Below are 144,179 nucleotides of genomic sequence, written 5' to 3'. Positions count from 1 at the left end.
ATTCTAAACTTGTTTGGAAGTGTGGAAATCGGTTTCAAGGTTGTAAGTGTGAAAGAGAACTTACAAGTTTAAGATGTCGACAAACTTTGAACACGTGCTGTGAATGTTTATTTCAATAATTGTTCAAAGATATTCCTTAACGGCTAAGGGAAGAGAATCCCAGGATGAAACATAAGTAAGCTAAGAATATTTTAATTAAGGTTATTAATTTCATTTTGTAGGAAAATTACAGAATAGTAATGTGCATTTACTAATAAGATTTTCCGAGAGATTTCGATCGTTATTTTTGGACAAAGCATTTCCAGGAATTATGGAAACCGAATTTGTGCTTTAATGAATATATTGAGAATATTTTCGATTTTTAAATTCCTTGGTGTCCAAACTTCCTTGTCTATAAATACACTTAGTTTGCCTTTCTAGCAAACTAATCCTTCGTAACAACAGATTTACTCTTTTGTTGTTGTTACTGGTGTAGCTGCCTATCGGAGAGGAGAGTAATCTAATTAGGTGAAATCTCTTATGGCTGCTCAGTTTAAAGTCTTCTTTGGGATTGAGAAGGTCTAGCGCGACCCATTGGTGGGAAACTAGATAATTGCGGTTTATTGTTGTTTCGATTGATTTGATTGACTAGCGGTGGTTGAAATCTGATTGCACCTAGTTTGTTTGTTCTTGAGAATATTCTCTTATGATATAAGATTCACTCAAACTAGTTATAGTTTCGACTGGGATCTTTAGACTGTTGTTAGTTCTAAAGACAATCTTGTGATAATCCATTGTTAACAGACTCCGTTCTGTGCGTGATTGATCACAAGAGATTCAAGTGATTGTGTGCAGGTTTTTATTGAAGATTTAAGAAGATTTGAAGACAAAGAAGATATTGAAGATCTGACTTGGGTTTTACAATCTTTGGTGTGCACAATACTTGTTTCGGTAAAAGAGGATCCAATTAATAATCGGTTTATCCTTGTGGTAGATTGGATTGATTAATTGAGTAGATCGGCATCAACACGGTTCTTAGGATTAAAGGTGTTGTTGGATTAATCTTGATCGATTACCTTTGGGTGATTGAACATAAGATAGATCTAGACCTGACGAAGGAGTTTATGTTGAGATAAACGGAACATCCTTTGTCCGATTCATATCACTTGGTTGAATAGATTTGATACCAAACATATTTCTTGTTCCTTTACTGTTTGGAATACGATCCAAAGGGATTTATCCAAGTACGTGACTTATTTATAAGTTGGAGGCGTGGGAATACATACGGAACTAGGTGAACTATAGGGTTAGTTACTTGGTCTCAACTATACGAAGTTAGTGTAATTTTGTGTAGCGGCTTAATCCTGAGAGTATTCAATTTTGGACTAGGTCTCGGGATTCTTTGCATTTGCAGTTTTCCTCGTCAACAAAATCTTGCTGTGTCGTTTACTTTTATTTTCTGCATTATAATTATTTTATTATAATTAAAGTAAATTACACAAACGTTAATTCCTATTTACTTGATAAGCAATCCTATTGGGTTTGGTTAAGTCCGAACCTTTGTATAAAGTAAACATACTTCGTTGTTGTATTGTCGATCTCGTATCCATAGACGATCACGCGAAGTGTGAACCGTTAGTTGTATTGTCTCGACTCAGTCCATAGACAATCACTTTCGGAGAAAGGACTTATAGGTAGGAAAAGTTTTAGCTTGAGGTATATTTGGGTACCCTCGCCTTTTCAATTGGTATCAGAGCAGGCAAACACGAAAAGATCTAACAATCTGTGTTTGGTGTGATCCAACCTATAAGAATTGAATCTAATGAATGATTAGTTAACGTAAAGCAAGACATCAAGGGTTCTGAATTAACACTTGATGATGGCATCTACGAATCAATATCTGAAGATATCATCACTAGAGTCTCTACTAGACAAGTTAATCTTGTTAATAATGTAGAAACCGATGATGACTGGAAAATAAGTCTAAAGAAAGGTTAGATGAAATTTTCGATGATGTGACTCAGATTTTGAACAAGAAGTAGAAGAGGATATCTCATAATACTCTAAACTGCTGGAACCTTTGAAAAATGAAAATCTGAGAACTTCGGATTTTCTTGGTTTTATGACTCCTCTTTGTCGCGAAAACAAGAAATTGATGAAGGTTTTTCAAGGTTATTATATTGGTTTCCAAAACCATGAATATCTTCTTAAAGATCGTACAAAAGATCTAAATTCTAAGAAATTAGAATGTGAAAATCTTCGAAGAGAACTGTTTTTGTCGGAAAAGAAACATGCTGAATCGGAAGAATGTTTAATTCTCGACAAGTACAGGGTCTTGAAGAAAAATCCAGTGCTAGTCTCTCTCAAACAAAATTGTTAGAGAAAGAGCATGAAGTTGCTCTTGAAAAAATTCACTTGTTGAAGAGAAACTTGTTGAATCTGATGCAAGGATTAACTCTCAACAAAAGAGTTTTGAAGAAAAGAAGGTGTATATCTCTCACGAGAAAAACGCCTTGAGGATGATCTAGCCGGTGCTCTTGATAAAGTCAATACATTGGAAGAAGAAAATTTGGAACTGAAAAAATCCAATGAAAGCTCCAACAAGTTAACCTCAATGTTAGAAGCAAGTAGAAATCATCGTGATACACGAGGATTGGGCTATAAGGGATAGATGCTTCAAATATTAGCAAAGAGGTAAAATTTGTTAAAGCTACAAATTCTTCTCAATCAGAGGCTTCCACTGATGACAAAGGTGCTCATATTCCTTGTAAAGAAGAGAAGTATGTCAAGAAGGCAACAACGTTGAACGATAAGAAGAAGAAGAAAAACTCATCAAGCTCCAATGCAAGAGGATCCACAAAAAGGTAACATTAAAACTCATACTTCGTATATTTATACTAAGCATTGTCATTATTGTGGTAATATAGGACACTTGCAATGGGGATGCAAAGTTCGTAAGATGCAAGATGCACTTTCTTTTGTATCAAATGAATTGGCTAAGTTTACTCCTCATAAGAACGCATATCATTATTGTCCTAAGTTTAGGCAAAAGAATTATTATGATGATAGTTCAAATTTTGCATATCACTCGACAAGGCCATCTCATAAAGTACCCATTATAGAAAGAGAGATGATCTCAAATGCAAAGACAAGATCTGATGTTCCAAATTGGAGAAAGGATGTTTCGCAAAAAGACAATCGTCCTAATGGTATTATGAATGAGAAAGCTTCTCATGAAACCCAACTCTAAATGGGTCCCTAAGTCCTCCATAGCCAAGAAGGGACCAAAAGTTAGTCACAAGAATGACTCTCAGCTGTTAATTGTTGGTGACAATAATTACAAGAGTCTTCTTGAAAGACTAAAGAAGACATTATGTATGAAATCTTTGTACTAGTAAAGATTGTGATAATGACACTCTTCACACAAGTCAAAGAAGAAAAAAAGAGATGGAACAAGTGAAAACAAACCAAGCAAGAGGTCAAGATGATGATTGGTCTTAGTCACTCGTGACGAACAAGACAAGGATCAAATCAACACAACCTAGTTGTGTTGGAATGTGCATGCTCACCTTGGTGATCAATCTTTTGAAAGGTGAGGAAGCACATGAAAATCTGAGCACATGATCTCTCGGTTATTATATGACTAATTAACATCTTTAGGAGATTTATTTTCTTCTATACTCATACTCTCTATATATATTTGAGGTTTTGATAGAAACAGTAATTGTGAGTTTATTATATTGATATATACTGATCATATATGTGTATCTCTTGTTTTTACGGTTAAAACGAGCCAAAAATCACTGAATTCAGACATCGTATGCAAAAGTTATGTCGAAAAAGTTTAGTGTGTATGTCACAAAAACTCATGGGAACCGATCCTAGTACCCTGTTGGTGAGGGAACCGATCCTAGTACCATGTCATGGTAAGGGAACCGATCCTAGTGAGAGGTCCCCTTACGAAGAAGTGTAAAAACTGTTTTGCACATAACTTCTTCGTCCGAACTCGGAATGACCTCATTCTTTTTGCGATGGTTTCGTAATTTAATTTACTAAAGTTGAGGTAATTGCAATACTTGATTTTATGTTGAATATTTATGGTGTATTGCAAATTGATTTATGAGATGTTTGATTTCGGTTTTACTACCTTAATATTCGATCTCATATATTGTGAACCCTTATGGTTTGGGTGACTTTTTGATTTAGCGGGATTAAGTTCTATCCCTAGTAGGTAGTCTTTATCAAAGGATCATGAGGTTCTGTTAAAACAGTATGTGAAAAAGTCACAATATGTTGAATCGGTTTTGGTTTAGCATAAAAGCATATGTGTTTCGACGGTTTTCAACTTTGCTTGCAATTGTTAAAACCGGTTTTCAACCTTTTCTGGTAAAGGTTGAGGTGTGTATTCTTTTGTTTATGCATAAGGATGACAACGTGGTGATATTTCGATATCAATTCTTGGACGAAGATGCTATCATATTGGAGAAGTGGATGCGAAATTTGAGGTAACAATCTTGTTAGTTAATTGTTTTCCTGTTTAAGAAAAGCCTGAGTTTATTTATATATATTGTTGCTTTTGCTTAACAAAATTTAGGTTCAATTGATATTTATTCCATGATGTGTGTGTGGATGTGTGTTTCAATTGGTTTGTTAAGAAAAACTATTGTTATCTTGCTTATTGTGTGGTATCAATCGTTTAGGCTTACAAAATTTCGGTACAATTGATGTGTGTGATTCAATTGGTTCCGGTTAAGAAAAACTATTTTATCTTGCTTTTGTATGGTATCAATTGTTTAGGCTTACAAAATTACGGTGTGCGGTGCTTTTAATGTCTATGTTGTTTCAATTGCTTCCGGTTGAGGTGAATAATTATGCAAGTTGATTTATTTTGGTTTGTATGAATTATTTATGGCTTAATGAAATAATTTGTGTACGGGATGATTTTAGTCCAATTCGATTCCGGATAAGAAACTAAGTTAATTCTGATCTTAGTTTGTCTTATCAAAGTGAGGTTTCGGTTATTCAAGTCTAATCGAATGCCTAAACAAGGAAATGCTAGTTAACTAACCTAGTGTTTGGCTTGTTTAAAATTGAAAGGTCTAAGTTTATGGATAATTAGAACCTGATAAGAAAAATGGAGTTTATCTTTATTTTGGTCTTATCGAATTAAGCGGTTGTTTTTGAACAATCGGTTTAGCAAAGGGACTAATGTGATTAGTTGTTTTGGTTTGCTAAACTAAATGGGAAAAATTGTTTGGATATTGTTTCCTTGGTAACATATCAAAATAAGATACTTGTAGTTTCGGTTTTGATATTGGTTATCAGAACATGATGTGTGGAACCCTCGTGCCTAACTCTACAGGTTTGCAAGTCTATTCTGAGATTTGTAAGATTCTTTTCATGTTGTCCTTTATTTTTTCGTTTCTTTGTCATTTTTGTGACAAAAAGGGGGAGAAATATATGGAGTAAACAGTGTGCTGGCATTGATTTTATATTTTGGCATCGCTAAGGAAAAGAACATTGGTACTTGAATGTTTTATCTAACGAAAGAGTGAAAGCACAGACTAAGGGGGAGTAACATGTCATTAGATTGGTATAACAAACGTGCGGATTGAATATACTATTCCTTAGGGGGAGTATTGCTTTGTTATTATAATGTCAACAACGACATTTTCAAGGATTGAATAAGCAGTTTTACTGTGTTGAATCGGGAATCAAGCGGAGTGTAATGAATTCTTGTAATTTGTTTATCCATATGATGTAAGAGTTTTGTCACTAAAATTGACAAAGGGGGAGATTGTTAGAGCATTCTCGGTTGAACCCACCAAGCGTTGGTATGTCAAGTTTGGTTGATATTTTAGTGAATCAAAACTCATGTTAAGAGTCGCTTGATTATGTACTAGAGTTAAACTTCGTATAGGTTAGCTTGAAAGTATTAGGATATGAGACATTAGTATTGCGAAGTCTTGAAGATGTGAAGAAGCAAGGAGCTACAACGACAACAATCATCCTTCCACTTGAGGTTAGTGATATTTGACTTGAACTGTTTCATTCCCTAACGTATCTTTCAAGTCGTGCATATTGAAAACATAACTGCGAAGCATATATGAACTCTAGATAGACATAGTATTAAGGAATACAATACGAGGTTTATTGTAACCATTAAACTTTGTAGATAAGACATCGCCATAATCATTTGAATGCTATTGTGATTATGTATGGGTATGAGGTGAGGATTTCATCCTAGGGAACAATGTTTACATGTGTTCTAAGGAAGTAAGTTCATAAACTTGTTTGTGAACCGAAAAGGAAATTGCCAGGAGTTATTGGTTTTGTTATTCATTGCATATTATGAACAACCAATATGTGTGATAGATTATAACCGCTCACAACTTGTTGTGTTCTTGGTAGAACTATTACAAAGTCCTGACTTATGTATTGGTATAACTTTTATTAGTAAAACCAATCTTAAGTAATCACCTGTGGTATGATCGGATTATGTATGCCTTGGGGAAAGGAACCGATCCTAGTAAGGGAAAGGAACCGATCCTTGTAAGGGAAGGGAACCGATCCGTAAGGAAAGGGAACCGATCCTTGTAGGGGTGCAGTACATCAAAGGGGAACCGATCCTATGGACATGTGCAACACATATAAGTTAGATACCATATATATGTGGGGAACCGATCCTAGTACCTAGTCAACCGAATCTTTGGGAAGCTAGTGTGACTATGCGTAGTACTCACATGGGTAGAACCGAAACTTGTTTTGGTAGAACCGTAAACCCATGATTGTGATTGAATGTTGGTTTGATCAATCACATAGTTCTTGAAAGTCAGATGAACCAATTCTAAACTTGTTTGGAAGTGTGGAAATCGGTTTCAAGGTTGTAAGTGTGAAAGAGAACTTACAAGTAAGATGTCGACAAACTTTGAACACGTGCTGTGAATGTTTATTTCTAATTGTTCAAAGATATTCCTTAACGGCTAAGGGAAGAAATCCCAGGATCGAAACATAAGTAAGTTAAGAATTTTAATTAAGGTTATTAATTTCATTTTGTAGGAAAATTACAGAATTAGTAATGTGCATTTACTAATAAGATTTTCCTAGAGATTTCGATCGTTATTTTTGGACAAAGCATTTCCAGGAATTATGGAAACCGAATTTGTGCTTTAATGAATATATTGAGAATATTTTCGATTTTGGAAATTCCTTGGTGTCCAAACTTCCTTGTCTATAAATACACTTAGTTTGCCTTTCTAGCAAACTAATCCTTCGTAACAACAGATTTACTCTTTTGTTGTTGTTACTGGTGTAGCTGCCTATCGGAGAGGAGAGTAATCTAATTAGGTGAAATCTTAGGTGCTCAGTTTAAAGTCTTCTTTGGGATTGAGAAGTCTAGCGCGACCCATTGGTGGGAAACTAGATAATTGCGGTTTATTTTGTTTTCGATTGATTTGATTGACTACGGTGGTTGAAATATGATTGCACCTAGTTTGTTTATTCTTGAGAATATTCTCTCTATGATATAAGATTCACTCAAACTAGTTCATAGTTTCGAGGGATCTTTAGACTGTTGTTAGTTCTAAAGACAATCTTGTGATAATCCATTGTTAACAGACTCCGTTCTGTGCGTGATTGATCACAAGAGATTCAAGTGATTGTGTGCAGGTTTTTATTGAAGATTTAAGAAGATTTGAAGACAAAGAAGATATTGAAGATCTGACTTGGGTTTTACAATCTTTGGTGTGCACAATACTTGTTTCGGTAAAAGAGGATCAATTAATAATCGGTTTATCCTTGTGGTAGATTGGATTGATTAATTGAGTAGATCGGCATCAACACGGTTCTTAGGATTAAAGGTGTTGTTGGATTAATCTTGATCGATTACCTTTGGGTGATTGAACATAAGATAGATCTAGACCTGACGAAGGAGTTTATGTTGAGATAAACGGAACATCCTTTGTCCGATTCATATCACTTGGTTGAATAGATTTGATACCAAACAGATTTCTTGTTCCTTTACTGTTTGGAATATGAACCAAAGGGATTGATCCAAGTACGTGACTTATTTATAAGTTGGAGGCGTGGGAATACATACGTAACTAGGTGAACTATAGGGTTAGTTAGATGGTCTTAACTATACGAAGTTAGTGTAATTTTGTGTAGCGGCTTAATCCTGAGAGTATTCAATTCTGGACTAGGTCCCGGGGTTTTTCTGCATTTGTAGTTTCCTCGTTAACAAAATCTTGTTGTTTCATTTACTTTTCTTTTCCGCATTATAATTGTTTTATTATAATTAAAGTAAATTACACAAACGTTAATTCCTATTTACTTGATAAGTAATCCTATTGTGTTTGGTTAAGTCTGAACCTTTGTATCAAGTAAACATACTTCGTTATTGTATTGTCTCGATCTCGTATCCATAGACGATCACACGAAGTCTGAACCGATTAGTTGTATTGTCTCGACTCATACTATAGACAATCACTTTCGAAGAAAGGACTTATAGGTAGGAAAAGTTTTAGCTTGAGGTATATTTGGGTACCCTCGCCTTTTCAATTGGTGTGACCGATCACGAGTGTTGTGTGACCGATCCTTGTAATTGGTAACCAGTCCTGGTAACCTGTGTGACCGATCATAAGTAATACCATGTGTAGATGGAACAGATCCTTGTAATTGGTGTAACCGATCCTAGTGACTGGTGTAGCCGATCACAAGTATTTCTATATGTAGGTATAATCGATCCTAGTGATTGGTATAACCGATTGAACCCATGTACGTGATTTGGTATTTAATCAATCACATAGTAGTCTTGGAATAAAAGTGAACCAATTATAAACTTGTGTGGAAGTGTGGTATAACCGACTCCAAGAATGCAAATCCATGTAAATATGAAATAAGGATTTGCAGTGAAAAGATGTCAACATACTTTGAACATGAGCAGTAACTCTTATCATTTATTGTTCAAAGATATTCCTTAGTACTCAAGGTGATCATGTGCGAAACAAATTAAGAATCTTTTAATTAAGGTTTTTGATTTTATATACATTAATTATCAGAAATTAATGTGTAGCTCTAGAAAATAAAAATTAGTAATGTGCATTTACTAGTTGGATATTTTCTATTGAGAGATTTCGGAAAAATTTGAAAAGCATTCATTGCATATCTTGAGAATATTTTTGGTTTTGGAAATTCCTTGGTGCCCAAACATCCCTGATCTATAAATACCTAAGTTTGCATTTCTAGCAAACTATCCTAAGAGCCAGGCGAACTTCATTTCTTGTTTTTTCTGTGGAGCCGTCTATTCCGAGAGGAAAGTATCCTAATTAGGTGAAATCTCTTACGACCGCTCGTTTAAAGACTTATGTAGGATAAAGAAGCTCTACGAGTATCGTTGGTGGGAAAGTATATTGAAAATGCGGGGGTCTAACAACCACATCCAACAATTCGTTTGGAAATCTGAGAGAACTTACTCCAATACACTTTATAGAGAATCACCTAGACAGTCAGACTCAATCTAGAGAAAAGTATATCAAAGAGTTTTAATATCTCTAACTCTTAATTCAATCTGCAATCAGAAAATAGAAATATGTGAGCCCGATTGAATATAAGAGGAGTAACTTGAACGGTACCAAAGACCAATGTTCAAGTGTCAATCAATTTAAATCAACAACCCAAGGTCGGATATTCTAATTGATTGAACTTAATGCACAACCTGTGATATTTCAATAAATAACAAAATATAATGCTGAACATAAATAACACAGACACCAGAAGTTTTGTTAACGAGGAAACCGCAAATGCAAAAAAAACCCGGGACCTAGTCCAGATTGAACACCACACTGTATTAAGCCACTACAGACTCTAGCCTACTACCAATTAACTTCGGACTGGACTGTAGTTGAACCCTAATCAATCTCATACTAATTCAAGGTACAATTGCGTTCCTTAAGTCTCTGATCCCAGCAGAATACTACGCACTTGATTCCCTTAGTTGATCTCACCCACAACCAAGAGTTGCTACGACCCAAAGTCGAAGACTTGATAAACAAATCTGTCTCACACAGAAAAGTCTATAGGATTGAATAAATCTTTCTCCCACAGAAATACCCAAGAGTTTTTGTTCCGTCTTTTGATAAATCAAGGTGAACAGGAACCAATTGATAAACCGGACTTATATTCCCGAAGAACAACCTAGTATTATCAATCACCTCACAATAATCTTAATCGACTAGCGAAACAAAATATTGTGGAATCACAAACGATGATACAAAAATGTTTGTGATTACTTTTATCTTGCCTATCGGAGAAATTAATCTCGAGTCAATTATTTCAATTGTACTCAATACGATAGAATCGGGCAAGATCATAACACGCAACTACAAAGAAAATAGCTGGGTATGGATTCACAATCCCAATGAAGTCTTTGAAGTCGTTAAACTACAGGGTCCAGATAGAAACCTAAGGTTAAAGGAGAATCGACTCTAGTTATGAAATTAGTAACACACAGGTTGTGTGGGATTTGGTTTCCCAGTTGCTAGAGTTCTCCTTTATATAGGTTTCAAATCATGATTTGCAATCCAAGTTACCTTGGGAATAAAGCATTCAATATTCACCGTTAGATGAAAAACCTGATTCAACCAAGATAATATCTTTCAACCGTTAGATTGAACTTAGCTTGTTAAACACAAATGAAATGTACCCTAATTTAGGTTTATGTAACCGTACCTAAATGTATACACCATGTTGGTTCACAAATAGTAACCGAGGTTAGCCATATGATTACTCTCATATCAATCTTATTCATCTTAACCATAACTAGTTCAAATGACTCAAATGAAACTAGTTAAAGAGTTGTTCAATTGCTATATTCTCATAGAATTATACAAGAACACAATTGAAGCAAAATCGATTTGATTCACTCGAATCATTCATGAACATTATAGCCACGGTTTGTCAAGATTGCATTCCTTATTATATAAATGTTTATGTTTAAAACCGATTTTAGAACTTTAACCTTCAAGTATGCAAACGTGTACGCATACTTGAAATACCCGGACTAAGATTGAGTTACGCCAGTACGCAAACGGGTACGCGAACTTCAAATCCCAGCAGAAATTCTCGGGCATGAACTTGTACGCCAGTATGCAAACTGGTACGCATACTTAGGTTCCCGTATTTCTCAAACCAAAAGGTACGCAAACGGGTGCGCATACTATGGTTCCCGGACATGGATTACATATGTGAAAGAGTGCATAACATGACATATCCAATAATGGTTAAGTGTTCTAAACTCTTATTTCAATCATCGGAACTTTCTTAGAGGATGACAATAGCCGTTTTCACACACTATTAGCATCAAAGCAATTTTCAATTTATTGAAATAATCATTACGAAACATTCCAAGACAACACCAAATGATTGTATCGCACATACCATGTAAGATGTCACTCGGAAATTTTCACATGATATAAGATGAACTTGGTCGAAGCGAAAGCTTGCCAACACATATTTCGAGAAATATGTAAGCGAGTTAAACTCATCTCGAAATCTCAAATGTATATATAGAAAACTATATCATAATGCGACTTATGTCTCAATATAGGAGATAGAGTAGAAATAGACTTTCCAAGTGCGATATGATATTAAGTCTCTGCATACCTTTTGTCGATGAAGTTCCACAAGCTCCCCTTAGTAGTTCTTCGTATTCAAATGATGAACGCCGTGAAAACCAAGATCAATTACACAATATATGTCCTAGTTCGAGACATCTATAAATAGGCTAGAAATCAAGACTTATAGTTTTGATTAGGGCTGTCAATGGGTACCCATTACCCGGGTCCGGAACCGGATCCGATGAATTTGGGTCCGGTTCCGGGTCCTAAAATTGGACCCATTAACCACTTAGGACCCGACGGGTATTCGGGTATTTCATAAAGACTAATTCCGTAAAAGGCTCAACAAAAATTAGGTCATATATAGAAGGATGAGAAGTCCTCACCACCCCATTTCAGTCGATCTACTTTCTCCTTCAACTCATTTACTACAGCGGAAACTACTTCTACAGACTGGAGTTACATCAAAATCCTTTGTTTCTCAAATTCTTTCACTGAAAGGAAGGTATTATATACTACTCTTACAAATTCTTAAACTGATGTGCGTGATTTTAATTGAATCGATTTGAGAGGCTTTTGAAATTAAATCCTCTTGAATTTGTTACAGTAAGATTTTAGAAGAGATTCCAATAAAAAAATTTTTAGAAGAGATATGTTAAGAAATGTTAGGAAATAACATCTATTACAAATAAATTTAGTTCCAGCACCTTGTTATTTTCACAAGTGAAATTTTTTTCTTAACAGTGGGACTAGAAATGTTAAGAAAACAAAAACCTAAGTGTTTAATGATGGCTAGTGATAAGGTTAGTCAGTGGGTATCTTTCAATTTCTCAATTTTAATGGAGATGTTGCTGTTGCTGTTATATGTTACCTATTCATGTATGGATGATTTTGTGTGTTGAAAACTTGAAATGTTATTTCTCCATTTTAAGAAAAGACTCTCATAATTCAATCACTTGTTTAGTCTCTTTTGATTTTTTCTGTTAGATTGAATATCATTTTATTTCTGCTTTATGTATATGCTTGGAACATTTATCTTTTTCTTACTGTATAATTGTATATACTTGTTAAATTTATTATCGTTTATACTTTATGACACCTGATACAGATGTTTGTTGGGTTTTCCTTGCAGAGGCAACATGAAAAAACAAACAGGAAGTAGTGTTGGTGATCATTGTGTTCCTGTAAAGAAGATTAAAGTTACCGTTTCGAAATCCCCGGGTATGCCGCCTCCTAAAGCTGCCGTTTCAAAGGCTGCAAAGAAGATTAAAGTTGTAAAATCAGCAGTGCCGAAAGAAGTAGAAACTGTATCCAGTGAGTCAAGTGATTCTAGTGATTCTAATGATTCTGATCATATGGAAGCAGGAACAACAGATGTGGTTCCGTCACCTACACGTAAACGCAAAAGAACCTCAAAGGCTTGGGCTGAATTTAAAGAGGTATTGATAAAAGGGAAAACACACGGAGAATGCAATCACTACAAGAAGAATATTGATGCGGAGAGCAAAAATGGGACAAGTAGTTTGAGGAAACATCTACAAAATTGTGTGGTGTACAAAGGAACACAACAACAAATTAACAGATGTTCTTGGAAGCTAGTGAAACACAAGATGTGCTAGTAGCTGCTTAAAACTTTAAGTTTGACCAAGAAGTAACTCGTGATTGTATTGCAAGAATGATTATCTTTCATGAACTCCCTTTCTCATTTGTAGAGTACATTGGTTTTAGAAGGGTGCTGACTTCATTACAACCCAATATTAAACTCGTGAAGCGGAACGCTACGAAGTCAGATTGCATAAAGATTTATCAAATGGAAAAAAATCATTTGTACGAGATTTTTAGTAAGGTACAGAGTCGCATAAGCCTTACTACTGATATATGGACTTGTACTACTCATAATAAAGGTTATATGGCTTTGACAACTCATTATGTTGATGAAGAATGGAAAATTCAGAAGATAATTTTATGTTTTAACACTGTGGATGGGAAACACACTGGAGTTAACATTGCGAAGGTACTGATGGAGCAGTTGTACAAGTGGAATATAGATAGGAAGATAGCTTCAATTACGTTGGATAATGCTTCAACCAACAAAGTAGTGGTAAGTGAACTTCTTGATCAACTAAAACCAGATAATGGATTACTTTTGGATGGATAATTATTCCATGTTCGATGTTCTGCTCATGTAGTTGCCATTATTGTTGATCATGGGATGCTGCAAATTAAAGAAGAAATACAGAAAATTAGAAATTCAGTGAAATTTATTAGAGGTTCACCACAAAGACAACAAAAATTTCGAGAAGTTTGCTTGCAAGTAAATGCTCCTGATAAAAAGTTGATTCAAGACGTTGATACAAGGTGGAATTCTACCTATCTGATGCTTGAAACAACACTTCTATTTCGGGAAGCATTTAACCGGTTTGCGAAAATTGAACTTGATTTTCTTAATGTTGCTCTAACGGGTGAAGACTGGAAGAATGCAAGCAGTCTTTTTATTTGCTTGAAGCTATTTTATGAAGTCACCGTTCTCTTTTCAGGTACATCATACGTGACGGTTAATCGTTATTTTGATACTGCTTATTCTTTGTATTTAGAAATTCGTGAGTGGTGTGATTCTAATGATGCATTAATCTCAAAAATGGCAATGAATGTGATGAAAAAGTTTGAAAGATATTGGAAACTCACTAGTAAAACATTTGCAATAGCTTCCATTTTATATCCTCGGTTTAAAATGAAATTATTGGATTACTATTTCCCATTAATATATCCTGGTAACAGCGAGGAGAAGAAGTTAGAAGTTATGGAAGTCTTGAAAATATTGTATAATGAATATGCAACACATTATGCTTCTTCAGCTCATGTATACTCAGCAAACATTCCGAAAAATGAAGTCAACATGGAAGATTCGGTTTTAGTTGGTAGTAGTGGTAGTACTTCAGCTTCTCAAAGTTCTTTTACTTATAGAAGGAAGGGTTTGACGACATTTATGGAAGAAAGTTCACAACATGACGTTGTTCGCACAGATCTAGAGAAATACCTATCAGCTGATGTTCACCCTATTAGAAAAGGAAGTGGTATTAATCTGAATGATTCTAGTTTTGATGTTTTGGGGGTGGTGGAAATTTCATGAACCAACGTATCCAATTGTAGCACTGATAGATCGTGATATATTAGCAATTCCTGCATCATCGGTGGCTTCTGAATCTGTTTTCAGCAAAAGTGGTAGAGTTGTAGATAAATTCCGTTCTTCAATGCTTCTAAAAACAATTAAATCTCTTATATGCATACAAGATTGGATAAGAAGTGCGCTGAAGAGTAAGTAACATATTCAATTCATGTTTGCTATTATATCAATTTTGGTTAGTGATTCATTTACTATGGTTCTTGTACGTCAACTAACTATTTTATTGTGTTAGATGAGGGAATTGGGTTAGGTGATACTTCACTTCAGACTCTTTTGGAGGAAATTGATGAGCTCCAGTCAGACGATGATGATGCAACATCGCACATTGTCTAACTGACGGACAAGAAGAAGAGTATATATATTTTGTTTTTTTTGAAGTTCCTATTATGGATTACGAAACTTTCAATCTATTTAAGGTAAAATAACCAATTAACCTTGAAATGCATAAATTTGATTGTGTTTTGATAGATTTTTGCTACTGCCTAGAGTTACTTGGTTCATTTCGATTGCGTTTAAATTTTAAATCCATATAATTATGTTAGTTAGAGCCCAGAGTTACTTGGTGTAGTTTTCATTGCACATTGGCTAACCGATATAGAAGACAGGTGTGTTGTTGTTTGGGATCTTCTGTAATAGGCTCCTCTTTACGTAATGTATTTCCTTAAACTTGGTAGAGAATGTGATTTCGTGATTATAATTTTGAGGTGGTTTCTGAATTGGGAAAAATTGGGAATATGATTAACTGTTTTTGTTTCTCTTACAGGAACAATTGGGAATATGATGGTGAAATCTTTATTGAACTGGTGGGAACTTCTTTTTGGTATAGGCATAGCCAAAGAACATGCGAAGTGCGAACTACATCCTTATTTTTTGTTTATGTACTTATGAAGGAAACGCATTTATCTTTTGGGGATTCTACACTTTATAGAATTATATGTCTGTCAACTTTTTTGGTTATAATACGACAGGCTATATTAGGGCTGGCGTTACTTGTAGTTATCGGCTAAAAAAATTTCTGCCAACTTTTGTATTTATTATATATAATAGCAGATTATTACTTGTATCCAGGAAAATAACTTTAATTTTCCTAATCTAAGGATTCTAAGCTCAAGTTTACTCTATTTTCGTATGTATGTTTTAAAATGGTCACTTTTCAGGTGATGAATAATCCTTTTTGAGGACACAGGAGTCATAAAATTGGGAAGTCATATAAGTTTGTTTTTTACCCGATGGGTACCCGGACCCGGTGATTACCCGTGTCCTTCACTGGGTCCGTTTCTTGGCCAACACATTATGGAACCGGCCCCGGAACCGACGCTGATATGTGGGGTCCGGTTCTGGGCCATGTACTACCCGGGAGGACCCGGACCCGTTGACAACCCTAGTTTTGATCACTAACATTGACAAACATGATTGAGATAGCAACGCATGCGAGTTCGACCGAGCAGTGCTCTAACAATCTCCACCTTTGTCAATTTTAGTGACAAAACTATCAAACATATGGATTACAAAATAAATAAAAATTTGTAGATTCTCATCCAAATGCTTGATCTCCTTGACATCTTCAACACGACTCGAAAACTTCGTCACTTCCAAGTACTCCATGATTCTAAACATGTTCAACTCAGCATCATAGTTGTTGAAGATCCGTAGCGATAACAATGAGAAAACAAATGCTCTCAATCATTGTTATACAGTGTTATAGTATTATTACACAACATCAAAGTTCAGTTGTATCACAACTTTGACAACAATACTATGGTGATATGTATTTCTCCACCTTAGTCAATACTTCATCTCAACATGAAAACCACTCCCCCTTACATAATGATCTGTAAACCATATGTACTTGTAGTATAAAACTACACATTAATTCTCCCCCCTTTTGTCAATATAAATTGGAAAAGGTACGAAAACTAGTGGGATCCTCATGAAATTTATATAGGGATACTTCATGACCAAAAGAGAATAGCATACCAACTTATTTATATGTAATCATAAAGACGAAGCTAAATGCATTCATCAAGGATTTTATAAATATACAAGATAACCCCTACAATATTCCACAACCGCACTCCCCACAAAGATTTGGCACATAAGCACAAGTTCAAAAAGAACTCTCCCGCATAAAATGTCATTCTCGAAAGAATAACAAAGGCGACCTTGCTTTTACAAGAAAAGAAGGATTTCTTTGGACATAACCAAATCACATGAAAACATGAATTTGTATCCAAAAAAATCTCAATTGAATCAACCACAAAAATGATCAACTCAATTGGTCATGCTCGTCATAAGAGAACTTACAGAGCAACACAACATGTGCATAAAAATGTGGATCGGAGATCGACCAATACTGCGGAATACACAAGGATTCATTTTATTTTCCATCACTATTTGCACAATGACATACAATAGACATAATCCTTGTAAACAAAAGTTTTATCCTTTCTTCCATCAAATAATGACATAAAAGGCTTTAACTTTTGTAAATCAAAAGTTAATTCTATCTTTTATCAATACTTTCATACCGACATAATTGAGATAACTTTTGAACAAGTATGGGACAGTCACTGGTTCACAAACGTAAACAACATATCCCACAATAATTTGTAATATGTAAAACCATAAAAATTAAAATTGCAAAAATCATCTTTCAAAAAACTTAGAATTTAAATAAATAAATCTAAAAACATGAAGATGAAAACATTGGACATAGCTATGTGTACTCATAATAATGGCTATTCCAAACCCTAGTTATTCTTCTAAAAACACAAGAAATAAATTCTCATAAGAATATTTACTAGACTTAAAACAAAAACAACTCTAAAATCAAAGAGCAATCACAAGTGATAATCAGATTTCCGGTACGGAAGCTTCACTGGTTCCAAGACCTTCAAGCTTGTAACAGACATAATTGACAGCATCTTCAGACACGACATTTAGACGATCCTTAAGTCGTGTCTTCATTAGAGAAAGTTCGGTGTTGACCTCTATCAATTCAGTTTTTAACCCATCTAGCTATGTTAGAGTGTTAACAAGCAACCGTTTTGCATCGTTAAGGTTTTCGATAAAGTTTTGAACAACTTCATTAGAAATATCTTCATCATCCTCAATACCTGACAAGTTATTAGGAGATTGAGAAGATGTGTCATTAACTTCTACGATAGTTCTTCTTTCCTTCTCCTCGAGTGTGAGACCAAAAACCTTATCAAGAAAACCTCTTGGAAATAACAAGTTCCTGAAGGTGATGCCATTCTTGACAAAAAGTAGCCTGGAGTATGCGTACTTTTCAACAGATGGGTTTGGTATTTAAATGGTTTCACAGAAACCCTGAGGTTAGGGTTTCCAACGTCGGTTCGTGACATGAAACAAGGATACCCGTACAAACACGAGCTTGGCCAATTATTCATAAACAACTCAAAAAGGAGAAGTACTAAAAAAATACAACTATACAATGATAATGTCTGCCTATGTTGGAAGACTCACAGATCTTAGCTCAATAAAAATTGTATTCATACATGAGAACAATTTCTAGAGTAAGAGTAGCAGTTTTGACACAACAAAAAGATTTAAGGTCACAAATTGACAAAAACCAAGTACAAATACTTAAGCATAAATGTTTGTGAATGATCATCCAGCTAAAAACGATAAGAGAATAGCATAGAAAATCAGAAAAACATTTTTCCATCAAGATGAAAAATATATCTCAATCTGTCAGGATTTTTATTGAGAGTGAGAATTCAACCTTATGATTAATTAACACAAGTTTGAGCCTTGAGCTCATCAAATAAACGTTGTTTCTGGTTAGACCTCTTTTTCTTGGTCTTTGGAGGAAAACCATTATGATGTGAGAAGTTATCATAAGATTGACTATCATCAAAGTATGACGCATAGTGATGATTCTTACCTGAAGGATTTACAGAGGGACTTGTCAGCCTGTTGATGATATCTTTACACCCTTCAATTATCCTTTTTAGGTTGGCTTCCATCTTATTGCTTCCTTCTTCTGGTACCTTATTCACATCATGAACACCATAATCTCCCTTCTTAATTGAAGAATATCTATGAGTTCTTCTTCGACGAGATGGTTTAGGAAGACTGGTTCTCACTTGAACATTTGAGGAACACATCGAACTGACTTTCCCGGTGGGGTACACAGGGTGAGTACTAAAACCGATAGGTTTATACATACGAATGTCAGTTACACCTTTCAGAATTAAATCTAAGGTGTGTTGGAGACGAATAATAGAATTGTCATTCAACCTCGAGTTCCTCTTTTGTTCACCAAGCCCTTTTGAATTACAAAAGAGACACACTTTCTGATCACATGAGTGATTAGACAGAGCAGTCTTAACACCATCGTTGGGAGACTTCCTTCTGTGTGATGTAGATATTCCTTGATTAGAGGAGGACAAATGCACATCATTGTCAATAGGAAGGGATTTTGATTTTACTTCTGAAACAGATTCTATTACAGTTAAATCAGAAGCAATTGGTATGGTGGACTTTTTGGAACACCCTTGAAAGGAGAGTTTACTTAAAAGGTGTTCAATTTCTAAAGCATCCTTTTTGAGTTTTTCCTCAAGTAGAGTTCGTGAAGAACATACTGAGAAATTTTCTTCTTGAAGAGCCTTTAGATGAGAGTCACGCTCATTTACCATACCAACAAGGACATTGACTTTATGTTTTAATCGGTTGACATCGTCATCCTGGATTTTAACAAGTTTTATAATCACTGCACTCTCTTTGGCTGCATTCCTCAACTTCAGAGTTAGACTCATCAGTAAGGTAGTCAGGAAAACATTTGTCAATGTACGTCTGTTTCCTTGGAACACAAGGTTCTTCTATATTCGAGATTGAAAAATATTTATCTTTAACAGACCTCAAAGAAACATAACTTTTATTTCTGGTGATGCGTTTATCAGAGACAATATCGTCCATCCCCAGATCGCTACAAACACAAACTTATAAGGTCTTTAACGTGTTTGCCTGCTCCGATACCAATTGAAAATACGGGGGTCTAACAACCGCACCCAATAATTAGTTTGGCAATATGAAAGGACTTACTCAAATACACTTTCTAGAGAATCAACTAGACAGTCAGACTCAATCTAGGGAGAAGTATATCAAAGAGTTTTAATATCTCTAACTCTTAATTCAATCCGCAATCAGCAAATATAAATCTGCAAGCCCGATGAATATAAGAGGAGTAACTTGAACGGTACCAAAGAACAATGTTCAAGTGTCAATCAATTTAAATCAACAACCCAAGGTAGGATATTTTGATTGATTGAACTTAACGCACAACCTGTGATATTTTAATTATATAACAAAATATAATGCGGGAAAGAAATAACACAGATACCAGAAGTTTTGTTAACGAGGAAAAACAAATGCAGAAAAACCCCGGGACCTAGTCCAGATTGAACACCACACTGTATTAAGCCGCAACAGACTCTAGCCTACTACCAATTAACTTCGGACTGGACTGTAGTTGAACCCTAATCAATCTCACACTGATTCAAAGTACAATTGCTTTCCTTACGTCTCTGATTCCAGCAGGATACTACGTACTTGATTCCCTTAGTTGATCTCACCCACAACCAAGAGTTGCTACGACCCAAAGTCGAAGTCTTGATAAACAAATTTGTTTCACAAAGAAAAGTCTATAGGATTGAATAAATCTGTCTCCCACAGAAATACCCAAGAGTTTTGTTCCATCTTTTGATAAATCAAGGTGAACAAGAACCAATTGATAAACCCGACTTATATTACCGAAGAATAACCTAGTATTATCAATCACCTCACAATAATCTTAATCGACTAGCGAAGCAAGATATTGTAGAATCACAAACAATGAGACGAAGATGTTTGTGATTACTTTGATCTTTCCTATCATAGATATTAATCTCGAGTCAATTATTTCAACTGTACTCAATACGATGGAATCAGGAAAGTTCAGAACACGCAACTACAAAGAAAATAGTTGGGACTGGCTTCACAATCCCAATGAATTCTTTGAAGTCATTAACCTACAAGGTCTCGATAGAAACCTAAGGTTAAAGGAGAATCGACACTAGTTATGCAACTAATAACACACAAGAGGTGTGGAAATTAGGTTTCCCAGTTGCTAAGTTCTCCTTTATATAGAGTTCAAATCAGGGGTTGCAATCCAAGTTACCTTGGTAACAAAGCATTCAATATTCACCTTTAAATGAAAAACCTGATTCAACCAAGCTAATATTTTTCAACCGTTAGATCGAACTTAGCTTGTTACATATAAATGAAATGTACCCTTATTTAGGTTTATGTAACCGTACCTAAATGTGTACACCATGTTGGTTCACAAATAGTTAACTGAGGTTAGCCATATGATTACTTTCATATCAACCTTATTCATCTTAACCATAACTAGTTCAAATGACTCAAATGAAATTAGTTAAAGAGTTGATCAATTGCTATATTTTCATAGAATTATACAAGAACACAATTGAAGCAAAATCTATTTGATTCACTCGAATCAATCATGAACATTATAGCCACGGTTTGCAAAGATTGCATTCCTTATTATATACATGTTTATGTTTATGTTTAAAAACGATTTTTGAACTTTAACCTTCAAGTACGCAAACGGGTACGCATGCTTGAAATACCCGGACTAATATTGAGTTACGCCAATACGCAAATGGGTACGCGAAATTCAAATCTCAGCAGAAATTCTCGGACAGGTACTTGTACGCTAGTATGTAAACGGGTACGCATACTTAGGTTCCCGGATTTCTCAAACCAACAGGTACACAAACGGGTGCGCATACTATGGTTCCCGGACATGGATTACATATGTGCAAGAGTACACAACATGACATATCTAATAATGGTTAAGTGTTCTAAACTCTTATTTCGATCATTGAAACTTTCTTAGAGGATGACAATAGCCGTTTTCATACACTATTAGCATCAAAGCAATTTTCAATTTATTGAAATAATCATTACGAAACATTCCAAGACAACACCAAATGATTGTATCGCACATACCATGTAAGATTTCACTCGGAAATTTTCACATGATATAAGATGAACTTGGTCGAAGCGAAAGCTTGCCAACACATATTTCGAGAAATATGTAAGCGAGTTAAACTCAGCTCGAAATCTCAAATGTGTATATAAAAAACTATATCGTAATGCGACTTATGTCTCGATATAGGAGATAAAGTAGAAATAGACTTTCCAAATGATAGATGAGTTTAAGTCTCCACAAACCTTTTGTCGATGAAGTTCCACATGCTCCCCTTAGTAGTTATTCGTCTTCAAATGATGAACGCCATGAAAACGAAGCTCAACTACACAATTTATGTCCTAGTCCGAGACATCTATAAATAGGCTAGAAATCAAGACTTATAGTTTTGATCACTAACATTGACAAACATGCTTGAGATAGCAACACATGCGAGTTCGACCGAGCAGTGCTCTAACATAGATAATTGCAGTGTTATTAGTTTCTGATCGATTTGATTGACTAACGGTTGTTGAAACATTGATTCCACCTAGTTTGTTTATTCTTGAGAATCTTATCTTCTGATATAAGATTCGCTCAAACTAGATCGAAGTATCGACGGGATCTTTAGAACTATTTGTAGATCTAAAGACATCTTGTGATAATCCATTGTTAACAGACTCCTCTCTGTGTATGATTGATCGCAAGAGATTCAAGTGGGTTGTGAAGGTTATTGAATATTAAAGAAGATTTGAAGACACAGAAGATTATTTATTGTTTTTCATATCTTGTGAATTTTTGTGTACAAACCTTGATCGGCCGGGATCCAACTATAATCGGATTTATTCGATTGATTAGTTGCGTGAAATCGACATTCTCAATATATCTCTTTGAGATTTATTTTGATGGAGTGTGAATCTAAACTTGACTACTTTGGTAGTTATTGGATAGATTGATCTAACCAGATAAGGGAGTTTATTAGATTAAACAGAAGAGCCTTTGTCATCAACTCATCTATATCTTGTAGCAAAGATTGATTAGAGTGGTTACCAAACAGATTCTTCCTTTTCTGTTTGGAATACGCTCCGAAGGACTTGTTATTCGCGTGCGTGACTCTAGAAGTCGAAGGCGCAGGGATAATGAGGGAACTAAGTAGCTAGGGGTAGTATGCTTGGTCCCAACTATACGAAGTTGGTTTAGATCTTGTATAAAGGCTAAATTATGAGAGTATTCAAAACTGGACTAGGTCCCGTTGTTTTTCTGCATTTGTGGTTTTCCTCGTTAACAAATTCTTGTTGTGTCTTTTACTTTTATTTCCGCATTATAATTGTTTATTATAATAAAGTAAAGTACACATATACGTCAACTCCGCATTACTTGATAGTGATCCTATAGAGTTTGGTTATTACCGAACCTATTATCAAGTAACATAATTCGTTGTTGTATTGTCTCGATATTGTATCAATAGTCAATCACACAAGTTATTTTATTGTCGTATTGTCACGATATCGTATCCATAGACGATCACACAAAGTGTGAACCGAATTATCGTATTGTCTCGACTCTGTCCATAGACGATCACATTCGGTAGAGGACTTATAGGTTGAAACAAAAAGAATGTGGTGTATTGGGTACCCTCGTCTTTTCAGCTCCAAATTTTCACGAGTGATGAAACTTGATTGTTCTTTCGCTGGTTGATTATCTGCAACATTGCGGAGTTCTTCATCTTCTAAAATATGGATCGCGGAGTTTCCAAGTTCATCAGTTGTGGACGTTTCCTTAGCTTTTCCTTTCTCCGTCTGGCGTTGGGTTTGCTCAGGTGACAGCTTCTTTGTGAGAGTTTTGAGATAAACGCACAACTTTTTTTGTGTTGTAGCCATATCCACTTGATTTTTGGCAAGAATTTCTTGCGTCTTCATGAGATCAGCTATGGTAGGTGGATCGTTTCTGATTTCTTCAGGATCATGCGGAAAAGAGAATTGTTAACCGTGTTGGTGTTGGTGTTAGTATCAACATCGGTACTACTGGATTGATGGATGGTATCAGTGGTACCATTATTGGAAATTGGGTGAGTGACCGGAGTACCACCATTATGGCTGGTGCTAGCATTGTTTCAGTTAGGGTTGGGATTGGTAACTGAGCTTGACCTAAGATCAACCATCTTTGACGAATTGAGATTGCAACCGAGAGATTAATCTCCCATTGTGGTCGCTAATTTGTTGATTTTTGGGTAAAAATGATTTACTGGTTTTTCAGTACAGGTGGAGAATTATGGAGTAGGCGTATCCTCGATTAAGCAAATCGTCTAAAACCTTTAACATATGTACTGCACATGAGTATTTGAATTCGAGAGACCAATCTACAAGACTTCGGCCTAAACCAAAATAATGGTCATTCGAGAGTCAATTCGTTCAAAAAGAGGGATGTGAGGGAAGCTGAGAATGTGTGAGATCAATGGTAATTGATGGATTGTGGATGTGTTGAATTCTTTATGTTAGATCGATAAAAAGGCTTCTGCGTGTTTTATAATGATAGACTGTCATAAATTAGATTACGGTTAGTTATGATCAGTTCAATTCGATTGAGCTCGATTTGATCCTTAAATCATAGATTGAAGAACCTATTTATTGCAGAAGTAGGTAACACATTGGTCTCTAGTAAGTGGTGACGGTTGAAGAGTGGAAGAATGGCGAAGTGAGAATTCATGGTTGAATCAGTTCCACATTGCATGGGAGACTTGGTTGATTGTCCACTCACTACTTCACTTACTCCTTCAACTTTCAGCACAACTTACTCATATGTAAAATGGTTTGGTCACTAAAATTGACAAAGGGGGAGATTATTAGAGCATCGTTTGGTTGAACCCACTAGCGTTGGTATGTCAAGTTAGGTCAATTTTACTTGCCAAAATGCATTCTTGCTTTAGTATAGTAAAGATAGTTTGAGACTAGATTAGGTCTAAGAAAAACTACTCTTAAAGATGAAGACTGAAGATTACAATAAGACATCAACAAGGACTTCATCAACAAAGGTATGTGGTAGTTGATTTCATTTGGATTCTTGTTCGATTCTACCTTTCTAATCTATCCAAACAAATGCTCACTCTATGGAACAATTTCTATGACGGTAAATGTACATTTATGTATATACAATCGAGGTTATTTGAGCCACGACTTTTGTGACAATAACCTTTATCCCTGGAAAGGTTCTCATGTTATAATGAATGAGCTTACGAATTCAATGAGCCAAGAATCACTCGAGTTATAACGATGAAGTTATGAGTGATTTATTAAAGTAACAATTATAAGTGTTGTTGTAATTGTTACAGTTCGTTAGTAGGAAACAATCCATGGACTGCTTGTAACGGTTCACGGACTTGGGCCCAATTACGTGACTAGAAGTCTTTCTAGTCAAATTGGTGATGTTTCCTTATCTAGGAAATATGGCTATTAATCCAAACATACTTGATTACCATATTAAAGTGTTTGTGATAACTCTTAATTCCTGCCTAAGTTAAAATGTGATTTATTCACATAAATATAATATTTGCTAATTAATTATTTATTTAATTATTTTGTCAAGAGTTGTAACTTAGGAAAGACTCCCAAATTTAGGAGAGTCTTAAAAAAGGAAAATAGCATTGCTTAGCTTTCAAGCTATCTTTCACTATAAATAAAGGGTTCGTGAGTGCTACACGTTTTTCATCCCTTTTGGAAAATTGGTGTAAGCTCATCAAGTTGTTTTCCATGTCTTCTGTTCTTCGTGAACAAGAGTGAGATAAAAGTCTTTTTATTGGGGATCACAAAGCCAAGTTGGGTTTAATCTTCATGATTTATTATACAACTTGTATTCTAGGTTTTTCACCTCTTGTCTATTCTAAGGTTTTCTCTTCTAATATAAAACCATTCAATAGATGTTGATCATAAACCCTAGGTTTTGATAGATTTCAGTTTCCGATCGTATACCAACACTTGTTAGTCGAAATTGGAAGCTAAAAAGAAAACTTCGATTAAGGTATGTCGTAAAAAAACCTTAAGAAGTTTTAAACAAGATATCTCTAGATTTATTCTAGTTGTTCTTGTTGTAGAATCATTAGGTTTCTCTTCCTTTATTTAAGAGTATAATAATCCCTAATATACAAGTTTGTTTGATATTCCTTTTACCTAGTAATTTTTTTATCAAAATAAACACAAGATTTCCAAAACCTTGATTTACATCTAAAGGGAAATCAAATCGGTGTTTTGTGCAAACAAAAGATTGAATATTATCAATCGTGTTGTTGTATCTTCTAAAGAGATCCTTGGGTTCTTCTAGAAGATTTACGAGAAGAATTCCTAAAGACAAACGGTGTTGTGCTAGGAGTTTTACTAGTGCTGAAGCAGGTATTACATCTAGTCCGAATAGGTAGTAGAAAATTGGTGTAACAACTTATAATCAGTGTGTGTTTATTCTGGACTAGGTCCCGAGATTTTTCTGCATTTGCGGTTTCCTTGTTAACAAAATTTCTGGTGTCTGTGTTATTTCTTTTCCGCATTATATTGTTTATCTTTATAACTGAAATATCACAGGTTGTGCGTAAGTTCAATCAATTGGGAATCCAACCTTGGTTGTTAATTAAATTGATTGACACTTGGATATTGGTTTTTGTTACCGCCAAGTTATTTCTTATATTCAATCGGGCTCGAAAATTCCTATTTGTTTGATTGCATATTGAATTGAGAAATATAGATATAACTCTTTGATATACTTTTCTCAAGATTGAGTCTGACTGTCTAGTTGATTCTCTTGAAAGTATATTATGGTAAGTCCTCTCATATTTCCAAATGAATTTGTTGGGTGTGGTTGTTGTACCCCCGCATTTTCAATTGGTATCAAAGCAGGCAAACACGCTAAGAGTATGCAGGCAAGGTTGCATTAGCTTCTGAAAAAATTCTTTCGCATACTGATTCTGATTCTGTCGAGAAGTGTTCCATAAAGATACAGTTGCTAATAATCTTCTTAAGCAATGTCATCCAAAACTCTCGGAAGCTGAAAGCAGCATACTCAGTGAGAAAGTTAAATATGACAGACTTCGTTGTCAGAATAAAGACTTGCAAGACTAACTTGATTCTATTGGTGCAAGAGATTATCTCAACGAAATACGAATACTTAAAGAAGAAATTGCCGGAAGTCGAGATCGGGAAAATATTCTTCAAGCAAAGCTATATAACTTGGAGAAAATTGAGATGAACTTGTTATTTGATTCAGAACGAGAAGATCTCAAAGTTCACTATGAATCATCCAAGAATGATCTAGTTATTGCGCTCGAAAAGATCAAAAGGTTGGAAGAAGAAAACTCGAGCTTAAAAGAGAGTTTTTCTAGAAATAGCAGCTCAGAAAAATTAACCTCGATATTGGGAGCATGTAGAATTCATCGTGATACACGAGGATTGGGATATGAAGGAATAGATTCTCATGGTATTAGCAAAGAGGTAAAATTTGTCAGAGCTAAAGATTCTTCTAAACCAAAACCTTCCACGGTTGAAAAAAGTGAAGGATCTCTACCAACTGCCGATGACGAAAAGAGGAAATTCTGTCAAAATCCAAAGCAAGCACATACATATTCAGGTAACACTAAATATAAAATTTTCCAATCTACTAAGCATTTATTTTATTGTGGAAAACCAGGTCACTTGCAAAGGAATTGCAGATTATCTTAAACAAGATAAAACTAGATCTGATTCTGTCAAGATGACAAGATATGATGTTCCAAACTGGAGAAAAACTGAGACTCATAATTTCAGTTCTTCTAGTATTCCCTCCAAGAAGTTTCATAATTATATTGGGGATAAAAAGAAATACGTTTCTCCAAAAGCTACTCAGAAAAGGGTACCAAAGAAGATCAATAAAGCAACGAGTACTATTAAGAAGGATCTCCCAGACAAGAGTTCGACAAGGGATAACGTCTTAAAAAGGTAAGGAACAGTTATTGGAAGTTTCAAGGAAGTTGTTAAATTCCTAGAGTCCATGCATGATTTTGTTTCAAATACCTGTGGTGAGCAAGATTTTGTTCACCTCAACACAACCTGATTGTGTTGGAAGTGCATCCTCACCAAGAATCCCTAGTAAATGCAGCGAAAATTGCAAAAGAATTGGGCACACATATTGTGTTGGGTAATTTTTGAATATGTGGAACAATTTATTGTTTCGAGCTGAGTCTAACTCGCTTACATATTTCTCGAAATATGTGTTGGTAAGCTTTCGCTTTGACCAAATTCATCTTATATCATGTGAAAATTTCTGAGTAACATCTTACATGGTTTGTGTGATACAATCATTTGATGTAGGCTTGGAATGTTTCGATAATGATTATTTCAATATCTTGAAAATTGCTTTGATGCTAATAATGTGTGAAAACAACTATTGTCATTATAGAAGAATGTTTTAATTAATAAAGAGTTGAGAATGTAACCATGTTTGGATATAAGCATATATAGTGTGTTCGCACATTAGTGTATAAATCCACAAACGGAGAACCAGGTGTATGCATATGTGTGTATACCAAATTGGTGAAGGAGACAAGATAAGTATGCGTACCCATACCCATACTGGCGGAAGTTTTTGAACCAAAAATATCTGTTGAGTTTGGGAATTAAAAAATCCTAAACTAGTCACCTTAAGTATGCGTACCCGTACGCATACTGGCGGAAGTTTTCGAACCGAAAATTTCTGCTGAGTTTGGAAACTTAACAAACTCAAATCCGGCTGCTTAAGTACGCATACCCATACGCATACTTAAGCTGGTCACTTTGTCAAATCGGTAAGTTCACGTACTTAAACTTTTAAATCATAAGGAATGCAATCTTTACAAATCGTGGCTATAATGTTCATGATTGATTCGAGTGAATCAAACCGATTTGGTTTCAATTGTGTTTTCTATTGCAATTGAACAAATCTTTAACTATTCATTTGAGTCATTTGAACTAGTTATGGTTAAGATGAATATGGTTAAATACCACGTGTATGATTCTTAATTACCTAACTTGATTTGTGATTAAAATTCTTAAGCATAACAGGTTAGAAGCAATAACCAAAACCGTTGGATGTTGGTTTTTATTGTCAAAGAATATATTTCATACACTTATAGTAACCATTCTTGGTGTAAATCCTTGTGAAAAAGGTTATTCTTTCTTCTAAGCATATCAATTCTTGTTTATACAAGTTTGTATCTTAGAAAAGATGATCACAACACTTGATCTTCATGATTATATATTGTGTATTGTTACCATGAGACAAATCTATTTGTTTAGTAACACGATCTCATGAGAAACTTTCAATGATTGGTCCTTAGCTCGTATCTCCTTGTGGGATTTCTAAAATCCAATATATAAATCCTTCTCCTTGGAGAAAGGTCAATCTTGTTGTTCTTTCGGGAATGACATTTCATGGGCGAGAGTTATTTTTGAACTTGTGCTTAATTGCCATATCTTTAAGGGGAGAAGCAGTTGTGGAACATGTAGGGGTTAACTTGTATCTTAATAAACTCCTTGATGAAGTCACTAAGTTTTGACTATGTGATATCATCTAAAGTAAAGTTGATATGTTTTATTTTGGTCATGAATTATCTCTGTGAAAATTTCATGAGGATCCCACTTGTTTTCGTACCTTTGCCAATTTATATTGACAAAAAGGGGGAGAATTATCTTGTAGTTCACACTACATATACATATGGTTTACGGATCATTATGTAAGGGGGGTAGTTTTGATGTCGAGATGAAGTATTGACTAAGGGGGAGTGATACATATCACCGTAGTATTATTTTCAAAGTTGTGATACAATTTTACTTTGATACTGTGTAATAATACTATGACGGATATTCAACAAGTACAGGATGAGCACACCCATAGTTGAAGAACCAAGGAAATCAAGCATGTCGGATTTTGGAGCTGTAATGAGCACAATCCATATGTAAAATGGTTTGGTCACTAAAATTGACAAAGGGGGAGATTATTAGAGCATTGTTTGGTTGAACCCACTAGCGTTGGTATGTCAAGTTAGGTCAATTTTACTTGCCAAAATGCATTCTTGCTTTAGTATAGTAAAGATAGTTTGAGACTAGATTAGGTCTAAGAAAAACTACTCTTAAAGATGAAGACTGAAGATTACAATAAGACATCAACAAGGACTTCATCAACAAAGGTATGTGGTAATTGATTTCATTTGGATTCTTGTTCGATTCTACCTTTCTAATCTATCCAAACAAATGCTCACTCTATGGAACAACTCATATGACGGTAAATGTACATTTATGTATATATACTCGAGGTTATTTGAGCCACGACTTTTGTGACAATAACCTTTATCCCTGGAAAGGTTCTCATGTTATAGTGAATGAGCTCACTTAATTCCGAGTTATAACGATGAAGTTATGAGTGATTTATTAAAGTAACAATTATAAGTGTTGTTGTAATTGTTACAGTTCGTTAGTAGGAAACAATCCATGGACTGCTTGTAACGGTTCACGGACTTGGGCCCAATTACGTGACTAGAAGTATTTTTAGTCAAATTGGTGGTGTTTCCTTATCTGGGCAAGATGGCTATTAATCCAAACATACTTGATTACCATGTTAAAGTGTTTGTGATAACTCTTAATTCCTGCCTAAGTTAAAATGTGACACATAAATACAATATTTGCTAATTAATTATTTATTTAATTATTTTGGCAAGAGTGGTAACTTAGGAAAGACTCCTACATTTAGGAGAGTCTTGAAAAAGGGAAATAGCTTTGCTTAGCTTTCAAGCTATCTTTCACTATAAATAAGGGTTCGTGAGTGCTACACGTTTTTCATCCCCTTTGGAAAATTGGTGTAAGCTCATAAGGTTGTTTTCCATGTCTTTTGTTCTTCGTGAACAAGAGTGATATAAAAGTCTTTGTATTGGGGATCACAAAGCCAAGTTAGGTTTAATCTTCGTGATCCATTATAGAACTTGTAATCTAGTTTTTTCACCTATTGTCTATTATAAGGTTTTCCCTTCTGATACAAAACCATTCAAGAGATGTTGATCATAAACCCTAGGTTTTGATCGATTTTAATTTCCGATCGTATACCAACACTTGTTAGTCCAAATCGGAAGCTAGAAAGAAAACTTCGATTAAGGTATCTCGTAAAAAAACCTTAAGAAGTTTTAAACAAGATATCTCTAGATTTATTCTAGTTGTTCTTGTTGTAGAATCATTAGGTTTCTCTTCCTTTATTGAAGAGTATAATAATCCCTAATCTACAAGTTTGTTTGATATTACTTTTACCTAGTAATTGCTTTTATCAAAATAAACACAAGATTTCCAAAACCTTGATTTACATCTAAAGGGAAATCAAATCGGTGTTTTGGGCAAACAGTAGATCGAATCGTATCAATCGTGTTGTTGTATCTTCTAAAGAGAGCCTTAGGTTCTGCTAGAAGATTTAGGAGAAGAATTCCTAAAGACAATCGGTGTTGTGATTGGAGTTTTATTAGTACTAAAGCAGGTATTACATCTAGTCCAAATAAGTAGTATGAAATTGGTGTAACACCTTATAATCAGTGTGTGTTTATTCTGGACTAAGTCCCCGGGGTTTTCTGCATTTGCGGTTCCTCGTTAACAAAATTTCTGGTGTCTGTGTTATTTATTTTCCGCATTATATTGTTTATCTTTATAATTGAAATATCACAGGTTGTGCGTAAGTTCAATAAATTGGGAATCCAACCTTGGTTGTTGATTAAATTGATTGACACTTGGATATTGGTTTTTGATACAGTCCAAGTTATTTTTTATATTCAATCGGGCTAACAAATTCCTATTAGTTTGATTGCAGATTGAATTGAGAAATAGAGATATAACTCTTTGATATACCTTTCTCAAGATTGAGTCTGACCGTCTAGTTGATTCTCTTGAAAGTATATTAGAGTAAGTCCTCTCATATTGCCAAACGAATTTTTTGGGTGTGGTTGTTGTACCCCGCATTTTCAATAATTTTATAATTTCAGCCATCGTCGAAAATCCACCATCAACAGATAAGTGGTCATGTTTTCGAGTTTCATACCATGACGACTATACGAGATTTTGCATATAGAGAATGGTATAAAAATGCCCCATTGGTCGACATGTTAATAAATGAGTCGACTAAACAAAGGTCGTCATTGTTTGGATTTTTCACAATTATGACTTTGGTATTTGTATTATATGTTCTGTCAAAGTCGTTATTATGCAAAATCCAAACCCTTACAACCTTTCATTAGTCGGCAGGCTTTGTATTGTTGAAACATTAGGACCTTTCACGTACACAACAGAACTGTGACTAAAAAGATGTAATCTTTATTATTTATGAAATATTGGTTAGTACATTGATTTAAATTCTAAAATTTAACTCACTTTCCTATGCATCACAAATCTACTCAGCATGTGCACAAAACCTTTTAACCCCGAGGTGACCTTAGTGGAAGAATTATAATCTCGTGAGGGTTAACATAGAGAATACCCACAAAATATAATCCAAAACCGCTAAAAGTCTCAATCTTCATCGAGAGAATCTTAGTCCGCTCCATCAAAACCCGACATATAGTCTGGGGAAAACTCCGAAATTTTGGAATATATGAAATGGTAGCTTTCATCAAATGTGAATGCTTCTCCCTTTTCCTACAAGTAGTGAATTTTCACGACTTCCTCCTATAAAAAACACCAGCACAAACTTAATTTGTTAGTGTTGTTATAATGGAATATCCAACAGCCTGACTTATGTAAAAGAAACTCTAAACATACTTAAAAATTATGGGATCGAGAAGCTTAAATGGCTAACGCTAAAGATCCATTGTTGGGTAGATACAAAATCAACTATGCCATTTTGGATAACTTGGTACCTATTATGAATTTGTTATAGATCTTTCCTCTTTTCATTTATATAATCTTGCACATACTGGATATATATCCTCCCTCATAAGTTTTCGGGATCTACCCTTTCGTCTTGGACATTTACACGTCTGCTTTTGTTGTACCATGTTTTGAGTATGGCCAAATCTTCACTTGAATTAAATGATGTCATTCTTGTATATAAAGGTATGAAGTGAGTTAGAAAGAGTAGATGTTGATATGAGTTTTGTAGAGTATATGAAAACAAGGTGTGTGTAATTTGGTAGAGAAAACAAGTATATTTATAGGATATTGCACAAAACTAGCCGATGGGAGAGTAAATCAGTATAGTTGTACTGATCTTTATGTTAACATCATGCCAACTTATAAGATGTTTTCATCCAGTAAAGAGTATAATTTAAGCAATACTAGTCGGTCATTGTTAAATTTTAATAAAATAATGACCATGAAAAAGTCGTTAAGGTCGTAATTTTGTTACCATGACCGGTAAGACCATATTCTCTTATAGGAAAAACTTATATTCATCTAGTTATGGTTGGCATGATAGTTGTTTCCCAACACGATGGTTATATCTTGGCTGTCATTCTCGAAATGTTATCAGCTTGACGACTAATATCTTCTTTTCATTTAGGAAATGGTAGAGTTTAAACAACTTAAATCATATTGATTTAAGTTTTAATAGCATGATGACTAATCCAGGATCGCCAGGATGCACATAAAAAACATGACGACCTTGGTAACTACACAAATTGAATTATCAGGGGTTTCAGTCTGCATATAAAAAAGATGACGATCCTGATTTGGTCGTCATTTTACAATTGTTAAAATCGTGGCGACTTGGCTCTTGAAACATCAAAAGTGTGGGCATTATTTAACTAAGCAAACAATTCATTCAACAACTAGAAATAAAACAAAGTAGGTTGTATCTGATGCTACATGTACGTATTTTATTTAAGGTAATACGAGATTAGTAATTATAGTTAGAGTAACCGATTATTTAAGAACCCTATAAAGGTAAATTATGTATTTTATCTTGATTATGGAATGAATATGTTTGTTAGAGATATTCTCTCGCAAAGTTTGATCGCACTCTAATGTGATCACTAGATTTTTTGGGAGTTTCCCTCGAACAAAACTCATCTGTTACGTAAGCACATAAGTAGTGGTATCCAGAGCCACCAATGGAGGACACTAACATGTTAAAGAAATTGGAGGATGAAGCCAAAACCATAACAACATAAAAAGAAAATATTGTCAAAAATATGAAAGGATTGTTTAAATATTTTAATTCCATTTGGATAAACTTAATGACATGGAAGGCAAGAGAAGTGCTGATGAATCTGATAATATTAATAATAATCCAAGAAAAGATTCTACACACAATGCAAAAAATTATTTTACAAAATTAAAGTTCCTTCAGTTTTGTGGTACTGAAGATCCAACAAGTTGTATTTCAGGACAGTTCTTTGATTTTGATGAAATTACGGATTCAGAAAGGGTTCCAATAGCTTCGTTAAATTAAGAAAATGATGCTTATTTATGGTTGCACATACAAAAAAGAAGAAACTCCTATAACAATATGTGAGTATTTTAAGAAGCGTGTTCTTAGCAGGTATGGTGCAACTCAATACCAAGATTTTTTCGATGACTTGACCAAGCTACAACAAACAGGTGTTGTGAAGGAGTATCATATTTAGTTCGAGAAATTGTTGATTCGGGCAGGTAAGTTGTCAGAAACTCAACAGGTAGTTTGTATTGTGAGTGGTCTGAAAAAAGTATCAGAACATATGTCTAAGCTTGCAAAAAGAAATTATTGTTTGCTGCAATTGGGTTTGGCATGTTATACGATACTGGAGGTGTCGTGAAAAATCCTGATTTTACAGGCCCCGTGATTAAGAAACTTCTCTAGACAGAACTTAAGGAACACCGTGAAAAAAGATTATGCTTTAAATGTGACGAAAGGTTTAGGATTTGGATACTGGATCTTAAATAACTCTTGAGGACAAGAGTTGTTTTAAGGGGAAAGGAATGTTACGTGTTACTTATTCTTTATAATATTAGTTTTGAGTTTCAATAGGATTTAAATTGTAACGTCTATTATCTCAAGTTATGAGTCTTAAGTCATTAAACTAGGAATTTATTAGTGTTTAGGATTTTTGTTGCGTACAATTATCCCTAGATAACCATTATGTAAGAAGTTATTCCCTTAATTGTAATAGGAAGTTGGTGCAACCGTGTAAAAATATTATGTGTCTCAGTATTATATATTTTTGAATGAATGAATGAAGCAATTTGAGAATTATCATCAAAAAAACTGTGAGTCTTATAACAAATGGTTTAGGGCCCTTTGAATGATACTGGTGGTCTGGCGTCCCTTTGAAGATACTGTTAGAGCATTGCTCGGTCGAACTCACAAGTGTTGCTATCTCAAGCTTGTTGTCAAATTTAGTTGTCAAAACCATATCTTGAATTTTATTCTACAATTAGTCAAGTCTCGGATTAGGATAGAAGTGTAGTTGAGAAATGGACATTACGGCAGCCATCATTATGTTTCTACCGTTTGAAGGCGAAGATCAACCGAAGCTTTTGGAGAACTTCTTAATCAAAACGTAAGTGAAAAATGAAGCACCTATTTCTCAAGTTATATTCATCTTTCTATCTATGAGACGTTGTCGCGTAACTAATTAGACTATCATAAGCATATAAGGAATTTCGAGTCAAGTTTATCTTGTATTTAGTCCTCAAAATATATGACTAAGATTAATGATGTTTTCGTACTTGATGAATTTCGGCTAAGAACAATTTATTGTTCATAATCTAAATTATAATTCAAGATTATCATTCGAAAATAGCCTGGAACAATGGTATGTGTCATTGATGTTATTGGGAATGTCCCGAATAAATTTAGAGAGAAATATAGAACTACTGTAAATTTAGATACAGAATAGTATGCATACCAGTCTTACAAATTGGAAATATTGTTAAGATCCGGAGCCGGAGTAGTTATATGTCAACAACAGCTCTTTGGTACGCATACCGGTATCAATACCTTAAAAGTCTGTGAACTCGAAACAATACGCAAACTAGTACTGTACTGAAAAAGAACTGTCGGTTTTGGAACCGATATGGTATCTATAAAGGTACACATACCGGAAAAGTTATGTATATTCTGGAATTTTAATTTGTCTTAAGGGTACACGTACTATGACAAATATGTTTATGAACAAGCTTTAAGTACACCTACTTACCTTGTCGATCAAATTCATATGCTCATAAAATTATTTCTCCGAGATAATTAGCGTTTGACTAATCTCTAAAAACATTATAGACATATTTGATCATATAATTGTGACTCAAGGTAAAGTCTTAAGCGTTATATGAAAATGCTCAATCTTATAGTTCAGTTGGATAGTTTCGACTAACCATTCGTGAACGTGGTCATTGTACACGGTTCGATTACAGTTCATCCTAACTAGAGTGTATATCTTGTTATGTTAATCAGATTCAAAGATTCATATAATGGTAAGTTGGTTCCAAAGTTATCTTATCTTAAATCTGAAAGAAACTTATGCTTTGAATGTCAATAAAAGGGGAACCTTAAACAACTAGGATCTTTGAATACCGACACTACTTTTTTGTGTGTCCTAGTTTTAAACTAGAGTCGTCCTCTTTCTAAAACCCTTTTAGGGTTTAGCGACTACAAAGACTTCATAGGGATTCGTGAAGCCAGGTCCAACTATCATTTATCTTGATAGCTCGAGTATCCTGATCTTGATTTTATCGTTGATCTTTCTCCAATCAATCAAAATAGATAAAAATCATCAAAGTTTTCTTCGTCTCAGACTTTGTTGATCCACAAGTCCGAATTTTGAGGTTAGCTATACTTGGTCTATTACTATCGATTTCCAGTCTCACCTTGATCTACGATCAAAAAGGAAACCGCACATATAGGCTTATCTGTGGGAGGCAGATTGGTTTAAAGTCTTCAATTGAGTTGAAGAAACTCTTAGGCTGTAAAGGACGTCAACTAAGGGAATCAATTGCACAGAGTCCTGCTGGGATTCAAGAGGTGCAAGGAGCGTGACTGTTACTGAATTTTTGTGAGGGTTTAATTCGGTCTCAACTACATTCCAGTCCGAAGTCAATTGGTAGTAGGATAGTATCTGTAGCGGCTTAATACGATTTGGTATTCAATATGGACTAGGTCCCAGGGTTTTTCTGCATTGCGGTTTTCTCGTTAACGAAACTTCTGGTGTTTGTGTTATTACTTTTTCCGCATTATATTTCTTATCTTTATAATTGAAATATCACAGGTTGTACGTTAATCAATCAAAGTAGATATATGCATCCTTGTTAGTTGGAAACGACTTGATTGATACTTGGAAATTGATCTTTTAAATCATACTCATACACAAATAAGGTTCACGGACTTGTCTCTGTAAAATTTTTGATTGTGAGAGAAGGATATATAACTCCAAATGTTATTCCTTGATTGAGATTCATTAAGTTGAACTATCAGAATTATATTTAAGTTTGTCCATACAGGTTGCCTAAGAAAAAGTTGGTGGTGTATTTTGGTACCCCCGCGTTTTCAATTGGTATCAAAGCAGACAAATACGGTAAACCTAATAAGTTTGTGTTTTTTGGTCCTGAAAGTATATTTTCATGGGAAACTACTTTGGGAAACTATTTCTGTTCACCGGTAACGTACACCAGAATTCCTTGAAGATTTTTCATAGCTTACTCTCTTCAAGAACGTCCATTCTTCAGAGTACTCTCGATACAACCAATGCCTTGGTTGAAGAAAAAAATCTACAGGAAAAATAAAGAATCTAATGCAAAAGTGAAAAACAGAAACATCTTGTTAAAAGTAATAAGCTACATTATATTAAAAGATTGTTAAATAATCTCTTTAAGGAATGAACAAAAGAGGGTCTATAGACGAAGATCTCTTTATAGCTTTTGAAAAAACTTTTAAGTTATTGGATAACATTGCAATTATCATGAGTAATGGGAAGTGCTCACAATTTCCAGATACTGTCAAGAAAACTTGCACTTCTGATGATTACGGAAAATCATCTCTTGATAACCTTGAGGGAAACAAAACTGGAAGACAGTCAATCCAGAATGGTTTGTGAGAATTTTGCTCATCCAACCTGTTGTTAACAAGATCTTGGCATCATCCCATCATGTAACTATCTTGATATGGGTCAAGCAGTAGTAAAGGTATGTTTTTGTTTATACTGATTTTGTGTTCCCTGATGTATCTATCAAGTTTCTGAAATTCTGATTATGTGGTAATTGACCCTGGATAAAAGAAGGCTCTTGTAATCAATCTTGATCTAAACATCACATACTTTTGAGTTGGCTCTAATGTCATGGTGTTATAAGGTCAGAATAAAATACAACACTTCTAATCACGTGAATATCAATATCTCATGTACTCTGAAATTCTTTCATTGGGCTAAGAATAATATTAATCATTTAATAAATTTATATATTTTAATTTCAAATATTCGAATTGCTTTGGAAATCATAATTGGTATGATTAAGTACATCTAACGGAATATGTACAATTCTCTTAAATTTTATGGGTTTCCGCACCCGAACTGGTAAAAGCCCATTACAGTGTACTTTAAAAGGGTACGCGTACTCCTCTTCCTCTTCTTCTTCCTCACGGTCACGAAAGGGAATTGAGTTTGAGTTAGTGTTTCCGAACCCGTGCGATGTCATCTTGAATTGAAGGTAGGTTCTTCATGATTTTTTTTGTCTTATTTTCTTAATAGCAATAAGGTTTGTCAAATAAGGAGTTTTGATTAAGCAATCATCTACAAAAGAGTTCTCCAAGTAAGATCCATATTTTTCTTCTACTTTGAATTTTCTTAATTAACAAGCATGAGAAAAACTAAAGGTGTTAGTAAAGGACCTAAATCTAAGGAGGTTTATGAACTTGATTTCAAAGAAGAACCTAGGATCATCTTTGTTAATAAGGATTGCTATAAGACCTTTGAAAGAATTTGTACTAGAGATTTTATCCTAGAAAAGAAATTGGAAGAAAGGTATGTTCTTTGTGATGATTCATCTTGATTTGATAAGAAAAACTTGGTAACATCTTTAGTGGTTTTGGTGAACGAAGCTAGGAAATTTACTGGGCATAAGAAAACTGGGGTAGATCGTAAAAATCTAATGTCTGACGAAGATTCTACAACGTTTTTTCTAAAAGACTGATTCTAAATTTTCTAGTGACGTATTTCGACAAAAATTTTCGTTCGTTCATATGGGTTCTCATTCATTCATTCAAAAATCAACAATTTTATAATTCTATGAAGAAAATACAAGATGGATACTTACTTGAGTGGCCTCTAAACCGTTTGAGGGATCAATATTGTCGGTGTCACCATTAGGAGCATTATTACCTTCATTCGGCTCCGAGTCTTGAGAATTCTCTTTCTCACCATCTTCCGAAGACGAATCGGCATCATTAATATCTTGTTTATCCATGAGAATCTCCTCATGGATACATCAATAACAATCATTACTGTTTCATTCAAGAAGTATCATAATTGATTGTGCGAAGAAGTACTTACATCGATTTCTTCTTCATCAGTGGCACTAGATTCGTGAATTGCTTGCTCAACCAAAGTGAGTCGGAGATCGTCAATACTTGATGGAGAAAACCTCTGAAACAAGGTAACAAATATTTGTTTTCTGATCCTAATTACACTAACGACTTACCAAAGAGACAGCTAGAGACTTTACAGTATTCGGTAATATCCTGTAATTCTTATATCTGGATTCACCACCCTGGGGACTTGGTTCAATCTTCATGAAGTATGCATTGATTCGAGGCCTCACTATACGCCCATCCTACAACAATATTAATGGAATGATTAAAGAACCAATTGTCATACTTTTACAAAAACGACAAGAGAAATACTTACTTATGAACACCCATGAAGTATTTTCCGTTTATCATTAGGGATTGGCTTCAATATTGGACGAGCAAAAGTCATTTCAGTAGTAGGAGGTTCTTATGCTGGAGATTGAATGGCCATTACAAAATCATGGAAAAGCTCAAGTTTCCCATTCCAGAAGTCTACATAACCCGGAGTTGCATATGTGACTCGGTCAGAGCAAGGAAACAAATATTCGCGTCCATCCACATGTGTGCAATATAAACAAGCTCTAATTTGCTAAACCAATGGTTTATTCTTTCCAATATTATGAACACACTGGTAAAGACTCACCTGTCGTGCTGTTATGTCAATATTATACTCTTCCATAAGAAAGTTTCCTCCCATTGCGGATACTAAATGGCCAGGAGTACAACTCAACATAAAAGATCTTTCACCATCACAGAGGTTTGTACCAGATTTCAAGGTGACGTTTTCTCCAGCATTAAAAAGTGATCAACTAAGAAACAAGAAGAGGAACGGATACCCATGAAAGAAAATTGAATTCGGTCACGTTGTCTAAAAAATCAACGAGGAGCACCTTGGATCGAGGTTGTTTTGTAGACCATCTCATGATTCTGGCATTGTCTTTCTCTAAGAGAGTACGGCGCGCATCAACATTAAATCCTTGCAAGACACTACGAGGGATGGGTGCATAATTCTTGAAACACTCCCACAATAATGCTTAGATAAACATTGAATTAACATAAGATTTAATTTTCATGAAGCCGTTAGAAATGTTGGAGTCTACAACCAAGGAGTCTAAGTTGGAGAACAATGAGCCCAAGAACATAGTACGAACAAGAATCCTCTCACCTTTAGCCATCTTAATAGCAAAAGGAATCACAAGTGGTTTCAACAAATGTCCACTGTCTTCAGCACATCCCCAGACAACCGCAAAGATAAGAAAGCAGCAATGGTTAATACACCGTCAGCTGGCCTGTCAGGAAATTTATCTCTTGGCCACCAATATCTCAACCATTGGACATAACAACATTTGCCATGAGATTTATTTAATTCATGCATCTTAGCTGTGTAGATGGTGGATTTTCGACAAGGGTTAAAATCGTAAAACCATAATTGTAGTACTCCTGATCCAGCAATCAGATGAGTATTGAGACTCATGTCTCTCGTCGAAAGCATGAAAGCTCGTGCCACGAGAATCTATGAATGAGAATTTTATCTCTCAGATTATATGTGGATGTCAAGTATCTCAGCTGAGGCAACGACATATCTCATGAATACTGAGCAATTTCGGTAATTACTTCTATATAGAATCGAAAGATTGGACGGCTCCTAGACAGATTGCCTGCTAGTATAGAGCAATAACGTCTTCAGGATGCAACAAGGTTTTCCCTGACTATATAAAGGAGATATGACGTTTCAACAAGCTCATATTTCTCAATTCTCAGATAATTAATCCTCCTAGACAGCATGCCTGCTAGTATAGCCATCAATTAATTATCTCAAATCGTTAACTGAATATTCAACAATATTCTACGATTCTCGTAGTATTTCGTCACTTCAATCCGTGGTTCTTCCGAGCAGAATTCCACGAGTTAGTGATAAATGTTCAACGAACGGGCATCTGAGCAGCTCTCGAGTAAGCCCCGACCAAAATGGTGCAAGTGTACTCAACAATAATGCACAAACGAGCACCTGAATGCACAAACGAGCATTCCAAAAAACGAAGGAACGATGAACCTATGCAAAATCGGAAGAAAATAATAAATAATAAAATATTAATCGAGGCGCTGGGAGACTGGGCCCACTGGTCGGCCGGTCGTGCCGTGGCCAGTCCCACGCCCAATTTTATATTTTATCATATTTTTATTATTTTCCCTGATCTCATGAAAATCCCTTCATTTGAGCAAATCTCCTTCGTCTCAATGAAACTCCCCAGTCTCATGGTGTTTCCTCGTATTAAAGAAATAATAATAAATTAGGAAAGATATCATGGGACCGAACTCACTAGCCAACCGGCCATGCCCTAGCCGTGGCCGGTCCCACACCTCATGACTCCTTATTATTTTATTATTATTTCCCCCATCCCATGAAAATTCCTTGAATTCATGAAATTTCCCTCAAGTCATGAAAATAATGTAAAATTTGGGAAACTCGTGGGACCGGGCCCTAGCCGTCCGGTCATGCCCTAGTCGGTCCCACATGCCCCTTGTTTTATTATTATTATTTTTTATGTTTCCCTCATCTCATGGAAACTCCCTGATTTCAACAAATTCCTTGGTTTCAACAAACCTCTTGATTTTATGATATTTCCCTAAAATCATTAAAAATATAATAAAATTAGGAAAAGTGCCTTGGAACGGGCTCTTTGGCCGGCCGGCCATTCCTTGGCCATAGCCGGTCCCACACTTCATGACTCCCTGTTTTATTATTATTATTTCCATAATCTCATGGAAATTCCTTAACTTCATGAAATTCCTCAGTTTCATGATATTTCCCTCACATCAGGGAAAATACATAAAATTGGAAAAGGTGCTGCGGGACCGAGCTTGCTAGCTGGCGGTCATGCCCTAACCGTGGCCGGTCCCACACCTTGCAAATACCCTATTTTATTAATTATTTTTCATCATCTCATGAAGATTCCCCAGCTTCAACAAAACCCTGAATCCTTCATATTTTCTCAAAATGTTGCTCAAACACACATCGGAAAATATCAAAATTCTCGGGACTGAGACACAGACATTATGGTGACGCGGGAATGTATCCTTGACCGACCAAGGATAGCCCTAAGGTTTGCAAATAGTAGGTCCCACATGTTTTAATAATTTTGACCTAATTTGCTCAATTGATCATATTGGGTCCAAACTCTTCTCAAACAACTTGGAGTTTTCTCAAACGACCATCAGCTGGTCCCATGATCACCAAGGGCCGGTCTCATGTCCCCTTGGTTGGTCCCTCATCTCTCCATAATCAGGTTTTACTACCTAACGCTCACATGAGCATTATTTTTAATAAATGATGAAAGCAACATTTAATCATCTTTTCACCAACTAGTCTTCAGGAGACTTTGGTATTTTGCTCACTTGAGCATCTGAGAGCTACACGGTCGATTCATCATCCCATGTATCCGGTCCCTCCTTCATATCATGAACGGGTTTCAATAAATCATCAATTAATCATCAATTCAGCAATTGATCAAAATTAGGGTTTTGAATCCAAGGTTCATAGATTCAAACACTAAATTTTATATTGATCCCATGGTCAGCACTCTAATTAATTATACTTAGTTCGGTCGCCAGTACTTTAAAATTAATATTTATTTGGTCCTGCTACCAATACTTCATTAAATGAGCAACATTCGTTCAGACGAGCAATATTTGCTCAGACTAAGGAATATTGGTTCAACTACCAATATTTAATAATTCATCAAACGAGCAACATTTGCTCAGATGAGCAATATTTGGTCGCATAAAGGAATATTGGTTCAACCATCAATATTCAACGATTTATCAAATGAACAATATTTGTTCACTTTAGCTATCAACATTTATTCGAGAATTATACCTCTGTCTCAACAGACACGTTCAATTCATGAGTCTCAAAACATTTGCAAATCACGTTCGACTCAGCAATACAAGGACTCATCGTCCCATAAAGTCAGCAACTGACTCCAAGAGATATCAATCATGTCACATGGGGAGATATTAACTAGGGTTTTGGTCTGGCGGTCTACTGCACGTGTGTTCATGCACACGATGAGAATGTGAGCAATTCGTGCAATCATTTGAAGGAGTGTGCAAAGTAGTGGATGGAAAATCAATCAAGTTTCCGCATGATGAGCAACTGGTTTTGACACGATTTCCCACTTTCCCACTCTTTGGCTTCAAAAACTGTCACACTTCATGGGATCAAGGTGTTCACAATTCCAGCAATATAAATAAGTCTCTGAACCCTAATTGAAACAGATAAGAATTTCTCGACAAGTTCATACAGACAATCTTTCGTCTACATGAACTCATCGTCTGAGCAATCACTCTCAACCGAGTAAATTCGATCATTTAGAACTTTCTTACGCAGAAAACACAACACACCTACAATTTTGATCACCATTGATCTCACACATTTCTCATCTTCCCTCCTACAGATCGACTCATCCCCTCTTGTGATCGAATTGACTCTGGAACGGCTATTGTCTTGGTTTAAGCCGGAGTCCTACAGATTGATCTCTCGAACTTAAAGCACTCCCTTCTTGCAGTGCATCTGTGTGAGGTTGAGCATTTGCTCGATTCAAGGAGTCTTCTACGCATGGTCATCTCCTCGATTCCGTAAAAACCAGCAAATCGTTTTTCCCCATCTACAGATTGGCGACCACAGTGGGAGATCATTCTCTTGGTTGCAATCTCAGTATTCACAAAGATGGCCGGTCTTAGGTCTGGGTTAGATACAGGTTCCAACAAAAATGACGCTAGAATTAGCAACAATAACAATGATGATATACCGGAAACCATTTAGGCCTCTAACTCTGACGGTGGTGATGTTATTCCTCCTCACGCTAACATGGAAGGTCACCCCATGTTCGGCCGACACCCTGAGGAAGTCAAGGGGAATCCACCACCTACCATGGCTGATCTCATCAAGGTGCAAGAGACTCTTGCAAAGAATCAAACTGACATGGCTGCAACACATAAGGATCTATTCAATTATCTCAAGACTCTCACTGGCAAGATGTCAGAGAAGACTCAAGGAAAAGGAAAAGAAAAGGAAACATTCTCAAATGCTGATCCTGAAGTAGTTCCAATTCATACAGTGGATGACAGCAAAGTCCGCAAAGCTGCAGATGATCCATCAGCAAAGGAATCATCAAATTTCGTTACTCAAGAAGATTTGGAACGCCTCTTGGAGAACCATGGAAAAGACAAGACATCACATATCCATCGTCACCAACCTCCATACCTTGCTGCTACGCAAAGGATTCCTCTTCCAAAAGGTTATACCTCTCCAACCTTCACTTTATATGAAGGAACAGGCAATGCTCGAGAGCATGTTTCTCGGTTCCTGGAATCCTTGGGCGAACATGAGCATAACCATGTTGTTAAACTCAAAGAATTTTCAAAATCCTTGAAAGGAAGGGCATACACCTGGTACAACAACATCGCACCAAGAACTATCAACAATTGGGGAGAATTGATTAACGCTTTCTATAGAAAGTACTTCTTTATGTCAGAGCAAGTTACTCTCTCTGATCTTGGAAGAATGTTTTAGAGGAACAATAAACATCCCAATGACTACGTGAAAAGATTCAGAGTCCAGGCCTTGGATTGTCATGATCCAAACGTCACGGAGCAACAACTTGTAGACTTGTGTATCAACGACATGATCCCTGTTTACATAGCTTTGTTAGACCTTCTCAGAGCTTCATGAAGCAGAGAAGAGATCGAAAACTACTGCACCCGCTTTACTGGAAAGAACAAAAGCCACAAAGGCTGAAGAACCGCGAGATGCTCGAGGTAGCAGGCGTCTGATCAACAAGCAGTACAACCTCTATCCTTCCACAAATGTTGTCGCATAAAGGAGAAAACGGAAAGCCGAACCACCGCGCAAGCATACCTTAGCTCCTTCAAAAGCACAAAGGAAGGATAAGCAAGATGCACAATCCCCTGAACAACGCACAATGGCTCCTGATCAAGATGCACCGGACTTTCCCTTTTCCATTGAAGAGGTGATCGAACTCCTGGATGCTTGGATCCAAGATAGTGCTATCAAGTTTCCATATGTCAAGAAGAACCAACTAAAGAGGACATGGAAAGTCCTTGTTACTGCCGCTTCCACAGGTTCGTCAATCATCCCACAAGCGATTGCAGAGTCTTAAAGCGCATATTCAGGGAAAAGGTTGAATCGGGAGAGCTTAAATTTGGGATTGAAGGAGTACACAAAGATCCTCTCCCAGTCAGGACTTTCTCCATCTCTGAACAACCAGTCAAAGAAGCAGTTCATTCGTTGATCGAACATGTCTGCGAATTGCTCTATCTGTCGAAGGCGCAGAGGGGAGACATGTTCATGGCTCTGAACCACATAGTGTCTGGGAAACGTCTACCGATTCCAGAAGTACCTCCTGAACCCCCAGCCACCGACAAGGAAATGTATGACTGGGGACTGCTCACCACAGTGCATGTTAAAGGAACGAATTCAAGAGAGCATTTTTTGATGTTGCCACTGTCATCAACATCATTCCTTTAAAAACTCTCAGAGCCGCTGGCATTACTAGACAAGAAGCTACACATGCTCCCATGTCAATCAGAGATCACGAAGGGATATTCAGAGATGCATACGACCACATCACCCTCAAGGTCGGAGAGAATTCAGTTTACACTGAGGCCAAGTTTTATATAATCTGGGAAGATCCAGGATATGACATGATTCTTGGACGACCTTGGATTCATACCGGAAAAGTGACCATAATGCCTTCGATTGAAGAAAGCTCCGACTCAGAAGAAATAGAAGATACTCCATCATTCGAGCATCTGGAGGAAGTTAAAGCCTTGGTGGAATTAGCACATAAACCTGGAGAAAGTGCACATTCTTTCATCAAAAGGTTCCATACTCAGGCAAGTCTGATTCCTCTTCATTCGCCTATACTACCAATGTTTAATTATGTTGCTCTGGTTCGAGGACTTCTTCCCACTAACAACTTAGCCGTTGCAAAGAGCTACGAGGGGATAGCTTCACCAAGAAAATATTACACCAAATGATTGAATACAGAGTTTCTGCAAACTAGGCATTCTCTCAACAAATTTATTGCTAAAGACATGGCTAAGCATGACAGACAGTATACTGGATACTCCGCTTTTCACGAGTGTCCATATGTGCCGCAACCATGGAATCCCATCACACGAGGAATTCCGAATCAACATAAAATATTCAAGGCGCGGACGACCAAGCCTAAAAAATTCAAGGAAGGAGATTTAGTTCTTAAAGCAACTAAGCGTGATCTCTATTCTGCAAGAAGCTCCAATTGGGAAGGACCTTTCATGGTTACAAGATCCATAACTGGAGGCTACTACAAACTTATCAACACAGATGGTAGGACCATGCCCGTGATCCATGAGAATTGGCTTAAGGCGTTTGAGGTACTGGGGGTTTGAGCATTCATGACGTCTGGGATTTGGCATTTTAGGATTTTTTTCATCGTATTTCAATTTCTCCAAAACGTTTGCAATGCTTGCATTCAGTATTTGAATTCATCAATTTATCGAAGTTCAGTTCACTTTGCTTAAAGAAAATCTCTATCAAACCCAAAAGAAAATCCTCAATCACCTACCAATCCAAAACCAATCAATATCAAAACCAAAATAAAACCTCACATCTCTCAGAAATTCAAGAGATTATGAAAAGAAATCAGAGAAAGTCAAGCAAAGAAAGACTTTTGCTCCTCTGCATCCTTCAAGATTTGCAAAGTCTCCTTCTCCAGGTTCAGCGCCTCAGTCAGCTTAGCAATCTTTTCCCCCTTCTCCATCACAACATTATTGGGAAAGGGTATGTTATTCTCACGTGAGTCCTTAATAGCATTTATTTTCTTACGAAGCCACTTCACGTTGAAGCCAAGTCTTTCAGCATTCTCCAAGTTGAACTCCCAATCAAAGAGTGCATCTGGAGTCACAGTATTTCTGGCTGATAGACACATTTTTGTGTCTGAATTGTCCTCAATGTCTGTATTGTTAGTGCTCGAATTTTGTACTTATTTTGATGTTTTTGTTTGTGTAGGTGTTTTTGGAGAAATAAACTTTGTTGGAAAATTCGGCTTGAAAAGTTGATTTTGGCACCCGGAAGACATGTGTTGTTCGGACTCCTCAGTTTAGATAAGGGGCACCTCATTTGCTAAGGGGAACCCACCTTCTATTCACACTCAAGGGACCCTCTAATACAGATGCTAAAGGCACCCCTACTCTGGATAGGGAGCGCCTCTTCTTCTTCACAATTCAAAGGAAGCGTTTTGGCGGGAATTTTTCTTGCTTTCCTGCGTACTTCCTGGGAGAGAATTGGACGTGTTCTTTGCGTTTTTCTCGGAGATTTTAATTGAGTTGACTCTGTTTCACCTAAATAGGGATTGTATGGAGTTTTGGATAATACAGGGAACTGCATTCAAGGGGAGACTATCACGGGATATTTAGATGATTCGGGAGAATATTTTCTTCACTCAACATGATTCGAACTGTAAATTCAAGATAAACAAGGAAATCCAGCTCAGAATACGCGGGTGAGAAGAAAAGGAAAGTTACATGGAGTTGGAAGAAGAACAGGGCATATGCACGTACATTAATTATTCTCGAGATTTTCAGAGTTATTTTTGGAGACTTTGCGTGCGGCTGGAAGGAGTTAAAATCGTGTTGATTATTTACTGAGTGTGTCGGAGAATTTCAAAACCATGCAGACGCGTGATGGAGCAAGGAAGATTCATAACAGAGCGTGGAAGATAAGCATATTCATTACGAGATTATTCGCATTGACTCAGTAGGATTCTCGATGTTGTGAAGGTATATATAGTGTGCTGGGGACTCAGATAGAGGAATGAGGAGTGAGGGGAGGAAACAGAGCATAGAACAGGAAGTTGCTGAGCTTGTATCTACTGCTTCCATTGAATGAGAGAACGAAGAACATAAGACGCCAAAGAACAGTCGTTCATCAACAGCGACAACGACACATACTGAAACGCTGAATTTGCTACAGTAACAGTGGCATTTTCCATTTATCGTTCTTTGTAACAGTTTATTTTGCCACACCTTTATACCATTGCAAATCTCTGTTTTCTACTATTCTTCCAATAAAAACACCATTTGAGCTATGAGTTATCTTTTTGAGTGTGTTTTCATCGTGAGAAGCTAGACCCCGTCGCTGGGACGACGGACGAAGCTGAATTTCATCATGTGGTAAATTTAATTAATTCCTTATTTACTTTTTGCACCGATTATAAATGATTTATGATTTCTATTAACCAATTGTTATCTTGTTTGATAGTGTATGCTTAGTCTTAGGTGCTTTTGATACACTATGCTTGTAATTTACAATTGATGTTTTACGAAATCTATTTTGGCAAAGAATATAGTTAATATTTCTTGTGTTTGGAGCTATAATTGCCTAGGATTAATTTCTGAACTACTTGAATATGAAAAACAGTGAAATCCCGAGTCTCAGTGAATTCTTCATCCCGTGACATATTTTGTATATAATTTCTTATTTTATATTTAATCCTAGAATCAATTTCAACAAAGTCCGAGTGAACGACAACTCTATTAACCACTATCTAAAATTCGATCAATTTTTGGCGCCGCCGACGCGGACTTGTGTATAGATTTGTTTTTAGGTCTTATTTTTATTTTTATTTTTTTTGTTTTTTTTAACGCGTTTTGGTATTTCTTGTTTGATTTCAGATTTGGAGCGGAGCTAAAGAAAAATAGAAAAGTACCGAAAAGAAAGGCGAAGCCCAAAAAAGGAAATAAAAGAGGAATCCAAAAGGAGTGAAGAAGAAGATTTTGTAAATAGTTATTTATTTCATTTCTTTTGTTTTTAGAAACTGTAATTAGGGTTTTATTTTTGTAGTCTTTTATTTTCGGACATTTTCGGACATTACACTTTATTTTATTTTTAAACCCTACGGAAGGGTTAGTTTAAATATCAACTGCATAGGGAAGGACGGCAGTTATGATACTGTCTCGGCCCCTCGGGTTCGTTCATTGACATCGGAGTCGGTGGCCCAAGTCAATTTCAACGGTTCATCCCCCGTCTGGAACGGGAGGTAAGAATTTTAAACAACCGTGAATCCCCTGTCAGCGAGTTTACTGGATGATTTTGTATGCATATATGTTGAGGACCTGAAATCGGATTTAATTTTCTAGTAAAGGGCAAGGCCTGGCCAAATCAAGATAAAGACTCGGATTTCATCACCATTTCCTTCTTGCCCGCCATAGGAACACGTAACCTACGCGAACCTAAGCCTTAAAATTTGGACTTGAACGAGACCGATAGGGTAACGAGATTATTAGGAAAGTCGTTCGAAAAATATTGGTTACTCTTTTGAGCATACTTTGAAGTTCATGATGGTTTCTGTGAGTTGAATACGCTTCCTTGTAACGCCGGTGAGGTCTTGGGTATCAAAGCTCCACTGATCTTCCCTCGTCTCTATTCAACTTACTTTAACTCGGATTGATTCCAGAGAGGTTTTCTCAGATTGTAACGAATTCCTTTTCGAAAGATAGAAGCTAGTCTAGTAACAATCTAAGTGGAGCCATCATGCTTTTTTTTTGCTAGATAAAATAGGCTTGTTGTGGTCGAGTCAGCCTTCTTTGTGCTTGTTTAGACTTTCCTTGCAGTTAGGATGTCGAACTGGTATAGCCAATACAATGATTATTCGACTAAGAAACATGAACATTATTCTTTTTATGACCATAGTGTGAATAGTGGTTGGGAACGCGAAACTTTTGCAGGTTATGAGTCATACCATGGTGAGCCCAATTACTATCCACACGCGCATCGGTCATACGGGAAAGAAGATTATAATACCAGTTCTTCATCTTTAGAGGATACAATCAGACTATTGAAAAGTAGTCCTTTTTATGACACTTCAGTTCCTATTCCTTCTCTAGAAGAGTCTCTCAGGAATTTAGCTGAGTCATCACGTAAGTTAGCTGAATCGACATACAAGTTAAATGAGGTGAACAACGTAGTTATGGACGAAAGAACTGCAGCAATGACTGAATCTTCTTTGGAAGATATCCTTAATAGGTTAAGTGAAAACTTAGATACAACACTTAGGGAGCTTTCTTTAGAAGAGACCCTTGAGAGGATAGTTGAGTCGACACGTAGACTTGAGTTAGAGACGAACGAAAGTATTGCTCGAAATGACTTGAATTTCCAATATAGTGTATCCAATAATACTCTTGAAAATGAGGATAGTTATTTGCATAATCAAGATATCGAGGTTAGAATTGGTGACACTTATTGTGTAGATGAGGTTCAGCCATTTCCATGTTATGATAATGATGAGTATGATGTGGACAATGTTGATGAAGAATCTGAAGTATTTAGGCATGGTGATCAGGAATTTGTTACTCCTATTGGGCTTGATAATGATAATGATATTTCTGGTTCAAATCCCTATAATTTTAAATATTATCCACCTATTCAAAAGGACGGGGTTTGACTAGAGATAATACCGTTTTAGATGAAGTTGTACTTCCTTTTGATTACGAAGCCAATGATGGTTTAAAGGAACTAGTTTATCCTGGGAATATTGTTTTCGAGTCTAGAAATTTAGAAACTCTACTCTTAAAAGAAAATGTTCTCGTAGAGATGAGTGAGGATGAACCTGACTTAGAAGAATCAATTGACCATTTCCAGGAATCTGATGACCTAGAAATTAGGGAAGTTATGACTAGTCTTTCTAGAGACACTGAAAACTCTAAGTTTTGGGGTGATCATCATTCTCCATGTGCTTTAACTCTTAGAAAGATCCCTCACTTGGGACTTGACATATGTGCCTCAACCATTTTACAAGATTATCTTCATACGCGTTTTCCGAACCTAATAATGTCCAGGAAGAAGTTCAGTAGTTAGAAACCCATCCTCTGGTTGATGTGGTTCACCCAGGCTATGATACCCAGATTGATTTTTTTTTCCCACCAAAAACTTTTATTCCAACTGTGGGAACGTTTGAATTTGAAATGCGTCAGTTATTGAGTTTTGAGACTAAACCTAATTACTTTAGGAGATTAGGGTCGACAGATTTGTTTAAGGAAGACCACCTCTTTCATTGTGGTCAGCTGTGTGAGTCAAATATGATTGACTTAGAGGATCCCCAATTATTCAGGCTTTTGTTATGCGCTTCTAAGTTCTTAGTTAAGTATTTCCAGACTCTTCAGCCTGATCTTCAGAATGCCTTGGAGGAAATCCAACCGATGAAAACTTTTTATTTAGACCCTTTTATGGAGCCTGAACCTGAACCACAACTAGATGTAGTTTTCTTAAGCAAGGGTATGTTCGGTATCTTCTTGGTCTGTTGCAGTTTCCTCTTCTTGTGGGTAACACTTTTTGATCCAGATGACCCACAGTTATTCCGGCTACTGCTATATGATTCTACGAGGTGACTAATTTTTCCAATGTCTGGCTGAAGACTTTAAACTTAGCACTTCTTGGGAGGTAACCCATTTTCATGCGACACAGTAATGTTCTTCCTTATTTCTTTTCCCTCAAGTGGTAATAGTTTCTCCTTGTTCATGTTTTTAATTTTATCTTTAGAACATTGAGGACAATGTTAAATTTAAGTTTGGGGGTAAGGGAGAAACTTCTAGCGTCACATAGTATCCGATTATCTAAGTTTACATACTGTTTCTCACCGAAAAGATAGAAATTGGAACTGCTAGGGATAACATTCTATTGAGACATTAGATAAAAAGACATTGAGATATTTGAAATTCAGGAGAGAACTTGTTCCTTTTAGAGGGTAACCGTGATGGACCTAACCATCCATGATGGAAAGGAAAGTAGGTCACAAAGAAATTCCAGAAAGACAAAGCAACCTCACAATGTAGTCTTAGTTACTGGATTACGACTTTCTCTCAGTAGAAACTTATCATCATCAACAAGCGGAGCGACATCAAAATCTATGAAGAAAGTTGAAGACGTTTAAGGTTTAGAAGCAACAATAGAAAAGAATAATTCAAAAAATCAAAGTTGAAGACTTAGCTAAAAGAAGTTATAAGAGCAAATGATATAAGTTGTTGAAGTTCATGATACCAAGACATCACAAGTTGCAAAGATCCAAGTTCTAAAGTCCTTCTCTCATGGCCATTAAAATTTTTGTCTTAAAAAAAAAAAAAAAAAAATCATCGTTGCGTTTTGTTCAATAAGGCCATAGGGAAGTAAAAATCTATAAGGAAGTTTCAAGCAAGAAATTAAGAAGAAAAGTTAAATTGTTAAGGTTCTACGAGGTTCGAGAGTTTATCATCAACAGTTAAAGCCAAAGAAGGCGTTGTTTCTACTGAGCATTATGAGAGAGTCGAAGAGAGATGTGCATATTGGTTGCTTTGTTAGTCCGCTTTCCATTTGGCACAAGATCTTTCTAGCACTGGTTCAACTCATCACACGTAATTAGTCCAGCTGTGTAGCAGATGTCCCTCTCATATTTATCTCTCTCCTAATCTTATCTAGCTGTAAAGCGGATGTATCTTACAATGTTTATCTAGTAATGTAGCGGATATCTCTTTATCTAGCAGTGTTGCGGATGTGTCTCCCCTATTCTTTAGTCATCTTTAGAGCTGGCACCTTTAATTTCTCTGGAATTCTAGTTACTTGGAGATAGGTTGAGAATTTGTATGTCCTTGTAGCTCTTTGGATACTTGTGACCAATTATAAGTTAAGGTTTTGTGGGTACACCTCTGGAAAACCCTCCCGAGATTAACTCGGTCACTAGGGCCACCCAGTGAGTTAGGATTTTATTTTCTAGTTCAGTTTTGCTCGAGGACTAGCAAATAATAAGTTTGGGGGTATTTGATAGACACATTTTTGTGTATGAATTGTCCTTAATGTCTGTATTGTTAGTGCTCGAATTTTGTACTTATTTTGATGTTTTCTGTTTGCGTAGGTGTTTTTGGAGAAATAAACTTTGTTGGAAAATTCGGCTCGAAAAGTTGATTTTGGCACCCGTAAGACATGTGTTATTCAGACTCCTCAGTTTAGATAAGGGGCACCTCATTTGCTAAGGGGCACCCACCTTCTATTCACACTCAAGGGACCTGGTAGGCGTTTAAGTATGCGAAAATAAGACAATAAATGGATGCCTACAGTGATACCTGCAAGTGCACAGGGTCAGTTGTAGCTTGTGTGCAAGAACAGGGTCATTCCACAGGGACTTGGGGGTGTGCAATGAAGTTACACTATGCTGATAATTGATGCAAAACTAAATGCAAGGTCACAAGGCTGCAGTGACAGTGAAACAGAGATGGTAAAACATCTAACCAAGGCTATGAGCCAAGGGCAGGGAAGGCAGTGCACTGATTTCAGTGCACAGCAAGATGTGAAGTGCAAAAGCTAAATAAAACAGCAAGGAAAACTCAACTGAGCAATAAGAATAACAGAATTGGAGTTGCAAGTGACTGTAAAAACAAATTGTGGGATAAGCTACGGCTTTGAATCCACCCTTGTGACCGAGCCAAATAATGTAGTTCTAGGTTGAATCCCTAATGGAACTAAGTGACAGTTAAGGCCAACTTAAGATCCTAAGCATACAAAAAGGGAATAGCAAGATAATCAGCTTGCTCAACTGATGTGCTCCTAGTATTGACTGTCTTTTGACAGTACAATCAATCACAAGCACTAGTGAGCACTGATTTCTCCCATTGCTCAATCAATTCAGTGAACTAAGGCTTCTAACCTAACATTCCACTACCTAACAGTCCACTAAAGCTTCATCTGAGCCTCAGCTAGTGTGAGACTTAGCTCATGACTAACATGCTAACACAAACATACATCATACAAGATAATTGAAACATGAATTCAAATATTGAACATAAACAGAACATGAACAATTGAGGAACTGGCTAGTCCAGTCCTCTTGGTGGTGCTCTGGCTAATCCAGGCATGCCCAAAATCAACACCCAAGTCCCCCAATTTATACATGCAAGTTTCCCCCAAAAAATACCCAAAATCAGAAAACTAGGGTTTCATGAAAAGTGAAATTAGGTCTCACCTAATCTCTGAATCCAATCAATTATCTTCACCCACTCTTCAATTTCTTCTCCTGCGTCTCCTGCTACTCCCAATTGATTTTCTAACCTAACTTATTTCATCATCCCCTAATCCTAGGGGTTCAGAGAAAAATAGGGTTTGGAAATGATGAAAAAAGTTGATAGAAGGATGGTGAACGTGTTGATAATGATGGTTTATAGTGGTGGAGGTATGGAAGGTGCAGACGGAGTTGGTAGTGGTGGCAGAGGCAGAGCAGGTGGTGGTGATGGCGTCTGCAGAGGGAAGAAGAGAGAAGAAGAAGATGGGTTCGATGGCTAGGGTGTGTTTGTTTTGTGGGATATAAAATTAGATGCTAGGGTGTTGAGCGAGGATAAGGATTTTTGATGTTTCGCGAAGCCGAGCCGTGGGATGTGGAGATGGTGGATCGATCTAACGACGAGATAGAAGGAAGCGAGGAGCGACCGTTGGATGCGGAAGTACAACGAAACTGACGGCTCAAGATGAAGTTAGGTGCTGTAGTGTTAGACAGGAGCTTCAGACTTCGATGCACGACGATGAAACGACCGTAGGATGCTGAGATGATCCAATCTGACGGCTGAAGATGAAGGCGGGTATGGATATTGGAAATGGGTTTGGGTAAGGTTTTTGGGCCTTGGATATGCCAAGCCCATATCTTCTTTAAGGACAATTCTTCCTCTTCAAGCCCACTTCTAGCCTTTGAGTCTTGTGCACAACATTCTTCGCGGCTTCCTTGCGTAATTCCTCCCGGCTTTTCACTACTTTTCTGCTCTTTTCCGCTCCGTAATTCATCTAACTTTATTTATTACCTAAAAATGCAAAATTAATTAATAAAAATATTTATTCTTGAAAACAATGAAAATACAGAATATGGGATAAAATGTAGAATTAATACACAGAAGATGAGTTAAATGCCAAGAAAAATATATAGAAATATGCACTTTTTAGCACTCATCAAATACCCCCAAACCTGAATTTTACTTGTCCTCAAGTAAAACAAAACTAAGGAAATCCTACCTATACCACTGTCGCTGGTCTCTCGAATGCATTTAGCGTATGCACCAAGCCTTTTAAACCACTAAGTGTCCCTAGTGGACGAGTGAAGTCTCGTGAAGGTTTGCTTAGAACGTACCTACAAAGTTCTAGGTCAAAATATAAGCTCAGATTCCATCAAATGTGACATGTGCAAGACAGTTTAAGCTCACAGCAAAATGGAGATGTCAATCTAGCTATCTAAGGCACAATCCTAGCACTGATAACAAAAAAAGACATGTGATAAGAGTGTAAAGTGTATCTACACATGTGTCTAGAATGACCTGAAGTTATGACTACTAATCACCAAGGAGTTTTTAGGCTAAGAACCAAATTCTAAACCAAGCTAGCTGTCCGGCTTTACGAGAATTGTGAATGTTCACCCAATGAGTTGGTGATATTTCAGTTTACCCGCGTTATACATCGATGGCTGCACCCTCCTTGCTTATTACAAGACTATTTACAACAAAAATATGACTATTTACATGACTCTTATTTACATTGATTACTCTCTTTTATTTTTGGAACAAGAGAGAATATTGTCTTTAACATGACAAAACATGGAATAAATACTTGATTGAATATTATTTTTTTTATTTTATTTTTTGATATAATTTTTTTTTTTTTTTTTTTTTTTTTTTTTTGTAAGAAATAACTTTGATCTTTACAACATAGTGACACTTTTGATACATGAACAAAAAGAAAAACATAATTACATGACTCTTAGCAAGAGGTGGCCCTTATCGAATGCATCCGGTCAAATTCTATGGTTGCTTTTCTTAACGTATTCTCCAACTTCTATCCCAGCCAACCAAAGAACAAGCTAGTCAAGTCTCATTCAGTATTCTAAAGTGATTGGCAATCTAACTTCCTATCAAACACCTTGAAGATCGAGGTTATACATGTATTGGTAGATCGTGCGCGTGCAAGTTTCTTATCACTATGTGAATTGTGCTAGAATCAGGGTGCCTAAATATCTAGACTAAGACTCCTAATAATTACATATTTTCACAAGAGTCAACATTTCAAGGTAAATGAGCTCCATTTTTATGTTTTTTTTTTTTTTTTTTTTTTTTCAATTTTTCAATTTTTCAATTTTTTTTGGAATTTTTCAATTTTTTCAAAAAGATGGAGTTTTGTTTTCAATTATGGCATATTATCAAAGTATCTACTTTTCACCCCCAAACCTAAACTAAACATTGTCCTCAATGTTTCAAAATATGAACAAAATTATAATACAACATATGAAGAGGATCATGTTGAGTAGAGAAAAAGGAAAGAGAATACCCGATTTCGGCGAAAGCAAGATTAGACTCCGTTATTCAAGGAAAAAAATCCAAAATATTTCAGCCGAGATCATATTGGATTAGCAAAATAGATACAAAAGGAACAAAAGGGTTTTAAGAAATTTTATCTACTGGATTATATACAAAAAATTCACCGTACACTAACAATCTAAAGAGTTGAGGATCAACCCAAAAGACAAAGTGTAGAGGTTTCAACAGCTTCACACAATAATAAAATGATAGGCATGCAAGTGAAGCTGTGAAACAAAATGAGCTACCCCCAAACCTGGATTTTACAGAAGATATAATTTTGAAAACAAAATCGCGCAGTTTTGGGGGTTCCTCATGCACAAGGTCTAATTCGAAATGAACTTTGCTAGGGACGGGCAAACATGCATATCCTAACTGTGGCTCCTCGAAAGTATTGTATTTGGATGCAAAATAGTCCAAGAGGACTTGAGAGGCACACAGTTCCAGGCCTAGATTAGGTATTCTCATGAAAATTGGTTTGAAAATATTGTTACAAACCAAATCTAGGTAGGGTGCAAGGCTATCAGATTGTGACTTATGTAGAACGATAGGCACATCATTATTAATCACATCAACATCTCCTAAGTCTTCTACAAGTGTCACAACATGCTCACAATCATCAAACAAATTGGCAAGATCACAATCAGAGTCATCAACATCATCAACAAATTTATTCTCATGCATCGGCAAATCAGGAGAAATATCACAATGTGACCTAGGTAGAAAATCAGACACATCAAATATATTTTCATGCATATTAGCATTAGTGTCTACAGAAGATTCAACTATTCCTATGTCATGCTCATCTTCGCAGAATAATTGTACGAATCCCATGTCAATATCAAAATCATATGAATTACAATGAGTATTAGAAAAAACAACATTCATGAAGGTCAAGGGCGAGAAGCCATATGTTATTGAACCAACAGGTTCCACAATATTTTCATGTTCTTCTAACATATCATCATAATCATCATAATCATCATCATGGTAGCATGCATATTGGTCCTCATTAACAGTGGTGGTGTCATTAGTCGATTCATGTTCCTCTAAATTAGGTTCGTATTCAACATCATTTACATGAATGGGACTAGACACTTCATTAGGGACAACATACATTTCCTCATGAATTTCCTCCTTTTGTAGGTGAAGCAAAATCTGATCTAAATATGCATGAATTCGTGATGTGGATCTATCAAAGTTTTGCTTACTGAGTCTTAAAGCTTCTGTGGTGGAGTCTAAATTCATGGGAGTACAAAATTCTTCATGTTCAAATTGTGGTGAATGGTACATGTGTGCATGGTCATTAGGGTTTACAAAATATTGATCGCAACCCTCAAAGGATTGATTATGGTCCCAATGACTACCATTCTCACAATTTATGGGCATTTCATACCTTGGACTTTCTCTAGATTGCCTAAAATTATGCAAAATATGACAATTCTCAACAGGGTGGTCTAAACTACCACATGCGGACATGCATAGATTTCAGGTTGCCTAAGAAAATTAGATGTGACAGATTCCTCATGTGATTGCATTTCTAAAGCTGCCATTCGAGCTTCTAATTGATCGATCAGTGATGATTGTGTGAGTGAGGCACTAGCAAAATGTTCATTTTCACGTTGTGATGAATGATGCATGTGTGAATAGTCATTAGGGTTCATGTATTGAGGCTCGGGACTTTGAAAATGTCCATAATAATTCCTATGACTATTGACATCATGGTCTATGGGAGGTTCATAACGTGAAGTATGTCCACACGCAAGTTCTCCAAGGGATTTGTTGTATTCCCCAACTGTAGAAAAAGATCTAGACATGATTGGGCTCAAAGGCTAAGTAAAGAGTTTACAAAGCTCAAAATTTGGTTTTTAAAGGGTTTGGATTTTTGGGAAAAATTTGGTTTTGGTGGGAGACATCTTTTTGGTTTTTTAAAATTTGGGAGCAAGTTTGGTTTTAATGGGATAAAGAAGAAAAAATTTGGTTTTTGAATGGGAGAAAAGTTTTGGTTTTTTGAAATTGGGAGCAAGCCCACTGTTGGTCCTCTAATGGAATGGGAGGAAGGCTGCGGCCCACGAAACACTAAGTTTTAATTTTGAAAGTTTAATTTGGCCCAGTTGGTTAAGGCCCGACGTTTGTTTTAAAACTTTGGTTTCGAGGTCCACTCTTGAGTGGAAACAAGCCCACAATCGGTTACAGGCTCAGCTGGGTTTAAACTCAGAGTCCAAAATACAAGTCCAATGAAAGAATTTAAACAAGCCCACAAAAATTAAATACAATCCCAAATATAATTAATTACAAACCCAACAGAAAATAAAAAGCTCAAAAATTGGGTTAATTATTACAAGCCCACAATTAAAAATTGGAAGCCCACAGGTTGGGTTCTCTTAATGGGTTTAGGCTTACCTTGTTAGCACAGCCCAGCTGCTCTGATATTGTTGCAAAAACCCAGTTGGGCTTTGGTTCTTTTCCTTGGTGGCGTCCCAGCAGAGGAAAACAGGTTCAGAACAGCAGGCCCAACAGCAAAAGAAGTGAAGCAGATGCAGATGCAAGTGCGATGAAGTGAAATGCAAAATAGCCAAGAAAACTACAAGAAAAACACAGCACCAATCCCCGGCAGCGGCGCCAAAAACTTGGTAGGCGTTTAAAGATGTGAAAATAAGACAATAAATGGATGCCTACAGTGATACCTGCAAGTGCACAGGGTCAGTTGTAGCTTGTGTGCAAGAACAGGGTCATTCCACAGGGACTTGGGAGTGTGCAATGAAGTTACACTATGCTGATAATTGATGCAAAACTAAATGCAAGGTCACAAGGCTGCAGTGACAGTGAAACAGAGATGGTAAAACATCTAACCAAGGCTATGAGCCAAGGGCAGGGAAGGCAGTGCACTGATTTCAGTGCACAACAAGATGTGAAGTGCAAAAGCTAAATAAAACAGCAAGGAAAACTCAACTGAGCAATAAGAATAACAGAATTGGAGTTGCAAGTGACTGTAAAAAAAAATTGTGGGATAAGCTACGGCTTTGAATCCACCCTTGTGACCGAGCCAAATAATGTAGTTCTAGGTTGAATCCCTAATGGAACTAAGTGACAGTTAAGGCCAACTTAAGATCCTAAGCATACAAAAAGGGAATAGCAAGATAATCAGCTTGCTCAACTGATGTGCTCCTAGTATTGACTGTCTTTTGACAGTACAATCAATCACAAGCACTAGTGAGCACTGATTTCTCCCATTGCTCAATCAATTCAGTGAACTAAGGCTTCTAACCTAACATTCCACTACCTAACAGTCCACTAAAGCTTCATCTGAGCCTCAGCTAGTGAGACTTAGCTCATGACTAACATGCTAACACAAACATACATCATACAAGATAATTGAAACATGAATTCAAATATTGAACATAAACAGAACATGAACAATTGAGGAACTGGCTAGTCCAGTCCTCTTGGTGGTGCTCTGGCTAATCCAGGCATGCCCAAAATCAACACCCAAGTCCCCCAATTTATACATGCAAGTTTCCCCCAAAAAATACCCAAAATCAGAAAACTAGGGTTTCATGAAAAGTGAAATTAGGTCTCACCTAATCTCTGAATCCAATCAATTATCTTCACCCACTCTTCAATTTCTTCTCCTGCGTCTCCTGCTACTCCCAATTGATTTTCTAACCTAACTTATTTCATCATCCCCTAATCCTAGGGGTTCAGAGAAAAATAGGGTTTGGAAATGATGAAAAAAGTTGATAGAATGATGGTGAACGTGTTGATAATGATGGTTTATAGTGGTGGAGGTATGGAAGGTGCAGACGGAGTTGGTAGTGGTGGCAGAGGCAGAGCAGGTGGTGGTGATGGCGTCTGCAGAGGGAAGAAGGGAGAAGAAGAAGATGGGTTCGATGGCTAGGGTGTGTTTGTTTTGTGGGATATAAACTTAGGTGCTAGGGTGTTGAGCGAGGATAAGGATTTTTGATGTTTCGCGAAGCCGAGCCGTGGGATGTGGAGATGATGGATCGATCTAACGACGAGATAGAAGGAAGCGAGGAGCGACCGTTGGATGCGGAAGTACAACGAAACTGACGGCTCAAGATGAAGTTAGGTGCTGTAGTGTTAGACAGGAGCTTCAGACTTCGATGCACGACGATAAAACGACCGTAGGATGCTGAGATGATCCAATCTGACGGCTGAAGATGAAGGCGGGTATGGATATTGGAAATGGGTTTGGGTAAGGGTTTTGGGCCTTGGATATGCCAAGCCCATATCTTCTTTAAGGACAATTCTTCCTCTTCAAGCCCACTTCTAGCCTTTGAGTCTTGTGCACAACATTCTTCGCGGCTTCCTTGCGTAATTCCTCCCGGCTTTTCACTACTTTTCTGCTCTTTTCCGCTCCGCAATTCATCTAACTTTATTTATTACCTAAAAATGCAAAATTAATTAATAAAAATATTTATTCTTGAAAACAATGAAAATACAGAATATGGGATAAAATGTAGAATTAATGCACAGAAGATGAGTTAAATGCCAAGAAAAATATATAGAAATATGCACTTTTTAGCACTCATCAGGACCACCTAAGACAGCTACTAAAGGCACCCCTACTCTGGATAGGGGGCGCCTCTTCTTCTTCACAATTCAAAGGAAGCGTTTTGGCGGGAATTTTTCTTGCTTTCCTGCGTACTTCATGGGAGATAATTGGACGTGTTTTTTGCGTTTTTCTCGGAGATTTTAATTGAGTTGACCCTGTTTCAGCTAAACAGGGATTGTATGGAGTTTTGTTTCGAAAAAAATAGCAAAGTCTACGTAGTTTGGATAATACAGGGAACTGCATTCAAGGGGAGACTATCACGGGATATTTAGATGATTCGGGAGAAGATTTTCTTCACTCAACATGATTTGACCTGTAAAGTCAAGATAAACAAGGAAATCCAGCTCAGAATACGCGGGTGAGAAGAAAAGGAAAGTTACGTGGAGCTGGAAGAAGAACAGGGCATATGCACGTATATTAATTATTCTCGAGATTTTCAGAGTTATTTTTGGAGACTTTGCGTGTGGCTGGAAGGAGTTTAAATCGTGTTGATTATTTACTGAGTGTGTCGGAGAATTTCAAAACCATGCAGACGCGTGATGGAGTAAGGAAGATTCATAACAGACCATGGAAGATAAGCATATTCATTACGGGATTATTCGCATTGACTAGGGAGGATTCTCGATGCTGTGAAGGTATATATAGTGTGCTGGGGATTCAGAGAGAGGAATGAGGATTGAGGGGAGGAAATAAGGCATAGAACAGGAAGTTTCAGATCTTGTATCTTCTGATGCCATTGAAGGAGAGAACGAAGAACATAAGACGCCAAAGAAAAGTCGTTCATCAACAGTGACAACGACACATACTGAAGCGTTGTATTTGCTACAATGACAGTGGCATTTTCCATTTAATCTTCTTTGTAACGGTTTATTTTGCAACACCTTTATACCATTGCAAATCTATGTTTTCTACTATTTTTCCAATAAAAACACCATTTGAGCTATGAGTTATCTTTTTGAGTGTGTTTTCATCATGAGAAGCTAGACCCCATCGCTGGGACGACGGACGAAGCTGAATTTCATCATGTGGTAAATTTAATTAATTCCTTATTTACTTTTTGCACGGATTATAAATGATTTATGATTTCTATTAATCAATTTTTATCTTGTTTGATAGTGTATGCTTAGTCTTAGGTGCTTTTGATACACTATGCTTGTAATTTACAATTGATGTTTTACGAAATCTATTTTGGCAAAGAATAGAGTTAATATTTCTTGTGTTTGGATCTATAATTGCCTAAGATTGATTTTTGAACCACTTGAATATGAAAAACAGTGAAATCCCGAGTCTCAGTGAATTCTTCATCCCGTGACATATTTTTTATATAATTTCTTATTTTATATTTAATCCTAGAATCAATTTCAACAAAGTACGAGTGAACGACAACTCTATTTACCACTATCTAAAATTCGATCACTGGCCCTGGCGCATATATCACTTGCAACACGTAATATGACACTTACTTGCATTGTTAAAGCATAAGCACGTCCAGGATCTCTAGTAACGATGATGTGACCAAACTTCCTCCATATCTTCTTGTACAAGCCTGCATATCCAATAGGAACGCTGAATCCACCAACTAGTTCATGATATGGGAGTGATGCATCAAATGGAGGATCAAAATCAACTCCTGCACTTGGATATTCATGCACCACTATGCGATTCTCAATTACTGGAGAAACTTCTACGATCATGGCAACAGTTTCTTCAGTCTCCTCTGCTTGTGGCTCAGTTTCTTCTATTACTGGAGTGGCAACAATTGAAGTTTCCATAACTTCGGTGACAACTCTCTCATGGCCTTGAAGTGCAGGTATGGTTGTCTCTTCATCAATAACTCCAGGGCTGCTTGAATTATCCTTATTGGTTTCAGTATCCTCAACTTCGGTATTTGGCACCTAATACGAAGATTACATGAGGTTAGAGCAATCTAAACATGGAAACTAAATGGGATCATAAACTAAAACATACAAGCATACCAACATCATCAAAATTCATCATTATGCACTCAAGATACGAACAAATAGCGTGAAAGTCATGAAACACGTTTTTACGGCAAGCTCATCTAAAGAGATTTTACTATGCCCTGTACAAGACGACGCACTGGGAGCAATCTACAAGGAATATGAGGATTCTTTATATACCATTCTCTTTGTATTGATGTTCTCTACAATATATCAAAATTTCATAACAATAAGATGAACGAGCAAGGAGATGTGGTCAAAACATTGGACAACGTACAGTCTGAAAAAGTTCTGAAAGTCTCCTGGAAGTTTACTGTTTCGCCTTTTTCAGGCCCTGAACGTGCTCAAAACTTAAAAATCTTCTTTTCTAAATCCTGGAAATTCTCCGGGCTTAAAAGATACATATGCATACCATGAATATCCGACTTCAGATGAAGTTTTTATGGTGTTTTTGCTAAAAGACTGAGTTTTGAATTTTCTGACGACGAATTTCGACAAAGTTTTTCGTGTATGCACGTGGATTATCATTCACTCATTCATAAATCAAAAATTTTATACTTCTATGGTAAAGTTCAAGGGAAATACTTACTCGGGGGGGTCTCTGAAACGTTCAAGGAATCGGAATTGCCTGTGTCAGCATCAAGAGGCTCATTACTTCCATTCGGTTTCGAACCTTGGGAATTTTCTTTATCTCTATTCTCCGAGGATGAACGGGAATCAACACTATCCACTTCTGTAACGACATTCTCTTGTACATATTCTCAAACCATTAGCATTTTATATATGAAGCATCCTATTTGACTATGTGGAAGAGTACTCACATCATTTTCTTCTTCAACGCTCAATCAGAAATTGTCTGCCTAGCAGCAGAGAATTGAAGACCGTCAATACTTGACGGAGCAAAGTTCTGTAACCAAATAACAAATATTATTTTTGCGATCCTAGTAATACAGATAGAAGAAGTCACGGAGGAAAAGTGTTGACAACTCACGAAACAAACAACCGGGGACTTTATGGTGTTAGGCAGCAGCTTACAATTCTTGTTCCTACCTTCTCCACCGTGAATGACTGTTTCTGATTCCGAGAAATTCACTTCAAGACGAGGTCTCACAGCACGACCGTCATGCAAAAATAAATTGAGTGATAATCAAAGGCAATTATTTTAATTTTATGAAGAATGTGCAAAAAGATACATACTGGTGAACATCCTGGAGATGTCTTTCGCTTATCTCAGCCGGAGATGTGTTTCAATCTTGGTCGAGAAGCGATCATATCAGCAGAAGGAGGCTCTTTCACTAAAGGTTGGCCAACCATTACGAAATCGTGTAAACACTCAATCTGCTGATCCCAGAAGTCTATGTAATCTGGAGTTACATATGTAATTCGTTCAGAACCAGGGAACCAGTAAGAACCCCCTTCCGCACGTGTGCGATCTAAACAGGTTTTAAGCTGTTCCACTGGTGGTTTCTTCCTTCGAAAAGTTGGAACGCATTGATCCATTCCCATATGAAGAGCCGCTCTATCAATGTTGTATTCTTCTACTGAAAAGTCTACATATATTGTTGATATCAAGTGACCTGGAGTACAACTCAACATAAAAGATCTCTCGCCATCGCTCAAGTCAACGCCAAATTTCAAAGTCATACTTTCTCCGTGTTGAAAGTTTGGAACTGAGAAACATAAGGAGGAATAAGCACCCAGGGGCGGAAATTAAACTCAGATTCATTGTCTAACACATCAATGAAGCGTGTCTCGGATTGAGTATGCTTCGTAGACCACTGCATAATCCTGGCATTATCCCTCTCAGGAAAAATACGGCAAGAATCAGCAGCATTCAGCCCTTGCAAGATGCTGCGGGGAATATGTGCATAACTCTTGAAGCGTTCCCACATCAAGGCCTAGAGAAACATCGTATTGGCGTAGCATTCAATCTTCATAAGCCATTCGAAATACCGGAGTCTATAACCAAGCAATCCAGGTTAGAGTACAAAGAACCCAAGAATAGACTACCTATGGGAAGTTATTCACCTTGTGCCATATTAATAGCAAAAGGGATTACAAATGGTTTTAACAAAGTTCTGGTGTCTTCAAACACGTCCCTGGATAACCATAAACACAAGAAAGCGGCAATAGATAACATACCGTCAGGCTCGTCAAGAGGAATATCTCGTGGCCACCAGTGTGTTAACCAGTGGGCATAACAACCTTTGCCAGACGCCTTATTAATCTCTCCATCTCGGCTGTCAAGATATTGGAAACTGATGTCTCCTCTGTTGAAAGCTCTTCAAGGAAGTTACCTGTGATCGGGAGATGCAACAAAGCAACTACATCCTCCAAGGTGATAGTAAACTCCCCCCATCTGCATATGAAGGTGTGAGTTGGAATTCACCGGCGAGCAAGTAGAGCTACAATACCTCGCGCGTCATGAAAAATGAACAAATCTCCAGACGCTTGGATAGCTCTAGTCACCTGTGCTCTATCCAACATTCCTTTAACGCGAGGAAAACCCATCATGTGTCTCGCCCATCCAGAGAATTTTTCTAAAGGACGTCGAGAAAGCTTGAATTCTATAATCGACGCGAGGAAAAGTCCTCGTTCAAGACAAAATCGAATGGCTTCTCGAGGAGTCACCAGTTTCTTCTGAACAACCTCTCTAGGATTTATCAAAAGGCGAAATACTGGAGATTGAATACGTTTTTCAGTTCCCTGTTGAAGAGCCAAAAATGCATCATCTATGTTTGGAACGTTTTTGAGCCCAGGAGTTTCTTCTTCTTCTTCACCAGTAGAAGTCTCATCCATACATGTATCGTCTCTGGAGGCATCATTTTCCTGGGAGTCATACATCCTTGCGAAGTAGTTGTAATGTGCACAAAGAATTTTACTTTAGTGTATCATCATACAAGGTGCAAACTTCGACAATATGATGGAGTTATATAATGTGACAACAGAATACTTATGCAGATATCTACAAAAATGGTAATTCTTAACTCTTATCTCTTTACAATTTAACTAACACAGTAAGTGTGATATAAGAGTTAACACTCCAAATTAGTTCGTTCTTTGAAATCTGCAATAACGAACAAAGCATTATCATTTGAAAATCGGAACTGATTTTTCATAAAATCATGAACATAATTTTTATAGTATAAACATCCACAGCTGGACTATGAAATTTACATCAAGACAATATTTCATCATAAATAAATTGTCTAAGTTCAAGGGTTACTCAAAACCTATGTTTTGATTTTGCGAAACGATGATTAACGTGAATAATTCACGAAATTTTTTCAAAAACTTTTATTTACTCATGTAAATAAATATATGGCATTATATATGTCACGGTTTCACATAAAGAAAAAAATCTCTCTTTTCCTTCGTACGAGCATTTTTCTCTGAAACGAAGGTTTATTTCGGTCTTGTAAAAAGCTCACGCCTTCAAGATAAAGTTTTTGTTTTCATGAAAGCTCATAAATAAAATTTTATCACTTGACACAAGTCTATATAAAAAAAATCTCTCCTAAGTCAGGAATTATTACTAGTTTCTTAAACTAACGATCGGACGAACATACGTTTTCAACAAAACTCACACTCATATATACACATGTATAAAATTTTAACATGATCAAAGCATGAAAAACTCATGAAATCAGCAATCAAAAATTATTTTTTTTACCACGTACCTGGTCAGCGGTGGCCGGAAGTTGGCCGGACGGTGGTCGCTCCGGTCAGATGGCGGTGGCGCTCCGGCAATTCTTCCTTCTCCTGCTGTTGACGTGAAGGAGGTAAGGTGATGAAGGTGGTGGTCGGTTTTTGGTGAAATAAATAAAAAGAAAAGGATTAATCCCTTTTATACCAAATTTTATTTCCAAAACCTAATTTCACAAGGATTTCCTTATTCGGGCCTGGCCCGTGAATCCTGAACCAACCAAGGTTCCATTATCAAATCAGCAGTTCTACACCAATTTACGCTCGTTGGATGATGTTGTATCAGGCCACTGGGGTTTTAATTCAAGCTATGGTTTTCTCATGCAGCATATATCCGGTAACGTCTTATCTTACGACTAAGTTCAATTACTTGTTTTTTTCTGTAACTGGAAAATCACCATTCAGTGCTTACTGAGGAACATGAATGTCCCTCACTAAGCAGGGGACTTAATGTAGATGGTGGATTTTTGACAAGGGTTAAAATCGTAAAACCATAATTATAGTACTCCTGATCTAGCAATCAGATGAGTATTGAGGCTCATGTCTCTAGTTGAAAGCATGAAAGCTCGTGCCACAAGAATCTCTGACTAGGAATTTTATCTCTCAGAGTATATGTGGATGTGCAGTCTCTCAGCTGAGGCAACGACACATCTCATGAATACTGAGCAATTTCGGTAATTACTTCTATATAGAATCGAAAGATTGGACGGCTCCTAGACAGCTTGCCTGCTAGTATAGAGCAATAACGTCTTCAGGATGCAACAAGGTTTTTCCTGACTATATAAAGGAGATATGACGTTTCAACAAGCTCATATTTCTCAATTCTCAGATAATTAATGCTCCTAGAAAGCATACCTGCTAGTATAGAGCCATCAATTAATTATCTTTAATCGTTAACTGAATATTCAGCAATATTCTACGATTCTTCGTAATATTTCGTCACTTCAATTCGTGGTTCTTCCCAGCAGAATTCCACGGGTTAATGATAAATGTTCAACGAACGGGCATCTGAGCTGCTCTCGAGTAAGCCCCGACCAAAATGGTGCAAGTGTACTCAGCAATAATGCACAAACGAGCACCTGAATGCACAAACGCGCATTCCAAAACACGAAGGAACGACGAACCTATGCAAAATAGGAAGAAAATAATAAATAATAAAATATTAATCGAGGCGCTGGGAGACTGGGCCCACTGGCCGGCCGGTCGTGCCGTGGCCAGTCCCAAGCCCAATTTTATATTTTATCATATTTTTATTATTTTCCCTGATCTCATGAAAATCCCTTCATTTGAGCAAATCTCCTTCGTCTCAATGAAACTCCCCAGTCTCATGGTGTTTCCTCGTATCAAAGAAATAATAATAAATTAGGAAAGATGTTGTGGGACCAAACTTACTAGCCGACCGGCCATGCCCTAGCCGTGGCTGGTACCACACCTCATGAATTCTTATTATTTTATTATTATTTCCCTCATCCCATGAAAATTCCTTAAATTCATGAAATTTCCCTCAAGTCATGAAAATAATGTAAAATTAGGGAAACTCGTGGGACCTGGCCCTAGCAGACCGGTCATGCCCTAGCCGGTCCCACACGCCTCTTATTTTTTTATAATTATTTTTTATGTTTCTCTCATCTCATGGAAACTCCCTGATTTCAACAAATTCCTTGGTTTCAACAAACCTCTTGATTTTATGATATTTCCCTAAAATCATGAAAAATATAATAAAATTGGGAAAAGTGCCTTGGACGGGCTCTTTGGCCGGACTGCCATGCCTTGGCCATAGACGGTCCCACACTTCATGACTCCCTATTTTTTTTTTATTATTATTATTTCCGTAATCTCATGGAAATTCCTTAACTTCATGAAATTCCTCAGTTTCACGATATTTCCCTCACATCAGGGAAAGTACATAAAATTGGGAAAGGTGTTGCGGGACCGAGCTTGCTAGCTGGCCGGTCATGCCCTAGCCGTGGCCGGTCTCACACCTTTCAAATCCCCTATTTTATTAATTATTTTTCATCATCTCATGAAGATTACCCAGCTTCAGCAAAACCTTGAATCCTTCATATTTTCTCAAAATGTTGCTCAAACGCGCATCGGAAAATATCGAAATTCTTAGGACTGAGACACAGACATTATGGTGACGCGGGCATGTATCCTTGACTGACCAAGGCTGGACCTATGGTTTTCAAATATGCGGTCCCATATGTTTTAATAATTTTGACCTAATTTGCTCAATTGCTCATATTGGTTCCAAACTCTTCTCAAACAACTTGGAGTTTGCTCAAACGACCATCAGCTGGTCCCATGATCACCAAGGGCCGTTGTCATGCCCCCTTGGTCGGTCCCTCATCTCTCTATAATAAGGTTTTACTACCTAACCCTCATATGAGCATTATTTTTAATAAATGATAAAACCAGCATTTAATCATCTTTTCACCAACTGGTCTTCAGGAGACTTTGGTATTTTACTCACTTGAGCATCTGGGAGCTACACGGTCGATTCATCATCCCATGTATCCGGTCCCTCCTTCATATCATGAACGATTTTCAATAAATCATCAATTCAACAACTGATCAAAATTAGGATTTTGAATCCAAGGTTCATAATTCTAGATTCAGACACTAAATTTTATGTTGATCCCATGGTCAGCACTCTAATTAATTATACTTGGTTCGGTCGCCAGTACTTTAAATTAATATTTATTTGGTCCTGCTACCAATACTTCATCAAATGAGAAACATTCGTTCAGACGAGCAATATTTGCTTAGACTAAGGAATATTGGTTCAACTACCAATATTCAATAATTCATCAAACAAGCAACATTTGCTCGCATCAAGGAATATTGGTTAAACCATCAATATTCAACGATTCATCAAATGAACAATATTTATTCACTTTAGCTATCAACATTTATTCGAAAATTATACCTCTGTCTCAACAGAAACGTTCAATTCATGAGTCTCAGAACATTTGCAAATTTCGTTTTGACTCAGCAATACAAGGACTCATCGTCCCATAAAGTCAGCAACTGACTCCACGAGATGTCAATCATGTTACATGGGGGGATATTAACTAAGGTTTTGGTCTTGCGGTCTACGACACATGTGTTCATGCACACGATGAGAATGTGAGAAAGTCGTGCAATCAGTTGAAGGATTTATCAAAGTATTGGATGGAAAATCAATCAAGTCTCCGCACGATGAGAAACTGGTTTTGACACGATTTCCCACTTCCACACTCTTTGAATTCAACAACTGTCACGCTTCATGAGATCAAGGTGTTCACAATTCCAGCAATATAAATAAGTCTCTGAATCTTGATTGAAACAAACAATAATTTCTTGACAAGTTCATACAGACAATCTTTCATCTACACGAACTCATCTTCTGATCAATCACTCTCAACTGAGTAAATTCGATCATTCAGAAATTTCTTACGCAGAAAACAACATACCTACAATTTCATCACCATTGATCTCACACATTTCTCAGCTTCCCTCCTATAGATCGACACATCCTCTCTTGTGACTGAATTGATTCTGGAACGACCATTGTCTTGTTTTAGGCCGGAGTCCTACAGATTGATCTCTCGAACTTAAAGCACTCCCTTCTTGCAGTGCATCTGTGTGAGGTTGAGAATTTTCTTGGTTTAAGGAGTCTCCTCTGCACGGTCATCTCCTCGATTCCGTAAAAACCAGCAAATCGTTTTTCCCCATCTACAAGCTGTCAGAATTTTAGACATCACATTTTCTTCTGTGGATATCTCTCCATGAAGATTACCTGTAACAGGAAGGTGTAATAGGACTTCCACGTCCTCGAAAGTAATGGTGAACTCTCTCCATCTGCATTTGAAAGTGTGAGTAGGAATACACCAGCGAGCGAGCAAAGCTACTTGGTAGTCCCCGGCAGCGGCGCCAAAAACTTGGCAGGCTTCTAAAAGGTCCTAAAAATGATCCCCGGCCAAAAACTTGGTGGGCCCGGAGATATGTATAAAATTAAGCGCAATAAAAACGGGGGCCTACAGTAATACCGCAAGTGCACGGTCGTCGGTTGTAGCTCGTGCAAGTACGGGTCGATCCACAGAGATCGGGTGTGTTTTGGAGTGTTTAGCTAATTGGGTTCCTAGATTGCTATTGGGCTATGAAGCCTTTTGGCTTAAATTGGGCTTTGAGTACTAATGGGTTTGATAACAATAAAATGAACTGAGCTTGGGCTCAGTTATCTTTGAAGTGTAAATGGGCTTTGGCCTTAAACTTAGGCTTTTGATTAAGCCCACAGTTGATTGAATTGGGCTTTGAGTCTTAAACCTTGTTTTGGGCTTTTGGGCTCAATGGGCTTTGGAAAGGCAAGAGGAAGAAAACAGCAGAAAACAGTAGCAGCATAAGCAATGAATGCAGCAAGCAACAGAATGCACAAGCAATAAGAAGCAGAAAACAGTGCAATCAGCAAGCAACAGAAAACAGTGCAAGATGAATGCACAAGCAACAGAATGCAGCAAGCAGCAGAAAACAGTAGCAGCATAAGCAATTAAGACTGCACAGCAGCTGCAGGGCAAAAGCAACAGCAACAGCAGCAGAAGTGGCAGAGAAGGCAATGCAGCAGCTGCACAAGCAGTGCACAACAGCACAAGGCCAAGAAGAAGGAAAGGCAGTTAACAGGAAAAGAATTAGCAACAGGGGAAGAAAAGGCAGCACAATGCAGCAGTGCAATGCAGCAAGGCAAGTGCACAGCAGCAGTGCAAGGCAAGTGAAAAAGATGGCAGTGAACAAAACAGTGAAGACAATAAAGAAAACAAGCAGAGAACAATGCAAGAACTAAACAAAGCGAATACTAGACAGCAAAGAAAGATAACAAAACAAACCAAGGCCTAAGGCCAAGGGCAGGGATGTGGAGAAGCTAACAGAGCAAAGCTAAGGCATTCTTCTAGAGTGGGAAGAGAACTAGCTTGCTCATTGTCACTAGTGAGCACTAGTTTCTCCCCACTACTCAATCAAATCAGTGCAACCTAAGCATACAAAAGGAATGGCAAGATAATCAGCTTTCTATGAGCACTGATTTCTTCCATTACACAATCAGTTCAATGCTTCAAAGGTATCTAGCCTAGCATTCCATCAAACTAACAGTGAATTAAACATAACAGGAACATTAACAAAGGAAAAAGCAATCAAAGGAACTTATCAACACAATGCATCAAAACAAGCACATTAACAGGGTAAACACTAACAGGATTAACATTAACAGGAACAACTTTAACCTAACATGATAAATTAACACTAACATGGAACAACAGGATTAACATTAACATTAACAGAACATAGTAAACATGAACATAAATGAAATTGAACTGAAATTAAAAACATTAACAGGACATGAAAGTCCTGGATGCTGGCTATTCCAAGCATACTTTTACAACACACCCATAGTTCCTATTTATAGTCCACAACACAATTAGGGTTCTACCCAATTTTCCCCCAAAATCAGTGAAATTAGGTTTTTCAAATTACCTAATTTTATGGCACAATTTCTCCCCCATGCGTCGACCCATTCTTCCTCTGACTCTCCTGCTCCATTCCCACGCGCCAATTGCTACTCTAGACTCGCCTAATCGATTGATTTTTCTTCTAGGGTTTCAGAGAAAGGTGAGAAGAAAAATCAATCAAATAGGGGGCTAGAAAAAGGGGGGTGATGATAGTAGTGATGGGTTGTGGTTGTTGTGGAGAGTTGGTGGTGTTTGGTGGCGTCAGGGAGTGGTGGTGATGATGGTGGTGCGGCAGGTGAAGGAGGTGGTTCTCTGCTGTGGAGAAGTGAGGGAGGAGAGGTCGACTGTTTTGGGAAGAAGGGTATTATGTATTTGGGTGTTAGGCGGGCGTATCGAGTTTGATGTTCTGCGACGCTGAGTCACTGGATGCGAAGCTGGTAGGTGGATCAGATGGTTCCTCCTGATGAGGTTGGTAGCGACCGTCAGATTTTTTGATACAACGAAGTTAACGGCTCTAGATGGGGTTAGGTGTTGTAGTGTAAGGCGGAGATATCAAACGTTGATGAACAGCAAGGGAGCGACCGTTGGATTCAACTACCATCTAATCTGAAGGCTTGGAATTTCAGCGCTGTGGTGCTCGGCAGAGACTTCAGATTTTGATGCTCTATGAAGGAGCGACCGTCGGATGCTTCTGAGAACTGATCTGATGGCTGAGAACGGAGGCGTTTTTGTGTGTAGAAAATGAGGTTGTGCGCACCATTCTTCGCGGCTTCCTTGCGTGATTTCTCCCGGCTTTTCACTACTTTTCTGTTCTTTTCGCTCTGCGACTCATCCGAACTTTATTTATTACCTAAAAATGCAAAATTAATTAATAAAAATATTTATTCTTGAAAACAATGAAAATACAGAATATGGGATAAAATGTAGAATTACTGCACAAAAGATGAGTTAAATGCCAACAAAAAGGGATAAATATATACAATATTTGGCACTCATCAAATACCCCCAAACCTGAATTTTACTTGTCCTCAAGTAAAAAAAAACTAAGGAAATCCTAACTATACCACTGTCGCTGGTCTCTCGAATGCATTTAGCGTATGCACTAAGCCTTTTAAACCACTAAGTGTCCCTAGTGGACGAGTTGAAGTCTCGTGAAGGTTTGCTTAGAACGTACCTACAAAGTTCTAGGTCAAAATATAAGCTCATATTCCATCAAATGTGACATGTGCAAAACAGTTTAAGCTCACAGCAAAATGGAGATGTCAATCTAGCTATCGAAGGCACAATCCTAGCACTGATAACAAAAAAAGACATGTGATAAGAGTGTAAAGTGTATCTACACATGTGTAAAGAAAGATCTGAAGTTATGACTACTAATCACCAAGAGATAGTTTCTCAGGCTAAGAACTGAGGTCGAAATCTAGCTAGCTGTCCGGACTTTACGAGAATTGTGAATGAGTTGGAGGTATTTCACAATTACTCGCGTTGTACATCAATGGCATACACCCTCCTTGCTTATTATAATGAAACAACAAAATGACTATTTACATGACTCTTATTTACATTGACTACTCTCTTTTTATTTTTGGAACAAGAGATGATGGAATTGATAAATACTTGATTTTTTTGTATTTTTCTGATATTTTTTTCTCTTTTCTTTTTTTCTCTTCTTTTTTTTTTTTTTTTTTTTTTTTTTTTTTTTTTTTTTTTTTGAATAAGGAAACACTTTTGATACATAACAAAAAGAAACAAAAGATTACATGACACTTTGCAAGAGGTAGCTCTTTTTGATGCACCCAGTTAAATTCGATGGTTGTCTTTCTTAATGTAACCTCCACCTTCTATCCCAACCAACCAAAGAACAAGCTAGTCAAGTTTCGTTCAGTATTCTAAAGTGATTGGCAATCGTAACTTCCTATCAAACACCTTGAAGATCGAGGCCAAACATGTATTGGTAGATCGTGCGCGTGCAAATTTCTTATCACTATGTGAATTGTGCTAGAATCAGGGTGCCTAAATATCTAGACTAAGACTCCTAATAAAAATACAAATTTGCACAAGAGTCAACATTTCAAGGTAAATGAGCTCCATTTTTATGATTTTTTAATTTTTTAATTTAATTTTTTTTTTTTGAATTTTGATTTTTTAATTTTTTTTGGAATTTTTCAAATTTTTTTTTCAAAAAGAAGAAGGAGTTCGTTTTTAATTATGGCAAATTATCATGGTATCTACTCTATACCCCCAAACCTAAACTAAACATTGTCCTCAATGTTTCAAAATATGGAAAGAATTAAAATGCAACATATGGAAAGGGACATGCTGAGTAGAGTAAAAGGAGAGAGAATACCCGATTTCGGCGAAAGCAGAATTAAAACTCCGTTATTCAGGGCAAAAATCCAACATATTTCAGCCGAGATCATATTGGATTAGCAAAATATATACAAAAGGAAATTTAACTAACACATTATCTACAAGAAGATTTGGTTTTTTTTTTTTTTTTTTTTTTTTTTTTTTTTTTTTTTTTAAGAAAGAAAATAAAATTTGGTTTTTTTTTTTTTTTTTTTTTTTTTTTTTTTTTTTTTTTTTTTTTTTTTTTTTTAAAAGAAAATAAAATTTGGTTTTTGAATGGGAGCAAGCCCACTGTTTGTCCTCTAATGGAATGGAAGGAAGGCTGCGGCCCACGAAACACTAAGTTTTAATTTTGAAAGTTTAATTTGGCCCAGTTGGTTAAGGCCCGACGTTTGTTTTAAAACTTTGGTTTCGAGGTCCACTCTTGAGTGGAAACAAGCCCACAATCGGTTATAAGCTCAGCTGGGTTTAAACCCAGAGTCCAACATACAAGTCCAATGAAAGAATTTAAACAAGCCCACAAATTAAACAAACAAGCCCACAAATAAATTATTACAAACCCAACAGAAAATAAGAGAAGCCCAAAAATTGGCTTTAATATTACATGCCCACAATTAAAAATTGGAAGCCCACAATTCGGGTTCTCTTAAATAGGTTACCTTTTAAGCACAGCCCAGCTGCTCTGATATTGTTGCAAAAACCCAGTTGGGTTTTGGTTCTTTTCCTTGGTGGCGTCCCAGCAGAGGAAAAACAGGTTCAGAACAGCAGGTCCAACAGCAAATGAAGTGAAGCAGATGCAGATGCAAATGCTATGAAATGAAATACAAAATAGCTAAAGAAAAACACATATAAAACACAGCACCAATCCCCGGCAGCGGCGCCAAAAACTTGGTAGTCCCCGGCAGCGGCGCCAAAAACTTGGCAGGCTTCTAAAAGGTCCTAAAAATGATCCCCGGCCAAAAACTTGGTGGGCCCGGAGATATGTATAAAATTAAGCGCAATAAAAACGGGGGCCTACAGTAATACCGCAAGTGCACGGTCGTCGGTTGTAGCTCGTGCAAGTACGGGTCGATCCACAGAGATCGGGTGTGTTTTGGAGTGTTTAGCTAATTGGGTTCCTAGATTGCTATTGGGCTATGAAGCCTTTTGGCTTAAATTGGGCTTTGAGTACTAATGGGTTTGATAACAATAAAATGAACTGAGCTTGGGCTCAGTTATCTTTGAAGTGTAAATGGGCTTTGGCCTTAAACTTAGGCTTTTGATTAAGCCCACAGTTGATTGAATTGGGCTTTGAGTCTTAAACCTTGTTTTGGGTTTTTGGGCTCAATGGGCTTTGGAAAGGCAAGAGGAAGAAAACAGCAGAAAACAGTAGCAGCATAAGCAATGAATGCAGCAAGCAACAGAATGCACAAGCAATAAGAAGCAGAAAACAGTGCAATCAGCAAGCAACAGAAAACAGTGCAAGATGAATGCACAAGCAACAGAATGCAGCAAGCAGCAGAAAACAGTAGCAGCATAAGCAATTAAGACTGCACAGCAGCTGCAGGGCAAAAGCAACAGCAACAGCAGCAGAAGTGGCAGAGAAGGCAATGCAGCAGCTGCACAAGCAGTGCACAACAGCACAAGGCCAAGAAGAAGGAAAGGCAGTTAACAGGAAAAGAAGTAGCAACAGGGGAAGAAAAGGCAGCACAATGCAGCAGTGCAATGCAGCAAGGCAAGTGCACAACAGCAGTGCAAGGCAAGTGAAAAAGATGGCAGTGAACAAAACAGTGAAGACAATAAAGAAAACAAGCAGAGAACAATGCAAGAACTAAAAAAAGCGAATACTAGACAGCAAAGAAAGATAACAAAACAAACCAAGGCCTAAGGCCAAGGGCAGGGATGTGGAGAAGCTAACAGAGCAAAGCTAAGGCATTCTTCTAGAGTGGGAAGAGAACTAGCTTGCTCATTGTCACTAGTGAGCACTAGTTTCTCCCCACTACTCAATCAAATCAGTGCAACCTAAGCATACAAAAGGAATGGCAAGATAATCAGCTTGCTATGAGCACTGATTTCTTCCATTACACAATCAGTTCAATGCTTCAAAGGTATCTAGCCTAGCATTCCATCAAACTAACAGTGAATTAAACATAACAGGAACATTAACAAAGGAAAAAGCAATCAAAGGAACTTATCAACACAATGCATCAAAACAAGCACATTAACAGGGTAAACACTAACAGGATTAACATTAACAGGAACAACTTTAACCTAACATGATAAATTAACACTAACAGGGAACAACAGGATTAACATTAACATTAACAGAACATAGTAAACATCAACATAAATGAAATTGAACTGAAATTAAAAACATTAACAGGACATGAAAGTCCTGGATGCTGGCTATTCCAAGCATACTTTTACAACACACCCATAGTTCCTATTTATAGTCCACAACACAATTAGGGTTCTACCCAATTTTCCCCCAAAATCAATGAAATTAGGTTTTTCAAATTACCTAATTTTATGGCACAATTTCTCCCCCATGCGTCGACCCATTCTTCCTCTGACTCTCCTGCTCCATTCCCACGCGCCAATTGCTACTCTAGACTCGCCTAATCGATTGATTTTTCTTCTAGGGTTTCAGAGAAAGGTGAGAAGAAAAATCAATCAAATAGGGGGCTAGAAAAAGGGGGGTGATGATAGTAGTGATGGGTTGTGGTTGTTGTGGAGAGTTGGTGGTGTTTGGTGGCGTCAGGGAGTGGTGGTGATGATGGTGGTGCGGCAGGTGAAGGAGGTGGTTCTCTGCTGTGGAGAAGTGAGGGAGGAGAGGTCGACTGTTTTGGGAAGAAGGGTATTATGTATTTGGGTGTTAGGCGGGCGTATCGAGTTTGATGTTCTGCGACGCTGAGTCACTGGAAGCGAAGCTGGTAGGTGGATCGGATGGTTCCTCCTGATGAGGTTGGTAGCGACCGTCAGATTTTTTGATACAACGAAGTTAACGGCTCTAGATGGGGTTAGGTGTTGTAGTGTAAGGCGGAGATATCAAACGTTGATGAACAGCAAGGGAGCGACCGTTGGATTCAACTACCATCTAATCTGAAGGCTTGGAATTTCAGCGCTGTGGTGCTCGGCAGAGACTTCAGATTTTGATGCTCTATGAAGGAGCGACCGTCGGATGCTTCTGAGAACTGATCTGATGGCTGAGAACGGAGGCGTTTTTGTGTGTAGAAAATGAGGTTGTGCGCACCATTCTTCGCGGCTTCCTTGCGTGATTTCTCCCGGCTTTTCACTACTTTTCTGCTCTTTTCGCTCCGCGACTCATCCGAACTTTATTTATTACCTAAAACTGCAAAATTAATTAATAAAAATATTTATTCTTGAAAACAATGAAAATACAGAATATGGGATAAAATGTAGAATTACTGCACAAAAGATGAGTTAAATGCCAACAAAAAGGGATAAATATATACAATATTTGGCACTCATCACTACTATACCTCATACATCATGATAAACAAACAAATCTCCAGCTTCTCGAATGGCTTCTGTTACTTGTGCACGATCCAACATGGCTCGAACGTGATCATGACCTAGCATGTGTCTCGCCCATCCAGATAATTCTGTTAAAGGTTTTCGGGAAAGCTTAAATTCTATAAGTGAAGCGGAATAATGTCCACCTTGCAGACAGAATCGAATTATCGCTTGAGGAGACACCAACTTTCTCTGAGTAATTTCTCTAGGATTCACAAGAAGGCGAAATGCAGAACCTGGGAGACGTTTTTCGGGTCTGTACTTATTTATGAAGAAGTCATCATCCGTGTTCGGAGTATTCTTAATTTCAGATACTTCTTTTTCTTCTTCGTCTCCATCACTGGAAGTGTCATCATGGCTGGAATCAGACATCTCTGCAAAATAGCCATGACATCCACACAATACTTCTGCTTCAGAATATCATTCATACAGGATGCAAATTTCAGCAAAACAACAGAATCATGTAATAATGGAATAATAAGGATGCTCACATCGTCTATAAAAACAGCAAAAATCCAAATCTTACCTGTTTACGATTCCACTAACGTTAGTGATTATAACGCAAAACTTCAAGAACTTGCTTGTTTCTTCAAACCTGCAAAGACGATCCAAAAATTCATTATTTCAAATATCAAAACTTGATTTTTATATACAACCGTGAATAATTCACGTAATTTTCTACTGTGTGAACATCCACTATTCTTTTATAAACCGTGAACAATTCACATAATTTTTCACCGTGTGAACATCCACTGATTTTCTACTGTGTGAACATCCACTATCAAATTATGAAAATTCATATAAAGATATTATTTCATCGCAAATAACTGTCTATTTCAACGATTGTTCAAAATTCAAAATTTGATTTTTTACAAAATAAAACGTGATCAAGTCACATAAATAAAAAAAACGTTAGTAAACGCACGTAAATAAAAAATTCTCTCGGACGAGCATCCGCTTATGAAACGAGAGTCTTTTTTTTTATGAAAGTCCACATATTAAAAATAAAATTTTGTTTTCTTGAAAGCTCATAGACACAATTTTCTTCACTACAATTAGACCATGTCAATTGAATAAAAAATCTCTCTTATATCATGGATTACTTAAACTAACGAACGGAGGTTCGTTTCTAAAGAAAAATTTCTTGTGAAAGCTCACACCTATATGTATAACGTACATATAATTTTTAACATGAAAAACTCTTGAACTTCAAAAAATAAAAATAAAAAGTTTTAAAAAATAAGGTGGTCGGTGACAGAAGCTCCGACGGAAATCTTCTCCTTTTATACTACTCTGGGCGTGAGGGAGGTAGAGAAAGAAGGTGGTCGATCATATTTTTTTTTTAAAAAGGGTTTTCATCCCTGTTATAACAATTTTTATTTTCAAAACCTAATTAAACAAGGATTCCTTTTTGGGTCGGGCCCGTAAGTGCTAAACTGACCGAAATTGTGCGTTCAACCACCCGAATCAGCGGTGCCTCGCCTCTCCATGCTCACTAGGCGACACTTTATCATATTGCCAGAGTCCTTGCTCAAGTTATTTCTCACACGACATCATGGAGCAAATCTAAGATTCAGGTAACATTTTTTATGACTAAGTTCAATTGTGTATCTCGTTTATAATCGGAAAATCACCATCCAGTGCTTAATGTGGAACATGACCGTCCCTCACTAAGCAGGGGACTTAATATTGATGGTGGATTTTCGACAAAAGGCTAAAATCATAAAATCATGATCTTGCATATTTCAGACACGGCTTCAGACACCTATGTGAAACTCATATTTTAGGATTCGTGAAAGTTCATTTCACAATATCTGACTAAGTGTACACCCTCTCAGAGCATGCATGAATATGTGATCCGTAAAGCCTCTCAACTGAGCTTGCGACACTTCTCATATTTCATCAATTCTACTGTATAGGAATCGATGATGATTGTGTTGGAGCACTGCTCGGTCGAACTCGCAAGCGTTGCTATCTCAAGCTTGTTTGTCAAGTTTAGTTGCCAAAACTATAAGTCTTGATTTCTTGTCTTCTAATAGCTAAGTATCGGACTAGGATAGAAAGTGTAGTTGAGATCTAGACTCCACGGATTTCATCATATAAAGATGAAGAACTACTCAGGGAACTGGTGGAACTTCATCGACTAAAAGGTATGTGGAGACTTGAACTTATCTATCACTCAAAAGTATATCTACTCTATCTCCTATCTTGAGACAAAAATCGTATTGCTATATAGACTTCGATTATACACATTTGCTATTTGGAGCCGACTTTATCTCACTTATCTATTTATCGAAATATGTGTTGGTAAGCTTTCTCTTTGGCCAAGTTCATCTTTACTAGTGACGAAAGTCATGTTAGTTTCAATCACTTGAAAATCGCTTTGACGAAAAATAGTTTGTGAACAACAACTATATAACGTTCTCTAAGAATGTTTCAATGATCGAAATGAGAGTTTAGAATATGTAACCATCTTTGGATATAAGCATATAGTGTGTTCACACATTAGTGTATAAGTCCAAAACTAGGAACCAAATGTATGCATTCTTGTGTGTGCACTAAATGGTTGATGGAGACTGGGTAAGTATGCGTACGGGTACGCATACTGACGGAAGTTCACGACCGTGAATTTATGCTGAGTTTGGAAATCAAAACCAACTCAATCTGGTTACCAAATTATGTGTACCCGTACGCATACTAGCGGAAAGCTCATGTCCTTGAATTTCTGCTGAGTTTGAAAACCAAAACAAACTCAAATCCGGTTACATAAGTACACATACCCGTACGCATACTTAAGTGCGTTACATTTTAAAATTGGTTTGTTCATGAACTAAAACATTTATATATTAAGGAATGCAATTTGCAAACAATGTCTATAATATTCATGAATCAATTCGAGTGAATCAAAACCAATTTTGCTTCGATTGTGTCTTGTATACTTCTATAAGATCTAAGCAATTGAAAAACTCTCTAACTAGTTCTTTTGAGTCATTTGAACTAGTTATGGTGAAGATGAATATGGTTGATATGAAAGTGCTCATATGGCTAACCATTTGGTTAATTACTGTTGAACCAACTAGGTGTACACGTTTAGGTACGGTAACTAAAACCTAAATGAACGTGCATTTCATTTGTGTATAACAAGATAAGTTCGATCTAACAGTTGAAATATATTAGATTGAATCTAATCAGGTTTTCATCTAACGGTTACTATTGAATGCTTTTTTACCAAGGTAGCATTGATTGCAAACCCTGATTTGAAGACTATATAAAGGAGAACTCTAGCAACTGGGAAACCTAATCCCCAAACCTCATGTGTGATACTAGTTATATAAGATAGAGTCGATTCTCCTTTAACCTTAGGTTTCTTCTCGAGACCCTGTAGGTTAACGACTTGAAGACTTCATTGGGATTGTGAAGCCAGACCCAACTATTTTCTCTGTAGTTGCGTGATCTGATCTTGTTGTTTCTATCGTATTTGAGTACAATCGTAAGATTGGCTTGAGATTGATTTCTCTGATAGGAAAGATAGAAAAGTAGTCACAAACTCTTCGTCGCATCGTTTGTGATTCCGCAATATCTTATTTCGCTAGTCGATTAAGATTATTGTGAGGTTGTTAGAGCATTGCTCGGTCGAACTCGCATGCGTTGCTATCTCAAGCATGTTTGTCAATATTAGTGATCAAAACTATATGTCTTGATTTCTAGTTTACTTATGACTAAGTCTCGGTCTAGGATAGTCAAGTGTAGTTGAAGCTCTATACTCCATGGCGATCATTTTACTAAGATGAAGAACTACTTGAGGAACCGGTGGAACTTCATCTGACTAAAAGGTATGTGGAGACTTGAACTTATCTATCACTCAAAAGTCTATTCTTTCTCCCACTCTTGAGACAAAGTCGTATAAGTATGATAGTTTTCATACATACACATTTGCTATTTTGAGTCGAGTTTACTCGCCTATCTTTTTCTCGAAATATGTGTTGGTAAGATTTTGCTTTAACCATTTTCATATTTACCTGTGACGAAAGTCATGATGACGTTTCCATCTTGAAAACAGCTTTGATGAAGATAATCATGAATAACGATTGTTACAACATTATAGAAGAATGTTTCAATGATTGAAATGTAGAGTTGAGATTACCATCTATGGATATAATCATACATAATGTGTTCTCACATTAGTGTATAAATCCATGTGCCGGAAGCCAAGTGCATGCATATGTGTGCATTCGGTATTGGTGAAGGAGACAGGTTGAGTACGCTTACCCACGGAAGTTTTCATACTGAAAATTTCTGCTGGAGTTTCTAAGTTTGCAAACTAGTAAACCAGTCACCTTAGGGTACGCGTACTCACAGAAGTTTTCGAACCGAAAATTTTTGCTGAGTTTGTAAACTCAAATCCGGTAGCTAAGGTATGCATACCCGTACGCGTACTCAAGCTGGTGATATCTCAAATCAGTAGTTCATGAACTTAAAACAATAAATTATAAGGAATGCAATCTTTTCAAACCGTGGCTATATTTTTCATGAATTGATTCAAGTGGATCAAATCGATTTCGTTTCAATTGTGTCTATGAATAAAGACCCAAGCAATTGAACAACTCTTCAACTAGTTCTAATGAGTCATTTGAACTAGCTATGAGAAAGATGAATACGGTTAATATGAAAGTGCTCATATGGATAACCATTGGTTAACTATTTGTGAACCAACTAAGTGTACACGTTTAAGTACGGTTACTCAAACCTAAATGAATACATTTCATTTGTGTGTGTGGCAAGCTAAGTTTCGATCTAACGGTTGAAAGATATTAGCTTGGTTGAATCAGGTTTTTCATCTAACGATGAATATTGAATGCTTTGTTACCGAGGTAACTTGGATTGCAAACCCTGATTTGAAAACTATATAAAGGAGACATCTAGCATCTGGAAAAACTAATCCCCACACCTCCTGTGTGATACTAGTTGTTTTGCTAGAGTCGATTCTCTTTTAACCTTAGGTTTCTTATCGAGACCCTGTAGGTTAACGACTGAAAGACTTCATTGGGATTGTGAAGCCAGACGAAACTACTTTTCTTATAGTTGAGCGATCTGATCTTGCCATTTTCTATCGTACGAGTTCAATTGAATAATTGGCTTGAGATTATATCTCCGATAGGGAAAGATAAAAAGAAATCACAAACATCTTCGTCTCATCGTTTGTGATTCCACAATATCTAGTTTCGCTACCATACGATTTAGATTATTATGAGGTGGTTGATAATACTAGGCTGTTCTTCGAAAATATAAGTCTGGTTTATCAATTAGTTCATGTTCACCTTGATTTATGAAAAGACGGAACAAAAACTCTTGGGTATTTCTGTGGGAGACTGATTTATTCAATTATATAGACTTTTCTGTGTGAGACAGATTTGTTTATCAAGTCTTCGACTTTGGGTCATAACAACTCTTAGTTGTGGGTGAGATCAGCTAAGGGAATTAAGTGCGTAGTATCCTGCTGGGATCAAAGACGTAAGGAGCGGAACTGTACCTTAAATCAGTGTGAGATTGATTAGGGTTCAACTACAGTCCAGACCAAAGTTAGTTTGTAGTAGGGTAGTGTCTGTAGCGGCTTAATACAGTATGGTGTTCAATCTGGACTAGGTCCCGGGGTTTTTCTTCATTTGCGGTTTCCTCGTTAACAAAACTTCTGGTGTCTGTTTTTTTTATATTCCGCATTATATTTTGTTATATAATTGAAATATCACAGGTTGTGCGTTGTATCGATCAATTGTGAAATCCAACCTTTGGTTGTTGATTGGAAATTGATTGATCCTTGGATATTGGTATTTGGTACCATCCAAGTTTTTATCCTTGTATTTGATAAAGACTCGCAGATTTCTATTTACTTGAGTAAAGATCAAAACAAGAGATTGAGATATTAACTCCTCGATATGCTTTTCTCTAGATTGAGTCTGACTGTCTAGTTGATTCCCTAGAAAGTATATTGGAGTTAGTCCATACAGATTTCTAATCATAATATTGGGTGAGGTTGTTGTACCCCCTCATTTTCAATTGGTATCAGAGCAGGAAAACATGTTCAAGACCTCAAAAGACTGTGTTTGTAGCGATCTGAATCTATGGACTGAGGTGCTATCTTTATTAACGTACTACCAGTCTTCGATAGCTCTAATTATTTATGGTGGAAAATTGTTATGCGAGCTTTTCTTCAAGCGCGTGATTTTCAATCATGGGTATATGTTGTTAATGGCTATGATTCTCCCGTTGTTGCACTAGGTAACGTTAATGTTCCAAAAAATATTGGCAAATATGATGCTGCTGAGATACTTGCTGCAAAGCAAAACTCCAACGGTTTGAATGCCATCATACATTCCATTACCCCAAATCTTCAGGACCATGTGTCAAACTGCACTAGGTCTAAAGATGCGTGGGATATTTTAGAAACCGTATTCGAAGGTAATACCAGTGAAAAGGAAGCTAGGCTTCAAAACCTTAATTCCGATTGGGAAAACCTTCGTATGGCAGATGAAGATTCATTTGATGAGTTTAATCATAAAGTTTCTGAAATTGTTAATGCATCTTTTGCATTGGGTAAGACTATTTCTGAAAAGGACTGTGATGAAAATTCTCAGATCGATGCCATCTAGATACGACTCTAAGAAGCATGCCATCGTTGAGGGAAATAATCTGGATAATCTCTCCAGAAATACGCTGGTTGGGAAGCTTAAGATATTTGATCACGAGCATTCATCCAAATCTAAGGATGTTGCGTTCAAAGCACTAAAAGACACAAAATTACTTGATAAAAGTAAAAATGTGTATATCTCTGTAGAAGATCATTCTGAGACAGATTCATCAGATGAAGATCTTGACAAATTGGTCTCGATGATCACAAGACAGTTTAGAGATCTTCTGTTGAAGAGAAGTAAACGGTTCTCCAGAGATAAGGCAAAAGCATCAGTCAAACCTCATAATCGTATTCCTCCTAAAAACAGGGACACAGATGAAACTGATGACGAGGATATGCCTCAGTGCTTTAAGTGTAAAGGTTTTGGTCATTTTGCTGACGAGCGCCCAAACCGTAGAAAATACACTGGGAACAAAGGTCTTGCTGCGATACTTGATGAGATGTATGACAATTATGATTCTGATGAAGACAAAAAATCAAGTATTGCTCTTCTATGTGAAAATATTGATTTTGATAATTGTAGCAATACATACATCAATCTTGATAATATTTTAGAAGAGAACCCAAGCAAGATGGAAGAATCAATTGACCCTTCTTTTGGAAACTCTATGTTTAATGCTTCAGGATCTACTTTGTGCCTAGCAGCTTGCACTTCACAAGCGCCTGAATCATCTTATACGTTGACATGCTCCTATTGTTCTATTAAGGGTCATGAATTTTCAAAGTGTTTCAAGTATAAACAAAAGATGAGATATGTCTAGGGGTGTAAATAATACCCGAAAATACTCGGCCTGCATGTACCCGCCTGAGCCTGCCTGTATCCGAAGTATCCCAAAGCCTGTTATGGCCCGTCGCGGGCCGCCCGGCCTGGTCTGGATCAATTTATTGAGCGGACTCAGGATTTGCAATTAATTATGATGCCAGGCATGCCAGGCCTGGTGCCCGGCCTGAAAGCCTTCTTTATGCCATCAATCATTTAACATCCTCTTAAAAAGACTTAAAAAGTTACCATTTTATAATTGTCAATTGTGTATCTAGAAAAATAAAATATATAGTTGTTTTTACTTATAATTAACCTTTTTAAAACATTAAAGGTAATATATTTTCTTATGTAGAAAGTTTATTGTACTCTAATTAATTATTTATTATAGGCTAAAATAAGAAATTTGTCGCTGTAATTTAAATATAAAATAATACTATCACTTATAATATGCAATGTTAGAAAGAAAAGGATATTGTACTAAAAATAAATAAATTTAATACCATCCATTTGAAAATTTAAACTTTTTTAACAAAAATATTTTCAAAATAGTGGCCTGTCCGGCCCGATCTGGCCTGCCAGTATACAAAGCGGGCTTTGGACGGACTTTGAGTAGCAAATTATCTACTTTTACCCAGCCTGCCCGACCTGAATTTTTTTACGGGCTCGCAAATATTAAGCCTGACCTTCCCGGTCTGTCTTAGTTTTTGGGCCGGGTGGCCTGGCCTGCCCGAATTTACACCCCTAGATATGTCAACAAGCTTCAACGAATAGCAGGTCGTCTTGCCACCAAGCGTAAACTCGCGGAGAAAACAGCTGAGGTATGTAAGATCTTATCTTCATCGAAGAAATTAGTTTCCAAGAACAAAACAAGACCATTAGAGAAGAAAGTATGGTCAAATCATTTTGATAGACAGAGGTCTGTGGATTCCTCCCTCGAGGAACATGGTGGACAAATTGTTGTTCACCGCAACACAAATTGATTGTGTTGATTTGTAAATTTTATCTCATGCGCCTGATCAAAAGAGACAAGATTTTGTGCCTCTCAGGCTTTAGAATTTTTTTTTCTTCTTCTTTTCTTAGTTTTTAGGAATTCCATGTCTGTCATTAAAAGGGGGTTATTGTCGACAATTCTACTCTTTATAGGGTTGTGAGTTGGACGTGTGCGAACCTGTTTAAAGGTTTCAAAACCCTACATTCCTTTTTTCTTCTCTGATATTCTTTATATCTTAAGACTGCTTGTTGAGGTTTGATTGTGAACTCCTCTCACAAAACCGTGCTTTCATGGATACTCCAAGCACCTTATCTTCTGATGGGAAAGATATCAATATAATTGTTAAGCCACCAATCACTAAGGAAAAAGAGAAGTCTCTATTGTTTCCAACTTTAAAAAGAAAAAGAAGGAGTGTGAGGAAGCCAAGAGTTGTTCCTTCAAATTCTCAGAAGTTTTTTGATGTTCTTAAAGAGTTGAAGCTGGCAAGAAAAGAGATTCAGGAAATAAAGGCTTGTGTTTTAAGAGCATTGGAAATTCAGAAGGCCCTGGTTCAACATCATCAGCCAAGAAGGCTTATTAATATTAACTCATATCTTCATGAACCATATGTACCAATGGCTGTTGATGACAAGGAGTTCAGGGACGATAAAGAATTCTTCAAAGGTCTTAATGTCTAGTAAATCTTCTTATGATAATTTATTCTTGTTTTGTTTAGAAGAATAACTAGAGTTTGGAATAACCATTATTGTGAGTACACATAGCTATGTCCAACGTTTTTCATCTTCATGTTTTTAGGTTTATTTGTTTAAATTCTAAAAAATTGTTTTGGAAGATGGGATATGTGTGTTTGCGTACGGTGAACTATTATTGTCCCATACGATGTCAAAATTTATCTCGTTTATATGTCGATATGCATGTATTGATACAAAAATGAATGAAATTTTGACAAACAAAAGTTAAGTCTATTATGTCAATTCTTTGATGGAAGATAGGTTAAAATCTTTTGTTTACAAGGATTATGTCTATTGTATGTCGTTATGCAAATAGTGATGGAAAATAGAATGAATCCTTGTATATTCCGCAATATTGATCTTCCATGATCCATATTTTATGTATATACTGTGTGGCTCCATAAGTCTTCTTGTGTGAGCATTTCCAACTAAACTAATCATAGATTCGTTTGTGATTATTTTGGTTATGTATTCCGATTAGATTAATCATGGGTTCTCTTGTGGTTAATTTGATTGAGAATTTTTGGATAACAAAATCATTTTTTGGTTGTTGGTGTCCAAAGAAATCCTTCTTTTATTGTAAAAGTAAGGTCACTCTTGTTGTTATTTTGGGAATGACATCAAATGGGGGAGACTTCTTTTGAACTTGCGGTTAATTTCCATATCTTTGTGGGGAGTGCGGCTGTGGAATATTTGAGGAGTTATCTTGTATCTTTACAAACTCCGTGATGAATGCATTTAGCTTCAGCTTTATGATTGCGTCAAAACAAAGTTGATATGTACTTTTCTTTGGTCTTGAAGTGTCTCCATGAGAATTTCATTAGGATCTCGTTTTCGTACCTTTGCCAATTTTATTGACAAAAAGGGGGAGAATTAATATGTAGTTCACACTACAAATACATATGGTTTTCAGATCATTATGTAAGGGGGAGTGGTTTTCGTGTTTAGATGAAGTATTGACTAAGAGTGAGTGATACATATCACCATAGTATTGTTGTCTAAGTTGTGATATGAGAACTTTGATGATGTGTAATAATACTATGACACTGTATAACAATGATCGATAGCTTTTGTTTTCTCATTGTTATGGCTACGGAACTTCAACAACGATGATGCTAAACTTACAACCTTTGGAATCATTGGAGTACTTGGAAGTGACGAAGATTTCGAGTAATGTTGAAGCACCAAGGAGATCAAGCATGTGGACGAGAAGCTACAAAGTTTTATCTTTTTTTATAATCCATATGTATTGATAGTTTGCCACTAAAATTGACAAAGAGGGAGATTGTTAGAGCACTGCTCGGTCGAACTCGCATGCGTTGCTATCTCAAGCATGTTTTTCAATATCAGTGATAAAAACTATATGTCTTGATTTCTAGTTTACTTATGACTAAGTCTCGGTCGAGGATAGTCAAGTGTGGTTGAAGCTCCAGACTCCATGGCGATCATCTTACGAAGACGAAGAACTACTCGAGGAACCGGTGGAAATTCATCCGACTAAAAGGTATGTGGAGACTTGAACTTATCTCTCACTCAAAAGTCTGTTCTTTCTCCTACTCTTGAGACAAAGTCGTATAAGTATGATAGTTTTCATACACACACATTTTCTATTTCGATCCGAGTTTACTCGCCTATCTTTTTCTCAAAATATGTGTTGGTAAGCTTTCTCTTTGAACATTTTCATCTTTACCCGTGACAAAAGTCATGATGACGTTTCAATCTTGAAAATAGTTTTGATGACGATAGTCGTGAATAACTTTTTTTTTTTTTGCTTAACAATAAAATTTTATTAATAACCAAAGGAGTTCAAAAATTACAACTCAAGAAATGTAAAGAAAAAAGAGTCAAAAAGAAGCCCATTATACGGCTTTTAAAAAAATCTAAAATAAACTTGGTCTGGGATTTCCAGACAGTCCAAGAATGATGGTTTACTACCATATACTCTTTTTTATCCTCTACCAAGAGCAGCACCCCTTTTTGCCATGTTGTCAGCTGAGAAGTTAACTTCTCTGTAACTATGAGTGAAGCTCCAGGATACCACAGCAGCACATATCTTTTCCATCTTATTATTGCAAACAAAGGATGTCTCTCACTCACGAAGGCATTCTTTACTGCTTGAGAATCTGTTCCGAAGACAGGTTCTTGGAATAGCCGTGAATAACGATTGTTATAACATTATAGAAGAATGTTCCAATGATTGAAATGTAGAGTTGAGATTACCATCTATGGATATAAGCATATATAGTGTATTCGCACATTAATGTATAAATCCATGTGCCGGAAGCCAAGTGCGTGCATATGTGTGCATGCCGTATTGGTGAAGGAGACAGGTTGAATACGCGTACCCACAGAAGTTTTCATACCGAAAATTTCTGCTGGAGTTTGTAAGTTTGCAAACTATTAAACCATTCACCTTAGGTACGCGTACTCACGGAAGTTTTCGAACCGAAAATTTCTGCTGAGTTTGTAAACTCAAATCTGGTAGCTAAGGTACGCGTACTCAAGCTGGTGATATCTCAAATCAGTAGTTCATGAACTTAAAACAATAAATTATAAGGAATGCAATCTTTGCAAATCGTGGCTATATTGTTCATAAATTGATTCAAGTGGATCAAACCGATTTTGTTTCAATTGTGTCTATGAATAAAGACCTAAGCAATTGAAAAAATCTTCAACTAGTTCTTATGAGTCATTTGAACTAGTTATGAGAAAGATTAATACGGTTAATATGAAAGTGCTCATATGGCTAACCATTGGTTAACTATTGTGAACCAACTAAGTGTACATGTTTAGGTACAGTTACTCAAACCTAAATGAATACATTTCATTTGTGTGTGTGACAAGCTAAGTTTCGATCTAACGATTGAAAGATATTAGCTTGGTTGAATCATGTTTTTCATCTAACGGTGAATATTGAATGCTTTGTTACCAAGGTAACTTGGATTGCAAACCCTGATTTGAAAACTATATAAAGGAGACATCTAGCATCTGGAAAAACTAATACCCACACCTCTTGTGTGATACTAGTTGGTTTGCTAGAGTCGATTCTCCTTTAACCTTAGGTTTCTTCTCGAGATCCTGTAGGTTAATGACTGAAAGACTTCACTGGGATTGTGAAGCCAGACGAAACTACTTTTCTTGTAGTTGAGCGATCTGATCTTGCCATTTTCTATTGTACGATTTCAATTGAATAATTGGCTTGAGATTATATCTCTGATAGGGCAAGATAAAAAGAAATCACAAACATCTTTGTCTCATCGTTTGTGATTCCACAATATCTAGTTTCGCTACCATACGATTTAGATTATTGTGAGGTGATTGATAATACTAGGCCGTTCTTCGGGAATATAAGTCTGGTTTATCAATTAGTTCCTTTTCACCTTGATTTATGAACAAAAACTCTTGGGTATTTTTGTGGGAGACAGATTTATTAAATTCTATAGACTTTTCTGTGTTAGACAGATTTGTTTATCAAGTGTTCGACTTTGGGTCGTAGCAACTCTTAGTTGTGGGTGAGATCAGCTAAGGGAATAAAGTGTGTAGTATCCTGCTGGGATCAGAGACGTAAGGAGCGCAACTGTACCTTGAATCATTGTGAGATTGATTAGGGTTAAACTAAAGTCCAAGCCGATGTTAGTTTGTAGTAGGCTAGTGTCTGTAGCGGCTTAATACAGTGTGGTGTTCAATCTGGACTAGGTCCCGGGGTTTTTCTGCATTTAGGGTTTCCTTTTTAACAAAACTTCTGGTGTCTGTGTTATTTCTTTTCCGTATTATATTTTGTTATATAATTGAAATATCGTAGGTTGTGCCTTGAATTAATAAATTATGAAATCCGACCTGTGGTTGTTGATTGAAATTGATTGATACTTGAACATTGGTCTTTGGTACCATTCAAGTTAATTTATCTTATATTCAATTAGACTCGCAGATTTCTATTTGCTTGAGTAAAGTATTGAATCGAGAAATTGAGATATAACTCTTTGATATACTTTTTATAAGATTGAGTCTGGATGTCTAGTTGATTCTCTTAAAAAGTATATTGGAGTTTGTCCATACATATTGCTAAGCGAAATATTGGGTGTGGTTGTTAGACTCCCGCCTTTTCAGATTGGACATCTCTTAGACATATTGCATGCTAGTATAAAGCGTTAACATCTTCAGGATGTCTCAATGTTCCCTGATTATACAGAATTAATATTCAGAATGAGCATGATGTCTCTACCATCTCATACCTTGATTCTCGAATAACCGCTCCTAGACATATTGCATGCTAATATAGAGCCATTTATAGATCAATTCTAATGCAACATTCATCAATTGAATTCCTAGAAAATAATATATTTTATCTCATTACTCCGTTTCATGGATTATTCTCAACTGAATTCCATGGATTAGTATTAGATATTCACTTTTCGGGCATTCAGGCCAGCAACGAGTAAGCCCCGAGAAAATGATGCTAATGTACTTAACAATAATGCACGAACGAGCACCCAAATATGCATAAGTGAGCACCCAAATGCATAAACAAGAATTCAAAAATATGGGCGAACAAGGAAACCTATGCAAAATAGGGAAAGAGAATAATATAATTCAAAATAAACAAGAGGCGCACGGGACCGGGCCCACCTTCTCGGTCGGTCATGCCGCCGTGACCGGTCCCGCCTCTCCCTTTATTTATTTTTTAACCTACTTTATTATTTTCCTTGTCTCATGAAAACTCCTTGTTTGAGCAAACTTTCTCGTTTGAGCAAAACTCCTAGTTTCTCCATATTTCCTCACATGATGAAATATAATAATATAAAATAGGGAAAGCATGGGACCGGGCACATGGGCCGGCCGTCGATGCCTTGGCTGTGGCCGGTCCCAGGCCTCTCTAATTTTTTATTTTATTATTATTATTATTTCTTTTCTCATCTCATGAAACTCCCTCGTTTGAGCAAAAAACCTAATTTTTCCATATTTCTCAAATATTGCTCAAACTACCAAAAAAACCAAAAAGTCAAATGGTCATACGACCATCCGGGATTCTCACGGCAAATACTAAAATACCATTATTTTAATATTCTCAAAATATTGGTCGCACGAGCAAAGTTCTACTTGCTCATTCAAGCAAAATCGAGAGTTTCATTCAAGATCAAACTCTTTTGAAAATCTAAAATATTGCTCGAACGCACACCAGAAAATATCAAAATTCTCAAAATTGAGTCACGGGTAGTATGGTGACATGGACATGCTTCCTTGACCAACCAAGGTCGTCCCTTTGGATTGTAGAAGCCGGTCCCACACCCTATTATGATTTTGACCTAATTAATCTTCCATAATTCACATTGGGTTCAAACTTTTCCCAAACAACTTGGAATTTGATCAATCGACCATTAGTTAGTTCCACGACCACCAAGGGCCAGTTGCATACCCGTTGGTCGGTCCCTCTCTCTTCATAATTAGGTTTTACCACCTAATGCTCAGACGAGAATTATTTAATAATGATTAAACGAGTACTTAATCATCCTTTCACCAACTGGTCTACAAAAGACTTTGGTGCATGCTTATTCGATCACCTGGGTACTACATGATCGTCCCGTCATCTCATGTAGCAGGTCCCTATCTCACTCATGGTTGATTTTCAGTAAATCATCCATTGATCAACAATCGATCAAAGTTAGGGTTTCAAACCAAATGCTCTGCAATGCATAATTCTGAGCAAATTCAAACACTAATAGTTTTATATTGATCCGACAATCAACATCCTAATTAATTATACAATATTCGGTCCAGATACCAGTATTTTTAATTAATATTTTATTCGGTCCCGCTACCAATAATTCGTGAATCGAGCAATATTTTCTCAAACTAGCAATATTCGCTTAAACTAGCAATATTTTTTTTGCTCATCTATAAATTGCTTGAATTAGAAAGATACATGATCAACTGGGTTCTGAACTCACTTCTTAACTATCAATATTTAATTGCTCGACTGAGCAAATCCTCATGTTGATTCAACTATCAACATTCGATAATTCTATTGATCCAGCAACCAATATTCTGATTCATATTTATTGTTCAGTCCTGCTACCAACATTTTTGCTCGACTGAGCAACATGGTTCGGACAGACGACCATCCAATATTTCTGATTCCTACTTTGTCATTCGATCATTCATCATATATTAGATCAGAAATGAGCATTATGTATAATTCAACAATATCTTTGATTTCATGTCGAATACTCGACATATCAAAATAAGTCCTTGATCGAGCAATCTCGTCGGACGCTAGATCCAAATTATCAAAATATAATTATTACCTCAACTGGTAAAATGATATATCACGATTCATCAAGACTCAACGTCTTTCCATTATTCTGTCTCAGCAAACACCGTATGCTCAATCCATGAGTCTCAGAGCATACCACATTCGTTCATTATGCTCGAATCATCAAGGATACAACTCATTGTCTAGTCAAGTCAACAACTGACTAATTAAATACACGTCTTCCTTGCAGTCTTCACATTCATGAGACATCAATCATGTCACATGGGGGGATATTCATTAGGGTTTTGTTATGGCGGCCTACGGCACGTGTGTACATCCACGACGAGAAATGTGAGTAAGTCGTGCAAGCAGTTGAGGGAGTTAGCAAAGTAGTGGATGTACAATCAACCAAGTCTCTGCATGACGTGGAACTGGTTTAACCACGATTTCCTACTTTCCCACTTTTCCACTCCAGCAACCGTCACACTTTCTGGGATCAGTGTGTCTACTATTCTTTCAATATAAAATAAGTTTCCGAATCCACGATTGAAAAACAACAATTTCGACCAACAAGAAATTATCACTCAATCAATCAAAACTTATCTCATCTGAACTCGACAGTTCACCAACTTGCAGAAATCATCAACACATTCACAATCCTTGACCATCATTGATCTCTCACACACTTCTCAGCTTCCCTCATACAGGTTTAACCTCATCCCTCTTTGTGACCGAATTGACTCTGGAGCGGCCATTGTCTTGGTTTAGGATGGAGTCATACAGATTGATCTCTCGAACTCAAATCACTCTTGTGCAGTGCATCTGTTTGAAAAAGGTTTATGCAATTTGCTTGTTCGAGGAGTCTCCGCACGGACGCTCGAGTCTCCGCTTTTCTAAAAAACTAGCAAATTATTTTCACCCATCAACACTCTTATTACAATCATTATTATCTGTTAGAGCATTGCTTGGTTGAACCCACCAAGCGTTGGTATGTTATGTTTGGTTGTCATACTTTAGTGAATCAAAAATCATTTAAAGAGTCGCTTGATTATTTACTAGAGTCAACTTCGTATAGGTTATCTAGAAAGTTACTAGGATATGAGACTTACAAGTATTACGTGAAAACTTGAAGAATGTGAAGAAGTAAAGAGCTACAACGACGACATCATCCTTCCACTTGAGGTTAGTAATATTTGACTTGAACTGTTTCATTCCTAACGTATCTTTCAAGTCGTACATATTGAAAACATAACTGCGAAGCTGTGAATGGTTATACTCTAGTTAGACATAGTATTAAGGAACTACAATACGAAGTATAACGTCTATCTTTTGAACTTCGTATATAAGACATCGTCATAATAGTATGAATGCTATTTTGATTATGTATGGGTATGGGTGAAGATTTCGTCTGAGGAAACAATGTTTTACATTCGTTTAAAGGAAGTACAATTCATAAACTTGTTTTGTGAATCGAAAGGGAAATCGCTAGGCTTATTGGTATTGTTATTCATTGCAAATATTTGGATTACCAATATGTGTGTTTAGTATAACCACTCATAACTTGTTTATGTATCTCGGTAAAACTATTCACAATGCCTGACTTTTGTACTGGTATGACTTTTATTAGTGAAACCGATCTTAAGTAATCACCTGAGATGGTATGATCGTCTGTTGTAATTGACCAACTCTAGACATTGGGGAACCGATCCTAGTAAGAGGTGCAACCGATCACAAGTGAGTGGAATCGATCCCTGTAAGAGGTGCAACAAGTCTTAGTAATTGGTAACCGATCCTATGACTTGTGCCACCGATCACAAGTAAAATACCATAAGTATGTGGTAACGGATCCTAGTACCTAGTCAACCATTTTTTGGAAAGCTAGTGTGACCGATCCTAGTACCCACTTGGAGGTAAAACCGAAGCTTTGTGTTTTGGTAGAACCGTGAAACCCATTAATGGTGATTTGATAGGATAATCAATCACATAGTTGTTGGAAGTCAGATGAACCAATTCTAAACTTGTTTGAAAGTGTGGCAAATCGGTTCCAAAATTGTAAATATGAAAAGGATTTACAAAGTAAAGATATCGACATACTTTGAACATATGCAGTAACTCTTATCTTTTATTGTTCAAAGATATTCCTTAATGACTAAAGGAGAATCCCAGATCGAAATAAATTGAGAATCTTTTAATTAAGGTTTTTAGTTTTTATATGCTTTTAATTTCTAGCAATTAAATGCATATCTTTAGAAAATAAAAATTGGTAATGTGCATTTACTAATTGGAGATTTTCTACTGAGATTTCGGTCAATATTTGGACAGAGCATTTCCAGGAATTATGGAAACCGAATTTGGAAATATATTGCATATCTTGAGAATATTTTCGGTTTTGGAAATTCCTTGGTGTCCAAACTTCCTTGGTCTATAAATATTGAAGTTTGCATTTCGAGCAAACTAATCCTCAGAGCCAGCAAAACTACCTAGTTATGTTGGGAAGCTCTACGAGTACCCTATTCAGAGAGGAAAGTACCCTAATTAGTTGTGGTGGAGACGTCTATTCAGAGAGGAAAGTACCCTAATTAGGCGAAATCTCTTACGACCACTCGTTTTAAAGACTTCTTTGGGATTGGGAAGCTCTACGAGTATCGTTGGTGGGAAACTAGATAATTCTAGTTTATTATTAGTTTTCGATTGATTTGATTGACTAACGGTTGTTGAACTTTGATTGCACCTAGTTTGTTTATTCTTGAGAATCTTCTCTTCTGATATTAAATTCACTCAAACTAGATCGAAGTGTCTACGGGGATCTTTAGAACTGTTTTTATATCTACAGACGTCTTTTGATAATCCATCATTAACCGACTCCATTCTGTGTGTGTCACAAGATATTCAAGTTGTTTGTGTGCGGGTGTTTATTAAAGATCTAAGAAGATTTGAAGACAAAGAAGATTTATTATTTGAGTTCATAATCTTTGGTGTGCACAAAACTTAATCAGTTGGGGATCCAACTATAATCGGTTTATCTTTGTGATAACTTTGATTGATTAGTTGAGTATATCGGCATCAATACATTTCTTTGTGATTTAGAGTATTCATTGCATAGTCTAGACAGTAACTTTGGTAGTTGTTAAGAGATAGATCTAAGAACCTGATAAAGGAGTTTATTGGGATAAACGGAAGAGCCTTTTGTCAAACTCATATCACTTGTTTGAAAAGAGTTGTTACCGAACAGATTTGTTGTTCCTTTACTGTTTGGAATACAAACCAAAGGAATTGTTCCAATTGCGTGACTTATTACAAGTTGGAGGCGCAGGGATACTGAGGGAACTAGGTGAACTATAGGTTTAGTTGCTTGGTCTCAACTATACGAAGTTGGTTTAGATTTTGTATAGCGGCTTAATTCTGAGAGTATTCAATTCTGGACAAGGTCCTGGGGTTTTTCTGCATTTGCGGTTTTCTCGTTAACAAAATCTGGATGTGTATTTTACTTTTGTATTTGCGCAATTATAATTATTTTTATTATAATTAGAAGTAAAATACACAAATGTTAGTTCCTATTTAATTGATAGCAATCCTATTGTGTTTGGTCAAGTCCGAACCTATTATCAAGTAATCATACTTCGTTGTTGTATTTTATGGATCTTGTATCAATAGTCAATCACACAAGTTATCTTGTTGTCGTATTGTCTCGATCTCGTATCCATAGATGATCACACGAAGTGTGAACCGATTAGTTGTATTGTCTCGACTCAGTCCATAGACAAATCACTTTCGGAGAATGGACTTATAGGTGGAAAAGTTTTATATTGAGGTATTTTTGGGTACCCTCGTCTTTTCAATTGGTATCAGAGCAGGCAAACACGAAAAGATCTAACAATCTGTGTTTGGTGCGATCCAACCTATAAGATATGAGTCAAAATAAGAAAATCAAAGCTAAACTTCTAAAAAACTCAGTTAACGTATGTCACGATAATGAGAATAAGATCTCAGAGAAGGTCAATGGAAATTGGTCTCGTAAGTCTTTTCGAAAATCAAAGAAAAAGTATATAACTAATAACTTGATTGAGATTTTGGTTTCTGATCAGAAAAGAATGAATCCGAAACTCAAGAAACATGTTTTGAATCCGACTCCAATCTCTAGTGAAAAATCATTTGTTTCCAATTGTGAAAAGAGATTAGATTCACTAGTCTGCCCAAGTTCTGAATTTCGTAAAGTGTTAGAAAGATTTTTCAAACATGTTGAAAACTATTCAGAAAAGGGAACAACCATTGACAGTCTAGATGATGTCCTAGAACTTATTGTTCAATTGAATGCAAGAATTTGTGAAGGAAAGCGAGAAACACTCAGTCTTCAAAATAATCTGGCAGATTATTTGGAACAAAAACTGGCTCTATGCAATGAAGTTTATCAACAGACTACAGAGTGTGAAATTCTTGCACAATCGCTGGAGCATTCACAAATAAGGAATATGATCCTTATTGAAGATCTTCTTACAAAGACATGTCGAAAGGTATATCTAGATAAGTGTTTAGAAAAACATTTCTAACAAGGAATGGATACCTTAAGAGGACATATAGATTGTCTTGAACAAAAGGTATGTGTACCCTTATTCTTGAACATATTTCCAACAAGGAATTCTCGGTGCAGTTAAACCTTGCTCTTGAACATATTTGTCATTCTACGTGTACTAGGTATGTGTACCCTTAAGACAAATTAAAGTTCTGGAACATACATAACTTTTCCGGTATGGATACCACATCGGTTCCAAAACTGACAGTTCTTTTTCAGTACGCGTACTGGTTTGCGTATTGTTCCGGGTTCACGAGTTCACATATTTTTTATGATATGCATACTGGTATGCGTACCAAAAAGTTGTTGTCGACATATAGCTACACCGGTACGTGTACGGGTACATGTACTCCTGCTCCGGACCTTAACAACTTTCCCAGTTTGTAAGACTGGTAAGCATACTGTCTTGTATCCGAATTTATAGTAGTTCTATATCTCTCTCTAAATCAATTCGAAATATTCCCAAATAACATCTATGACACATATCATTGTTCCAGGCTATTTTCGAATGAAAATCTTGAATCGTGGTTTCGATTACGAACAATAAATTGTTCTTAACCGAAATTCATCAAGTATGAAAATATCATTAAGCTTAGTCATATATTTAGAGGACTATTTACAAGATAAACTTGACTCGAAATTCTTGATATGCTTAAGATAATCTAGTTAGTTATGCGACAATGTCTCAAAGATAGAAAGATGAATATAACTTGAGAAATTGGTGGTTCGGTCTTCACTTACCTTTTGTTGAAGAAGTTCTTCAAAAGCTTCGATTGATCTTCTCCTTCAAATGGTAGAACGCAATGATGACTGCCGTGATGTCCGTTTCTCAACGACACTTATATCTTAATCCGAGAGTTAACTAATTGTAGACTATAAATCAAGATATAAATTTGAAAACAAGATTGAGATAGCAACACTTGTGAGTTCGATCGTGCAATGCTCTTCTCCCTTTTTGTAAATTTTAGTGACAAAACTATGAATACGTACGCATTAAAAAAAAAAAACTTAGAAAACTCCTTGAATACATCATGCCTTGATTTCCTTGGTTTCTTCAACTCTTTTGAATTCTTCGTTACTTCAAGTTGCAATGATTCTGAACGTGTTCAACTCAGCATCGTTGTTGTTGAAGATTTGTAGCGATAAAAACTTTGAAAACAAATATTCTCAATCGTCGTTATACAGAAACATAATATTATTATCTTCTCGAAAGTTCAATTGTATCACAACTTTGAAGTAATACTACGGTGATATGTTTCTCCCCCTTAATCAATAATTTCATCTTTTGCATGATAGGTGAAACCTATAGATATTAATTCACCCCCCTTACATAATGATCCGTAAACCATACGTATGTAGTGGGAAACTACTAATTAATTCCCCCCCTCCTTGTCAACAAAAATTGGCAAAGGTACGTAAGTCATGGGATTGTAATGAATTCAACCAAAAGATATTTCAGGATTTAAAGGTGTTACATATCAACTTTATTTAGATGATATCACATAGTAAGAAAATACTCAGCGCTCACCTAGGAGATTTAAGATACAAGCATCCCCTGTAAATTCTACAGTCACACACCCCACATAGATATAACAATTAAGCACCGGTTCAGTTAAGAACTCTCCCCCATTTGATGTCATTCCCAAGAGAACAACATGAATTACCTTACTTTAGTGAAAAAGAAGGATTTTGTTGGAATTAACAAATCACATGGATTTGTATCTTGAACATCGACTTAAATTAATCTCAACACCAGTTATGAACAAGGAGATAATTTTAATCGGAATGAATCAGCATAAGAAAATCTTACGGAGTGTATAGTGCAGGAATAACACAAAAGTGTGATCACGAGTTACTGCGAGAAAATTCTCAAAGAGTTTGTTATATTTTTAGTTTATAAAAACATAATAGATTCAACTTCTGAGCATATATGAGATATCAGTTCAATTTACAAAATTAAAGGACATATATATCTCATAAGACTTTGCAATATATTAAACCAATAATGATTACATACTGCAAGTTCATCTTCCAAAAACTCCAAAATTTAAATCAATAAATATAAAAACATGCAAGATGAAAATCGTTGGAAATAGCTTGTGTAATCACAATTTTTGGTATACAAAACCATAGTTATCCTTCTCAAAAGCAAGAATAATTTCTCACAAGAAGTTTCCTAGTATTTAAAGTTACAAAAGAAACATAAGACAAAAGGATTACTCATTATCTTCATCATCAGAATCACCCGTAGTTGAAGCTTGAATCTTATCTATTTCGTTCTTGATATCGGAAAATTTTATAGCAAGCACATATAGTTGTTTTGGGTACCTTTTACCTTAGAGTTGATCTTATGAACATCCTTCTGAACTTTTTGAAGAAAACTCAAGGTTGTTAGATCACAAGAACCGTCAAGAGGTCAAATAGAAGCCCTTTTTCTTTTGTTATCGTTCGTTCTCATACGTCTGAATATACTTCCATGAACCAAAATAGGAGTTCTGACCGAGTTTCCAATCGGACTAAAGAAGAATTTGTTAGAGCATTGCTCGGTCAAGCTCACAAGTGTTTCTATATCAAGCTTGTTGTCAAAACTATATCTTGATTTCTAGTCTACAATTAGTTAAGTCTCGGTCTAGGATAGTGGAGTTGAGAAACGAACCAGTCATCATTTGCATTATACCGTTTGAAAGCGAAGATCAAAAAAATGTAAGTAAAGACTGAACCACCTATTTCTCAAGTTATATTCACTTTTTTATCTTTGAGACGATTGTCACGTAACTAATTAGACTAGCTTCTATAGACAATAATTTCGAGTCGAGAACTAATTATTTAGTTTACGAATTTCTCGAAATATAATGACTAAGCTAAATGAACATTTGTTCATACTTGATCAAATTCGGTGGATAACAGTTCATTGTTCGGAACCAAATCGTGATTCAGGTTTTTCATTCGAAAATAGTGTAGAATAATGATATGTGTCATTGATGTTATTCAGGAATGTTTTGAAACGATTTAGAGAAATATAAAACTACTATATTTGGAATACAAGACAGTTATCAGTCTTACAAACTGAGAAAACTGTTATACGTCTAAAGTCGTATTACATGTATTCGTACACGTAGCTGAGTAGCTATATATCGACTTTCAGATTTGTGTGATATGCATACTCGTGTGTACATAATGGGAAAATCTGTTTATTTCGTGATCCGGATAGGTTTGTATATTCGTATACAAACCATTATGGAACCGTGGTAAGCGAATCGGATTAAAATAATCAAACCGGTATACGATCCAAAACAATTCTATTTTCCAGAACCAGTTTAGTACCCGAACCGGTACGCAAGCTGAATGTTCTGTGAACTCCGGAACCGGCAAAAGTCTTGAGTTTTCAAATCGGTACGTGAACTAAAAAGTTTTGTAGACTCCGGAACTTTGAGTTGGTTCAAAGTTTGCAAACCAATACATGAACTGAAAAGTTATGTAGAGTCCGAAACTCGAAAATTGCATAAATTTGCAAACCGGTTTATGAATTGAGAAGTTCTGTAGACTCCGGAACTCGGTTGCTGCATATAAGTTTACAAACCGGTCCACGTACTGTAACTCAGCTGATTCACGAACGGTTCAAGTAATTGTACTTTGTACATTTACAAACTATCTCGATTATGATTCAATTGCGATTAAATTATTTTTATGAAGTAATTTGCATTTGATCAATTCTCTAATTAACACTAGACTCATTTAATCACATGATTGTGACTTAATATTAATATCTTAGTGAATATGAAAACGAGTGTTAAGATTTTAACTTCAAATCGGCTAGTGTCGGCTAACCATATTGAACATAGTCTTTATACACGGTTCGGTTACGGTTTACCTAACCATAATGTATATCTTGTATATGTGGATAATATTCAAAGCTTTAATCTAACAGTGAATATTTATTGCTTGGTTCCAAAGCTATCTTAGCTTAAACCTAAAGCAACCTAGGCTTTGAAGTCTATATAAGGGGAACTCTTGGAAACTGGGATCATTGAATCCTGACACTACTTTTTGTTGTGTCCTAGTTGTATCTAGATTCGTCCTCTTCAGAAACCCTTTTAGGGTTTAACGACTACAAAGACTTCAATTGGATTCGTGAAGCCAGGTCCAGTTATATTTTATCTTGATAACTTGAGTATCTTGATCTTGATTTTTTGTAGAGCCTTGCTCCAATTGATTTGAAGCAACTCTTAGTTGGTGTGAGATCGTTTAAGGGAATCAATTGCACAGACTCCTGCTGGGATTCCAGAGGCGTAAGGAGCGCGACTGTACCTGAATCAGTGGGAGACTGAGTTCGGGCTCAATTACATTCCCGATCGAAGTTAATTAGTAGTATGCTAGTGTCTGTAGCGGCTTAATACAGTTGGGTGTTCAATCTGGACTAGGTCTCGGGGGTTTTCTGTAGTTGCGGTTTCCTCGTAAACAAAATTTCTGGTGTGTGTTATTTATTTTTCCGCATTATATTGTTTATCTTTATAATTGAAATATCACAGATTGTGCGTTGATCAATCACAGTTTCTAGATCCAACCTTGTTAGTTGGATAAGACTCGATTGATCCTTGGGCATTGGTGTTGGAACAATTGCTGAAAATAGCCTGCAAAACAATCATAAATCAAACAAATAAAAAATATTATGGCTGAGCCACGACCAGGTTGCTCTCTTTAAGAAGTTTCGCGGCTCTGCCCAAGATTGTGCAAGCAGTTCTTCCATGTCGCGTCGTCCCCAGGATAAAACAGCCGAGCAAATCTCTTTCACAATCACTATTGCACTTTGAGAGTATGTGATACTTGTACACTTCTATTCTTGCTCATAATCAAAATTGTAGAAAACAAGTGATAATGATACACTAGTTTTCTTTCTCTCAAAATTCTTTTTCTTTTAACTCAAAAAACATTAAAAAAAACTCTCTTTTTGTGTTCCTACCAAAATCTGATTTTTGTACTCAAAATTTCAATAATTAATGATACTTAATTATCACAATGTTAACAACATTAAATTTCCTAAATAAAAACGATCAAGGGATTAATAACATAATAAATTTCCTTAATTAAGACAATTATAACTATTAAAAATAATTTTAATAAGAATGATAAATGGAAAGAAAATATTATTTTAAATAATTTATTTCCAACAATCCCCCACTTATATTTTTAAAACATTAAGCAAGATCTATATAGTGATGTGCATAAGTAAAGGTATCTTTCGATTTTGAACCTTTACATAATGTTAGGCTCTCGAAAAATCTAACCATAGAGTGAACGTAAGTCTTTGAACTCTAGGATATAAGAAGATTGTCTAACACACACAAAACTATACTAGTGTAAAGTCTAAAGCCAGCACATTACGGCCCTGTGCTTGAATCCTGGTTTAGTGAATGATCTAGAGAACTGCCCATATTCTCATAGAAAGCGGCCACACTTTCACATCCATATAGGTGAGTCTATCAAGAGTACTCCTGTAGCTAAGTACCCCACTCTAAATAGAGATATAGACATCATTAAGAGTTTTAGAAACAAAAACTCAACCTTAACTCGCTTCAGGATATCATGCGTGGGATGAATTCTCAAAAGCATGATTCAGTGTCTACATATTATCCGTGACTTAGCCTCATTTGAACCTACATTTTTGGATCTCCATTCATAGGTAGGTATTACCTTTTGAACCGACTTCTGGAATCTTGAGTTATAGGTTGGGTGTCAAACACGAACAACTATGTCCATATCATTTGTGAGTCGTTATTCCCTTTGAACCTATTTCTAGGTGGGTATCCATCACAAATGACTCAATTCTCAATGGGCATCAATATCATCCCATAAGATGTATTCACACCTTCTTATTAATCCTTTCGCCAAATGATCAATGATAACTCTTTTCAGACCATATATAATCCACTCTCATAGCATAGAAAATGCTTTCTATCACCTTATCTGTCGACTCTACCGTTGTAATTAAAGGTTCTCAACTCTTGCAATATCCGCGGTACTATCGCATTGGATTAATATGTATGTTCTTCCTCTGTCTAGTAGAGGACTGAATCACTCCATCCCTTGGAGGATTCATTTGAGAGAGTATCTCAATCAACATCGCAATAATATCCTTAAAGGATTGGGATAAACATTTTTAGATAGTGTATTTCTAGGTTTAAGGTTCTTTTCAGACACCTCATAACCTTCTCAATGTTTTACTAATTATCCATAGATGGATTATTAGTAAATCTGCATAACCCCCACTACAGAAGTAATATACATATAGTCCATCACGTAGCAAGAAGCAATGCCATGCTACCATACTCATTTTATTTTTTATAGTTCAATCATACACAATAACAAGCACTATAATACTAGAATGAAATAAGTGAAAACTAGTTTATGGTTAGACTATATATATTTCTATTTCTTCCCATTGTATTAAATATATTCAAGAGAAGAACAAATTCAATTCAAGCATATACACTATCTTCCCTCAAGTCTTTCATGCCAAATAGTAAGCTAAGCATGTTCTCATTTTAATTAACATCATATAAGTTAGAATTTAAATTCCACAAATCATCTATGCATATACAACAACGAGCATTATGCATTTCATTTTCCAAAATTCTGAAATTATTCAAACTAATCAAAAAATTAATTTTGTCTCATTCAATTGTTTTAAAGTTTGTTTCAGAATATATTTGATGATGACTTATCTAACTTATATCCATTCTGTTCTTGTAGAAACTACACAATTTTTATGCTTGGTCTACATAGATTCTCATCTTTAATACATTCCATATATTTTTCTACATATGATACACAACAAATCACGCATCGTAGAAACAACATCACCAATGAAGAATGTAAATCCAGCGACATGAAAGCAACTATTAAAAATTAATTACCCTTTCTCTATTTTCAAACTAAAATATTTGGTTCTTAAAACCTTTTTCCAAATATTAAAATTATGAGGAGCTAAGTATCTCAAACAAGATAATAATTATGACTAAAGTTCGTTTTAGTCTTACTACTTACACATCAATTCTTAATGATCTTGTGATCTCCATTTTTAGCTAGCTCTTTCATCTAAGTTTAGCATTCAAACATACATAGGGTAGAGAACCCCCACTATTTCTCGACCAAAGGAAACTTCAAATCAACACCAAAATATAAAATTGAGAAGTTACTTATGCAAATTGCATTTCTAGCCACGTTCATTCAAAAATTTCTATAGACTTTGTTAGACGTCGGATTTCAGTGTTTAATACAAATTCAAAAACTAGAAAGTTTCCTCATTCATACAAAAATTAGAAATAATTTTAAGCGCGAATAATTTCTCTAAATTCATATTTGACGCGCTATGTGTTCTTGCTCATTACTAATAAAGTAATTATCCAATTTTCTAAATCCTTTTGGAACAATATAGAGGACGACCAAACAAACATTTTTCATGAGGACATCATTTCTTTATTCACTACTGAAAAGATCAATTTTAGTCACTAAGTTAGACTTCGTAAAACACCAAAAATATCTTATAAAATTCTCAAACATTTTATTTAATCCGATGCTTTTGTAAACTAGCAAGATTGGGAGTCTACATGTTTTGGTGAGTTGAGTAAACTAGATACATGCTACTCAAAAAATTCTTAGAAAGTTTAAAGGAAAATAAAACACGCTCATTGTCATCCCTAACTCAAAATTTTCATATAAGTAAAAATAAAATCACATATTTCAAACATTTAAAGATTCAGTCATATCATATAAATAATACAATATTTGGTTAAAACATTCCATTGATAACATTTCTGTTATAGTAGTGCAATGATCAAGTTCAACAAAAAATTTAATCTCAATCTTGTTCAAAACAAGATAGGAGAAAACTAGATTCTTTCTTATTTTGGTGGTATGAACATCTTTAACAAGATAGTTCTACCCGGAGCAAACTTTTGAGACCATACCAATACCAAGAATCCTAGAGATGTGAGTATAACTCAACACCACTTTCTTTCAAAAGATTCGGTTCAACTTTTGAACCATAACCTATCAAAACAAATATGGTGTAAAACACCAATATATATCACCTCTCACCGTACCCACAATTCACATTAACTTAGCTTGAAAATCATTTTTTAACAATATTTGATATTCTTGCATGTAATGCAAAACATATCAAATAACTTCATCATTAAAATTATGTTCATTTCTTGGTAAGAGTTGGTATTCGTATTTGTTTTGACCAGGTTTCTTATTCTTTCAGTTTTGGTTTGGTGTCAAATTCTATCTCATAAGTTCCAAACTTGTATGAGCCACTCATATATTTTCATAAACAATAATTCTCAATATCTAGTTTCCATAAAACTCATTCTAAGATTGAACAATCAATTTATTTCAATTTAGAATGCAATTATTTGATCACCACAATAACTGCAAATAGTTCATTAAACATACCTCATTTGCTTTGAAATCTCAGTTGGTCATAAACCATTGTCCATTCTTTCCATACCAACAAAGAAATCAGCAAAACCATTGCTCCATACATCGATTAATCTCCAGTCTTTACTCGGGATTTTTATTTCAATTGGGAAACCAAAAATTGTTGAAGCAAATGAAATTATCACATGTCACAATCATTTAAATGTGAGCATTTGTAACCCAAATTAAGTAAGGTATACGCTAATGTAAGTACTTAAAAATCAAATAAAAAAATTCTACTCCAAGCATCAAACAAGGTCAGGTTTTATAGTTATAACGTCATAGATTATAACTTTCTACTAAGCATTTTATCAAACATATTTCGGGCACTAGTTTGATTTCCAATAATGATCTTATTATTTATTTTTTTCCATTACTAAAAAAATAGTAAGGTACTAAAATCAAAACAAGATTTTTATTGTAATTTCTTATATCTCTAATCTCAAGTATCACATTCCATATTTTTGACACAAATACACAGGGATTTTAAAATCACAACATCTCTCAAACCTTAAATCCAAATAGAAAATCTCAAAATGGGTTTTGAAGATAAGTTAATTATCTACAAGTTTCATGTTATACACGAATTCAAAATATCAATGCACAAATCAGAACAAAAGATTTCAAGTAGAGCTAATTTTATGTTCTTCAGAATTTTCCAGCCACGTTATACAGTTTTGTAAAATACCTTAAAAATACTTTTAGGAGTCCAAAAATTATGAAACTTTAACTGGACGACCTTCATGATGTCTAATTTATATGTTATAAATTTCAAGACCAAATTCATTTTATTTTAATATATACACATAAAACTCTGTAACATGTTACAACTATGGTCTATTAAGATTAGATATCAAAATTCAATTTTAGTTATGAAGAAACCTAAAATCCAAGCATCAAGATAAATTTTTAATTAGTGAATAATTATACCGTGATGATTCGATAAAATAAAATTAGCAATGATACTTATCGTGTTTCAGCAATAGTTTCTCGATTGATCTCTACGGCAGAAGAAATCGTCTTAAAATTATTGGAACAATTGCTGAAAATAGCCTGCAAAACAATCATAAACCAAAAAAATAAAAAAATGTTATGGCTGAGTCACGACCAGGTAGATCTATTTAAGACGTTTCGCGGCTCTTCCCAAGATTGTGCAAGCAGTTCTTCCATGTCGGGTCGTCCCCAGGATAAAACAGCCGAGCAAATCTCTTTCACAATCACTCTTGCACATTGAGAGTATGTGATACTTGTACACTTCTATTCTTGCTCATAATCAAAATTGTAGAAAACAAGTGATAATGATACACTAGTTTTCTTTCTCTCAAAATTCTTTTATTTTAACTCAAAAAACATTAAAAAAAACTCTCTTTTTGTTTTCCTACCAAAATATGATTTTTGTACTCAAAATTTCAATAATTAATGATACTTAATTATCACAAAATTAACACCATTAACTTTCCTAAATAAAAACGGTCAAGGGATTAATAACATAATAAATTTCCTTAATTAAGACAATTATGACTATTAAAAATAATTTTAATAAGAATGATAAATGGAAATAAAATATTGTTTTAAATAATATATTTCCAACAATTGGTCTTTGGTACCGTCCAAGAACTGTCTTTCTAGTTAGATTCACGAATTCAATTCTGTAAACATTCTAATAAAAAGAGAGAGAGGGGGAGATAACTCTAGGCACTTTCCTTGATTGAGTTCTTACTCTCGAATTTGTGTTGTGTTTGTCCATACAGATTGCCTAAGAAAAAGTTGGTGGTGTATTTTGGTACCTCCGGCGTTTTCAGTTGGTATCAGAGCAGTCAAACATGTAAAGACCTAATGAGTCTGTGTTTGAAACAGTCTGATTATATGGACATGAGTGCAATCTCTATAAATGTACCGCCAGCGTTTGATGGCTCAAATTACTTATGGTTGAAAATCGCTATGCGTTCCTTTCTACAAGTCCATGACTTTGAGACATGGAAAATTGTAGTTATTCGATATAATGCACCAACAGTTGTTGTAGACGGAGCTACTGTTGCGAAGCCATTGATACAATATAGTGAAACCGAGATAAGTGTTGCAAAGCATAATTCTGACAGGTTAAACGTTATTATCCACGCCAAAGGCCCAGATCTTCAGCACCATGTGACTTCGTGCACTAAGTATAAAGATGCTTGAGATATCTTAATTAGAAACTGTATTTGAAGGAGATACCTAAGAGAAAGATGCTAGGCTTCAAAATCTAACTTCTGACTGGAAGACCTCCGTATGTCTGATGAGGATTCGTTTGAAGAATTTAATCAAAAAGTGTCTAGTATTGTTAATGTTTTTTTTTTGCATCAAGGAAGACTATCTCCCAAAAGGACATTGTTATGAAAATTCTTCAATCCTTACCAGCAAGATACGAGGCTAAGAAACATGCCATCATAGAAGGAAATAACCTTGATACACTTTCCAGGAACACTCTTGTTGGGAAGTTGAAGATCTTTGATCATGAACTGCAATCCAAAGCCGGAAAGGATATTGCGTTCAAGGAACTGAAAAACACCAAAACCCCAAAAGGTGAAAGTGTTGACAACTCTGGAGATGATCTTGTCGATCCCGATGTTTCAGATGAAGATCTTAATAACTTAGTTTCTCTGATCACAATACAGAGAACTTCTTAGGAAGAGAAATAAACGATTCTCCAAAGACAAACCTCCAACGTCAGCTAAGCCACATAATCGTATTTATGCTAAAAACAGAGTTCCAACTGAAAAAGCGGGGGTCTAACAACCACACCCGATATTTCTCTTAGCAATTTATATGGACTAACTCCAATATACTTTCAAGAGAATCAACTAGACAGTCAAACTCAATCTTAAGAAAAGTATATCAAAGTGTTATATCTCAATTTCTCAATTCAATCCGCAATCAAACAAATAGGAATTTGAGAGCCTGATTGAATATAAGAAATAACTTGGACGATACCAAAAACCAATATCCAAGTGTCAATCAATTTATATCAACAACCAAAGGTTGGATTATCTAATTGATTGAACTTACGCACAACCTGTGATATTTCAATTATATAAACAAATATAATGCGGAAAAGAAATAACACAGACACCAAAAATTTTGTTAACGAGGAAACCAGAAATGCAGAAAAACCCCCGGGACCTAGTCCAGATTTGAACACCACACTGTATTAAGCCGCTACAGACATTATCCTACTACAAACTAACTTTGGCCTGGACTGTAGTTGAACCCTAATCAATCTCACACTGATTCAAGGTACAGTTGCACTCCTTACGTCTCTGATACCAGCAGGATGCTACGCACTTGATTCCCTTAGATGATCTCACCCGCAACTAAGAGTTGCTATGACCCAAAGTCGAAGACTTTAATAAACAAATATGTATCACACAGAAAAGTCTATGATAATAGATAAATCTGTCTCCCACAGATAAACCTATGAGTTTTTTGTTCCGTCTTTTAGTAGATCAAGGTGAATAGGAACTAATTGATAAACCAGACTTATATTCCCGAAGAACAACCTAGTATTATCAATCACCTCACAATAATCTAAATCTTATAGTAGCGAAACTAAATATTGCGGAATCACAAACGATGAGACAAAGATGTTTGTGATTTCTTTTTATCTTGCCTATCAGAGATATAATCTCAAGTTAATTATTCAATTGAACTCGTACGATATATAATGGCAAGATCAGATCGCTCAACTACAAGAGAACTAGTTTCATCTGGATTCACAATCCCAATGAAGTCTTTCAGTCGTTAACCTACATGGTCTCGAGAAGAAACCTAAGGTTAAAGGAGAATCGACTCTAGCAAACCCACTAGTATCACACAGGAGGTGTGGGGATTAGTTTTTCCAATTTCTAGATGTCTCCTTTATATAGTCTTCAAATCAGGGTTTGCAATCTAAGTTACCTTGGTAAAAAGCATTCAATATTCACCGTTAGATGAAAAACCTGATTCAACCAAGCTAATATCTTTCAACCGTTAGATCAAAACTTAGCTTGTTACACAGAAATGAAATATATTCATTTAGGTTTGAGTAACCGTACCTAAACGTGTACACTTAGTTAGTTCACAAATAGTTAACCAATGGTTAGCCATATGAGCACTTTCATATTAACCGTATTCATCTTTCTCATAACTAGTTCAAATGACTCATAAGAACTAGCTGATAGAGTTGTTCAATTGCTTAGGTCTTTATCCATAGACACAATTAAAACAAAATCGTATTGATCCACTTGAATCAATTCATGAACAATATACCCACGGTTTGCAAAGATTGCATTCCTTATAATTTATTGTTTTAAGTTCATGAACTACCGATTTGAGAAATAACCAGCTTGGGTACACGTAAGGGTATACGTACCTTAGCTACCGGATTTGAGTTGGCTTTGGTTTCCAAAATCAGCAAAAATTTTCGGGTATTAAAACTTCCATGGGTACGCGTTCAGGTATGCGTACCTAAGGTGACTGGTTTACTAGTTTGCAAACTACAAACTCAGCAGAAATTTTCGGTATGAAAACTTCTGCTGGTACGCGTACTCAACCTGTCTCCTTCACCAATACCGCATGCACACATATGCACGCACTTGGTTTCCGGCACATGGATTTATACACTAATGTGCGAACACACTATATATATGCCTATATCCATAGATGGTAATCTCAACTCCACATTTCAATCATTGAAACATTCTTATATAATGTTATAACAATCGTTATTCACGATTATCGCCATCAAATATATTTTCGAGATTGAAACGCCATCATGACTTTTGTCACGGGTAAATATGAAAATGGTTAAAGCAAAAGCTTACCAGCACATATTTCGAGAAAAAGATAGGCGAGTAAACTCGGCTCGAAATAAAAAATGTGTATGTATGAAAACTATCATACTTATACGACTTTGTCTCAAGAGTAGGAGATAGAATAGACTTTTGAGTGATTGATAAGTTCAAGTCTCCACATACCTTTTAGTCGGATGAAGTTCCACATATTCCTCGAGTAGTTCTTCGTCTTCGTAAAATGATCGCCATGGAGTATGAAGCTCAACTACACTTAACTATCCTAGACCGAGACTTGGTCATAAGTAAACTAGAAATCAAGACATATAGTTTTGATCACTAATATTGAAAAACATGCTTGAGATAGCAACGCATGCGAGTTCGACCGAGCAATGCTCTAACAAAAAGTTCATCCTATCTTCCATCAATATTTGCATAATGACATAATAGGCTTAACTTTTGTTTGTCAAAAGTTGACTCAAACTTTTATGAATATTTGTATAATGAAATATAAAAGACTTAACTTTTGACCATGTATGGGATAATCATAGTTCACGGACGCAAACATACACAAGTTGCAATATATAGAACCATAAAGATTAATACTGCAAAATCATCTTCCAAATAAACTTTAGAATTTAAATAAATAAATCTAAAAACATTGCAAGATGAAAATCATTGGAAATATCTATGTGTACTCACAATAATGGTTATTCCAAACCCTATTTGTCCTTCTTAAAACACAAGAATAAATTCTCATAAGAAGTTTCCTAGACATTAAGACCTTTGAAAAGTTCTTTATCGTCCCCGAACTCCTTGTCATCAACAGTTATTGGAACATAAGGTTCATGAAGATAAGAGTCAATTTCAATGAACCTTCTTGAATGATGTCGAACCAGAGCCTTCTGAATTTCAAGAGTCCTAAACACAAAAGCCTTTATTTGCTGCATCTTTTTTCTTATTTCCTTCAACTCTTCAAGAACACCATAAAACTGCTGAAGATTTGAAGGAACAACCCTTGGTTTTCTCACATTCCTCGTTTTTCTTTTCAAATTTTAGGGTAAGGGAGATACCAATTTATATTTTTCCTTCATGATTAACGGCTTAACAATCATATTAACATCTTTTCCATCAGAAGTCATGATGCTTGGAGTCTCCATAAGAAATGGGTTTGTGAGAGAAAATCACTGAACAAGCTCTACAAGAAAACTTGTGATGAAAAGAGCTTTTTAGAGAAGGAAAAAGGAATGTAGGGTTATGGAAACTTTATACAACCTAAGGATTCACGTACGCTCAATTCTCAACCCTAAAGAGGGTAGAATTTTCGATTTTAATCCTTCTTTTTAACGAAAAAGTAAAGACCATTTCAATACCAATTTGTGATATGAAAGGATCAACCAATTTTTTTTATTGAACTCAAACAAACAAAAGAATACAACCAAAAAAAAGAAAATTCTTTTAAGATATGAATGTGCTTTACTCTTGTCTCTTTGAAATCAGGCACCTGAGACAAGATGCACAGCCAACATAATTATGCTGTGTTGGGGTGAACAATGATTTGTCCACCCGGAACCTTTTGGAAAGAGTTCCTAACTACTTCTTCCACAAAATGCTTAGACCTTGTTCTTTTCCGGAGAGGTCTAACTGGTTCTTTAGAAATTAACCTTTTCGGAGAGGGATTTAGTTTACATACCTCAGACGATTTCTGAACAAGTTTAAGCTTGTTTACTAATCGATTTGCTCTCCGTTGAAGTTAGTTGACATATCTTAATTTATGCTTGTACTTGAAGCAATTAGAGAGTTTGTGACCCTTAAGAGTACAGTAAGAGCATGTTAAGGTGGAGGATGGTTCATAAACCATAGCGGAGCAGGATGCTAGATAAATTGTGGTACCTGAAACATTAGAAATAGAGTCTCCAGTAGATAGAGAAAAATCCATTTTATCCTCCAAAACTGTTGAAGAAGTTTCGCCAGGAAAAATATCAAGATTGATGTGAGTATTGCTATAATTATCAAAATTAATATTTTCAGCAAGGAGCGCAACACTTGATTTTTCATCTTCATTTGAATCATAGTGATCAGATATTTCATTAAGAGTTGCAGCAAGACCTTTGTTTCCAGTGTATTTTTTACGACTTGGACACTCATTTGAAAAATGACCAAAGCCTTTAAACTTGAAGCACTGTGGCATATCCTCGTTATCAGTATCATCAGTATCCCTGTTTTTAGGAGGAACACGATTATGAGGTTTAACTGATGAGTTAGGTTTATCTCTAGTGAACTGTTTACTTCTCTTCAAAAGAAGATCTCTAAACTGTCTTGTGATCAACGAGACTGAATTGTCAAGATATTCATCTGATGAATCAGTCTCAAAAGGATCATCTTCAGAGATGCCAACATTTTTACTTTTATCAAGTAGTTTCGTGTTCTTTTGTGCTTTGAAAGAAATATACGTTCCAGATTTGGATACATGCTCATGATCAAAGATCTTTAACTTCCCAACGAGAGTATTTCTGGAAAGCACGTCAAGGTTATTTCCTTCAATGATGGCATGTTTCTTAGAATCGTATCTGGATGGCAATAGCGTATGGTGTCAAGTTTAGAGCGACTTGATTGGCCAAGAAAAGGGGCCGGCCAAACATAAGGCGCGGCCACAACTATAGTGCTTGTGGCACATTTAAAGTGACCCGATTGGTCGGTAGGAAGGAGAGGGGCCGACCAAGCATGGGCGTGGCTATACTTCTGGTGTGAGTGTGGCGGCTTTAGAGCAACCTGATTGGTCGAGGAAAATAGGGCCGATTTTAGGATGGGGTGTGGCCAATGGCATGGCCACGCATTCTTTTGTTGCTGAGTCTCCCTGTTTTCTGACTCTGGGCAAGGTTTTGCACCTACTAATCCATGGAGGATTAATTACCTAGTTTGCCTAGGCTTACTTTCGACAAGCAGGGTCTGGTACACTGCGCAAGGCGCAAAAGTAATTGATTGAATTCTATGTGTTGACACAGAGTCCTTTAAGTTCATAGCCAGAGAGCAACATGCTTTCTGATTGAATACCTTATGCAAAGACCTTATCCTTGATATTTGGAAATTTATGCTACTCTGCTGCGAGTGAACACAAATTTTCATGCCATATCAACATTAAGGGTTCAGCTGGGGAATATATCATAGAAAGCATTCAACGGAACTTATATTAAGTGAATATAGGCAAGGTGCCGAAATTTACAGGACGTCTGGGATGGTTGCTACATGCGCCAGTCTGGATAAATTTCATGTAAATATATTGAACGGTTCAATAAATATGCCAGTGGATAGCTTAATATTCACGACTCCGTTTCTTTACAGAGTGACGTCACATCAGATGCAAGGTTTTATGATTTTAACCCTAAGCTAAAAACCACCATCAACACACACAAATAACATTTAGACACTTTTCTGAAGCCTTTTTTCCTGACAGATTCTATTTTCACTTCCCTTTGATAGATCAAGAAGAAGTTTTTATAAAGATCAGGATTGTAAAGATTGTTCAACCGAAGTCATTTTCTATCCATGGTAGTAGATGATATTTTCCTAAATTTTAATCCACACCTCCACGAACTGTATGAAAGTATTTCAGCCCTATGAACGATAGTTTAAAATGGAGAAATGAATTAAATAATTATAACGTACATGACAATATTTCGGAAATAGTGGAATCGTGACCGTCCTTTGTGTCCCCTAAATGTAAATCCCCAAATGGTTGAATCGTGACCATCCTTTGTGTCCACTAAATGTAAATTCCTAAATGGTTTAATCGTGACCGTCCTTTATATGTCCAAACTATAAATCTCCATCTTATAATATAGATATAGATGAATAATAAATTACGGGTATGGAGATGGATCATCGTGTTAGAGCATCGCTCGGTTGAACCCACCAAGCGTTGGTATATCAAGTTTGTTTGTCATATTTTAGTGAGCCAAAACTCATTTAAGAGTTGCTTGATTATGTACTAGAGTCAACTTCATATAGGTTAGCTTGAAAGTATTAGGATATGAGACATTACAAGTATTGCAAAGACTTGAAGAAGTGAAGAAGTAAGGAGCTACAACGATAACATCATCCTTCCACTTGAGGTTAGTGATATTACCTAACGTATCTTTCAAGTCGTGAATATTGAAAACAAAACTGTAAAGCATGAATGATTGTACTCTAGTTAGACATAGTATTAAGGAATACAATACGAGGTTTATTGCTTAACCATTAAACTTTGTAAATAAGACATCGACATAATCGTTTGAATGCTTTGTGATTGTGTATGGGTATAAGGTGAAGATTTCATCCTAGGAAGGAAGTAAATTCATGAACTTGTTTTGTGAATCAAAAGAGAAATCGCCAGGCATTATTATTTATTGCATATCTTTTGAACTACCAATATGTGTGATTAGTATAACCGCTCATGACTTGTTTATGTTCTTGGTAAAACTATTCACAAAGGCCTGACTTTTGTATGGGTATGACTTTTGTTAATGAAACCGATATTAAGTAATCACCTGAGATGGTATGACCAATTTAGTGTTATTGGTATGACCGACTCTGGGTAAAGGGGAACCGATTCTAGTAAGAGGTGAAACCTATCACAAAGGGGAATCGATCCTTGTGTGAGGTGCAACAAGTTTTTAGCAGAAAGGGGAACGATCCTATGGACATGTGCAACACGTTTTTAGGTAAAGGGGAACCGATCCTATAGACATGTGTAGCAAGTAAAAGTTAGATACCATATATATGTGGGGAACCGATCCTAGTACCTAGTCAACCAAATTTTGGAAAGCTAGTGTGACTATGCACAATATTCACATGGAGGTAGAACCGAAACTTGTTTTGGTAGAACCGTGAAACCCATGTGTTGATGGTGGTTTTTACTTCAGGGTCAAAATCTTAAATCATGTATTAAATTTACTGTCATCCTACAAAGGACTAAATTCCATTTAAAAAGTAATGAGTGTTTAAGCCTCTTTACTTATATATGTATCGAGTAATTCGATATATTTATGGAATTTATCAGAATGGTGCATCAATCCCAGACATCCTATAAAATTCAACCTATCGCGTTAGTTACTAATACATGACTCTCCTAGTATTTCACATGCTATGTTCTCATCCGAACTCTCATTATTGACATGACATGATGATGAAGTGTTCACTCTCATCAGAGTAGCATGAATCTCCCGAAGTTCCAGTATTGAGATCTGCATGAAAATACCCACACGGGATACATCACTCTCTGAAAAAGAGATCAATGCGTTCACACACTTTTAATGTTAATGTGATTGAAAAAATATTTATTCTTAAAGAAAATCTAGACTGTTAATGTCAGTCTCAGAAACGATCACGGCCACACAACTTGGTCGCACGATTTAACAAGCATGGCTTACTCCTAACAGAGTTAGGCAACCACCGCAGTGATCACCGGCGAGCCACTAATTACCTAGCTGATCGAGTCCCATTCTATTAGCCACGAAGTGCTTTGAACGGTGATCCCAAATATGGGCGATCGCGCTGTATAAGAATAGCTCGAACTAGCTAAGACCGTAAAAAACAGTCTCAAAAGCTATCATGCTCGTCCAACTTCACCAGCCTAGTTGGACGGCTTTGATCGCACTCCAAACGACCAAGGAAGTATCAATGCGTTCGCCACCGACCCAATAGTATCCTCTACCGATCGACTTCCTCATGGGAAGTTAATAATACACCAAATCGATCGATTGAACTAGGGTGGACGCGGCTGCTTTAAATCCCTAATCGTTGTTTGCGACAACGTATTACTGCCGCAAATCAATCACGACCGTCCATCTTCGTCAGCCTATTGGACGGCACAGATCCAATTTTAGACAACCAACAAGATGCTAACGTGTTCACCGTCGACCCAACTCCATTGTTGGTTGATCGACTTTCTCATAGCAAGCTTGGAACATATGATGAGTGCTAAAAAGTGCATATTTCTATATATTTTTCTTGGCATTTAACTCATCTTTCGTGCATTAATTCTACATTTTATCCCATATTCTGTATTTTCGTTGTTTTAAAGAATAAATATTTTTATTAATTAAATTTGCATTTTTAGGTTGTAAATAAAGTTTGGATGAATTGTGGAGCGAAAAGAGCAGAAAAGTAGTGAAAAGTCGGGAGGAATTACGCAAGGAAGCCACGAGGAATGTTGTGCACAAGACCAAAAGGCTAGAAATGGGCTTAACAAGGAAGAATTGTTCTTAAAGAAGATATGGGCTTGGCATACCCAAGGTCCAAAACCCTTACCCAAACCCATTTCCAATATCCATACCCGTCTCCTTCGCCAGCCGTCAGATTGGATCACATCTGAATCCAATGGTCACAGCATCGCCAGTACATCAAAGTTTGATGTTCCTGTCTAACACTTTAGCACCTAACTCCATCTCAGACCGTCAGTTTTGATGTATCTCAGATCCAACGGTCGCTCCACTCCCATTTCCTTCTCGTCGTTGGATAATTCTCTCATCTTTTCATCCATCGTCTTTCACCATCTGAGCATCAAAATACGATGGGTCCGCTCAATACTCTAGAACCCTAACCTATTTAACCTAAATCAAACATCCCCTATCGAGTTCTCTTCCTTCTTCTTCCCCTCTTCTTCACAGCGACCATCACCACCACCATGTCCGCCACCAACTCCGCTCAACCACCTCCATCATTGTACCCCATCAATCAGCCACCCCCGCCATCACTAAAGGACACCACCATGATACTCTCTAGATCCTTCTCTCTCAACCCTTTTATCTTTTCAAAAACAGTGAACCTAGAAACTAGGTTTGAGAGAAACGGAGTTAGTGAAATCAAACCACCAATTACGGAAGAGGAGAAGCAATAGAAGAATGGGTCGAGACCATTGATTGATTTCAGAGATTAGGTAAAGGTCAATTTCGGATTTTTTGTGTAACACTAAATTTTATATTTTGGGGATTTTTGGATATTTGGTTTGCATGTATAAATAGGGTTCTTGGGTGTTGTTTTTGGGCATGCCTGGACTAGCCAGTGCACCATCAAGAGGACTGGAATAGCCAGTTCCTCAATTGTTCATGTTCTGTTTTTGTTTCACTTTCAAATTCAGTTTTATTTTCACATATTCATCATGTTTTAATTTATCACTTGCTAGGGCTTAGATGAAACTCTTGATTGCATGCTAGGATAGTTAATATACATGTTGTTGTTCTTTTGATGTTTAAACTGAAGTAGGACTGATAATTAGACATTTGAGATAATTCACCTGTGATCAGCTGTGTTGTAAGAAGACAGCTGATGCTAGGGGTGAAGTTAGTGATAGTGGTTAATAATTCAGTCCATTTGAAGGGCTGTGCTTAATTTCCTTAGAATTGATAGTTAACTGGTTGAGCAAACAAGCCTGTGATCAGCTGTGCTGTAAGAAGACAGTTGATGCTACGGGTAAGTTAGTGAGATTAGTTAGTAAATCACTCATTGTAGTCTTCCATGAAAGAACAAGACATAGCTTGCATAAGAACTTCCTTAGTTTAGGATCAAGATGTGGATTCAAAACCTAGTGTTTCCTTGTTTCACATTGTATCTGTAGCTGTAATCTTTGTTTATTGCCCTTGGATCACTTCCTTGGTTTGTTTGTCTTTGTTTCACTGTTTCTTTGTTTCTTTTGCCACTGTTACTCACTGCTTCACTTTGTTCACTGCCACCTTCACATTGCCATTATTTTAGTCCATTTTCACTATTTTGCATTTAGATAACTAGCTTAAAAACTTCAACTATACACCCTAGTCCCTGTGGAGATGACCTGTTCTTGCACATACACACTACAATGACAACTGTGCACTTGCAGTTTAACATGTAGGCCTTTCTGTCTCCCCTTATCCTTTGCTCTTGTTTCTTATACAGTCCCTGGCCTACCGCCAAAAACTTGGTAGGCTTTAAAGGATGTAAGAAAATAAGAGCAAATAGGAAGCCTACTTGTTAACCGCAAGTGCACGGTGTCGATTGTAGCTTGTGCAAATACGGGTCGAATCCACAGGGACTAGGGTGTGAGTTGAAGTTTCCTAAGCTAATTCTCTAAGCAGTGAACTAATGAAGCAAAGAGTAGCAGCACAGCTGCAGCAACAACAACAAGAGCACCAGAGGCTCAGCACCAGCAGCAGCAACTCCACAGCAACATAAGACAAACAGCAGCAACACCAACTACCTGACACTCATTGTGTGTGATCAATACACAGAAAAGGCAGGGAAAAAAAGGAAAACTGCATAAAGCAGTGCAGTTTGCAGCTGTAGTTGGCAAGGCCAAGATGCTTGACAGATAATATGCAGCTATAGATGCAGATGGGGATGCAGATGCAATGAATGATGCAGATGCAGTGAATGGAATGCAGATGCAGTGATGCAATGATGCAATATGCTTACAGCTAAGTTAAAGATGCAGCTAAGGACACTAAGGTTAAGTTAGAGACACTAAGGCTAAGTTAGAGACACTAAGGCCAAGTTAAAGTTGCAGTTAAAAAGCTAAAAACACTAAAAGAGCTAAAACAGTTATACTAAGTTAAGGTTACAGCTAAGTTTGAAAACAGAAAAGCAAGAGCACAATTTTTTTTTTTTTTTTTTAACATGGTAACACTTTTGATACATATACAAAAGGAAACAAAAAATTACATGACTCTTAGCAAGAGGTAGCCCTTTTTGATGCACCCAGTTAAATTCGATGGTTGTCTTTCTTAATGTAACCTCCACCTTCTATCCCAACCAACCAAAGAACAAGCTAGTCAAGTTTCGTTCAGTATTCTAAAGTGATTGGCAATCTAACTTCCTATCAAACACCTTGAAGATCGAGGCTATACATGTATTGGTAGATTGTGCGTGTGCAAGTTTCTTATCACATGTGAATTGTGCTAGAATCAGGGTGCCTAAATATCTAGACTAAGAATCCTTATGTTTACATACATGCACAAGAGTCAACATTTCAAGGTAAATGAGCTCCATTTTTATGTTTTTATCATTTTCTATTTTTTAATTTTTAATTTTGATTTTTTCATTTTTTTCTTTTTTTTTTTTTTAACAAAAAGAAAGAGTTCAGTTTTCAATTATAGCATGTGATCGTGGTATCTATACCATACCCCCAAACCTAAACTAAACATTGTCCTCAATGTTCCAAAATATGAAAAGAATTATAACATACGAAGAGGATTATGCTGAGTAGAGAAAAAGGAAAGAGAATACCCGATTTGATGGCGAAAGCAAAAATAGAACTCCGTTATTCAAGGCAAAAATCCAACATATTTCAGTTAAGAGTCACATTGGATTAGCAAAATATGTACAAAAGAAACAAAAGATTTAACTAAGAAACTATCTACTAGATTCTATATAAGAAAATTTGGTTTTTAATGGGATTGGACTTTTTGGGAAAAATCTGGTTTTGTCGGAAGACATTTGGTTTTGATGGGAAAAAGAAAATATTTGGTTTTTAGGGAAAACTTTGGTTTTTAGGGAAAAAGGCCCAGCTGACAACTTATAGTTTGAGTACGAGGCCCAACTGTTCAGTAAACCAAGCCCAGAAGTTAAGTTTCAGTTGGGTTTTGGGCTAGCTGTTTAGCCAAAAGACTAAGCCCAACTGGGCTTTGAAAACGTTTTACAAATTTTTGTTTTGGGTCAAGCCCACAGTTCAGAAATTCAAATTTCAGGGTTGAAACCCATAGTTCAGAAACAAAATAAGCCCACAGTTCAGCTTAAATACAGGCCCACAGTTTAGTTAAACTACAAGCCCAGCATTCAGTCTTAAAATTACAAGCCCAAAAATTGGGTTTACTGATGGGTTTAGGCTTACTAGTTAGCACAGCCCAGCTGCTCAGTAATTGCAGTTGCACAGCCCAGTTGGGCTTGGTTCACAGCAACAGCAACTTCAGCAAGAGCACCAGAGGCTCATCAGCAACAGCAACAAGAAGAAGAAGCAGCAACAGTAGGAGGTAGCAACACAGCAGCAACACAGAAAACAACAGAAACACCAACTACAACAGCAGCACAAACTCAGCTTAGCACCTCAGCATCAACACAACAGACAGGCAGCAGCAACACCAACTACCTGACACTCATTGTGTGTGATCAGTACACAGAAAAGGCAGGGAAAAATGGAAAACTGCATAAAGCAGTGCAGTTTGCAGCTGTAGATGCATGGTTTATGAGGCTACAGGTGCTAGGCTACAGGTGCAATGAGCAAAGCCACATGGCAATGCTACAGATGCAGCAAGGCTGCAGAGCAAGGATGTAGGAATGCAAGTTATGATGGCAGACACAGATGCAAATGCAAGATGAATGCAGAACTAAGTTACAGCTAAAATGCAGATGATGCAGGTATGCAGATGCAGGAGATGCAGAACTACAGTTACATGCTAAAGTTACAGCTAAGTTACAGGTAAAGACAGTTACACTAATATAGCTAAGTTAAGTTACAGCTAAAACAGTTACACTAAGCTACAAATAGTTATACTAAACTAAACTAAATTACAGCTAAATTTGAAAACAGAAAAGCAAGAGCACAATTTTTTTTTCTTTTTTTTTTTCAACTACACAACACCAGTCCCCGGCAGTGGCGCCAAAAACTTGGTAGGCCAGGAATTGTATAAGAAACAAGAGCAAAGGATAAGGGGAGACAGAAAGGCCTACATGTTAAACTGCAAGTGCACAGTTGTCATTGTAGTGTGCATGTGCAAGAACAGGTCATCTCCACAGGGACTAGGGTGTATAGTTGAAGTTTTTAAGCTAGTTTTCTAAATGCAAAATAGTGAAAATGGACTAAAACAATGGCAATGTGAAGGTGGCAGTGAACAAAGTGAAGCAGTGAGTAACAATGGCAAAAGAAACAAAGAAACAGTGAAACAAAGACAAACAAACCAAGGCAGTGAGCCAAGGGCAATGAGCAAAGATTACAGCTACAGATACAATGTGAAACAAGGAAACACTAGGTTTTGAATCCACATCTTGATCCTAAACTAAGGAAGTTATTATGCAAGCTATGTCTTGTTATTTCATGGAAGACTACAATGAGTGATTTACTAACTAATCTCACTAACTTACCCCTAGCATCAACTGTCTTCTTACAGCACAGCTGATCACAGGCTTGTTTGCTCAACCAGTTAACTATCAATTCTAAGGAAATTAAACACAGCCCTTCAAATGGACTGAATTCTTAACCACTATCACTAACTTCACCCCTAGCATCAGCTGTCTTCTTACAACACAGCTGATCACAGGTGAATTAGCTCAAATGTCTAATTATCAGTCCTACTTCAGTTTAAACATCACAAGAACAACAACATGTATATTAACTATCCTAGCATGCAATCAAGAGTTTCATCTAAGCCCTAGCAAGTGATAAATTAAAACATGATGAATATGTGAAAATAAAATTGAATTTGAAAGTGAAACAAAAACAGAACATGAACAATTGAGGAACTGGCTAGTCCAGTCCTCTTGATGGTGCACTGGCTAGTCCAGGCATGCCCAAAAACAACACCCAAGAACCCTATTTATACATGCAAACCAAATATCCAAAAATCCCCAAAATATAAAATTTAGGGTTACACAAAAAATCCGAAATTGACCTTTACTTAATCTCTGAAATCAATCAATGGTCTCGACCCATTCTTCTATTGCTTCTCCTCTTCCGTAATTGGTGGTTTGATTTCACTAACTCCGTTTCTCCCAAACCTAGTTTCTAGGTTCACTGTTTTTGAAAAGATAAAAGGGTTGAGAGAGAAGGAGCTAGAGGGTATCATGGTGGTGTGCTTTAGTGATGGAGGGGGTGGCTGATTGATGGGGTACAGTGATGGAGGTGGTTGAGCGGAGTTGGTGACGGACATGGTGGTGGTGATGGTCGCTGTGAAGAAGAGGGGAAGAAGAAGGAAGAGAACTCGATAGAGTTTCTCTTAGGGGATGTTTGATTTAGGGTAAATAGGTTAGGGTTCTAGAGTATTGAGCGGACCCATCGTATTTTGATGCTCAGATGGTGAAAGACGATGGATGAAAAGATGAGAGAATTACCCAACGGCGAGAAGGAAATGGGAGTGGAGCGACCGTTGGATCTGAGATACATCAAAACTGACGGTCTGAGATGGAGTTAGGTGCTAAAGTGTTAGACAGGAACATCAAACTTTGATGTACTGGCGAAGTCAATAGGAGAAGCATGATACTCTTTCCTCTAAAGACAAAACCTTATTACACCTCCTGGCCGAACCGACCGGGCCTCTCCTTCACTTTCCGGACGAGTCAGAAGAATCGACACAAACTTAGGATGATTTCTCCTAATCGTGGAGGATGTTATAAATAACTCAGCATCTATGTTTGGCTTGGAATTGCCAACATCTTTCAGTACGGCAGAACTTTTCTCAAATGACATCCTAACGAAAATTCTCCCACGCTACTTCCACCTTCGAAATAACTACAATGGAACAATACGAAGAGAAATCATTACGGAAATGCATGGAAATTATTTTATCAGACACAAGAGATCCATCCTGGACAGAAGCCAATTTGTTTCAAAGTCATCATGCGCATAGGCAAAGAAATGGGTACTGACAGACCCTGCATCGCCTCCTCATGCCAAGACCGTACCCTACAGCGGGAAATTTGCGCCCGGCCGAGGAGGCGCGCCCCACCACGGGAACCATACACACGGTCACACCAGGAAAAATGAGTAAATTCTAGAAGCTAAGTTTTCGCGGGAAGGGAATGAAAATTACCAGCTCATGCATGCCTACTTTGCACGGTAATTGAGGCGGCCAACATCACTACGGTATTCATGCCTAAATGTTACTACAAGTTCGTGCAAAGCATACATATGGATAGGATTCATACCAACGCAGAAGGACAACATTTCTACAAGTTCATGAAATGGTACGCCTACATCTAGGGTTTGCACTAACACAAAAAAAAAAACAAGAAAAGCAAGTTAAAGAGGAAGTCTTGGAAGACATACCTGGGATTCGCTCGTCCGCTTTACTGTTACCACACGGCCAGAATAAAAAAAAAAGGTGTGAAGTAACAGGAGAGGCCGTCCCTCCTTTTATAGGCGTGATACTTGGGAGTTTGAATAAGGAAAGGACTTCTTATTTGAGTCAAGTAAGGAAAAGAGGCAACCGGGCCCGTAAAGACCAATCACCATTCCAAGACCGTCCGCTCCATTGCCTTGGCCCCACCACGCCAAGCCGTCCGCGATGCTTGCCTCTCCAGGACCGTGCCATGCCTTGGCCCCACATGCCAAGCCGTTCGCGCATGCTTTGCCTCACCAAACTGCGCCATTTCCTTGATTCCACCATGCCAAGCCGTCCGCGCCATGACTTGCCGCACCAATACCGACAACTCGCCAAGCCAGCGTCATTATGTTCCCTCACCCATCCAAGGTGATGCATAGCCAGACTAAGCCGAGGATCTTCATCTCACCACTTCACGGTCTACACCATGAATAGAATCTACGCAAGGCCGCCAAAAACGAGGATCATGGACTCTCCTTACCACTCGAAAGAGGTTAGTAGGACCTTCCTGCCATCTTTCCACGACTTGTCGTTTCGATTTTTGTCCTTGATCGTCACCATCTTATGCTTGCCTCGCAACAATGCTCATGTTCCAATCTAACCAGGGGACTTAATGTTGATGGTGGTTTTTAGCTTAGGGTTAAAATCGTAAAACCGTACAACTGACACGATGTCATTATGACCATTAGCACATTTATTGAATCGATCAGCATGCATACGTAAGAATTATCAGGGTACATTTTTTTATGTGTCATGTTCCACGGCAGAACCCTTAACATTGACCGACATCATCTATGCCAAACCCTAATTCTCATGCTATCGCGCCAAGGCATGCCAACCATGCCAGCCGCACCACTATTCCAATGGAAAACCATGCCAGCCACATCTCCGCGCCAAGACATTCCAACCATGGCAGCCGCACCACTGTGCCAATGGCAAACCATGTTAGCCACATCTCCGCGCCAAGGAATTCCAACCATGCCTGCCACATCTCCGCGCCAAGGCATGCCAACCATGCCAGCCGCACCACTGTGCCAATGGAAAACCATGCCAGCCACATCTCCGCGCCAAGGAATGCCAACCATGCCAATCGTACCACTGTGCCAATGGAAAACCATGCCAGCCACATCTCCGCGCCAAGGCATGCCAACCATGCCAGCCGCACCACTGTGCCCATGACAAACCATGCCAGCCAAGTCTACCGCGCCAAGGCATGCCAACGATGCTAGCCGCACTATGCGCCAATGGAATGTCGAACCGTTGGACCCACCATGCCAAGCCAACCGCACCTTGCCTTGGTCCCAACCATGCTAGCCGCACCATGCGCCAATAGCAAGCCAAACCCTTGGCCCCACCATGCCAAGCCAACCGCACCTTGCTTTGGCCCCAACCATGCTAGCCGCACCATGCGCCAATGGCATGCCAAACCCTTGTCCCCACCATGCCGATCCAACCTCACCTTGCCTTGGTCCCACCATGCCAAGCCGTCCGTACCAAACCCTTGCCCCACTATGCCAAGCCATCCGCGTCATTGGCCTTGGCCACACCATGCCGGCCTTCCCTATGCGGCTACCAAAACGAAGGCGTGCTATAATCAACGACCACCCTTCCATCCTAGATGAAAATACTAGCCATCCAAGGTCGCCAAACAACGCATGGTAACCTTTGGCCCAAAACCCTAGTTTTGGCCACGCCAAACCGCGCCAATGGCATGCCAACCACCTTTCCGTGCCATGCCATGCGGGCATTCCCCATGCGGCTACCAAAACGAAGGCGTGCAACAATCAACGGCCACCCTTCCATCCTAGATGCAAATCCTAGCCGTCCAAGGTCGCTAAACAACGCATGGTAACCTTTGGCCCAAAACCCTAGTTTTGGCCACGCCAAACGCGCCAAGGCATTCCATGCCACATGTGCCAATGACATGCCAACCACCTTGTCGCGCCATACCATGTCGGCCTTCCCTATGCGACTACCATAACGAAGGCCTGCAACAATCAACGTCCACTTTTTCATCTAATATGCAAATCCTAGACGTCGAAGGTCGCCAAACAACGCATGGTAACCTTTGGCTCAAAACCCTAGTTTTGTCCACGCCAAACCGCGCCAAGGCATGCCATGCCATATGTACCAATAGCATGCCAACCACCTTGTCGTGCCATACCATGCCGTCCTTCCCCATGTGGCTGCCAAAACGAAGGCGTGCAACGATCAACGACCACCCTTCCATTCTAGATGCAAATCCTAGCCGTCCAAGGTCGCCAACCACTGCATGGTAATCTTTGGCCCAAAACCCTAGTTTTGGCCACGCCAAACCGCGCAAAGGCATGTCATGCCACATGTGCCAATAGCATGCCAACCACCTTGTCCCGCCATACCATGTCGGCCTTCCCTATGCGGCTACCAAAACGAAGGCCTGCAACAATCAACGACCACTTTTTCATCTAAGATGCAGATCTTAGCCGTCCAGGGTTACCAGCTAACACATGGCAACCTTTGGCCCTAGTTTGGGCGCGCCTAAACAAAGCCAAAACCCTAACTTTTGGCCGCGCCTAAAATGGGCCATGTTAAAGCCATATTGATCATACTTTCATGCCACTGAATACCAAACGAAAGGTTGCAATAATCAACGGCTACCTTCCTCTTAAGATGCAAAATCTCGACCGTTGAAGGTCACCACCGAGCCGGCAAGTCTCCCAAGCTCAACTTGCCAGACAACAACAACATGTTACATGTTTTCCACGAAACACTCGAGACATCAACACATGTCACAAACTGGGGGATGATCATTGGATATTGGTTTGGCGGTTTACAGCGTGCGGCGTGCACTACGCTCGTTATAAGAAAGTGTCATAATGTTGAAACGGTTAGTAAATACAGGGTAATAGTGAAACACTTTCTTTTATGGAACATCAATTCCAAGCGTTACCGGTTACCACCTCCTCCCATTTACTCACCCGTTTTCCATTTCTTAATAAGACCAGAGTACGTTTCACTTCGACTTATATAAATAGGCATTACCTATTTCCACCGAACAACAAGTTCAGGCCAGGAGCATACAACACTCAGAAAACGTTTGCTAGCTTTCCCATCTGTTAGCTTCCCACTTTCTGATACAATTCACAAAACAACTACTCTTCCAGAATCAACTATTCTGGTCTCAACACTCTCTTTGCTTCCCTCCCCAAAACCAACCCTTCTCCTCCTCTTTGTGACCGAAGCAAGTCTGGAACGACCATTTCTTGTTTTAGGCCGTATTTGTACATATTGATCTCTCGAATCTAAAGTAATCCCTTGCAGTACATTGTTTAGGGTTTAGACTCGTTTCTCACCCATACGCCCGAAATTACCGAAATCAGCAGAAACCGTTTTCACCCTCAAACAGAGAGGTAAGGAGAGTTCAAGATCCTCATGTTTGGCGGCCTTGCATAGATTCTATTTATGGTATAACCCATGAAGTGGTGATATGAAGATATTCAGCTTAGTCTGGCCATGTATCACCTTGGTTGGGTTAGGGAATATCATGACGCTGGTTTGGCGAGTTGTTGGTGTTGGCGCGACAAGTCATGGCGCGGACGTCTTGGCATGGTGGGGCCAAGTTAATGGCGTGGACGGCTTGGCATGGTGGGGCCAAGGCAACGGCGCGGATGGCTTGGCATGGTGGGGCCAAGGCAAGGCGCGGTTTGGTGAGGCAAAGCATGTGGACGGCTTGGCGTGGTGGGGCCAAGGCATGGTGCGGACGGCTTGGCATGGTGGGGCCAAGACAATGGAGCGGTTTGGTGAAGCAAAGCATGCGCGGACGGCTTGGCATGGTGATTTATCTTCGCGGGCCCGGTTGCCTCTTTTCCTTACTTGACTCAAATAGGAAGTTCTTTCCTTATTCAAACTCCAAAGTACCACGCCTATAAAAGGGGGACGGCCTCTCCTTTTCTTTCACACCTTTATATTTTTTTTATTCTGGCTGTGTGGTAACAGTAAAGAGGACGGGTGAATCCCAGGTATGTATTCCTGCACTTCCTCTTTAACTTGTTTTTCTTGTTTTCTTGTGTTAATGAAAACCCTAGTTGTAGGGTTACCTTTTCATGAACTTGTAAAAATATTGTTCTTTTGTGTTGGTATGAATCCTAGCCGTAAATATGCTTTGCGTGAACTTGTAGTAACATTTAGGCGTGAATACCCTAGTAATGTTGGTCGCCTCAATTACTGTGCAAAGTAGGCATGCATGAGCTAGTAACTGTCATTCCCTTCCCGTGAAAACCTAGATCCTAAGGTTTCCTCCCTTTTCCTGGTGTGGTCGTGTATATTGTTCCCATGGTGGGGAGCGCCTCCTCGTCCGGGCGCAAATTTCCTGTTGTAGGGTACGGCCTTGGCATGAGGTGGTGATGCAGGGTCTGTCAGTCCCCATTTCTTTGCTCATGCGCATTATGACTTTGCAACAAATTGGTTTGCGTCTAGGATGGATCTCCTGTGTCTGACAAAATAATTTCCATGCACTTTCCGTAATAATTTCTCTTTGTATTGTTCCATTGTAGTTATTTCGAAGGTGAAAGTAGCGTGAGAGAATTTCGTTAGGATGTCATTTGAGAAAAGTTCTGCCGTACCGAAAGATGTTGGCAATTCCAAGCCAAACATAGATGATGAGTTCTTTACAACATCCGCCACAATTAGGAAAAATCATCCCAAGTTTGTGTCGATTCTTCTGACTGGTCCGGAAAGTGAAGGAGAGGCCCGGTCAGTTCGGCTGGAGGTGTAATAAGGTTTTGTCTTCAGAGGAAAGAGTATTCTGATTCTCCCATTGACTTTAAAATCTGTGTGAGTCTGTTGCGTCTCTTTGAGAAATTCATGCGATTTACGATGAGCCAGGTATGTATAAAATCTAGTTTGACCATGACGCAGATTATTGATGTTGTCGCGTCTTCCGCAGTGCTTCAAATTAGGAAAGATATTCCAGGCTTGGTTGCTTTTATTTCCAGATGGTGCCCGGACACTCACACGGCCATATGCAGGTGGGTGAAATTACTATCTCTTTAGAGAGCGTGGTCGTCTTGCTGAACCTTCCCGTAATAGGAAACCTCGATGTCAAGTTGTCTGCAGATGAAGAAGAAATGCGCGCCGCTCTGGTTGGAAATCAAAAGGATTCGTTCAGAAAAAAAACGAGACGAGGTGCTTCTATGGATGGTGGGTGTCTCAATGGTTTCCTGATGAGTTGAATCCAAATCAGAAAAATAGTACACTTCATGTCGCAGCATTCTTGGCTCTTTGGTTATCTAGAAATATTTTTGATGACGGCTATGGTAAGAAGGAGATAAGACAGGAACTTATCAAGTTTGCCATAAAATTGGCAAAAGATGTCGTTCTCCCTATTGGCCGCTTGTTTCTTGGTTTTTTGTACATACACTTGGATCATCTGGTCGCGGACATGTGTGCTTCAAATGGCTACATGAAAGTGGATTCGTATATTCATGCCGCCTTTCTCCAAGCGTGGTTGTGGGAGCACTTGGAAAGGTATGCTCCAAAACCGTTGGCCGTACTTCCCGAGTCTTGGGGTGGTTCTAAGATACTACGTTGGTCGAATAGGCGCCCAAAGATTGGTTCGAACCTGGTTGGATTCCTTGACAACTCGCACACGGTCAATTTTCGTCCATGGGCTCCGGTGCATGCGTCCATAACTCAGATCAATACCTTTTTCCTGCTCCGAGCATGTATTTTTCTTCTGATAAAGAAGATATGAGTGTTGGAGAGATGATGTTCATGCGAAGCTGCATGCCCGGTCATGTGCCGTCTTTATTTTGAGGATCTTGCAAAGCAGTTTCTTACAATATCGATAGGGTGGCTCGACATATGGGTTTTTACCAAGGGGTCCCACTCGTTCGTCAGCCGGTTATTCCATAAGACTCGTTGCCAACTGTTCTCGATGCTAGTGTTCATGTGTCGGGTAAAAGTCTCCCTTTTCCGCTCGCGGAACAAAATCCATCAACAACCTCCAAATATAACATATTTTGGCAGGATGATTTTCTCGCTATCCATGGATTAGTGAATGATGTGGTAGAAAACCGTCGCGGTAAGCCTTCTCCTGCGGTTTTAGTGGGCACCAACTGTTGAGGGATCCTTCTTCGACCATGCCAAAATCCGTTAGCCCGAATGCAGATAGTCCTCAAGTGAAGGAATGAAGGTCTAAAAGCCGTGCAGACGGTTCCCAGTCAGATTCGACAGCCCTACCGACTTTCAGTTCGTCTAATATGCGGGTACATATGCTTTTTCTCTTGATTTTAGTTAGATCGCGTATATCCTTGTTTCTTTTCTGAGTATCCGTCTTTGTATCTTGCCCAGGGTCTCAGCAGCGTGAAAACCTTTACCAAACTTGCAAGTAGTCAGAAAATATCGTTTCTCGAGATGGAGGGTGGCGGTGCTGAGCCTATCCATGGTGATGTGGAACTCGAGAAGGATGAAAGCTCAGAATCCAGTGATGGCGAGAGTAGTTCTTCCGACAGCAGTGTTGAATCTTCCTCTAGTCGGTATGAAAGCGAATCAGTGAGCCTCCCGCATGTTTTTTCTTCTTTCCTCTCTTCCTTTCTCTTTGGAAAATATCTAATCTGTGATATCATAGGGGGAAGCCGTTTTTGAAGATATCCCTGAGACAGAGACTGGCGGAGATACAACTTTGTCTCCAACTGTGACAGCCGCACCAGGCGACCTTGAAATGGATGTTGATCGAGATGAAAACGTCGTTGTGACTCATACAATGGAGAGTACTCCAGTGGCCGCAGGTGCAATTATCGTTAGGAATCCCTAACCGGTTGCTGATGCAGTCGCTGGCGCCATTTTGAACCCTCCATATCTGGTTCCTCATCCGGATCATGTGTTGATCGGGGGATTTAGCGTGCCAGCCAAACACGCGGCGCTATACACCAGGATATGGGAAAGCTACGGACATATCGCCACGACCAAGAAAATTACTAGTCGATTTGCGTTGGTTAAACGTGTGGAGGAAGCTTTGTCTTCGATTGACGACATGTGCAATGTGACTGGTAATATTGTTTCTGAGGATGTAGTCTCGAGATGGAGGTTCCATCGTGACACATGTGTAAACTTCGAGTTCAATGTTCCTTGGCTCGTTGAAGGTTTCTCTGAGGTTCAAAAGTTGATGGCCGAAACAGTCGAAGGTCCTTCTGCGGAAATGTTGAAGAAGCAGGAAGCGGAAGTCGAAAAGTTGTCCAGGAAGCTGAATTTGAAGAGGGAGGCTCTCCAAAGAAAGAAAGAGGCTTTTGCCAAGAAGAGTAAGTCATTGTTGAAAAACTTTCCTTGAACGCATTTCTGTCTTCTGAACTTCTTATTTTAAGTTGTTTTTTTTAAAGGTAAATTAAACGCCTAGTTTACGATTTTGATTTCCTAGATTTTTGGTTTGACAGACAAATGTTACCTTGAGGTTTTTGGATTATTATTTGGAACAAACTGTATTTAGAATAACGATGCTTTTTGGTTACGATTGCGAATGGTGCATACATCCCAGGAAAGCCACAGAATCGTGAGCATTGCTTGTCGACAGAGAGCATGAGATGAAACATAACACGGCTATTGGTTTCATCATTCCAGTGAAAATCTGAAGTAGTAAACCACGTATTTTGTCTAGGCAAGACTTACTCGGTTTTTGGATCTTTTGCTGAAAAAGGAATCTCCCGGATTAAGACCGAGTTTTGTGGGAAACATCGCCGTGACTGTGGAAAGTACCCAGTCATTCCTTGTCGTGTTGCTGATACCTGGGCGGATCGTTTTCTTCTAACCCCTCGGAAGTCCCCAGTCGTCCCTTGTCGTGTCACGACTGGTAATCGAGCCGCCTAGTAGCTGAGTCATCGATTCCTGAACGGATCCTTTGATTTTGCTGTCCTGACATCTGGGTCGAGGTATGAGATCGAGGATTGAAAATTGACATCGTGACCGAAAGATCAACCTCCCACTGTGGTCGCCAATTGTTTGAGGGTGAACACGATTTCAGCTGATTTTGGTAATTTCGGGTGTGTGGGTGAGAAACGTGTTTAAACCCTAAACAATATACTGCAAGGGAGTACTTTAGATTCGAGAGATCAATCTGTACAAATCCAGCCTAAACCAGTAAATGGTCGTTCCAGACTTGCTGGGATCACAAAGTGAATGAGAAGGATTGGTTTTGGGGAGGGAAGCGAAGAGAGTGTTGAGACCAAAATAGTTGATTTTGGAAGAGTAGTTGTTTCACGAATTGTATCAGAAAGTGGGAAGCTAACAGATGGAAATCTAGCAAATATTTTATGAGTATTGTGTCCTCCTGACCTTAACTTGTCGTTCGGTGGAAATAGGTAAGACCTATTTATACAAATCGAAGTGAAACGTACTCTGGTCTCGTAAGAAATGGAAAACGGATGAGTAAATGGGAGGAGGTGGTAACCGGTTACGCCTGGAATTGATGTTCCATAAAACAAAGTGTTTCACCATTACTTCCTGTGTTTACTAACCGCATCATCCTTATGACGCTGTCTTATAACGGGCGTAGTGTACGCCGCACGCTGTAAACCGAAAAATCAATAACCAATGAGCATCCCCCAGTTTGTGACATGTGTTGATGTCTCAAGTGTTTTCGTGGAAAACATGTAGCATGTTGTTGTTCGGCAAGTTGAGCTTGGGAGACTTGCCGGATCGGTGGTGACCTTCGACGGTCGAGATTTTGCATCTTGAGAGGAAGGGTAGCCGTTGATTATTGCAACCCTTCATTTGGTAGCCACTGGCATGAAAGCATGGCCGGTACGGCTTTAATATGTCCTAGTTTAGGCGCGGCCAAAAGTTAGGGTTTTGGATTTGTTTGGGCGCGACCAAACTAGGGCTTGGTGCCGGGCCAAAGGTTTCCATGCGTTAGCTGGTAACCTTGGTCAGCTAAGATCTGCATCTTAGATGGAAAAGTGGTCGTTGATCTTCGCAAGCCTTTGTTTTGGTAGCCGCATAGGGAAGGCCGGCATGGTATGGCGCGGAAAGGTGGTTGGCATGCCATTGGCACATGTGGCATGGCTGGCATGCCTTGGCGCGGTTTGGGCGTGTCCAAAATAAAGGTTTTGGCGTTGAGCCAAAGGTTACCATGCGTTGGTTGGCGACCTTGGACGGCTAAGATTTGCATCTTAGATGGAAGGATGGTCGTTGATCGTCGCCAGCTTTTGTTTTGGTAACCGCATAGCGAAGGCCGGCATGGTATGGCGTGGCAAGGTGGCTGGCATGCCATTGGAACATGTAGCATGGCCGGCATGCCTTGGCGCGGTTTGGGCGTGACCAAAACTAGGGTTTTGGGCCAAAGGTTACCATGCGTTGGTTGACGACCTTGGACGGATAAGATTTGCATCTTAGATGGAAGGATGGCCGTTGATCGTCGCAAGCCTTTGTTTTGGTAACCGCATAGGGAAGGACGGCATGGTATGGCGCGGAAAGGTGGCTGGCATGCCATTGGCACATGCCGGTTTGGGCGTGACCAAAACTAGGGTTTTGGCGTTGGGCCAAAGTTTACCATGTGTTGGTTGGTGACCTTGGACGGCTTAGATTTGCATCTAAGATGGAAGGGTGACCGTTGATTGTCGCACGCCTTCGTTTTGGCAGCCGTAAAGGGAAAGCCGGTATGGCATGGCATAAGCGCGGCAAGGTGGATGGCGCGACATGATATTGGCACATGTGGCATGGTCGGCATACCTTGGAGTGGTTTAGGCGCGTCCAAACTAGGGTTTTGGCATTGGGACAAAGGTTACCATGCGTTGGTTGGTAACCTTGGACGGTTGATATTTTCATCTAAGATGTAAGGGTGGCTGTTGATTATCGCACGCCTTCGTTTTGGCAGCCGTGAAGGGAGGGCCGGCATGGCATGGCTTAGGCGCGGCAAGGTGGATGGCGCGGCATGCCATTGGAATATGTGGCATGGTCGGTATACCTTGGCGTGGTTTAGGCGCGGCCAAACTAGGGTTTTGGCGTTGGGCCAAAGGTTACCATGTGTTGGTTGGCGACCTTGGATGGCTAAGATTTGCATAGAAGATAGAAGGGTGGTCGTTGATCATCGCACGCCTTCGTTTTGGTAGCCGCATAGGGAAGGCCGGCATGGTATGGCGCGGCAAGGTGGTTGGAACGCCATTGGCACATGTGGCATGGCATGCCTTGGCGCGGTTTGGCGTGGCCAAAACTAGGGTTTGGGCCAAAGGTTACCATGCATTGTTTGGCGACCTTGGACGGCTAAGATTTGCATCTAAGATGGAAGGGTGGCAATTGATCATCGCACGCCTTTGTTTTGGTAGCCGCATAGGGAAGGCCGGCATGGTATGGTGCAGCAAGGTGGTTGGCATGCCATTGGAACATGTGGCATGGCATGCCTTGGCGTGGCCAAAACTAGGGTTTGGGCCAAAGGTTATCATGCGTTGTTTGACGACCTTGGACGGCTAAGATTTTCATATAAGATGGAAGGGTGGTCGTTGATCATCGCACGCCTTTGTTATGGTAGCCTCATAGGGAAGACCGGCATGGTGTGGCGCATCAAGGTGGTTGGCATGCCATTGGCGCAGTGGTGCGGCTGGCATGGTTGGCATGCCTTGGCGCGGAGGTGCGGATGGCATGCCATGCCATTGGCGCGGAGGTGCGGCTGGCATGGCATGCCATTGGCGCGGAGGTGCGGCTGGCATGGCATGCCATTGGCGCGGAGGTGCGGCTGGCATGGCATGCCATTGGCGCAGTTGTGCGACTGGCATGGTTGGCATGCCTTGGCGCGGGGTGCGGCTGGCATGGCATGCCATTGGTGCAGTGGTGCGGCTGGCATGGTTGGCATGCCTTGGCGCGGAGATGTGGATGGCATGGTTGGCATGCCTTGGCGCGGTGACGTGGCTGGCATGGTCTGCCATTGGCACAGTGGTGCGGCTGGCATGGTTGGCATGCCTTGGCACGGTAGCATGAGAATTAGGGTTTGGCATAGATGATGTCAGTCAGTGTTAAGGGTTCTGCCGTGGAACATGACCAATGTAAAAAAAAAGGGTACCCCGGTAATTCTTATGTAGGCATGATGATTGATTCAATAAATCTGCTAATGGTCATAGTGACGTCATGTCAGGTGTACAGTTTTACGATTACCCATAAACATCACCGTATGCTATTTTTTGCGGCGGGTCCCACGACTCGACCACTCATTCGAGACATCAAACATGTCACAAACTGGCGGATACTTACTGGGGTATTGGTCTGGCGGTTTACAGCGTGCGGCGTGCAACGCGCCCATTACGAGAACGTGTCAGGAAGCATGGACGGTTAATGATGATGAGGGAAGTGCGCAAAGGCATGATCGTGTGACCATAACCTACACGACCCCACTACTCCATCACTCAACTTCGTCCACTTTCTACGAGATGAGGATTTCGCTCAAATGACTTGTATAAGTAGGATCTTCGACCGATTTCCAAACAACACATAAAAACCAAGTGTTTTCACAGTATCCAGAAAACATCCAGAACTGATAGCTTACATTGTGAAAGCCATTTCAACATTCTGATACAAGTCATAAACATCCAACACCTTCACAATCTCAGCACCTTCTTCGCTTCCCTCCCTAAGATCAACCCTTCTCCTTCACCTTGTGACCGAATTGAATCTGGAACGACCATTTCTTGGTTTAGGCCAGAGTCTTACAGATTGATTTCTCGAACCTAAAAGCATTCTCGTGCAGTGCATTTGTTTAGGGTTTGAACTCGTTTCTCATCAACACACCCCAAATTACCAAAAACAGCAGAATCAGTTTTTACCCTAAAACACCATGCTTTGTGATTGAGTGTTCTTGATCAATCACATAGTTCTTGAAAGTCAGATGAACCAATTTTAAGCTTGTTTGTAAGAGTGGAAAATCGGTTTCAAGATTGTAAGTATGAAAGAGGACTTACAAAGTAAGGATGTCGACATACTTTGAACATGTGCAATAACTCTTATCTTTAATTGTTCAAAGTTATTCCTTAATAGCTAAAGGAAGAAAATCCCAGATCGAATAAAATAAATTGAGAATCTTTTATTTAAGGTTTTTAATTTTATTTTAGGAAAATGAAAATTAGTAATGTGCATTTACTAGTGGAGATTTTCTAAGAGAATTTCGGTCATTATTTTAGACAAAGCATTTCCAAGAATTATGGAAACCGAATCTAGAATATATTGCATATCTTGAGAATATTTTCGGTTTTGGAAATTCCTTGGTGTCCAAACTTCCATGATCTATAAATATGACAGTTTGCATTTCGAGCAAACTAATCCTCGTACAACAAGAACTATCTTAGTTGTTCTGCTACTGGTGAAGCCACCTATTCGGAGAGGAGAGTAACCTAATTAGGCGAAATCTCTTACGGCCGCTTAGTTTAAAGTCTTCTTTGGGATTGAGAAGCTCTATTAGTACCGTTGGTGGGAAACTCGATAATTGCGGTTTATCTTTTATTTTCGATTGATTTGATTGACTAACGGTGTTGCACCTAGTTTGTTTATGCTTGAGAATATTCTCTTCTGATATAAGATTCACTCAAACTAGATCGAAGTTTCGACGGGGATATTTAGACTGTTTGTAGATCTAAAGACGTCTTGTGATAATCTATTGTTAACAGACTCCGTTCCGTGCGTGATTGATCACAAGAGACTCAAGTTGATTGTGTGCAGGTATTTATTGAAGATCTAAGAAGATTTGAAAACAAAGAAGACTATGAAGATTTCTGATTTGGGATTCATAATCTTTGGTGTGCACAATACTTGTTTTGGTAAAAGAGGATCCAACTATAATCGGTTTATCCTTGTGGTAGATTAGATTGATTAGCTGTGTAGATCGGCATCAATAAAATTCTTTGTGATTAAAAGTATTGATTGCAAAATCTTAACAATTACTTCGCAATTGATAATAAGATAGATCTAAGAACCTGACAAAGGAGTTTATTGAGATAAACAGAAGAGCCTTTGTCAAACTCATATCACTTGGTTGAAAAGAGTTGATACCAAACAGATTTGTTGTTTCTTTACTGTTTGGAATACGAACCAAAGGAATTGTCCCAAGTACGTGACTTATTACAGGTCGTAGGCGTGGGAATACAGACAGAAATAGGTGAACTATAGGTTTAGTTGCTTGGTCTCAACTATACGAAGTTGGTTTGATTTTGTATAGCGGATTAATCCCGGGAGTATTCAATTCTGGACAAGGTCCCGGGGTTTTTCTGCATTTGCGGTTTCCTGGTTAACAAAATCTTGCTGTGTCATTTACTTTTATTTTCCGTAATTATAATTGTTGTTATTATAATTTAAAGTGAATTACACAAACGTTAATTCCTATTTACTTGATAAGAAATCCTATTGTGTTTGGTTAAGTCCGAACCTTTTTATCAAGTAAACATACTTCGTTGTTGTATTGTGTCGATCTCGTATCCATAGACGATCACACGAAGTGTGAACCGATTTGTTGTATTGTCTCGACTAAGTCCATAGACCATCACTTTCGGAGAAAGAACTTATAGGTGGAAATTTTTTAGATAGAGGTATATTTAGGTACCCTCGTCTTTTCACATTGTATACAGAAATAAAATCGAGACAGAAAATTAATGTGGTTCGGCCAAGTTGACTTATGTCCATAGAAGGACCCCGAAGGGTGAAATTATATTGATCTTTAGATGAATTCTCTGAGATATATAGTTTTTTAACTACATTTCTCCCTAATTTATAGAGTAGATTAAACCTAAAATATAATATCAAATCCAAATATCTTCAACTAGATTATGTATATCTAGAAATTAATTACATAATATCGATCTCCACCTCATCGCACGAATGTCATATTCGTCTGGCTTTCACTTCACGTGTAGAGTCACCTCGATGTTTTGCACTTATATTGTATGGTATTCTAATACTCCCCCTCAAGTTGAAAAAGGAAATATTTGAATAGTTCAACTTGAACTAAGAACTTCATCTATATTGATCACAATCGCTTGGTCTTCAATCACGGACCATGGCACTTGAGCTCTCTGGGATTTTTTGTTTTTGTTTTTGTTTTTTTAAGTGACTACGATGGGAAAACGAGAGAAAGTAGGTTGAATAAATACGTTCGAAAAAAAAAAATTGGGATTATTTCCCCGAGTATAGGAAATGTTTCCAAGAAAAAAGAATTTATTTTAAAACAATATTCGGAACTGAATAAGGAAATCCTTAGCTGATACAAAATCGATTTTATGAAAACACAGAAAATTTGAGTTGTTGATGTTTAAATATTTGCTCAAAGCAGGATGTTTGGCGGGGATTTTTTTTGGCTCTAGCATTGCTAGATCATATTTCAATTACATCTGGACGAATTTAGCCATATTTAAATAATTTCAGTATTTTTAGTTGGAGTTGGAGCATATTATTGCCAAACTGGTATTAGCTTCCCTTATTGATTGATTTCTCGATATAACTTCTGGAAAACTGATCATTTCGGAAAAGGTAGTATATCTGAGAGCATTCAGTCCTTCCCTCTTCTCACACCTCGGCACATAAGTATCATTGTACCATTTTTTAGTAATTTGAACATGCAGAGCTACATCACTTGTTATTCTTCAGGTATTTTTGTACCATTCTTGCGCATCTTGATTCCAGCTAAGTGCAATCTAACATAGAGATGACGAGTACATAAATAAATTGAGACAAATGATAAACATAGTTCAGCCAACTTGACCTGCGTTCAAAAACAAACCCCGAAGGATGAAGCTATATTGATTTTCAGGTAATTCTTTGAGATAGTATTCCAATTATATTTCGCTCTAAATTACAGAGTAGATTAAACCTAGAAGATAACATCAAATCTGAATATCTAGAAACTAATTACATAATATTCTAGATGTAGTCTTTGATTTAGTCTTCACTTCATTGCACGAATGACACATTCTCCTGGTCTTCACTTCATGTGTAGAGTCATCTCGATTTTTTGCACTTATACTGTGTAATACTCCAATAATGAAAAACAATGAGTGATGTTTATAGATTATTACGCATGCTATATGGAATATAGCACAGACACGTACATAATCCGGTGTCTATGACACATTTAGACACATGTTTTATATGGTGAGTCAGCATACCAACTTATCACGTCATGTAACAGCAGTCATGTTTACATGTTGTTAGAGAATTGCTCGGTCAAACTCGCAAGAGTTGCTATCTCAACCTTGTTTGTCAATGTTAGTGATCAAAACTATAAGTCTTGATTTCTAGTCTACTTTTAGTGATGTCTCAGACTAGGATAGATTGTGTAGTTGATCATTAGACTTCACGGTGTTCATCAATTGAAGATGAAGAACTAATAAGAAGAGCTTGTGGAACTTCATCAACAAAAGGTATGTGGAGACTAAAACTCATCTATCACTTGGAAAGTCTATTTCTACTATATCTCCTATATTGAGACAAAAGTCGTATTACTATATAGTTATTATACACATTTGAGATTTCGAGTTGAGTTTAACTCGCTTACATATTTCTCGGAATATGTGTTGGTAAGCTTCCGCTTCAACCAAGTTCATCTTATATTCTTGACGAATATCAAAACATGATCATGTGAAAATCGCCGAGTAACATCTTACATGGTTTGTGTGATACAATCATTTGGTGTAGACTTGGAATGTTTCGTTATGATTATTTTAATAACTTGAAAATTGCTTTGATGCTAATAGTGTGTGAAAACGGCTATTGTCATCCTCTAAGAAAGTTTCAATGATTGAAATAAGAGTTTAAAATACTTAACAGTCATTGGATTATAAACATAGTGCACATTCTTGCATGTATGTGATCCATGACCGGAACTAAAGTATGCATACCCGTATGCGTACTTGAAGTTGTGAAATTCCTGTACCAAGTACACATACCGGTACGCGTACTTGCGTAAGGTATAAGTCAGGGAATTTCTGCTGGGTTTTGGAAGTGTACTAAGTAAGCATACCCGTTTGCATACTGGCGAACACAAACCCAGACCAGCTACTTAAGTACGCTTACCTGTTTGCATACTTGAGTGGTTAAAGGTCTAAAATCGGTTGGCTCATGAACTAATACATTTATATATTAAGAAATGCATTCTTTGCAAATCGTGGCTATAATGTTCATGAATTGATTCGAGTGAATCAAATTGATTTTGTTTCAATTGTGTTCTTGTATACTTCTATAAGAGTGTAGCAATTGAACAAATCTTTAACCAGTTTCATTGGAGACATTTGAATTAGTTATGGTTAAGATGAATAAGGTTGATATGAGAATTTTCATATAATTATCATTGGTTAACTACGGTTGAGCCAACATGGTGTACACGTTTAGGTACAGTTACTAAACCTAAATGAGGGTATATTTCATTTGTGTATAAAAAGCTAAGTTCGATCTAACGGTTGAAAGATATTAGCTTGAATTTAATCATGGTTTCATCTAACGGTGAATATTGAATGCTTTGTTACCAAGGTAACTAAGATTGCAAACCCTGATTTGAAAACTATATAAAGGAGAAATCTAGCAACTAGGAAACCTAATCCCCACACCTCCTCTGTGATACTAGTTGTATAAGCTAGATTCGATTCTCCTTGAACCTTAGGTTTTTCACGAAACCATGTAGGTTAAATACTTCATTAGGATTGTGAAGCCAGACCCAACTATTTTCTTTGTAGTTGTGTGATATGATCTTGTTGTTTCTTCGTATTTGAGTACTATGTTCTCTAAGATTGGCTCGAGATTTAATCTCTGATAGGCAAGATAAAAACTAGTCACAAACATCTTCGTCTCATCATTTGTGATTCTACAACATCTTGTTTCGCTACCATACGATTAAGATTATTGTGAGGTGATTCATATTTCTAGGCTGTTCTTCGGGAATATAAGTCTGGTATATCAATTGGTTCTTGTTTACCTTGATTTATTAAAACACGGAACAAAACTAATAGGTATTTCTGTGGGAGACAGATTTATCTATTCCTATAGACTTATCTGTGTGAGACAGATTTGTTTATCAAGTCTTCGACTTTGGGTCGTAGCAACTCTTGGTTGTTGGTGAGATCAACTAAGGGAATCAAGTGCGTAGTATCCTGCTGGGATCAGAGACGTAAAGAGCGCAACTGTACCCTGAATCAGTGTGAGATTGATTAGGGTTCGACTGTAGTCCAGTCTGAAGTTCATTGGTAGTATGATAGTGTATGTAGCCGCTTAATACAGTGTCGTGTTCAAATCTGGACTAGGTACCGGGGTTTCTCTGTATTTACGGTTTTCCACGTTAACAAAATTCTGGTGTCTGTGTTATTTCTTTTTTGTATTATATTTTGTTAAATAATTGAAATATCACAGGTTGTGCGTTGAATCGATCAATTGGAAAATCCAACCTTTGGTTGTTGATTGAAATTGATTAATCCTTAAACATTGGTCTTTGGTATCGTTCAAGTTAGTTATCTTATATTCAATCGGGCTCGCAAGTTCCTATTTGCTGATTGCAGATTGAATTAAGAGATAGATATATAAAACACTTTGATATACTTTTCTCTAGATTGAGTCTAACTGTCTAGTTGATTCTCTTTAAAGTATATTGGAGTTTGTCTATTCAGATTGCCAAACGAAATATTGGGTGTGGTTGTTAGACCCCCGCTTTTTCAATTGGTATCAGAGCAGGCAAACACTATAAACCTAACAATTTTGTGTTTGACCGATCCCTAAAGTCTATTCCTATGGGAAATTTCTTTAGGAAACTCGCTCTTGGAATTTATATCGCACGCCAGAAATCCTTAAAGATTGTTCAAAGCATATTATCTATTAGACCTCTGGTGTCTCATGATAATATTGTTCCATCTAAGAACTTGGAAAACTTAGATGATGAGGAACATTCTAAAGAAAAAATTAAAATTTCTTCTAAGAAAAATCGTTCGAGAAAACGTGGTCAACGCTCAAAGGTATGGAATCTCACTAGATTTACTCTTAATCTTTTTGAGGAATCCTATCATGATGGATCAATTGACAAAGATCTATTTAAAGCTTTTGAAAGCTTTTTTAAATTTTTAGAAAAACTTCATTCGATTGAGGAAAAGAATTGTTCTATTAAAAGTTTTGTACCTGTCAAATCATGTATTCATGATGTACGAACTATGCTTACTACCAACTTATGTGAAATTAGATTTCTGATGAGTTCGGTGTAGGTTCTAATAGTCAGAAAAAGTCATTCCTAAGTCATAAGGAAAGGATTTCAAAAAATTATATTAACCATGAGTATTATCATTACTATGATACATCTCACAAATATCAACCCAAAAAATTGCATGAGAATCTCTCTGCATATCTTGTCACCTGGTAACAAGCTTGGCTCTACCCCATTTGTATATAACTTGAAATGAGGCAAGTAACAGGTTGATTATTTTTATTTGGGTTAAGTTATAATCTTTTTCTTTAACAAGTTTATTTCAAGGTTATTTAAAGTGATGTAGTTTTTCTACTATCCTTTTACTATACCGTACGAATTATTCCAGTGTGCGAACCTTGGGTGTTGAATGACTTGAGAAATCCTACTTTTCCTTTGTGGGTCGCGGTTCATGAACGAGTCCAAGCCCAAAATTGTGGGTTTATAAGAAGCTTGGTACGCGTACCCTTCTTCTACCTCCTTTCTTGCCCGCGTACGTGAACTTTTCTAGGGTTCATGTGTTTTCTCTATTAAATCATCTTTGGAGATCAAAAGGTGAAAAGGGTTTTCAAGGAACATATCAAGTAAGTCTTCTCTTCCTATTATCTCTCTCAATTTCTAGATTTCATGAGGAATTTCAAGGTTTCAAAAAACTTGGGTTCTTCATCTTCTTCTAGCATGAACTTACCCTATAAATCAAAATTCTATTAGGATTAGATTTGTCAATGATTCTTGTGGCAAGATGTTTGAAAGGATTTCGTCTAATGGATTTATTCTAGAAAAGAAATTGGATTTTACTAGTGGACATAAAGAAGATTTGGTATGTTTTGATAAGTTTAATCTTGGAAACATCTTTGATGGTCTTGGTGAAGGTTTTGACGCACTTACAAGAATCTTCTATGCTAACATTTATGATGTTAATTATGATGACATGGAATTCAAGACCATGATAAATAGACAAAGAATTCTTGTTAATAGAGAGTTGATTTCAAAAAATCACTAAAATTCCCCTAGGGAGTTTTCGCCTTCCAAGACTTAGCCATGAAAGACCATCTTATGAAACCATTTCTAATGGTCTTTGTGGTAAGAGTGTTGATTGGAATGAACGAAAATTTCCTACTACTCATCTCAGTCTTTCCTTGATGTCTTTTGGGAAACTTGGTATCTCTAATCTTTGTCCCTCCACGATTGAGAATTCTCATTGGGGTCGTGAGTTTGCGGAGTTGGTCTATTTCCTTGAGTTGGAAACTCAAAGTCTCGACATTTGTGGGTTTATCATTTATCAAATTTTTTCGATGACTTCTTCCAACAAGAAGTTAGGCTATCCTTGCTTGATTGAGCGTATTTGTCGCACATTCTCCATTGCTCCTATCAGCAACTCTATTGGAACTCCAAAGGTAGTTTGCCCTTGTACTTTCAAATGTATGAAGAAAAATGCT

The sequence above is a fragment of the Papaver somniferum genome, chromosome 4 (genome assembly GCF_003573695.1).
Source record: "Papaver somniferum cultivar HN1 chromosome 4, ASM357369v1, whole genome shotgun sequence".
NCBI lineage: Eukaryota > Viridiplantae > Streptophyta > Magnoliopsida > Ranunculales > Papaveraceae > Papaver > Papaver somniferum.
This window is presented reverse-complemented; position numbering follows the sequence as displayed.